Raw genomic sequence first — 118,257 nt, 5'->3', positions numbered from 1 at the left:
GACAGCCACACAAAGAACAGGTAGCCATGCTGACTGCTAAAAGCAAACATTTGGCCATTTGTGATGGTTGACAAGTAATGGTATTTAGCATTCGTCAGTGTTTGAGGGATGACATGCAATGGCAATTAGCATGCAACAGCTGGAGGGGTGCTTTTTTTAAAAAAGCAAAAATTTCATCAATTGGTTATTCAGGATGGGATCAGGCAGCTTCATTCAGTATCCCCACTCCTTCTCTGCCAGGCAGCTGATATGGGATTTCAGCTTTTTAAAAAAGAGCTCTGTTGGATCAGAGCCCAGAGCTTCATGTTGCAAAACAGAAATAACAGATTTTTAAAGATGCACACTTGTTTAAAATGAAAGAGAAAAAGCAATCCATAAGCTGAATTGGACACTGATTGATCATATTCCCAGATTTCTGCCAGAAAGTGTCCTAAACTAATCTACTCCTTAAGTCCCTTATCATAGCATCATAGCAAAATGTCCCTCCAGCTTCATATCTAAGCCAGAAAATCTGGACCTAATGCTAAACTCAACAAAACTTGATATTTTAACTGTGCTATTTTAACTCACACAAAAACATAGACTGGGAATAAATAGAGATCTCCTATTTGGGACTTGGGATTTTATCACAATAGTGAATATTTATCAAGAAAGATCTATGATTTCCAAAAGAAACATTATTTCCCCCCTTGACCCCTAGAGCATCTCTGAACTTGCATTCAGTTACATGCATATAAAATATCAAGTCTACAAAAATGAGAGGCAAAAGTACCATTTGGAATGCCTGCTGAGAAAGATTTGCTTTTTACTACAGTTGACATATGAAAAGTTGCTGAATGGGATTTTGTCTGCTTGGTAATGTCAGACCTTAAGGAAGCTATCAAAAGTTGCATATATAGGATTTTTTCAAAAGGATGGAGAAATGCTCAAGCACGTAAGCTCATGCAGAGGACCCTTTTGTTGGAAATAGTTGGAGACAAGACACAACGGAAGCCCCTCTCGTTCTCTGGGTGCACGGGGTGTGCCTGTCTTATCTAGGGCAATCTTATCATAGGGACACGGGTGACGCTCAGAAGGTCGGCGGTTCGAATCCCTGCGACGGGGTGAGCTCCCGTTGCTCAATCCCTGTTCCTGCCCACCTAGCAGTTCGAAAGTACGTCAAAGTACAAGTAGATAAATAGGTACCATTCCAGCGGTAAGGTAAACAGCATTTCCGTGCACTGCTCTGGTTCGCCAGAAGCGGCTTAGTCATGCTGGCCACATGGCCCGGAAGCTGTACGCCAGCTCCCTCGGCCAATAAAACAAGATGAGCGCCGCAAGCCCAGAGTCGGTCACGACTGGACCTAATGGTCAGGGGTCCCTTTACCTTTACCTATCATAGGAAGTGCATGGCCAGTTTTCCGGTTTTTAATTTACGGTGCAAAATGGATGAGGATTGCAACACTTTCAGAAGACAGTCTTTAAAAAAAAAGGGAGTGAAAGCAAAGTGATCTCAGTGAATAAGTGAACCAGTGATAAGATTGCCTGTGTAAATATTCCTTAGTGGGGCAAATACTCATGGAACAGGTGGCTTTCATTTGGAAGTGTACAGAGAAATAGTTTGAGCGTGACAGTCTTCACTAGGCTGACTCTTCCCCGGCTCTTGGCTCCCCTCCTCTCCAGCTTCTACTTCTGCCCCCCATTCTGGACTGCTCTCTGCCACAGCCTCTTCCTGCTCACCAAACCCTGTTACCTCTTCCTCTTCTGACAGCTCCTCCTCCCAGTCTTCTCCCTCTGACCACACATCATTGCCCCACCACCAATCCTCTGTCTCTAAACCTTCTTCGCTTGAGGGTTCCCCAGCTGATGCCTTGCCCCATTCCTCTGCATCCAGCCAGTCCATGACATCGGGTTTGAAACAGTCTGAAACTCTGCTAGTCAGCCCTTCCCTATACCAGTACATCATCGGCTTACACAGATGTCAATGTCTCTCACCTCACCAGTAATTTATTGTTAAGGAATGTCTTTTGGTGAGCATAGGGTTGCCATATTTCAAGAGGTAAAAGCCCGGACACAAAAAGTTGTTGAGCTTCTTTTAGGGCAATTGCCCAATTGCCCATCCACCACCACCCACACCATAGCCCAGGCCACCCAGGCTGAAATATACTTGGAGTCAAGTGTGGATTTCATGCTCTTTATTCAGTTCATGGTAACAATGAATGGAACTTTCCCCCAAAACGTCTAGCTATATATACATTATTTACACAATGGGCCCCGCGTGATTGGCTAATTCCGGGCTGCTCCTGTAGGCCAATCAGGTTGCGGATTCACTTCCTCCAGAAGCCTGACTGGCTGCTCCTGTAGGCCAATCAGGTCACTGATTCACTTCCACCTGGAGCTGGATTGGGTGGCTCCTGTGGACCAATCAGACTGCTGCATTCTGGATCCTATTGTTCTAGGATTCAGCTCAGTACATAACACAGGTCAAAGCCAGAATCAGAGTCAACTGCACACAAAAAGTAAAACAAAAAAAAAACACCCAAATCTAGGACATTTGCTTTAAAATGTGAAATCTGCTCCCCCCATGGGCATGTAGGACCCTCAAAATTCCTAGACATATAGCAACCCTAGGTGGGCAACAAATCCAGGATTGTCTCTTTATTTCCTTTGGGGGGGGGTTTCTTTTGTTTTGTTTTCATTTGGACCACGTTTCAAAAACATTCCACTCTGTGGGCCGCCATTGCTGTGGGGAACGAGTAAAAGGTTGCCCCTTCTCAGCATCAAAAGGAGCGCTTTGTGTTCCTCCTCTACTGCTGCCTGTTCAAAAGGGGACGGTAATGAACGCGACGCACAGAACAAGACACAAAAACAAGTTCGTCCGGTTTGATCTCCTTGCCTACAACGGTGGTCAGCGGCAGACATGTTGGAAGAGATGGGAATGATACACTTAATTGTCTTCTGCTTTTGAGAGAGAAAACTTTCCCTCCTGACCCTGCTCAAGGAGGATGCCCTGCCCTGAAGCGCGATGGCAGCTTCTGTGCTTTATACCGTCGGTGTCCTTGGCAATTGTCACCGCAGGTGGAGCTTTGTTCTTTTGTTTTTGCAGGTTTGTCCCCACCTCACAGAAACGTTTAATCCTTTTATTTTCAACTTGCCAAACAATTTGCCTCCATGGTGTCTCGCAGTGGCATGGCAAGTTCTCAGCTATGTTAATTGTTCCCGTTGCCTGCAATTTGAGCAGAGCGGGGAAGACTGAAGCGAACAAAAAAATATTGAAAGGGGAGGGGGGGTTGTGAAAGAAAGAAAACTTAATGGCTGGGACAAAATTGGGGGGGGGGTAGCAGCCAGTCAAGAGATGCATTTACGTATGTTGCTTTTGATAGGAAAGAAGGCCCATAGCTCAGTGGGAGAACATTTGCTTTGCCCGCAAAAGTTTCCAGGCTCAATTCCCTAGGTAGGGCTGGGAATTGAATTTTATTACAGTGGTACCTCAGGTTACATACGTTTCAGGTTACACACGCCACTAACCCAGAAATAGTGCTTCAGGTTAAGAACTTTGCTTCAGGATGAGAACACAAATCGGGCTCCGGCGGCACGGCAGCAGCAGGAGGCCCCATTAGCTAAAGTGGTACCTCAGGTTAAGAACAGTTTCAGGTTAGGAACAGACCTCCAGAATGAATTAAATACTTAGGTACCACTGTATTATGGTCACAGACCAGTTCCAGCTCACTTACAATATCAGGAAAATCATAAAACACAACAGGAATACATTGGTAGCACTGGAAAATGTCTGTGTCTCAAATCTTGGAGAGCTGCTGCCAGTAACTACTGTTAGACAAACCAATGGTCTGACTCCATAAAAGGCACCTTCCTATGTTCCTGGAGTAAGGATAGAACCATAAAATGCTGGAGGGGAACCTAAAGGACATCTAGTCCAGCCCCTGTAGTGCAAGAATCACAGCTCAGGTATGGATGAGGCATGACTACAGCCACAGAACTATTTCTCAGTTCCATTAGTGTGAAAAGGAAAAGCCTGCACTTTGCTCTCAAATAACAGTAGTAAAGGTAAAAAGGTAAAGGACCCCTGGAAGGTTAAGTCCAGTCAAAGGCGACTATGGGGTTGCGGCGCTCATCTCGCTTTTCGGGCCGAGGAAGCCGGCGTTTGTCCACAGCGGCATGTGACCAAAGGTGCAGGCAATAATCTTAATGCAGCCTAGGACCCACGTACCAACAGGACCGCCTCTCCTGGTATGCCCTGCGGAGGACCTCAAGGTCCACAAATAACAACACTTTGGAGGTCCCGAGCCTCAAGGAGGTTAGATTGGTTTCAACTAGGGCCAGGGCCTTTTCAGCACTGGCCCCGACGTGGTGGAACGCTCTGTCACAAGAGACTAGGGCCCTGTGGGACTTGACATCCTTCCGCAGGGCCTGCAAAACAGAGCTGTTCTGCCTGGCCTTTGGTTTGGACTAAGTCTGACCCTTATGTTTTCCCTCCCCTTCTAGTCTTGATTTATCGGCTATTTTAAAATGAGGTTGCATTTTAAATTGCATTTTAACCTGCATTTTAAATTGGGGTCCCCCCTCTCTTTTCCCCTTATTATGTTTTTACTGTGATTTTATTGGTGTTAGCTGCCCTGAGCCTGGCTATGGCTGGGGAGTGCGGGGTATAAATAAAATTTATTATTATTATTATTAAACCAACTGCACTTTTAAAAAAGAAACAAACTCTCTGCAATGAACACAAAAATGCTATCTACCAACTTGCTTTAACTGAGATTCCTGCATTTCAATGGGTTGCACTAGATTACCCTAGGAACCCCATCCAGCCCTGTAAGTCCATTGGGCAGGGAAAAGTAGATTGAATCTTCCTGGCCTCTGTGTAAATTAGCCCTGGCTATTTATTTCCCATTTAATTTGCCAGCTTTAAAATTTAAACCGTTTCCTCCCCCAGCTGTGCACACACTTCCCTCCTCCAACCCCCCCCTCCACTTTTTTTTGCTGTTAAAGAATAATATCAATCTTTTAGGGGCAACTTAAGAAACTGCACATCTTTCAAATGGTCTTTGAAAGGGAACATCTAAGACATTCCAAAGGGAAAGGGTTAATGAGTATCTGACACCTCCATTTTTCTACTCTGCTTTCAAAAGCCTTGTCATCACCAGACTCTCTCTCTCTCTCTCTCTCTCTCTCTCTCTCTCTCTCTCTCTCTCACACACACACACACACACACACACACACTCCTGAGTAGTGGCTGAGGGTTTCTTGAGCATACAAGACCAAACAATGCTGCGGAACCTATTAAAAAAAAAAACAGCATTGCAACATAACCAGGAAAGCTGCTTTAAGGTTCTTTCCATTGAATTAGGAATAATATCTATGTAATTTTTTTTTAAGTTTTAGCACAGATTCCCATTATTCAAAGAGCCTCTTGCTCTAAATCCCAGAGGTTATCTTCTTTTGGCATACGAACAACTCACGAGCACATTAAAGCCAGCAGCTTAGAAGTGACATAAACAGGGCTCCCTTCCCTCCGAAACACCCCACGCAAGATAAAAGGCTAAGCTTTAAAGAACTTTATATTTATAGATAAATGTTTCCACAGAAATCATTACAGTGGAAGTTGCTGGCGTCAGCAATCCTTTTGGATCTGGGGAAGAAAAGAAGAGAAAGAGGCTTATATTCAAATGAGCAGGAATCAGAGATTCAGCCTTCTACCTGCAAAGGGAAGAAGGGAAAGATCTGTGTCTCAAGAATCATTGAATTGTAGTAGAGCTGGAAGGGACCCTCAGATTCATCCCGGCCAACCCTTCAATGCAGAAATCGTTGGCCCAACGTGGGGCTCAGACCTAGAAGCCTGAGATTAAGAGTCTCAAAACTGACTCTCAAAATGAGAGGGAGACATGATTCATGGTCACCCTGTCACTTACCTATAACGTCCCCCACCTACAACTTTTCTCCATCAATTCACCAAGGGAGAATAAAGGGTTCTTCCCCAAAGTGCATTCATGTATGAAGCCCACCTGCTGATTTGTGGTGCATTCATTTTGTACTTGTTTTACGAATCCAAATTTATCAGCAGGGCCTGTAAGACAGAGCTATTCCGCCTGGCTTTCAATTTGAACTTAGCCTGATCTTTTATTCCCCTTCCTTCCCCCTCCTCCCCTTTTTATGAAGATTACCCACTCTGGGACCCCACAGCTAATTCTCCCCTGGTCTCATCGCTGGCCCAAATAAGACTAATTTAGCCAGCTAGCCCTGGTGATCATCTAATGTTTATTGGATGGATTTCCCCCCTAAATTGATTTTAGAATTCTGAATTTATTGTTACGCACATTTTATACTGTATTTTATGCTGTTTTTTGTTGCATCAATGAAGTGTTTAAAATTTGTTGTCAGCCGCTCTGAGCCCGGTTTTCTGAACTGGGAAGGGCGGGGTATAAATAAAAAAATATTATTATTATTATTATTATTATTATTATTTATTGTTGTGGACTTTCTGCTGTTCTCCACCATGACCTTTCCTTTTCTATTTTTCAAATCTCCGAAGAGTCGTCACACAGAGGAAGCTTGTTTTCTGCCTGCTCCAGAGGGTAGGATGCAAACCAACAGGTCCAAATGGCAAGAAAAGAGATACTGGCTAAACTTTAGCGAGAGCTTTCTGGCGGTAAGAGCTTTTCCACAGTGGAACTACCAGAATCTGCTATGTTAACACCACAAATAACTTTGTGGTGCATCACAAATGACTCCATCGTCTGAAACAGTATCCCTCTGAATGGTAGTTGCTGGGAATCGCAAGTGGAAAGACTGCTGTTGCACTCAGCTCCTGGTGTGAGGACAAGATGTTACTCTAGATACAACAGGGCCTTTTCTGTGGCAGCCCCTAAGCTGTGGAAGTACCACCCAAGGACATGGTCTAGCAGCTTCATTATACAGCTTCTGGCGAATGCTGAAGCTGGGATCTTTTCACCCTGACTTTTCACACTTCAGCTGTATATATTTAGAACCCACCTTATTTCTGTAACTGTAAGTTGCTTAAAGCTGATTTTAATACAGTATGCCCACAACTTACGGGGGTTAAGTTTCGGGAATCTCACCTAAAACCAAAATTACTAACAGTCAAAAGACATAGGGCTCTATTAGGGCTTTTTTTTTCCAACCAGAACTCAGTTCTGGCACCTCTCATGTGGGAGCCATTGCCATGCTAAGAGAAGAAGGTGAGTTCCAGCCCCTCTTTTTCTAGAAAAATAGCACTGGGTTCAATGGCATATGGGATTGCCAAAGTCATTTTCCCCAGAAGCCTGTCCCTTTTCCTCCCTCTTTTTATTTTTATTTTTTTGCCAAGTGCCTAAAGCCGAATGCACACAAGTTAAATGCCTGTAAGTTGTGGGCTTGCTGTTGTTATATGAAAACAAAGAATGGCCCAGACAGGTAAGGATAATGCAGTCAGCAAGCATTATAAGGTATCTTGGCAAACAGGAGACAAGCCACACTCTCAAATTTCTGTTGTAGACCGCCTCTTTCTGTGACGCATGTTTGATGCTTTTTGGGCAGTCTTTGGTTAAGGGGTTGGGCAATTCCTAAAGACTTTAAAAGCTGTTGCACACCTTTGTTCTGGGCCCCCACCACCTTGCAGCAGAAAAATAAAGGTCTGCCTTACTTTCCTACTACTGGTTCCTGTCTCCACTCCATTCTTCTCTGACCAATATCAGGGGACACCGAATCCCTTGATGGGAAGTTGGACTGTAAAAGTCAACCCCAAATTTTCATATAACACTGTATTGCGTTGTAATGTTGTGTTTTTGTTATGTACGGAAGTTCTCACCCTGGGCCAGCAGGGGATACTGTGGATAGTTTTCACTCAGGTCCACATATGCAAATAAGGGATTGAAAGTGACGTTCAGTGATTGGATAGTTACAGAAAGTGGTTACTGTTGCGTTCTAGTGGAGCTCTATATAAGCAGGCTGGCTGAACCCTTCAGTTCAGTTCAGTTCTGGCCTGTGAATAAACAAGAGCTGTTTGAAGAATCGCTGTGTCATCTGATATGTTCACCCACAACTTAACAGTTTTAATGTTTCAACTTGCCCTGGGACCTTAGGGTGAAGGGAACGTAATCAACTAAATCATCTTCATTAGAACCTCCCCTCAGTTTCAAAAGCCAAGATTGCAGGTTCAATCCCCGAATGGGACATCTGAATATTCCTGCATTGTGGGGGGTGGGACTAGATGATCCTCAGGGCTATGAAAATCAGGCTGTCATGTGGTGTAAGCAAGTGGTCTGCGAACCCAAGGCCAAGCCCCCACCGGGCTTGGAGATTTTAATGCGATGCTGTTGTTTTGCTTCCTAGCTGAGATGCTCTTCAAAAGCAAGGGGTGGGTGGGGAGGAGATGGCAGGCCGTGTGCTATTACACTCCTGGCCTAAGGAAGCCATGACAAATAGCTACGTACGATGAATATTCACATCTCAGCAGTAATTTCTCTTTCCCTTATAAAAACAAAAGCCTTTTTTCTGAAGCGAAATGGGCCACGTTTCCACCGATATACAAATGTTTCCATTATAACCAGTCACTGTCAGCACCTCTTTTCAAAAGAGAAAGCCTTGCTTGTTTCTTTTGGCATGGGGCATTTTTACACTCGCAAAAGACGGCTCTGAGGGGAAGCTGAATAGCCAATTTAACTCTCTCTCTCTCTCTCTCTCTCTCTCTGTGTGTGTGTGTGTGTGTGTGTGTGTGTGTGTATTTTTAAACGCCAGTTGTCTGGCCGCTACACAAGCTACTGAAGTCTGACACTTTCGCTGGACGGAGCAGAGGCTCCAATAAATAATGAAACTCCCCCCCCCCCCTTTTGGCATGGGGAGATGTTTGTGTTAACACCTAGCCGAGCAGAGGGGAACTGGATGGGCAAAGGTGGCGTTTTGGACTTCAAAGAGGTCGCCCCTGGCAGGGTCTGAACACTGGGAGAGGGCTTGGCAGGCGCTTTTGGAACAATGGAGGCCATTGGCTGCATCCCGGCGCCATGGAATGTTGTTAGGAGTGCGTGGGATTTGCTGCGGTTCAGAGGTGTTGCCATGGCACGTTAACGGCTATGTTAAACAGTCAGGGATGCAGAGGAACACAGAGGCCATTCTGATTCGCTTGTCCATTCATACAGGTGAGGACAGTGCTGTTAACATCGCTGCTGAGTTGGGTGAGGAGAAAAAGTCTCTGTGCAGAATGTTCTTTGCCATGGGGGGTGGGACACACGTCTGAAATTCCACAGCGTCAGAAGGGTCAGTTTCCAAAGAAAGCAGGCGGCTCGACAGAACAGAGGAAACTGCCGTATACCAAGGCAGCCCATTCGTGCATCCAGCTCAGTATTGTCCAGTCTGACTGTTGCAGGAGTGTTCCGGCCAGCAATCACATGGTTCAAAGATGGAGTTAAGACTTTATTAGCAAAAACATGACCTTCACAGACTCCACAAACGGCCTCGGCCCAGTATACCTGAAGGAGCGTCTCCACCATCATTCTGCCCGAACACTGAGGGCCAGGTCTGAGGGCCTTCTGGCGGTTCGCTCCCTGCAAGAAGTGAGGTTACGGGGAACCAAGCAGAGGGCCTTCTCGGTGGTGGTGCCCATCCTGTGGATTGCTCTCGCATCAGATGTCAAGGAAATAAACAACTATCTGACTTTTAGAAGACATCTGAAGGCAGCCCTGTTGATGGAAGCTTTTAATGTTTGGTGTTTTATCGTGTTTTTAATATTCTGTTGGGAACCGCCCAGAGTGGCTGGGGAAACCCAGCTAGATGGGCAGGGTAATGATAATAATATTGTGCTGACCTTTAAAGCTCTAAACAGCCCCGGCCCAGTATACCTGAAGGAGCATCTCCACCCCCATCCTTCTGTCCAGACACTGAGGTCCAGCGCCGAGGGTTTTCTTTTGGTTCCCTCACTGCGAGAAGTGAAGTTACAGGGAACCAGGCAGAGGGCCTTCTCGGTGGTGGCGCCCATCCTGTGGATTGCCCTCCCATCAGAATTATTATTATTATTAGTTGAATGTCAGGCCTAATGAGCAGAGCACCTCATTCCCGGTGGTCTTCCTGCAGGAAAATCCGTTGCTGAGACAGAAGTCCCTGTCTCCTCACCAGGGCTTTTTCCTAGCAATCAGAGACTGTGCCTGTGTGCAGCCAACCTCTCCTCCATCCCTTTCATGCCTCTTCTGGTTCTGGGAGACAAGCAGGAAGAGGATCTTGTCGCAGCAGGAGGGGGCAACACCTGTGACTCTTCATCTGCCTGACTCATCTCTTCCTATTGGGCTCCCGCTTCAGCTTCTGCCTCTGATCTGCATTTCTCTCTGCCACAGACTCTTGTAGCTCACTGAGCCCTGTTACCTACTGAAATGTCCCTATAGATCCACCATTTGCTTTGTAAAAGAGTTTTCAATGAAGATGGGGAAGAAATTTGTTTGTTTGCATTTAAAGGTGAGCATACTAAATTCACATTTTCCAAAACAATACGTAAACCGAACGTCAGCCTCCCTCGCAATTTGCACTGCTCTGACTTTTGCAATGCAGTTCTATAGTCAAGTGATGGACACAAGCATGGATATACTGGAGCCAAATGTCCAGAAAAATGCATATATTTCCAAAAATAGTATACAAAATGCATTATATTGGGGAAGATTACTTTGCAGAAATGTGAATATTAGTCAAAAATTGTTCAAAAATGCTGGTGAATTTTCACTTTTTTGTCTAATTGTTGTGGAAACGCGGAGATCTGAATAAAAGACTGGGGTGTAAAATGAAGAGAACCAAAATTTACATATTCCCTTCCTTAAAGCAGAGTTCACTTTCTCTGGATTGTGCCCCCCAAAAAACCTTTTCGAGTATTTTTATTTTACAAAAGCAGCTAATGTTCATCGAAATGAAGTTAAGTGAAAACGCACACACACATTTATGGAAGGCGTAAAGTGGACTGTGTCACCTACCCCGAAATTTACCCACATCTGTAAATATCAAGAGCCAGCTAATTCCTTCCTTTCCCTCTGGCACCTCTTTCTCCCACACAGTTTAATCTGAGTCAGCTGCAATGACCAGTGCCAGCTTGTCAACTCACTGGCACCGTTTCCCTTCTGGCACTCCCAGGCAAGCGAAGCAGATGCATTGTTTATCATCGGTGTGCTGTCCATTCCAGGAGAGGCTGCCCAGAGGCCTCCTCTCTTTCTGCAAACAGGAGTTGTCACTGAAAAAGTCACACACACACACACACACACACACACACACACACACACACACCTCTGTTGTATTGAGGCAAGTCCTGAAGGCTTTAATAGACTTTGTCATCTCGATTCCCTCCCCTACGCACACATCAGTGCATTGCTTTCGAGAGTTTCGTAATTAGGAATGACACTCCATACAGTGTGAAATCCGCATGCCCTTCTCTCCATCATATTCCTTGGACGCAGCAGCAATGTGACCATCCGCGTGCAGTTAGGAGCAGTGTTGCAAGGTGTTGGCATTTATCCATGAAAGTAGGAACGGAAGAGGGGATGCCTGAAGGCCCTAAGGAACAATTGGTGCCCGCGATGAAAAAATAGGCGCTCTAATTGAAAAATAGATGCACGAGGTTCTTGCAATGCTGTTGAGCAAAGGCGCCCGTGATCACGAAAACCACAGCAAAGAGAAATCCATTTCACATTTAGGGATTTTTCTACTCCCTCTCACAAACAAACCTGCTGTGCAATGAGATGCCTATCTAATGCCAGTTTCAGCATTATGCTTATTTATGACACTGGAGTTGATGATAAGTAGCAGATCTCAGCCATGAAAATAGATGGGGCTAAACTGAGAATGGTTTCATGTGGCGATCTTCCAGCATGTGATCAGGGTTGAGGAATCAGGAAAAACAAATGGGAAGACACCAGTCCCAGGGAAGAGATCTCCAGGTACATAGGAAAAACTTTTACTCCTCTTCAAAGGCACTTTTGAATGACATTTCTCACTAGGGAAATGCATGGTGTTTTACTATGTTTTATATATGCTGTAAGATGCCAAGAGTGGCTGGGGAAACCCAGCCAGATGCGTGGAGTATAAATAATAAAATTAGCATGATTATTATAGGGATGAGAGAGAAATATCCCTAGATTCACTGATTTCCTTGTATATGGGTTTTTAACGGGATGGGGTCGAAATTTGATTCAGTTTGCATTTAAAGGTGAGCCCACCTAATTTGAAATTTCCAAAACAATGCAGGAACCAAAATATAGCCGTCCTACAAATTTTCCACTTCTCTGAATTTTGCGATGCAGTTCTCTAGCTAACTAATGCGTCCATAAATGTCTATGCATTGTCATTGCGTGTGCATGAAAATGCCTGTATTAGTGAAGATAATATGCAAAACTAAAACAAAAAAAATTCCTTCCAGTAGCACCTTAAAGACCAACTAAGTTAGTTCTTGGTATGAGCTTTCGTGTGCATGCACACTTCTTCAGATACCTGCACACGAAAGCTCATACCAAGAACTAACTTAGTTGGTCTTTAAGGTGCTACTGGAAGGAATTTTTTTTGTTTTGACTATGGCAGACCAACACGGCTACCTATCTGTAATATACAAAACTGTTATAGTACGAGAAATTGCATTGCAAAACTGTACGTTGGGCAAAATTGCATGCAAAAAGAAAAAAGCATTGAAAGGCAAATGAAAGCAAACATGAGGGCCTTGTTGTTTTTTATCAGAAGGAGATTCTGGAGCACTGGCTCCGGCTAGTAGTTCTACAGAGCTAACACATAGTTTACTAAGTTAGCCAATATACATAGCACATAGTTAAACTATTTGCTTCCACAAGAGGCAGCGATAGCCATCGGCTTGGGTGGTTTTAAAAGAGAACTAAACAAATACAGTGGTACCTTGGATTACATACGCTTCATGTTACAGACTCCACTAACCCAGAAATATTATCTCAGGTTAAGAACTTTGCTTCAGGATGAGAACAGAAATTGTGTGGTGGCGGCGTGGCAGCAGCAGGAGGCCCCATTAGCTAAAGTGGTGCTTCAGGTTAAGAATGCTTTCAGGTTAAGAACAGACCTCCAGAACGAATTGCGTGCTTAACCCGAGGTACCACTGTACATGGAGGAGACTATCAATGGCTACGGATGCTGTCTTCTACTGTACTGACCCTGATGGCTCTGTTCTCCTGTGTTTTACCTCCATTGTCATAGGTAGTAAATGCTTCCCATTTGCTGGAAACCGAGAGAGGGAGCAGAGTTCAGGTCCTGCTTGGGGGTATTCCACAGGCATCTAGTTGGCCACTCTGAGAACAAAATGGTGGACTAGATGGGCCACTGGCCTAATCCAGTACGCTGTTCTTATGATCTAACTTTGGGGCTCGACTAACAACAAAGTAGTTTTGAAAAGCCTGGAAACTGCCAATCCCTGCATCATTTTCACATCCCACAACTGTCCCCCCCCCAAAAAAGCAGGACATCCGGTTTCCCCCTGAAAGAACACAGTGGCCCTTTTGAGAACTGCGCTCTCAGGCAATTTCCAGATGTGATCTCGCCCTGACAAAAGTGCTTTTTCAGGGCCACGACCATTCTTCTGAAAGGGCCTTTTTCAGGGCTGCAATCTCACACTTGTCACATGAGTTGTGCAGGGGGGTTGGCTCCAGAAGATGACATCCTGGTTTTCCCTCGTGTCACATTGGAGGTTATGCATTTTATATAACTTCTTCTAAGTCCCCCCACCTCAAGAGTCCTCCTTATTAAAGAGGCCCAAATGCTTTAGTCATCCTCACAGGAAAAGTATGGTCATACCTTGGTTTTCGAACGGCTTAGTTCCTGAATGTTTTGGCTCCCGAACATGGCAAACCTGGAAGTGACTGTTCCGGTTTGCGAACTATTTTTGGAAGCTGAACGTCCAACAGGGCTTCCGCGGCTTCTGATTGACTGCAGGGGCTTCCTGCAGCCAATCAGAAGCTGCAATTTGGTTTTCGAACGTTTTGGAAGTTGAACGGACTTCCGGAATGGATTCCGTTCAACTTCCAAGGTACGATTGTATACCATCGGACGATCTGCCCAATATTCTTCCCTTTGAAGAATATCTGAACCACCAAGAACATCAGTTTGTTCCTTTTCTTCTTTTTCCTCCACGGAGCCTTAAAACTACCCCCATTGTCAAAACTAAATTGGTTGATTTCTGATGGAATGTAGTTGTTCCATAAGCTGTATATGCTTTAATATTCTGAACGTGATGTGTACATTTGAAGAAAGCTCACTGAGCTTGTCCCTCACTCCTCCCCACCCCCCTTTTAGAAGTGCTTTGGGATACAAAGAGCTACAGAGAACAGCCCAGTAGCTCTGAAAGGGTCCATTGTCTCCCATCTTGTTTGGATAGGAAATGGTTGCTTTTTAGGTCTCCAAGTGGGAATACAAAACTATGCTCACCTCATCAAAGGTGCCCATTCGCATGAAAAGATTCAGATTCCATAATTCACATGGGAGAGCTGGGGGAGAGAATTCTCCAACAAATGAATCATTTTAAAGACTCCATAAATATTGTACCTTAGGCCAGTGTTCCCCAAACTTCAGACGGCTAAGGTATGCTTTCCCCCCCTCCAACCCTTTCCAGAGTTAAAACTAGAGACATGCTTCACCATTGTGTCCAAAAAAAAGGGTTTACTTGTAGAGCACGTAAGAATATGTGTTGTACACCTTCGAGAGAGTGCATCATCGAATGCACTTCGAGAGAGTGCATTCCTGTATGAATCCCTGAGCTGCAAGGAGGCAAGGCCAGAATGGTAACTCATGGAGAGAAGCAGCAAGCTGCCTCTTCTGAATGGAAATGCTATAACTTGTATGGTTTGTATGCTGTTTTGTGTTTATTTAATAAATTTTATTGAGGTTTATAGAAAAAAAATCAAAACTTAATATCTCCCCCCTTTTTTTAATCCCAACTAAGACTTTGTTCTAAATACAATAAAAACATAAAAAAGTGGTGACGGGTGGGAGGAATAGAAAAAGATAATAATAATAATAATAATAATAATAATAATAATAATAATAATAATAATAATAATTTATTATTTATACCCCACCCATTTGGCGGGTTTTCCCCAGCCACTCTGGGTGGCTTCCAACAAAATATTAAAATAGAATAGTCCTTCAGATATTAAAAGCTTCCCTAAACAGGGCTGCCTTTAGGAGAACAGATGTCTCCTAAAAGTCTGGTAGTTGTTTTTTCCTTTGACATCTGGTGGGACGGTGTTACACAGGGTGTAGAAAAGAGGTTAAAAGAGAAAGATAGAAAAATAAAATTCAGAAAGTAAAGAACTTCAGATTCTTCACCTGTCCACTATGTAAAAACAATACTGACTTCATCCAATCCGATATAAGACCCAAAAACCCATTTTCCATAAACAAACATTCCCAAAGTCTTCCCAACGTTGTCTGGTTGACCACTGTGAGTAACAGGACACTAGGCTAGATATAGACCGTTGAGCTTATTAAACAGCTCTTATGATCTTTTTTAAAAAAATGTTAGTGCTAACCCAAACATACCCTCTTCCTTTTATCCACCTCTTTCTATATTTGTCTCCTGTCCTTGTATCTTAGGGTTGCCATACGCCCAGATTTTTCTGGACATGTCCTCTTTTTCAAAGGTAAAATCACCATCTGGACAGATTTAAAATATTTTGCAAAATATCCAGGTTTATATTTTTAGTTTTTGAACCATTTGTATTGGGGCCACTCTAGGAATCATAGCAGTGAGGCCTTGTGAGGCCTTCCGGGGGCCGCCCCTAAGCCTTGTGATGCATCTGGGGGCCGCCAGACCTGGCACAGCCTCCTGGGGGCCGCTCTAGGCTTTCTGCTTTCTCCGGCGGCTGCCTGGCCTTCCCGTCATCTGGAGATGCAGCACCTTGTGAGTAGGAGGCCAAAGAAAGCAAAGGTAAGTACATGTGAAAAGGATCTAGGAGTCTTGGTTGACCACAAACTTGACATGAGTCAACAGTGTGACGCGGCAGCTAAAAAAGCCAATGCAATTCTGGGCTGCATCAATAGGAGTATAGCAACTAGATCAAGGGAAGTAATAGTGCCACTGTATTCTGCTCTGGTCAGACCTCACCTGGAGTACTGTGTCCAGTTCTGGGCACCACAGTTCAAGAAGGACACTGACAAACTGGAACGTGTCCAGAGGAGGGCAACCAAAATGGTCAAAGGCCTGGAAACGATGCCTTATGAGGAACGGCTAAGGGAGCTGGGCATGTTTAGCCTGGAGAAGAGGAGGTTAAGGGGTGATATGATAGCCATGTTCAAATATATAAAAGGATGTCACATAGAGGATGGAGAAAGGTTGTTTTTCTTTCTTTCTTTCCAGAGAAGCGGACACGGAACAATGGTTCCAAACTACAAGAAAGAGTATTCCACCTAAACATTAGGAAGAACTTCCTGACAGTAAGAGCTGTTCGACAGTGGAATTTGCTGCCAAGGAGTGTGGTGGAGTCTCCTTCTTTGGAGGTCTTTAAGCAGAGGCTTGACAACCATATGTCAGGAGTGCTCTGATGGTGTTTCCTGCTTGGCAGGGGGTTGGACTTGGCAGGGGGATGGCCCTTGTGGTCTCTTCCAACTCTTCCATGATTCTATGATTCTATGAATATGGCAACCCTATGTCTATCTCCCCTGTATTATCTTTGTTGATAGCCTGGGTGATGAGCCATTAAAGGGGTTTAAGGGGCTGGGTGTGAGATGGCAAATGGGTGGGGGCCCCTCTCCCAACAGATAAGGTCAGAATTTAGAGTAGAATGTTTTGGGGGCAGTGATGTGACTGAGAAGCAAAGCAGCAATCAGAGAATAAATAAATTATTATTATTATTACAGATAGGTAGCCGTGTTGGTCTGCCATAGTCAAAACAAAAAAATTCCTTCCAGTAGCACCTTAAAGACCAACTAAGTTAGTTCTTGGTATGAGCTTTCGTGTGCATGCACACTTCTTCAGAATAATAATAATAATAATAATAATAATAATAATAATAATAATACCTTGCCCATCTGGCTGGGTTTCCCCAGCTGCTCTGGGCAGCTCCCAACAAAATATTAAAAATACGTTAAAACATCAAACTTTAAAAGATTCCGAAAACAGGGCTGCCTTCAGATTTCTTTTAGAAGATAGTCGGATACGGTCATACCTTGGGTTACAGATGCTTCAGGTTGCGTTTTTTCAGGTTACGGCCCCGCTGAAACCCGGAAGTACTGGAATGGGTTACTTCCGGGTTTCGCGCATGCGTAGAACCACTAAATTGCACTTTGCGCATGCGCAGAGGCGCCGAATCGCGACCTGCGTGTGCACAGACATGCTGCTGCAGGTTGTGAACGCTGCAGGTTGCGAACGTGCATCCTGCACGGATCACGTTCGCAACCCAAGCGTCCATTATAGTTGTTTATTTCCTTGACATCTGATGGGAGGGAGTTCCACAGGGTGGGCGCCACTACCAAGAAGGCCCTCTGCCTGGTTCCCTGTAACCACGCTTCTCGCAGTGAAAAATACACAGAGAGCCATGTGATATTTCTGCTTGAATCCAAGGCTGTGGCTATGGGAAAAACGAGACCCTTTCGGGGTGTTAATGCTATGAACCCCTCTACCGTAGGCTCAGGTTCCATCTAACTGTAAATAAACCATATAGCCTAAAGACACCACAGTCTCCTCTGTGCCCCATTCCAAAAAGAAACTCAAAGCTTGGGCACATGCCTGGAACCCCTGGAATTTCACACTGCTTGGAGTGGCGTCCAACAATGCCTTAGTCAAGTTACCTTGAAAAAGTTCAACCACCACTTGAGAACAAAAGAGCACGAAATGAGTACAGTGGAAGAGTAAGAATGCCTCCACTTGCCCCTTGAAAACGCGTCACAATCCTTCAGAAGGAGCAAAAGGAAACCTTTCTCCGTTTGACAACAATGGAAACAGAAGATAAATGTGGTTAGATCCTTGCTTCCTGCTGCCTAGAACAATGAGCGTCCTTGCAACAGAACCAATTAGCAGAGTCACTTTCTTGAATTGAGAGCCATCCAAGATAACAACTGGAGCAATATTATCATCATTATTATAATTCCTTAGACTGGCTCTATATCTGCAAGTCTCTGAACGGTTCACAACATAAAAGCAAAAAAAGAAAAAAGAAAAAAACCACAAAATACATAATAAAAACAAAAATAAAAACAAGAACCACCCATTTTAAAAGGGCACAGCATGTCAGTCAGCCCAAGGCCTGGTTAAAGAGAAATATTTTTGCCTGGCGCCTAAAGGTGTATAATGAAGGAGCCAGCCAAACCTCCCTGGGGAAAGCATTTCACAAATGGGGAGCCACTGCAGAAAAGGCCCCGTTCTCGTGTTGCCACCCTCCGGACCTCTCATGGAGGAGGCTCACAAAGAAGGGCATCAGAAGATGATCTCAAGGTCTGGGTAGGCTCATGTGAGGTATTGAGGTCCTGAGTCGTTTAAGGCTTTATAGATCAAAACCAACACTTTGAGCAAGCAACAAATTGTCTCTACATACTTGTTGTTGTCATGGTCCGGTTCACGGGCGACTGAAGTCCCGGCTGGGGACATCAGGACTGGGGTGGGAGCAGCAACAAGAGTCCAGAAGCCAGGAGTCAGAAAGCCAAGAGTCCAAGGGTCAGAGAGCTGGGAGTCCAGAAGTCAAGGGTCCGAGGATCAAGAAGCAAAGAGGCACAAAGTCAGGGGTCTGAGGATCAAGAAGCTAGGAGTCATGAAGTCAGGGGTCCAAGGATCAAGAGTCAAGGAGTCAAATGCAGCAAGGCAGGGAACGTGTTGCTGTGGCAAAGAGCCAAAGGGAAAATGCTGACCTTATATCCCTTCCCGGCTCTTGCCACCAGGTGCTGTGAGTTACCAATCAGCCTCACCTGTGTGGGCCTTGCCTCTTCAGAACAAACTTAGGAAGGCCCCAATCCTGCAGAGTCCTATTGGCCACAGGGCCTGGCTCCTGCGCACACACCTGACAGTTTTGTTGTTGTCATCACCACAGCCAGTGATGTCTGCCCACTTGCACAACAAAAATTATCCTGTTCGATGGGGCCATTTTCCTTCTCTTCCTCCCAGTAGCTCCCCATATGTCCTACATAACTGCTCAGGAAGGTTTTCCAATCCTCAGGAGGAGATCTAAGAAGGTTCCAGGGGGGACGAGAAGACTGAGAAGCTCTATTACATCAGCAGGTGCCTGTTTGCACTCTGATGGATCTGACCCACTAATCAGTATTGATATTCATAAGGTGCCCTGAAGCATCAAGCCCTCCAAAGCCTGCTTCCAGTGCCATGCCAAAAATACATAATCCACAAGAATAATAAAAAGAACCAGAAAAGTGCAATAATAAAATTTGGTTATTATAACTATGATAAATATTTTTATTTTATTTTATCGAGATTCCTGCATTGCAGGGCATTGGACTAGATGACCCACAGGACCCCTTCCAATACTACGATTCTATGAGATACTACGATTCTATAAGTCTCCAGGGCCAGATGAACTGCATCCAAGAGTATTAAAAGAACTGGCAGATGTGATCTCAGAACCACTGGCAGTCATCTTTGAGAATTCCTGGAGAACAGGCAAAGTCCCGGCAGACTGGAGGAGGGCAAATGTTGTCCCTATTTTCAAAAAGGGGGAAAGAGAGGACCCAAATAATTACCGCCCAGTCAGTCTGACATCAATACCAGGGAAGATTCTGGAGCAGATCATTAAGCAAACAGTCTGTGAGCACCTAGAAAGGAATGCTGTGATCACCAATAGTCAGCATGGATTTCTGAAAAATAAGTCATGTCAGACTAACCTGATCTCATTTTTTGACAGAATTACAAGCCTTGTAGATGAAGGGAATGCAGTGGTTGTAGCCTACCTTGATTTCAGCAAGACATTTGACAACGTGCCCCATGATATTCTTGTAAAGAAGCTGGTAAAATGCGGTCTTGACTATGCTACCACTCAGTGGATTTGTAACTGGCTGACTGACCGAACCCAAAGGGTGCTCATCAATGGTTCCTCTTCATCCTGGAGAAGAGTGACTAGTGGGGTGCCACAGGGTTCTGTCTTGGGCTCGGTCTTATTCAACCTCTTTATCAACAACTTGGATGATGGACTCAAGGGCATCCTGATCAAATTTGCAGATGACACCAAACTGGGAGGGGTGGCTAACACCCCAGAGGACAGGATCACACTTCAAAATGACCTTGACAGATTAGAGAACTGGGCCAAAACAAACAAGATGAATTTTAACAGGGAGAAATGTAAAGTATTGCACTTGGGCAAAAAAAATGAGAGGCACAAATACAAGATGGGTGACACCTGGCTTGAGAGCAGTACATGTGAAAAGGATCTAGGAGTCTTGGTTGACCACAAACTTGACATGAGCCAACAGTGTGACGCGGCAGCTAAAAAAGCCAATGCAATTCTGGGCTGCATCAATAGGAGTATAGCATCTAGATCAAGGGAAGTAATAGTGCCACTGTATTCTGCTCTGGTCAGACCTCACCTGGAGTACTGTGTCCAGTTCTGGGCACCACAGTTCAAGAAGGACACTGACAAACTGGAACGTGTCCAGAGGAGGGCAACCAAAATGGTCAAAGGCCTGGAAACGATGCCTTATGAGGAACGGCTAAGGGAGCTGGGCATGTTTACCCTGGAGAAGAGGAGGTTAAGGGGTGATATGATAGCCATGTTCAAATATATAAAAGGATGTCACATAGAGGAGGGAGAAAGGTTGTTTTCTGCTGCTCCAGAGAAGTGGACACGGAGCAATGGATCCGTTTCTTGGAACTCATGGAATGCTCAGCAGCACGGAGGTCTCTCTTCAGAGTCCAACAGTAATCAGCCATCATGACTGCATCCCAGCGACCCTAATACCTGGTCTCCATCTCTTTCATGTCCTTATGGAATCTCTCCCCCTGCTCGTCACTCATTGAACCCAGGTTCTCAGGAAACCGGTCCATATGTGAAAATAGGTAGTGCATCTTGACGCTCATGTTGCAGCCCAGGTTTCTGAAAGCAGTCAGCATGTTGTTGACAAGTTCTGCGTAGTTTCTGGCCTTATTGTTGCCAAGAAAGTTCTTCACTACCAGAACAAATGCCTTCCAGGCTTCCAGTTCCATTTCGTTCACTGAGTTTCCGAACTCTGGATCTCTGATGAGCTGACGGATCTGAGGACCGTCAAAGATGCCAGCTTTCAACTTCTCCATGGTCAATCCTGGAAAAGCCTGGCACAAGTAAGTGAAGCAGTCACCATCCTTGTCCAGAGCCTTGGTGAACTGCTTGATTAAGCCAAGCTTGATGTGCAGCGGTGGGAAGAGTATTCTGTCTCTGTCCACCAGAGGGTCGTTGATGACGTTCCTTTCTTTGCAAGGCACCAATTCCTCCCGCACAGGCCAATCCTTCTTCGTGTAATGCTGAGCACGGTCCCTACTATCCCACATGCACACAAAACATGGGTACTTGGTGAAGCCAGACTGTTGTCCCAACAAAAAGTTCACCATCTTCAGGTCAACACAAATAAACCACTTATGCTGATCATAACCAATTTTCTCCAGCACATACTTCACCGCTTCATAGTTCTCCTTCAGTGTACTCGAGTGAGCCAGGGGTATAGAGACAAACTGGTTGCCGTTGTGTAGCAGAACACATTTCAGCGATCGCTTGCTGCTGTCAATGAACAGTCTCCAATCTTTGGGTTCGTACTGTGGCACTCCAAGCTTGAGCAGAAGCTGCGCAATATCTGCACAGTACACCAAGTCCTTCTTTTCCGAGAAAAAACGGAGGTACTCTTGATGCCTGTTGTGCAAGAAGCTGATGCGAGCACTGTCAGAGAGGAGGTTTTTTTCCTTCAATCTGGATGCCAACAGTTCGGCAGAGTCCTTTGACAAGCTGAGGTCGCGAACTAGATCATTCAACTCCTTTTGGGAAAATGGATGTGGAGCAACATCTTCAAGAACCACTTCTTCTTCTTCATGTCCTTCAACACTGGAGGCATCTTCGTCACTAATGTCAGGAAGTTCTCAGAAGATAGGCACTGAAATTTCATCACAATGAGCTACAGGACGACGTGCTGATTGAAGATCAGGATACTTCGTGGGGCAGCTGCCCCATTAACTTAGTTTTGATCCCCCAACTTTATGCTTTGCTGGACCAGTTTATGGAAGATTTCGAGGTTTTATGACTTCAAACTGATCCCTTTTCGACATAATCACCCAGAACTATCGGACCTGAATACTTCATGACCAATGTAATAATACCCCGCCCATCTGGCTGGCTTCCGGAGGGGCTTCCGGAGGCGGCGCGAACGGCAATGGCTGCCAGCTCCTGAACGGGAGAGGGTAGCTCCGTTGAAACGGGTCGCCCGCTACGGCGAAGCGGGGACCCATCCAGAAAAACCACAGGCAGCAGAAGCCTGTGGTCCTGAGACCCGGCGGGCGCCAAAAGCAGCCCCTAAAACGACGAAGGGACCCCGTAAGGGGCTCCGGACCGCGGAGGGGGTAGCGGCGCTGTGGGTCGTTGCGCGATCAACGGAGCGAAGCCGCGTCGCTGTTGCCGGTGAGCGCTGACCTTTCTTCTTGAAACTGCTAACTTTGGAAAGCAACAACCCGTGAGTAATTTGGACACTATACTTCTAAAGCCTCTAAAAATTGTGAATTTGGCTGAAAGCGGAGTGACGAAAAACAGGAAGTCCGTCTTCCGCTGACACTGAACTTGAAAGTAAAGAGCAGGAGGAGTGGAGACAAAGAGTAATTTTTTGCATTGACTGATCTGGCATCTATTTAAACTGTTGTTTCTGGCTGATTTAAAGACTTTAAGTGGCTGTTTTTTGGACCTTCATTGAGACAAGGGTACCTGTCTTCTGTTGATCTATTGGATTACAAATAAAAGTAAGAAACCCAGGTACTGGAGCTGCCTGAGTAACTGAGCAGTCAGCCTGCAAGCTTTGGATACTTTGAATCTGAACTTTGGAACATACTGAGTTTGAATTTGTTACTTTGAAACACTTGTGGTCTAAGCACTTTTGGAAACAATGTTTGGCTTTAAGTTTTAACTCTGCTAAAACTTATCTTTGTGAAGATCTTTGGAGATCAATTCAGACTTACTAACTTCAATTGGATTGGACTTCCTCCCCAAAGACATTCTAAGCTCCACCTAGAGGATTTTTGGATTTACAGCAGTGACTTTGTTTTACTTTCTCTTTCCCGGCCTCCTGTTTGAGTGTTACCATCTGGGCTCTTACTTTCTCATGGGAACAATTCAGTTTGACCTTGGCTTTTAGATAACTTTGGAATGAGTGGAACAAGAAAAAGGGGAAGAACCAGACAAACAACGTTAACTTTACCGACAGTCTCACAGCGTAGATCATCTGTGCCTGTTTTGCCTACTACTTTGCCTCCTGAGGCAGAAGCGGCCTCCCTGCTACAATCAGGGGAGGGAGAAACTGAGGAATTACAACTGGAAGATATGGCCTCAGGAGCAAGTGGCACTATTTTGGAGAAAATTTTTGAAAAATTGGAGGCTCTGGACAGAAAGGCTGACCAGCAATCAGCTAAAATTGACTTAAACACAGAAAGTTTAAATAGACTAACTGGACAAGTTGCACAGAATGTTCAATCTATTGGAGAATTGAAGGAGGCTGTAGGTGAAAATCGGAAACTGGCGGAAGACACTAGCCAAAGATTGGGACAGCTTGAAAAAGAAGTAAGACCACTCAGCAAACAAGTAGGAGAACACCAGATCTATTTTTCCATGACAGAACTTCGGAACAGGGAGGCCAATTTAAGGATACGCTCAATTCCAGAAGTGGAAGAAGGTAACTTAACTGAGTTCCTTACCAAGGAATTTTCCAAGTTTTGGAACTTAGAAGAAAAAGACTTTAAAATATTATCTGCTTTTAGGCTTGGAAGACTTATAAAGAAGGAGAAGCCCAGAGACTGTTTGATAATATTGAGATCAAAGGAGGAAAGGGACAAGATTCTAGGCCTGCACTACGGAAAGTCACTGGATATTTTGGACAAAAGAATTGAAATTTATAAGGATATTCCTAAACAGCTGTTGGATCTTCGAGCAGACTACTCGGAATTAGTAAAACTGCTAAGGAGCAACTCAATCATCTTCAGGTGGGAGTTTCCCCAAGGGTTGTCGTTTACTTTCAGAGGGAGGAAGATTAAAATTAGAACGCCGGAGGATAGAGACAAGTTTTTGGTGGCACACGGAGAAGATCTTCATAAGGGACTTGGATTACCCCCAGGGCCTGAACCTCCGGGGGTTCCTGCACCCTCGGACCCCCAAAAATCTGACAATAAGGTACCCCCACAGCAAGAATAACCAGATATATTCAGGATGTCTCTGCAACTTTTGAGCTGGAACATAAATGGCTGTAACATTCCAGGAAAAAGGAGAAAAATCTTTCACATTTTAAAAAAGGAACATTTGGACATTATTTGCTTACAGGAAACACATGTGACCAGGCTCCACAGAAAAGTGTTAATAAATAAAAGACTTGGTCAGGAATTTATATCTTCGGATACAGTTAAAAAGAGAGGTGTGGTAATTTATGCAAAAGAGAGCCTTTCACCAAAGATGCCAGCTTTCAACTTCTCCATGGTCAATCCTGGAAAAGCCTGGCACAAGTAAGTGAAGCAGTCACCATCCTTGTCCAGAGCCTTGGTGAACTGCTTGATTAAGCCAAGCTTGATGTGCAGCGGTGGGAAGAGTATTCTGTCTCTGTCCACCAGAGGGTCGTTGATGACGTTCCTTTCTTTGCAAGGCACCAATTCCTCCCGCACAGGCCAATCCTTCTTCGTGTAATGCTGAGCACGGTCCCTACTATCCCACATGCACACAAAACATGGGTACTTGGTGAAGCCAGACTGTTGTCCCAACAAAAAGTTCACCATCTTCAGGTCAACACAAATAAACCACTTATGCTGATCATAACCAATTTTCTCCAGCACATACTTCACCGCTTCATAGTTCTCCTTCAGTGTACTCGAGTGAGCCAGGGGTATAGAGACAAACTGGTTGCCGTTGTGTAGCAGAACACATTTCAGCGATCGCTTGCTGCTGTCAATGAACAGTCTCCAATCTTTGGGTTCGTACTGTGGCACTCCAAGCTTGAGCAGAAGCTTGTCCTTTGACAAGCTGAGGTCGCGAACTAGATCATTCAACTCCTTTTGGGAAAATGGATGTGGAGCAACATCTTCAAGAACCACTTCTTCTTCTTCATGTCCTTCAACACTGGAGGCATCTTCGTCACTAATGTCAGGAAGTTCTCAGAAGATAGGCACTGAAATTTCATCACAATGAGCTACAGGACGACGTGCTGATTGAAGATCAGGATACTTCGTGGGGCAGCTGCCCCATTAACTTAGTTTTGATCCCCCAACTTTATGCTTTGCTGGACCAGTTTATGGAAGATTTCGAGGTTTTATGACTTCAAACTGATCCCTTTTCGACATAATCACCCAGAACTATCGGACCTGAATACTTCATGACCAATGTAATAATACCCCGCCCATCTGGCTGGCTTTCTCCAGCCACCCTGGCGGTTCCCAACAGAATATTAAAAACATGATAAAACATCAAACATTAAAAACTTCCCTAAACAGGGTTGCCTTCAGATGTCTTCTAAAAGTCAAATAGTTGTTTATTACCTTGACATCTGATGGGAGGGCATTCTACAGGGCAGGTGCCACCACCGAGAAGGCCCTCTCTGCCTGGTTCTCTGTAACCTCGTTTCCCACAGGGAGGGAACCATCAGAAGGCCCTCAGCACTGGACCTCAGTATCCAGGCTGAACGATGGGGGTGAAAACGCTCCTTCAGATATATTGGTCCGAGGCCGTTTAGGGCTTTAAAGGACAGCACCAACACTTTGAATTGTGCATAAACCATTTAGTGTGTCAGATGTCAAGGGGATAAATAACTATACAACTTTTAGAAGACATCTGAAGGCAGCCCTGTATAGGGAAGTTTGATGTTTTATTATGTTTTTATAATTGGTTGCAATTATTATCTGACTGGGCAGCCCTGTCAGATGGGTAGGGGATAATAATAAATTATTATTATTTAAAACTTATGGGATTCCATTACACTTGTTTATGAAAGGACTGTCTAAGTCTCTACAACATCTAGCTGCTGCAGATGTAACAGGGACAAGGCTTCTTTAAAATATATGTTCATACAATGTCTTACACTGGTAATTTTTTGGCAGAGGGTAATAGAGATGATCAATGTAAGTGTACGGAAATATCATAAATTTGCAGAGGAAAATATCCTTTTGAATTATATACCCAATACATGGAACCTAACAAAGGGACAATATGAATGGACTCTCTGCACCCAAACTACACCAAAAGATAGGTATTGATGAACTGGAAAAATAAAAATGCAGTTCCCTTCAATGAACGGATAAAAGAAATGTATAAACTCACAAAACAGTTGCACACAAACATAGACTTGCAATGGACAAATTTAACAATATTTGGAATTCATTTTTTTAAACACTGAATTGGGTTAAGTTTAGATTAACTACAATAACTTGGAATGCTTATAAGGTGGTTTTTTTAAAAAAAAACACGGGTGCTTCCTCCCCCCCCCCCCATCTTATTTTATCTTGTGCATCAATACTTTTCATTTTAAAACATAGGGGGAAAGTAGTAGTAGTAGTAGCAATAACACTGAAATAGCACAGTACTGTTGCTCTGCACTACTATGGAACCTGCTACACATTTAAGCTAGCATGAAATTTCAAGGTGAGCGTGGATCTCTTTGCTTAGATATAACATTTGAGGGGTCTTGAATAAAGTTTGCTATAACTGTGACATTTCTTAGCAGGGCAGTGAGAGGGTATGCAATGTTCTGTGTGATGCTGCTGCTGCAGCAGCTTAACTCGTCCTAGAACAGCTCGGTGACATTGGAAGTCTGAGGCCATGGTTGTGGGGAGATCTCAAGCACTCCAACTCCCATCAGCCCTAGCCAGAATGGCCAATGGTCAGGGATGATGGGAGTTGTAGTCCAGCAGCATCGTCCTGCTCTGAAGAATAATCCAGTGAAGGGTTGCAAAACGTTCACCCACAGAGAGTGACCATCTTGATCAGGCAATGGCTTTTAGGGGAGGGGAAACGCATTAGTATCCTGCTCGAACGCTTCAAGGTTAAACCTTGGCTTTGAAAACAAATTCCACAGCAGAATCTTGGCTCAAATTAAAGCCCTGAAAATGGCCCAAGGCCTCTCTCCAAACTGCATGATGCTTAAAAAAATAAAATACAGTCTAGGCCGTAGATGAAGCTTCTTTAATGGCTCCACTGTATACAATTATCTAGTTTCCAGCAGCATCCCTAAAGCAGATGTAATTAGGGATCTTCGGAGCCAAGCTGTGCATGGTCTTAATTACAGAACCAACATGGGATACTTATTTGTTCCAACAATTTAAAAGAGAAGAGAAGAGAAGAGAAAATAATCTTTGGGGACACATCTAATTGAACAGAAAAGTTATTTTTACACGCGGCTTGACTCGAGAAGCACACAGCTGGTGGGGCTGCCTCGAAACGCAATGTTGGGCCTGCCGTTTGGGTGGCAGCTTCAGGGTTTGTTTCCCAAAACAAAGAGGGAGGTCTGACGCGAACCAACCTGAGGGACGTGTAGGGACTTCTGGCAAAGAGTTGCAGCATCGAGTGCTCCTGCTCACAGGGCCAGTTCTGGGCTCCACCTTTTAAGGAGGATGTTGACAAGGTGGAACTTTGGCAGAGGAGGGCAACCAAGATGATCAAGGGTCTGGAAACCAAGCCTTATGAGGAACAGTTGAAGGAGCTGGTATGTTTAGCCTAGAGAAAAGGAGACTGGGAGGAGATATGATAGCCATCTTCAAATATCTTCAGGGCTGTCACACGGAAGATGGAGCAAGCTTGTTTTTTCTCCTGTTCTGGAGGGTAGGACACGAACCAATGGCTTCAAGTCACAAGAAACTTATTGGCACTTACTGTTTGACTGTGGAACAGTCTCCCTCGGGAGGTTGTAGAGTCTCCTTCCTTGGGGGGGTTTTGTGCTGGCCCGGGGGTAACCCTTGAAACCCAGGCCAGGACCAGTCCAGAATTTGGAGGTTCTGCTAAGAGTCAGTCCGACGGCCAAGGCAGGAAACCAGGCAAGGCAAGGACAGGTGCAGGATCTAGCATACAGCAATATTGCTCCCGCAACATGCGGTGGGGTCCGTCAGCCTTTTATCCTTGTCGGAGGTAACAGCCGGTCCTGATCCCCTGGCAACTCACCTCCCCATTTCGCCCAAAGGTGAGCACTCCTCCTGCGAGTACTCAGGTCTCTCCTTCTCTCAGACCTTAGTCTCTGCAGCTCGGGAGACGTCGGTGGGTTACTAGACCCAGGGGCTGCCTCAGCCTCCCATGATCCAACTGGTAGTGGAGCAGCTGTAAGTGATGGCCCAACTGAAGGCAACGAGGTAATCCCCGCATCTGGAGCCAGGGCAGGCTCAGGCCCCTGACTCGGCCCAGCGGGTGTTTGTTGCAAGGGCACCTGTGCAGACCGAGAATCTTCAGGATCAAGCCCCAGACTTGGTTCAGATGATGCCTGAGGCAAAGGATCCGGTGCAGATTGAGACACCTCTGGTTCCGAGTCTGAACCCAAGTCCCAGGCCATCACATTTTTAAGCAGAGGTTGGATGGCCATCTGTCATGGATGCTTTAGTTGAAATTCCTGCTTTGCAAGGACTAGATGTCCTTTGAAATCCCTTCCAACTCTATGATACTACGGTTCTAATTTAACCAAAATACCTTTTGAATTCCCAAGTCATGTTATAATTTTTAAAGCACTCCCCATTGGGGGAATTTGAAAGTTGAAAAGTTCGACGCAATGCTACAAGCAGTAATGCTTCTGGATATCAGTTCCTCAAGAGGGGAGAATGGTCTTGAGCTTGAATCCAGCTTACAGACTTCCCATAGGCATCTGGTTGGCCAAGGTGGGAACAGAACACTGGACTAGATGGGCCATTGGCCTGATCCAGCAAAACTCTTCTAATGTTCTTATCTTCTTGACATGGTCATTTTGTATATCCGTCACAATAGTCACTGAGAGGTCCCTTCCCTCCATGGATTTGACGCGCAGCGTAAATTAACAATGCAGAGTTTTTAAGTGAAAGAATAAGAGCTTTACAGAGTTAAAATAAACTTCTTCATAAACAACATGGTTCCAAACAGTTTGACTGAGATTACATACTGACTCTGCTCACAACTGAGGCAGACTGACTCTGACTGAAAGCTTACAGAGAACACAGAGAAAATGGCTGCTACTTATAAGGAGAATGAGTCACATGTCAGAGTGACTCAACAGTTAGCAGTTAGGCTTGAATAACTTTAGTAGGCCCAAATGATTGTGCAGTCCCAGCATTTGTTTTGCTGCTTCTGCTCTCATGTGTCTTTGTCACATGACAGAATTAAGGGGGCAGTTCACAGTTCATTCACTGTGCCCATATTCAGTCTGAGATCCTGGGGGCTGACATAGAGCTTGAAAGAGCTTTGTGTGTGCACAGACCGCAACCCTTGAAACTTAATTTGGTCCATTGGTTCCCTTGCTCCAGAAATTAAATAAAGGGCAGGATCCAAAGATTTGGGCATCCAAGCTCTCTTTGCACCCACAGGGGTATTGGGCTAGTTCTCAAATAGCACGACAACCTGCTTTTGAAACCCAGGATGCTTGCCAAACCATTTTGTGATATGGCATGGTGGAATATATAGTGTTACCCAAGTTGTGTGCCACCCCAACTCTGCAAGATCCCAGGAGGTTCCAGGCACTCACCCAGGGTCTGTGTTCCTTTGGAGAATTGAAACACACACGGAGACTGTCGTAGCCTTAAGAAAAATGGTTTATTCACCTATTTACACTTTCAGTCTGCATGGAGGGAGTCCAGATCTTACAGCATGGTCATTTCAAGAGGAGCTTGTACCCCACAGCAGTGCAGCCCGCCTTCAGCCAACCTGCCTAAAATGGATCTCAGACTTCTTCTCATCTCTTCTTCTTCCCAGAACCCCTTGCTAAAAAAATATATCTTTATTTTCCTGCCAGTTCAAACACACACACCCATCACCTTGGCAACATCTGTCTCAGGCCAAAGGATTCCTCTCAGGTGGACCATCAACACCTTTTGTCATGTTAACAGATCTGCTCTTCACTAAGGTAGCCAGGCTGGTTTGCATAAGCCAGCCCTGGGATTCCTTGTTTGGCACAGTTCTGCAACTTGTACTTTCATTCATATCCCAATTAATCAAAAGACTACCATTTATTAATTTCTAGGGTTCAGGGGGTCCTCCCAATCTACAACGACCACAACAAAACTTTTTTGAGGGGAATTTGCCCAAAGTTGTTGAGCTATTTTTTTGGGGGGGAGATTGCACAGTTATTGAGCTTCTATCTTTTTTTTTGGGGGGGGGGTTCACCAGCGCCAATAACTGTACAGCCTGCAGGCCAATGCAAATCACACGCAAAGCCGCAGCCACCAATCATCTGCAGGCTCACTGCATAGACCACACCTGGACACTCGACGCAAGCACAGCTGATTGCACGCACACCTTGCCACTGCCATAAATAGACATCCCAATTGCCGTAGCTGCAGCCAATCGTCAGCAGGCCTGGCCGCAGCAACCAATCACATGCCCAGTCGCCGCTGCCAGTCTCCTGCTGGCAACAATCGCCCGTCCCCCTTCTGCTATCCATGTATAAGACGGCCCACAATTTCCCCCTATTACTTCTAAGGAAAAAATATCGTCTTATATAGGGGGAAATATGGTATATGTATGGAAGACGCTGTTGAGACATGGTGAAAGGATCCGTCTACATACCAGCTTCTATATATCAATTTTTGTTCCCTGTCCATTAATAATATTTATGCGTAATTAACTGAGATGATATTTGCAAAGTGCTTTGAATGCTTTCGAGTACTCCAGAAATGCTAAACAGCATTGTTCTTTAGTGGCTTGGGTGTGATGGACCTGCTGCACGAAATTCAATATTTCTTCTTGTTTGCTTGGAAGTGCAGATGTTTTAAGTCTTCCCCGAGTACAGAGATGGCTAGTTAGGCTGCCCAAGCCAAGAGGCCTTCGGTCAATTTGCAGCGTACATTATGGGAAATCTATTTACCGGCGCGATCGTCTTCTGCGGACCTTTCCAAACGCACCCAGAGAAACGAGCCCCGTCTCCGTCACCATTCCAGGAGTTCCCTTGGATCCCATCACGCTCCGAAGTTAAATAACAACAGCAATTACATAGCACTTTCCGTTCTCAAAGTCCTGTACAAACAGTAATTAAGCGCTGCAGCTGCATTTTAACAAGGCCTGGATAATTTCGTGACAGATAGCGGGGATTGGAAAGGCTGCGACGTGGGAGTTTCCTCACGCTGCTGGGTGAACCGCTGCAATGAGCTATTGAATCCGACTCCTCTTTCCCTTCAGAGAAACGGGGGCTTTTCCAGCAATAGGCCAGATCAGAAGCCACGGGGAAGTGGAGGAACAATTTTCAACAGGAACCGAGAGCGTTTAGCTATGTGCCCAGATTGTTGTTGCTCCCTTGCCCGGCTGTTTTGTACATGCCTATGTGCCCTCCCCTACTTCCCCAAGATGCGAGGATTCTTCAGTTCAGTTCTCCACATTTCTGCACCCCAATATATATATTTTAACTCCTTGTGAAAATTCACCTGCATTCTAGTGGACATTTCCCCTAGCAGATGTACATTTCCTACTTGGTTAACAAAGAAATTTCCCCTGGAGGTTGCAGAGTTTGGAGAAACTAAAAGATAAAGTGCGAGATTGGCTACATTACGCTCAGATTAAAGAAGTTTTTAAGTTGGACAAAAAGATAGGATTCCAGGTGGAAAAATCAAAGTTAGAAACAGAACTGTTAGAACCCAGTTCTAGGATACTTTCAAGAATGTATAACTTGCTGCTAAAATGGAACACACAAGATGAATCGGTCAAATCAGCTATGATAAAATGGGCACAGGACATAGGGTATAATATTATGTTTGCTGACTGGGAAAGGTTATGGACCACCAGCCTGAGATTCACGGCATGTAATGCCTTGAAAGAAAATATTATGAAAATGATATATAGGTGGTACATGACCCCAGTCAAGCTTGCAAAGATATACCATTTGTCAGATAATAAATGTTGGAAATGTAAAGAAACTGAAAGAACCTTCTTTCACCTCTGGTGGACCTGCCCTAGAGTCAAGGCTTTCTGGGAAATGATATATAATGAGCTGAAAAAGGTATTTAAGTATACCTTTCCTAAGAAACCAGAGGCCTTTCTTTTAGGCATTGTCGGCCAGAGGGTGTTAAAGAAAGACCGAACTTTTTTTATGTATGCAACAACAGCAGCAAGGATACTCATCGCTAAATACTGGAAAACCCAAGATTTGCCCACACTGGAAGAATGGCAGATGCAACTGATGGACTATATGGAACTGGCGGAAATGACTGGCAGAATCCGAGACCTGGGAGAAGAAGTTGTGGAGGAGGATTGGAAGAAATTTAAGGACTATTTACAAAAACATTGTAAATTGTATGAATGTTAAGAAAGATGTGAGATTAGCAACAATACGGCACCAATAAGTTAGTTAAAAGGAATATGAAGATAAATGTAATCAAAAGAAAAGATAAATTTTGGATAAATACTATGTTAAAATTAAGTTTTTAAAAGTTGGGATTTAAATTATCTAAAATTAGGGATATAATATTGGGAAATTATATTATAAGAATTGAAACAAGGTAATAATTTGCTGGGTAAAGTTTGAGATTTTGGAACGCAGGAACGAGAGTTGCGAGGAAGTCCAAGGAGGTGAATGAAATGTGGATATTGAAAAATCATATGCTATTTTGTACGTTTTCTTACTGTTTAAACAAAATTTGTAATAAATATTATTTAAAAAACAACAACAAAGAATTTTCCCCATCTCTGATGTATAAAAAGAACCTATTGGATCATTCTGACGGCCCATCTAATCCAGCAGTCTGTTCATAGAAGTCTAACTCGGTCACATTCATAGAATTGTAGAGTCGGAAGGGACCGCAAGGGTCATCTAGTCCAACCTTCCTTTTGCCCACCATGGGTCTTGAACCCAGGACCTTGAGATTAAGAGTCTCAACTCTACCGACTGAGCTAGCCTGAGTTCTCACAGATGTCTCTGGGCCTGAGCACAAGAGCACTCTCATCTCCTATGGATTCCAGCAGCTGGTACCAAGAAGCATTACTGACTTCTGCTATGGAGGCAGAACATAATATCCGTGGCTGGTAGGCATCGATAGCCCTCTCCTCCATGAATTTGTCTAATCGTCTTTCGGAGCCGTCCAAGCTGGTGGTCATCATTGCCTCCCATGAGAGCAAGTTCCCTAGTTTAAACTATGCACTGAATGAAGAAGTCCTTTTAGAAACCGATGCACGAAGCAATGTAGATGCACAAAGTTTTGTTCCTGGGTAAAACATCGGCTTTGCTCTGCTCTCCTAGGCAGCACTCAGAGCTGGAGGATCTGCTCTGAATTTCTGACAAAGAGTTCTTTATTGACAAAGAATCCTCACTGGCCTACTGTGTACGAGGCTCTGAAGATTGCTGGTGGAAATATTTTGTGTTTACCTTTCGACAGCCTATATATGGAGCAAAAGGGCTTGACTAAAGGCCCTCTCTTCTCCCCCGTATAATGGCATTTTTTGTGCCTGCTGTTCTGAATGCCTAGTGTGTGTGAGATTTCATAGAGAGCTTATGCCCTACCGTATTCTCAGAGCGTAAGCACGGCTGTCTTAGAGCAACACCTTCTGGAGGTGGAATGGTACTAAAAACAGCTGCAGCGAGGTACTTAGCAGGCTCTGTCTCAGAGAAAAGGAGGGGGGAACCTGGGGCCAAATTTACCCCACATTCCAGACTGCAACATTATGTTGCAGATCCCATTTCGTCAGACAGGTTCTGCAAAATGGGTCCTTCGCTTCCAACATCACTTCCCATTTCTCTCTGGTGTGCGTGTCTAAATAACATTTGCATTTAAAGAGGTGCAAAGATCTGGAGTTTGATCCATCAGGAAGGCCACTTGAGGCGTTCTGAAAGCCACAGAAGGGCTCCTGACAGCTGCTCGGTTCAACGCTCGGGCACTTAACCAGCCAGAGAAGGTGGTGGAAGGCCAGGCAACAGCAGCTGTGGCCCTGCTCCCTGCACGCGTGTCATTTCTAGAGGAAACAAATTGTGGTTGAAAAGTTCATTTCCACGGCGTGAGCTTAAATCATGTAGCGATAAGCTTTACATAGTGACATCCCTTTTCACAGCGCCAAGAGGTATGGAGAGGGTATCCCTGCACATCTTTAGCCATAGCTATGGACTTCCATAGGGACACGGGTGGCGCTGTGGGTTAAACCACAGAGCCTAGGACTTGCCAATCAGAAGGTCGGCAATTTGAATCCCAGCAACGGGGTGAGCTCCCGTTGCTCGGTCCCTGCTCCTGCCAACCTAGCAGTTCAAAAGCATGTCAAAGTGCAAGTAGATAAATAGGTACTGCTCCGACGGGAAGGTAAACGGCGTTTCCGTGCGCTGCTCTGGTTCGCCAGAAGCGGCTTAGTCAAGCTGGCCACACGACCCGGAAGCTGTACGCCGGCTCCCTCGGCCAATAAAGCGAGATGAGCACCGCACCCCCAGAGTTGGCCACGACTGGACCTAATGGTCAGGGGGTCCCTTTACCTTTATGGTCTTCCATGAACATATATGTGCATATGAAATTGCCACGTATATTGGAACAACTCCCATATGAGGAAAGGTTAGGACTTCTTAGTGCCTAGAAACGGTTGTTCAGGGAGGGGTGGCATGACAGGTGTGTATAGAATTGTACCTAGTGTGGAGAAAGCAGATCGAGAAAAACTCCCCCCCCCCCATAATACTCGAACCGGGGTCACCTGGTGAAGTCGAGGGGTGTAGCAGACAAAACGAGGCACTTAGGCACACAGCGCACAGCTGAACTTTGGGATTCATTCTCCTGTGAGGTGTAAAACCCTAATTAAATGTTAGCTCTGCCCCCCACAATTGCTTTGGGGCTGGATTTGGGGCTGTGCATAGCTCTACCTATTACTGTCTCCAAGCAGTGGGTCTCTATCTCGGTAGCATTACAGCCCTAATAAATTTAAGATTAGCAACCGGGAGAGGGCACTCTTTGTGGTACCCCAAGATACACAATTCCCTCCCCAGAAAGGTGTGCCTGGCACCTTCATTTCACAGCTTTTGACACATGCCAAAGGCGTGCCAATTTGCCATGTCATATGACACCTGACGTGTAGGACTCCCAATTCTTAGAGTAGCTTAACCATCAGTCAGAGGCAGTTTTAGGGTAGTGTGACCAGTTTGGCTTCACTGGGTGCAATGCTGCGGCGGGCAGAAATGGCGAGAGACACCAAAGTTTAGTACAGGGCTACCTTGGTGTACAAACAAAATCCATTCCAGAGGTCCTTTTGTAAATCAAAACAGGTTGTAACCCAAGGCGCGCTTTGGCCAATGGGGCCTCCAAAAAAAATTTGTTCGTAATAATAAAAAGGGTTGTAATCCAAAAAAAAAAAGGTTGCAAACCGGGACGCACACTTTGATGTGTTTATAATGCAAAACATATGCAAGCCAAGACGTATGTATTGGGTTCTTGCTTTTTTCCTTCTATTTTTGCTTGCCCAGAGACCATCTAAAGTTGCCACTGCAGCTGTTTTTGAACAACAGTTTGTAATACCCAGACTCCATTTTCCAGGGCTGGCTTTTGCTTTTAAAAGACTCACCGTGTGAAGAACAGCAAACTCCTCCAGCTGGTTGAAATGACTTACTTTTTTCTGAGGCTTTCCCTTGATCAGCCCTCCTCTATTGCTGGACCATCAAGAAACCCGTATTTATTTGCCCCCACATAATAATAATAATAATTCCAATGACCTGCTAGCAGTGGAAACGTGGGAGCTAAGCGCCATCTACTGTTTCGTTACTGAAACAGCTGCCAGTGGTTTGTGATCGTAACAGGGAGCTATTCACCCTCCCAGGCTAAGACTAGCCACGCAGGTTAGGGCTGATGGGAGTTGTAGTTCAATGTGCCTCACTAACTTAATGGGACTTACTTCTGGATATATGTGCATTTGTATGCTGAAAGGAAAAGACAGTGTCAGTGGAAATCAAGTGAGGCTTGCCTTGTGTTGACGGGAGACTAGGATTTGTTGTCATTGCAGTGCAGTTAGTATCTAAGACTCTCAACAACTTGGGATCGGTTTACCCATGATGAGCGAAAGATCCCTGCATTGCAGGGGATTGGATGAGATGATCCTTGTGGCCCTTTGCAACTCCATGATTCTATGATTCTACCTAAGAGATCGCCTTCCCCCGTACACACCAACCCGACTCCTTCAAACTGCAGAACTGGTACTGTTACAGGTGCCACACAATAGCTGTTCCACCTCAATCTTTCAGTATGGCAGCACTATGGAACTCCCTGCCTATTCATATCAGGCAGGCTCATTCACTGAACTCTTTTTGGTACCTGTTGTAAGCATCTTTGTTTAGACCAGCCTGCTCAGAAGTTTAGAATGCAAGTTGTCATCTGCGTTTAGTTTCTTTGGAGTGGAATGAGGGCATGGGCCAGCCCCCCTGTGCTAAAACTATTGTTTTAACAGGGGGTTGAGTTTTAACTTGGGTGTTTCTGAGGGGTGAGGTTGTTTAAAATTGTTTTTAAATGTTAAATGTGGATTTTTGTATTTGTGGGCTGCGGGATTGGTTATGAGCTTTTGTTGGAGAGTGCATTTTTTCTTAGTTCGTATACCCTGGTATTGTTAATTGTTTTAGCTATTTTTGTTATGTGTTTTGTGCTTTCATTTGTGTTGTGAACTGTCCTGAGACTTATAGGGATAGGACGGTGTGCAAATTATTTAATTAATAATACAAATACCGTATTGTTGATTCTGATTTATTATTATTTTTTGAACATTTTAAATTACCATGGGGCAGGTAAGGGGAGGGACTTGAAAGAAGGGATCAGAAGCTTAAAGCTCCCATTCTTCCTTTCATTGAGCAAGGTACCTCTTCCCAGGGATATCTGGGAATTATAGTTCCATGAAGGGAATAGGGCTGTCAAGGGTCCGAAAGCATAAATCAAATATTTGACCTTAGCCCCGTGGAACCAGCAAAAGACTCATGGGCGAGCAATGCAGCTAAGAGCGCTTTCCTGGGAGCCCACATACAATGGTACCTCGAAAGTCGAACGTCATCCATCCTGGAAGGACGTTTGACTTCCGAAACTTCCGATTTCCAAGGCACGGATTCTGATTGGCTCTTGCAATTGGAAAAGCCAATCAGAAGCCACATGTCTGTAGCACCGGACGTTTGGCTTCTGAAAAGCTTTTGAAAACCGGAACACTTTTGGGTTTTCAACGTTCGGGAGCCGAAACCTTCAGCAACGGAGATGATAGAAAACTGAAGTTTGACTGTATTCACACATTTGCAGTGTCCAAGTTTGGATTTGTGTAATATGAGAATCTGGCCAATATGTCACTTGAAAGGGAAAGGGAAAATTTGCCGGGGTGAGTTTAAATTTGTGGTAAACAGCCACAAGTCATTGTGCCCACGGATATCTGTGTGGCTGCCATCCAATTCCTGTGGAGAAGGCAGGCTTACAGTACGAGCAAGATGATTCAAGATCAGGAACTCTGGTATTTCTTCTGCAGCTCAAGTATAGGAAGTCAGATTAACCTACATAAACTGGAGCAAGCACAGGCTACAAAGCTGAGTATAATGTACCCTGTTTGGACAAAGTTTTTGGGAGAAATCCCTTAGGAAGGGGGATTACAAAATGGGAACGAATTCTTCAAGTCCCTCTTTGACTCCTTTCCCCCCCATCAGTTAAACTATTTTTCTTTCTCAGAGTTTTTAGTTCTTAATTTGATTGTGTCTCATTTCTGTTGCTGCTCTTAGTTTAGCTATTGCAATGTTTTCAACGTGGTTTTTTTTCCCAGCAGTTTTTTATTTTCAAAAAATCTTCATGGGGCAGGGGGAAATAATCTCACATTACAGCTCTTAATTCTGCTTTAATGGACACAACCCAGCAAATAGTTGCAACTAGAGGTGAAACGGAATGCAACGTGAAACTCCATGATTTACTAACAGGAACTGAGAGGATTTAAGTCAGGGAAACAGAAAGGTGGATAGAGTTAAGCCCAGATTTTAAACAAAAAGAAAGATAGCACTTCGGCCTCATCCAGCTGAAATCAATGAAATCAATGGAATGGGTCTTAATTCCATCATTTTCAACAGCATGTGCAGCCCGTTCCTATGCATTTTTACCCGTAAGAAAATCCTGCTGTGCTCAGTGGTGCTCACTACCAAGCAGGTGAGCATAATCCTTGACTCTGACTTTTTTTAAAAAAAAGCCAGCTTTGCAATTTACAATGAGACCCCCCATTTCCTATCAATTTACCCTTCCTCCAATTCAAAGATAAAGAGAAGTCCAAGTGGAACCCTATTTAAAGGTAAAGGGACCCCTGACCATTAGGTCCAGTCGTGACCAGAGCAGTGCACAGAAATGCCGTTAAATGCCCTTTAAATTCCCCCCAGAGCGGTACCTATTTATCTACTTGCACTTTGAGGTGCTTTTGAACTGCTAGGTTGGCAGGAGCAGGGACTGAGCAACAGGAGCTCACCCTGTCGCGGGGATTCGAACCGCGACCTTCTGATCCACAAGTCCTAGGCTCCTTGGTTTAATCCACAGCGCCACCCGCTTCCCGACAGGAACCCTATTTAGCTAGGTACAATAAGTTCACAATATATTGTTGGCACTACAGCTCCCATCATCCTTGATTCCAGCAACATCTGGAGTGGCACAGGCTCCCCATCACTGATATAAGATAGCGGTCCACACCTTTTTAGTGCAAGCTATCAGTTCCCTGGGACCTGTCCAAGGTACTGAAGGGTCTCTCCAAACTTGGATACTTGCAAGAACCTTTGAAGAATCCTGCTGATTCAGAGCAAAGGCCTGCCTAGTTAAGCATCCTGTTCTCACAGTGGCCGACCAGATGATTATGAGAAGCCCACAAGGACACCCTTCCTTCTATGGTGGAGGTAGAACATAACCATTGTTGCTGTCAACCATTGATAGCCTTCTTGTCCGTGAATGTATCTAATCCTTTTTTAAAGCTATTCAGGTTGGAGGCCATCACTACCTTTTGTGGAATTCCATACCTTGATTTGTGTGAAGACATCCTTTCCTTTCTCCATCCTGAACCTTCCAACATTCAGCTTCAGTAGATGACCCTACATTCTAGTAGCATGAGAGGACTTTTCTCTAGCCACCCACCACAATGCAACTTCTTCATTTTTTCTCTGAACTACTGCTTGGAAGTATTGAGGTAAGTGTTGTTCTGAGGCCACGTGGGGAATTAACACAGCAGCTCCAATGGGACGTTTGGGAAGCTTTTAAATGGTGACTTGATAATTTAATAATAATAATTATATTATTTATACATCACCCATCTGGCTGGGCTGCCCCAGCCACTTGGGGCAGCTTCCATATAACACTGGTCCCGAAACACCTACACTTGCTCCCAGTACGTTTCCGAGCACAATTCAAACTGTTGGTGCTGACCTTTAAAGCCCTAAACGGCCTCAGCCCTGTACTGTATATCTGAAGGAGCGTTTCCCTCCCATCGTTCTGCCTGGACACTGAGGTCCAGCTCCAAGGGCCTTCTGGCAGTTCCCTCACTGTGAGATGGGAGGATACAGGGAACCAGGCAGAGGGCCTTCTTGGTGGTGGCGCCCGCCCTGTGGAAAGCCCTCCCATCAGATGTCAAGGAAATAAACAACTATCTGACTTTTGGAAGACATCTGAAGGCAGCCCTGTTTAGGGAGGTTTTTAATGTTTGATGTTTTATTGTGTTTTTAATATTCTGTTGGGAGCCACCCAGTGTATGTATGTATGTATGTATGTATGTATGTATGTATGTATGTATGTATAAACAAATAAATACATAAATATTATTCCAACACAAAAGTGCCTGCTACTGGTGCTCATGGGAGAGGGGGCACATATAGGACTGGCTCACTGGACATCCCATTGCTGAGGGCTCCCTCAACCCTGGAGCCACCTCTGCTAGCACTTAATTCTCTTGCATAATTTGGGAACATAGGAAGCTGCCTTACATCACTGATCCATCTAGCTCTGTATTATCCCTCCAGGGTCCCAGACAGGAGACATTCCCAGTTCTATCTGGAGATGTTGGGAATGGAACTTGGGATCTTCTGTACAGTATATACCTTCTGTATATGCAAAGCAGCTGATCTGTGGCCTTCCCCTTGCTGGGCCTTGGTGTAGAAGAAGAAGAAGAAGAAGTGTTTGGCTTTGATATCCTGCCTTTCACTCCCTTTAAGGAGTCTCAAAGCGGCTAAAATTCTCCTTTCCCTTCCTCCCCCACAACAAACACTCTGTGAGGTGAGTGGGGCTGAGAGACTTCAAAGAAGTGTGACTAGCCCAAGGTCACCCAGCAGCTGAATGTGGAGGAGCGGAGAAGCGAACCCGGTTCCCCAGATTATGAGACTACCGCTCTTAACCACTACACCACACTGGCTCTCAGTGTAGGGTTTCATATGCTGAAAAGTCCTTTTAGAAAGTATTAATATACTACAATAATACACCGTAAATAACAAGCGCATATTCTGCAATATTAAGGTCACGCCAAGCCACAAAACAGGTGTCCGTTAAACTGCTTTATTGGAGAGAGAACAACGCTGCATAATTACAGATATTATTTGGAAAGTGCAAGCAGCACTGTGTGTTTCTGTTGCCAGCGAAACACAATTATTACAGCTCTTTTAGACGTACAAATGTAAAAGGGTTTCTCTCTGTGCCAGATGGTTTGTGCGCAACGACCCTGTTAGGAATATTTAATTGTACTTCTCCAAAACTTTTAAAAAGAAGAATGAGGTAGAGTTTCCTTTCCTTTACGCTACCATTTCTCTCAACCATCTGCTTCTTTATGGTTCTTATAGGTTTCGTTTCTTTGTAAAAAACACTCCGTTAACTTAAACATTTATAAAAGCAGGGACCTTTCGAAAGAGCTGGGTTCCTCTGTCGGCTTTTCTTCTTCGGGATGCCAAGAATGTCTGTGCTGTACTGGCAAGCGGAAGGAACGAAATGAACACTTCTCAAAAACTTTGGGGATTTGTGGCATTGGTAGTCCATTGTTTCATCTCTGATGCAGCAGGAAACAAGGGCTGTGTGGTACCCAAATCACTCTAGATGAAGGTGGACAACCTGTGGCCTGAAGGGAAGGGCTGTATCTCAGTGGTAGGGCATCAATTCCTGGCATCTTCAGGTAGGTTCAATCCCTGGCATCTACAGGTAGGGCTGGAAGAGACCATTGTCTGAAATCCTGGATGGCTACTTCCCATCAGTGTAGACAATATTGACCCAGATGGATCAATGGTAAGTTCTGATGTTCCTAAGTTGACACAGGTGGCAAGGGAAGGAGGTAACAGAGAGAAGGAGAGAGTTGGAGGGTCCTTTACCACTCTAGGTTCTGACCACTAACTCTGGCCTTCACCCATCCCTGGCTGCAGCTGTGTACCACCAGCATGCAACCCTCAACAGAAACACCATTTTCCACTTTAAAACTAAATAGAATTCCTCACTATGTCCAAACTATGGTTAGTTCAAGCAAGCCAATCAGAAGAAAACCCTGGTTTGTTCACTATCCAGCTTTTAAGATGAACCAGAATTTCCCCCACGTGGATGGAAGAAGGAACTCTGGTTATTTTAAAGCGGAAGTAGATGCTTCTGATCACAACCACCCAGAGGAGATAGCAGGGGTCGTCCTAAGCCTGGGGCTTCTGAATGTGGAATTAAAACCATGCTTTACAGCTTAGCTGCTAGGTGGAGATCATATGTATATGATCCCAGGTTGGATCTCTGGCATCTCTGAGTAGGGCTGGCCAAGACCACACCTGAAACCTTGGAGATCGCAGGATTCAGGGCAGACAATATCAAGTCAACGTCCTACATTATATCTGGACGGGGCTAATGTGAACCAGCTATGTGCAGCTGCTGCCCTCCAGCATAATCTTAAGGTAGGGATAGCCAACATGATGCCATCCAGATGTTGTGGACTACAACTCAGAGTTGACCAATGGTCAGAGTTGATGGGCATTGGTGGTCTGGAAAGCACCACATTGGGATACTCCTGTCTTCCTGGTGCTGTTTTGTACTAATTTGTTGGACCCAAACCTGAAGAAGAAGAAGAAGAAGAAGAAGAAGAAGAAGAAGAAGAAGAAGAAGAAGAAGAAGAAGAAGAAGAAAGAAGAACAGAGCAGGGAGAAAGGACACACACAAACAAAACTGGAATTGATCATCATTGTTTAAATTCCCACCACTTGCAAATCACGCACACACGTGAGAGGGCTGAATCACATTTGATCAACCCAATTAAACATTAAATAATTGCAGCCAATTATGCAAATATCACACAACAATATTAATTTGTTGATTCCTTCTTTGAACAGCCCCAAACGTTTCTAATGTTAGCCTATCTTATGTGTTAAACGACCAATTAGCACAACCATAACTAAGCGATGAAGAATGGGTAATTGCCTAGTTATGATGTACCATCCCCCTTGCTATGTTAATCCACCACAATTAAACAAATAGTGCACAAGGGAAGAAAAGACGCACAGATGTTCTTTTACAATCCATTATTAGCTTGGGGAATTGTGTAGCTTCTGCCTAAGCAGGAAGACGGAGTAGGGACGCGGGACAATGGGGCCTAGTATCTCAGTGTTGTCATTTATGTGTAAATAGATTTATTTGAGGAATTAGTATCTGAAAACCCAATGCACTTCAAGCTATAGAAGAGTGCTGAGAAGAAATGGGAGGGACGGCATTGGCTCAGTTAGTGGTGCCTCTACTTTTCCTGCAGAAGGTCCCATGTTTAATCCCCATTATCGCCAGGTAGGACTAGGAGAGAACCCCTTTCCTTAAACCCTGGAGAGCTTCTGCCCATCTGTGTAGACAATCTTGAGCTAGATAGAGCTGCCTGGCATGCTACAAGGCCACTTCTATGTTTCTAGTGGTCTCCAGAAATTCACCAGGTTACTTGTGGAGTATAATAATAATAATAATACAAATAATTTATAATCTGCTCATCTGGCTGGGTTTCCCCAGTCACCATCTGATGGGAGGGTGTTCCACAGGGCGGGTGCCACTACCAAGAAGGCCCTCTGCTTGGTTCCCTGTAACCTCACTTCTCGCAGTGAGGGAACTCCCAGAAGGCCCTCAGAGATGGACCTCAGTGTCCGGGCTGAACGATGGGCGCGGAGATGCTCCTTCAGATATACTGGGCCAAGGCCGTTTAGGGCTTTAAAGGTCAGCACCAACACTTTAATTGTGCTCGGAAATGTACTGGGAGCCAATGTATGAAAACTGGGGGAGGGGGCATTTTGCTGAATGCTCTCCACATGAGGAATAGCATTTTCAAGAGTTCAGAAGAAGCTCAGAGATCAAAATACTGTCAGAGCATCGTTTGCTGAGAAATGTCAGTCCACTTAAGGGTGAATGAAACCCTCCTCTCAGTTCATATTGGTGGATGAACGAAACCATGGAGGAAGACTAGGAGGAGGAGTGCAAGCCCACCGTTTCCTTCAGCAATATTAAAAGAATACTAAACTTGCTTAGTATTGCATCTTCAGCTGCCACCTCCTCCCCCCAAAAAATTGTAGATGGTGATGTATTGCCAAATATCCACTAGCAAAGGAAGGCTTGAAATTCTCCAAACAGTTTGGGGAAAACTCAAAAGGAGAAAACTGGCAAAAATGTGTCAGAAAATTATTTCCTGAGAAATTTCAAATCAGCCCTGCTAATGCATTTCCTCCCCATGAACGACCCATACCAGTGTGGTAGTGCTCACCTGACTTTCTGACAACTCAGTCACTGCTGCTGACTGGGAGGCAGAGGGCAGAAGGTTGGTGCAGTGCAAAGGCAATCCAGCTCTCCTGCTGATGCGTTTGCACCATGCAGCCTTACCTGCCATTGGGTTTCCATCTCCTTGCCAGTAAAAACAGTGACTCACCTGTGTCAGGAGGTCACACGAGCACCATTGGCCATCTTTAAACACCATCCACTACTGACCATAACTCAGCAATAGAGCATACTTTCCACGCAGAATGCGTCCTTTCCAACCCTTGGCCATTCCAATGAAGAGGAGTACAGGTTGCAAGATTGCGTGAGACCTCTGGTTAAGACCTTGCAGAGCTGCTTCCAATCTGGGGAGACAGCACTCAGCTGGTCTGCCTGGACCCTTCTCAGCTTGCACAAAGGGACAACTTGGATACCCAAAAGAATTACAGGACCCTGCATTGATCCCTACACAAGTTGCAATACTGGAAGATCAGAGTTCTAAACCCCAAAGCATAGCTGTCAACGTTTCCCTTTTTTTTTTAAGGGAAATTCACTTATTCTGAATAGGATTCCTCGCAAGAAAAGGGAAAAGTTGACAGCTATGCCCCAAAGTGAGATGACACATATAGGTTCCCTGCTTTATATGTTACTAGTGGAGAGTGAGTGGTGCTACCTGGGGATTTTTAGAAAGCAAAAAGATGCCATTTTTAAATGGATAGTATAATTGCTAAGTTTGGACCTGTCACACCAAAAACCAGGTGAAGTCACACAAAAGCCACATTTTGGTCCATTATCTTGATTCAAAATGGCACCCGGGACGCAATAATCAGTGAAGGCTGCCACCCAATCTTGGGAACCCTTGTACTGAGTTTGGCGGGAATATGTTAACAGGTGACCCAACCTATGCTGAAAAATGGGCAAAGTTATGTGACAGTCATATTCTGGTCCAGCATCTTGAATCAAAACGGCACCCGGTGTGCAAAGATGGACCGCCGCCTCCGCCTTGGGAAACCTCATGATGAGTTTGGCAACAATATCCTGAGAAGTGAACAAACTTATGGCAAAAAAATGGGAGTAGTGCCAGACTAGGACCCAAAATAGGTAAAGGTAAAGGGACTCCTGACCATTAGGTCCAGTCGTGACCGACTCTGGGGTTGCAGCGCTCATCTCGCTGTATAGGCCATGGGAGCTGGCATTTGTCCGCAGACAGATTCTGGGTCATGTGGCCAGCATGACTAGGCCGCTTCTGGCGAACCAGAGCAGCGCACGGAAACGCCGTTTACCTTCCTGCCGGAGCGGTACCTATTTATCTACTTGCACTTTGATGTGCTTTCAAACTGCTAGGTTGGCAGGAGCTGGGACCGAGGAACGGGAGCTCACCCCGTTGCGGGGATTTGAACCGCCCACCTTCTGATCAGCAAGTCCTAGGCTCTGTGTTTTAACCCACAGCGCCACCCGCGTCCCAAAATACCAGGGTTCAAATCCCACTAAGTAAAGAAGCTTCCAGAATGACATTGGGCCAGTCACACACATTCAGTCTACCTTGAAGGGTTGGTGAGAGGATAAACTGGAAGGATAGAACCAAGTATGAGACTCTGAGCTCCTTAGAAGAAAGGTAGCACTAAATGGAATGAATGCACTATTATCCCTGGAAAATAGTTTGATATAATTCAAGACAATGGGATTCCAGTTATACTAATCTCCTGCCTTACAAAGATCTTGTGCATCTTTCTGCTGTTTTCTTTTATTGTTCATGCTTTCGTGGAAACACTGAAAATACAGACAAGAGAAGGTATAGCTTTTGTTTTATTTTTTTTTATAGGATTGTCACGCAATATCAAAATACTCTGCTGGTTTGAGTGTGATCTGATAAACCTCTTTTACATTGAAGAAAAGACCATTTAAAAACCAGGACCCTTCATCAATCACAGTCTAGAAAAACAACAACGGAAAACCTCATACAGTATTTTTAAAAAACCGATTAACACAGATGATTCCAAGATATTCTAAACACTCCTGTAACTGCAAGGCTAAGACACAGCAGTGCACTCTGGTTAGACGCTGTGGGCAGAGAGCAAAGAGGTCAGTATCGCACGTGTATGCACACAAATCTTCAGGAGCGTGTTCAGCAGTTTCCCCGTGTGGGTACGTCAACTGCTTGTTTTTAAGAGTAGCTTGGGACAGCTGAAGAGGCAACAGACAAGAGGCCTTGGGCGCATGCCTGAGAATTGTGTCTAATGTCCTGGTTATGTTCAATACAGAGCTGTTATACTAGACTAATAGCTGTGTTATCTTAGCAATAACTGAGCAAAACTAGCTTTTAGTGGGTATAAAGGCTGCGTCTGATGACAGACACAGGTTTCTCTTGCAAAACTTCCCTGGGAGTTTATTAGTGTTGTCCTCAATGAAAATGCACATTATTATATATTTAATAACAATATAATGTAGCGAACACATAACAGACTTTGATTCTTTTCTCCATATATTTTGATTTTCAAAAACCTGCATGCAGTGAAGATGGACGGTGCAGATTATTAAATGAATTGTTCTATATTTCTTTAGTGTAGCTGGAATACTGACTGATATGACATGCTTTTTTTTTTTTAAATACCCCTTCCCCTCCTAGTGAATATCTATTTATGACAATATAAGGTATTAATTTATAAGCTTGGGGGTTGGGGAGGAAAAAAAGAGAGAAAATCCACAATATAGTTACAACTATTATGGATCTTTAGATTCAAATGTAGTTCTCAAGGAGTAGTTCTGGGCCGTTCAATGCTATGTCTCTGCTTTTCAGTAGTAAGAATTTTATCTGATTAGCCATAGGCCATAAGGCAGATAAAAGAAGCTGAGAATTCAGCCACAAATTTGGCTATTTGTATTAAATACAGAACCACACATGGTAATGTGATTTTCCTTGTTTAACTGCGAAAAGCACACAAACTCATTTGACGTAACAACATTCTTCCTGTGGCTAAACTCAAGACAGATGCTTTTTTTCAAATAGATCTTTATACAGAGGAACCTGGGTGATACAGTAAACAATGTCCTCTACAGCTATTATACTAAATGCACAGAAACATTCTTCTAATGTTAATTTATTATTCGGGGGCCATTCTGAAAGGCAGAGGACATAACACTGAACCTGCAAGCCGTCATCCAGGATAAGCCATTCTATTTCCCATCTCCCTCTGGCTTTCCATCCCCTTCTCCCCACAAGTCAGTCAGTACTCTAGGGCCAACTGACCACCCTCAGTCCTAGCTGTGCTGTTTTGGGTCCCCACCCAACCCCCAGGTTTTCCATCTTTCTGCAACCCTTGGAGATCTCTTAAGCCTGCTATCTCCTATCTTGAGCTTGGGTGGCGCCATTTTGGCAACATACGTTAAAGGCACTCGCCTCTGAACTCTGGAAATAAAGAGGTGCCGATGAAGCAAAATTCTGAAACAACAAGGGGGGGGGGACTTCTGACAACAAGCACAACCGCACTATATGAAAGGGTGCAACAACAAAGCATTAAGGTAATTCAAGGCACTCCATAATGGTTTAAAAATAAGTAGATAGGGAGGAGCAATGGTCAGAAACCAAAGATGATGTATCATGAGATTAGTTCATTGTGCTTGCTTCTAACAACAAGTGCTGTGCAAAGCCCACTGGGAGGCAGGAGGAAATGAAATGCAAGGCTAATCTCTCCTCCTGCCACTTCTGTGGAATGTGTTAAGTGGCCCAACTCTGAGCCACATTTTCATCAAAAATCTAGTGTAACAGGAGTGCACTGAAGGTGTCTTTCGCCTTCCTACCAGGTAACAATTCATCCTCTTCATAAACCTCCCCTGTTTGGTACTTCTTTTATTTCGATTTCGTATTATTACAGCAGTTTACACTATTCCTTCAGTCACCCTCAGAGGAGAGCTGGATACAGAAACAATTGCATCTAACACACATTTTATCAACATCAGTGTGGTGCTCCACAGCCATTCTGGCAAAAAACAATGGTTTCTGTCTTCTGTGAACCTGAGATTGGCTCGGTTTTTTTATCTCTTCTGGACACAGATTCATACCAGTGTAGCTAAACCACTGTCTCTCAAGATAAGAGCACCCCTTTCTCCTTGCCACCAAGTAGCCAACTTCCTTTCCCTTCCGAAGTATTTAAAGTGGCCATGTCTCCTACATACTCGCCAGAAGTGGCTATTGGGATGGGATGGAACTGCAACACTAGCTTCTGGGCAAAGGAGTCGCTGATGCTTATCAGGAGAGAGGGGTGAGGTGGCCGGGAAGGCAGGCCTCACGAGAAAGCCAAGCTACACCAGCTGGTAAATACTTGGGAGAAAGTCGCCAAAATCCAACTGGGAGGAGCCATTCAAAGCACTCACGAACCATTAAGTGAGAGTTCACTCACGTAAATTCTTGTTCAAGAAGGCTTCTCAACACTGGCAAAATCCCAGGTTTGCATGTCTGGCTGGCCTCAGGTAAACAGCATTTCCTTCAGACTCACATGCCACGTGGAACATTTTGTAAGCGTGATGGATTTCTGTGAGAGAACACATCTTGGACTGGAGCTACACATTCAGTGGTACACAGTGGGAGTGTGTGTCTCTGGGGGCACGAACCGCCACATTACCCTTGCAAAGCAGCAGAGACGATGACCCAGAAGAGAACAATGGGCAATGATTGTTGCTGCCAGCCCCTTGCAATCCCCTCTCCTCTTGCCAGCTGCTTTCCCCCAGAAAAACAGTCCGGGGAGAAGAGACCGCGGAGGAAGAATAGTGCTTGAGCAAAGGGTTAAGCCCCCGAACCTCATCCGCATCTTCTCCACTGCAAATTACCGTATTTTTCGCTCTATAAGACACACCAGACCACAAGACGCACCTAGTTTTTGGAGGAGGAAAACAAGAAAAAAAAAATCTGAATCTCAGAAGTCAGAACAGCAAGAGGGATCGCTACGCAGTGAAAGCAGCAATCCCTCTTGCTGTTCTGGCTTCTGGGATAGCTGCCCAGCCTGCATTCGCTCCATAAGACGCACACACATTTCCCCTTACTTTTTAGGAGGGAAAAAGTGAGTCTTATAGAGCAAAAAATATGGTACTTCCCGTCCTGCAACTTTGAAGGGGAATATGCAGTGTCAAAGAGGGCTCTCAGATCCCACTTCTGCCCAATATGTGAAACGGCAGAGTTTTGGTCTTGGTTAGCGAGGCTGAATGCGGACATGCTCTTCTCTAGTCAAAAGGCACTCTACAGTTATGATAGTGGCCTTGTTCAAGTTATTTCTCTGCTCAACATCAAAATTCCATCAAATTCTGTGGCCATTGGTCAAATGAGAGAGGAACTGGGGACCCTCCACCCCAGTGGCTAGGAATACTTGGAATAAAACCGAACAATGATCAGAGCACAATACACACTCAGGTGTCAAGAAGAAGAAGAAATACACTGTGCTACATCTACCACAGATGGCACAAGAGCTTGTGCTTAACATGTGTATTTTAAAGAGAACACGGTCTGGCACTATCAACTTCAACTGGTCTTCAATAAAGTGGCTTTTAAAAAGACCCAAAAACCTTGCAGATAGAAAAACAGATAGGAAAAAAAACCCTTTCCAGAAATAGGTAGTCCCTTGCTCACCAACGTAGAGCAAAGTCAAACAAAATATTTTGTTCTCCGTTTGAGTGGCCCTGGGCCTCCCTGGGTTTGCACTTTTGCAGGGAAAGGTTAATGTATGCAAACTTATCACCACAGATACAACAGGACATTTTTTTACTTTAATTGAGATGTCAGGGGGATAGAGAGTCCCACTGCAGTCATGGGAATAGCAGCTCATTGTTACCTAGGAGTTGTAACTAGCAGCTGAACAACCTAATCCACTTACAGGATTTTACTTACAAACTGATTTAAACTTCTTTTAAAAGCACTTGGTATAGCGCTGCTCGAAGCGTATCACTTCAGGCTGCAAGCCCTGAATGCTCCCTGGCGTTTTAAAAAAGAACAACTCTTGGACATAAAGCTAGCATAACAGGGAGAAGTCTGCGCTAGAACTCTTCTCACTTTTGGGTGGTGCTAGACTGTTCAGGTAACTGCTGACACTGGGTGGGATTTAAGCAAGCCGTCTCCCTGCCACCACCTGTATTCCAAAGTGGTACAGTCCAGGGAATACTGTGTCCTGTGCTTTTGCTGAATGTTTTAGGCGGTGATAAGACCAGAAAGGGGAGAGATGCAGGGCATATTTCTAGGTGTTTATCAAATCACCAGTTAGAGGTAGGCTCTGTTAAAAAAGTGGCAGAGTTTAAAAGTTTTCCAAAATTTCACCCTAACCCTTTATAGGAAAATATACATATACATATATATATATATACTTATTAGGCTGCAGTCCTATGTACACTTACCAGGTATAGGATTGCAGAGTTTAGTTTCCAAAGCACAGCATTAGTGCAATAGTTCTGTGTACTATTTTATTGGCTATCTTACCTGCACCATTCAATTGCTGCCCTGTGAAACTATGCTAATGTTAACTCAACAGATAACCGGACGGCAAAATTTGAGCATCCCTAACACTGTAATAGGTAACCGATTTGGCAAGAGATGTCTTAAAGCTAACTCAGGGAGGGGTGAGAAAGGAGGTGAAAAATCTCATTTTTCAGATGGAAAATTCATTGTGGGGTGCAGGAAAAAAAGCAACCAAAGCTATTAGGGACACCTCTACGAGGCAGTTTGCTGCAGACTCGGTGCTGCTAGCTACATGATTTCATCCTCACTGCCTCACATTGTTTTCCCGTTTAAACCTCGCTGAAAGTTTGCATGGGAAATCTGCATGGGAAAAGCCCAACAAAAACGGTAAATGTGGGTTGCGTTTGGATCGGGGCGAGCGGTGAGATGGAAGGGCATTTTAATGAGGATGTCATTGTGTGGAGGTTGCACAAAGCTTACATTTCAGAGCCGTGAACATGCAGACAATACTGGAGAGATGCAGGAGAAGGAGAAGCGGAGAAGGGTGCAAAATGAGAGGAAGGGGTGGTGCTAAAGCAGAAGGTGAACCACTTCTCTTCTGGTCTCCTGCATCTCCCAGCTCTAAAAGGCCCATTAGATGTTAGAGATGAGGGCAGCATGGTCTCGATCAGGATGGTGAGAAAGCAGACCGGGATCTACAAGTGTTTCTGTCTCCCAATTGTTCTAAGAGAGGCAGGAACCAAATGGCTTTGCATTCTAAGCTAGAATCCCTGACCTGTGGTAGATCAGATTTGGCTCATGGGGTACAGAAGATAGTGAGCTGCTGAGCCACCATTGTGCATCTGCCCCTACGTTGCAACGACCTCAGGTCAGTGGACCTTGCGGTTCAAATTTGGAGACTTTCCAACATCTCAGGATGCTTGAGATAGCACCTTGTTGGCTCTTCCAGTTGACTAAGGCTGTAGTCAGATGAACAGCTTCCCTCTTCAACTTGGCTGGCCTTGGCAGTGTTACAGGTGAGGAGGGGAGCCAGATGGTGGAATGAATTATGGGATTCCACAGCCAGGGACAAGCTGCTTCAGAAACTACACAGAACTGGAACGCCCAAAGGGATTTTAATGTTTGTTGGGCTGTGTGATAGCCACATTATCTGGTAACTGGCTCAAAATGTAATGGATGGGGAAGCCATTGCGCAGTGGAACCTTGCTCCACCCAACAGTTTAGTTCTGCACAATACTTCACAGAGCTGGCCCAAGACATTTTGCTGCCTGAGGTGAAGGGCAAGATCCTGCCCCCTTCCTCTGCGGACAAACTGTCGGCTGAATGTGACTTCCCTACTAGTAAGGGAACTGCACACAAAGACAACACGCTAGCTTAGCAGGCACAGCTCTGCCCTCTAGCACTTTGCCAGCACTGCTTGGGGCACCTGCCTCAAGATGCCGAACGGTAGGGCCGGTGTTGATGACTGTGGAAATCACTTTCAGTGAGGGGGGGGGGAGGTCATCTGAACCCACTCAAGGCATGGTGTCATTGGGCACTGCAGGGAAATCTGATCCTATCCTTTCTTAGAAGGATCCACAGCTATGAGGCATTGCTTTGGTGACCAACACAAAGAAGTAGGAGATTCCACTGAGTCCAGGGGAAATGTTTCACGACCCCCCCCCCCCAAAAAAAAATGAAGGCAAGATACATCTCTGTCTTGAAGATCAATGTTGTGATCTTCCAAGGCTGGAAACAAAGAGAAGATTCCAGAGACAACAAAGGGTTTCTCTGAGTAATTTGGCAATTGGGTTGCATGGAACAGCCTAGTCTGTGCTTTAGAAGTTAAGTAAAGTCATATTTGGCTTGCACTGAAGAGCAGTTGAAGAACAATTTTGCTTAAAAACACACCTGTCGACTGTACCAGGGACACAAGCGAAACAAAGCAAACCATTCGGGGAGGGGGGGGAGTGTCTATTGCTTACACTAGCACCTCTACCAGAAGACAGGTTTCTACTCTAGAGCAAAAAATCACAGTAGAAAAATCAAAAACGGTTTGTGTTCACACTCCGTCACGTGGAAATAATCACCCTCCCAGCCCAGGGACAAAGTGATAAACACACAGACTACTCTACACGGAGCTACGGTAAAACTGGTCATCGCTCAGGTGGTACTTCAGCCTGCCGTGTGGTGTGGACCGAAGGTCTGGGCCTTCGCCGCTCTTCCCCGCTCACGACACGATGACGGCCCACTCGCTGTCTTCCCTTCCGTACTGAAAGAGAAGCAAGGATAGTTATAAGCATCAGCATGGCACAAGGGTTAAGTAGAGAGGGTCCCCAGACAGCAGGAAAACCACAGCCAATGGGACACATCAGTAGCGTTAAGAGGCAACGGAGGTAATTAATACAACATGATTCAACAATGGCACATAAGGAACACGTGAAACAAACTCATGTTAAGCACACAGAACAGATTCACAGCACGGCCAAGCTCCTAACAACCACCACTACTAATTAGACTGAAAATGCAAAATATAAATACCGTATTGTTTGCTCTATAAGACTCACTTTTTCCCTCCTAAAAAGGGGAAATGTGTGTGCGTCTTATGGAGCGAATGCAGGCTGTGCAGCTATCCCAGAAGCCAGAACAGCAAGAGGGATTGCTGCTTTCACTGCGCAGAGATCCCTCTTGCTGTTCTGGCTTCTGAGATTCAGAATATTTTTTTTCTTGTTTTCCTCCTCCAAAAACTAGGTGCGTCTTGTGGTCTGGTGCATCTTATAGAGCAAAAAATATGGTAAATTGTGGAACTAAATCTAAGAATAACATATGGTAGAGTTGTTGAGATCTCTGGATTTTATCTTGTTTCGTTGCTTCATGGGAGCAACAACAACGTGGAAATGATGGTTGTTACCCCGTATTTTTCGCCCTATAGGACGCACCAGCCCATAGGAAGCACCTAGATTTTTTTGGGGGGGGAATAAAGGGAACAAAATTATTTTTCCCCCCAGGCGCGGGACTGGGGCGGGGGAAGCCCGAGCTTTCCCCGACCCCAGCCCCCAGAACGGGAGCCAGAGCGATGCCGAAGCTGCGCCCAGCTTTGGCATTGCTCCCGGAGCTTGCGGGGCTGTGGGTGAGGGAAGCCGGAGCTTCCCCAGCCCCCAGAACGGGTCCGAGAGCACTGGCAAAGGTGCACTCACCTTCGCCATTGCTCTCGGAGCTTGCGGGGCTGGGAGAAGCCAGAGCTTCCCCCGACCCCAGCCCCCAGAACGGGAGCCAGAGCAATGGTGAAGGTGCGCGCAGCTTTGGCATCGCTTTGGGAGCTTGCCGGGCTGGGGGGATAGCTTCCTGAAGCCTGCATTCGCCCCATAGGCCGCACATACATTTCCCCTTCATTTTTGGAGGGGAAAAAGTGCGTCCTATAGGGCGAAAAATGCGGTAGTTGATCGTAAACCTCTGGGCTGCTTACGTGCCTCTTTAAAAAGAAACACCACCACCACACATACGTTGTGTGATGTGAATGGTCAAGAGGAACTTAACCAGCAGGACTGGTCCAAATGGAGTTTGTTCTTCCACAGAAGCTCTTGACACAGAAGTCAAAGTTAAGACGCAGGATGGGGATGCTACTCGTATAGCCAGGTTCAAATACCCACCAGTGCATGGCTTGTATCCTGGAAACTGGCATTAGATGCTCTTAAAACTCTGGGCATCGGTGGCTGTTGAAGGCGTATGGGGTGACAGCGATTGTAGAAGCTCTCTGCCAGCCAGCTTGTTACCTGGTTGAGCTCAGCGAGGAAAATACCACCCCTCCAAAGAAAAAATTGTGTTGGCAAGCACCAGGCGCTTAGAACACTGTTTGGGTTTTTGCTTGCGTATTCACTATCATGTTTAAATATGGCCCTTGAAACAGAGACAAGGAACCTATCCCCGCCTCCCCCCCCAGGTTGTTAAGACTCCAGCTCCAAACAGCCCCAGTGGACAGTGATCACAGCAGGAAGTGACCTCTCCAGAACACGGAACGACTCTTTTCTTATTTATTTTTTGGCTGAGATCTCCTGGGTGACGCAGATGCCATTAGGCAGTTGAATGCACCTGCATACTCTGTCTGTTTCCCTCCCAGCGACCCATCCCTTCTGCACAGCCCCGGGCACTGACAACCCATGCTACGTCACTGACCTCAAAATACCATACCATTTCAGAAAAGGGGTGGGGGAGGAGAGAACACTTTGTTTGAGGGAATGTTTATATCAAAATCTTTCTGCACACGGAGAGCTGTCACTCCCCGTGCAAGGAAAGCGATCACGTCAGGAAAGAGACCTCCTGCCATGCCATCTCTCTCACATGGTAGTTTTCCACATGTGGATGATGAATGAGCCCTTAAAACGAAGAACCTTCCCAAATACACATTCTGAGATGGTGTATTTGTGCAAGAAGACTGCACCACGTTGCAAACAGCATAGCTGAATCCACTCCATGGATATTGCTGGACCTAACTTCCACATATTGCAACTGGGATGTTAGACATGAAAGGAACTACTCAGCCATCCCTCCCTCACATTGTTAATGTAGAGAATAAACGAGACTCTTACTTGAATATCACTCAGCTGGTTCAAGAAACGAGTAGCTAGTTGAGGTCCGTTTTCCATGGTTGGAATGTGCAAATGCTAAGGGGGAAAGAGAGACTTGTGAGTAGATGCTGGCCGACGCATGCACATGATCCGTCCTCTCCTGCTGATATAAGGGCAGAGGCTTGATTTAAGCAGAGGCTTGATAACCATATGTCAGGAGTGCTCTGATGGTGTTTTCTGCTTGGCAGAGGGTTGGACTCGATGGCCCTTGTGGTCTCTTCCAACTCTATGATTCTAAGGGGGAGGGTGTAGCTGGGGGAGGCAGAGAGAGGCTCAGCGTTTGACTGACAGCAGTTGACTTTGAAGGCAGGGCTCTGCAGGAGTGTGTACCAAACACACAAACCATTCCTGAAGAGGGAACTGATTGCAAGGCACCTGGGGAATTCATTGGTAAGAGGCGGGAAGTTAACTCCATAAACAAGAGGACATAATTGTGAGAGGTTTTGCAACTAAAAAGGGATGGATAGTGCCAAGGTTGCAGGTTCGATCCCCTGCATATTCTTGCATTGGACGAGAAGATCCTCAACTCTATGATTCTATGTTCTAAAACCAGAAAACCAAGACAAAACCAAGACCATCCTGGACAAAGGCAGGAAATGGACTGGGGTTTAGGACAACTAAACCATGCCTACTTCCTTGACCTGAAGGTGCATTTCCTGCCTTTGGACACCAGGTGGAACCACAGCCTAGGCAAAGGGCTGTACTCCAGGGAAAATTTTACGGATAGCAGGAGATTTATTTATATGTCTATCGCATTTATATGCCACCTTTCTTCCAAGGTGCCCAAGGAGGTTTGTTCGTTTATTTATTTAAATTATCAACACAAGCAAACGATCTGGGAATCCTTAGGGAGGTATGGGAATGGGGGATGCAGCAGTCGGGAACAATTACTGGAATTCAGGTAGGGGCTGACTTGCAATAGCAGAAGTGCCTTTCTGCTTGCAAATCTTCAGGTGCCACCATATGAAATTGGCATTTTAAGAGCAAGTATGGTACTTTTTCTGTTATAATCAGTTTCTGAGTGAAGAGGTCAACAGAAATGATTATGGTGCAAGATGCATGTATCTCAATACACTTGTCTGGACTTTTTAATTTCTTCCTCGGGATTGAAAGCATTAATTACTGATTTTTCCTTTATTGGTTCATTCAGCACTGGTTTAAAATGCAGTTGCATAATAAACTTGGGGGGGGGGGAGGTAATCTGAGTCTTAAGAAGCTGAGGAAACCAACTCGCTGGCATGGGACAACTTCAAAAACATCCCTAGGGCTGACTTCCTGATAACCCTCAGCGCAACATGTGTCAAAAGTTACGTAACTTTGCCACAGCAAGACGAATAGCGTCGTTTTTGGCAGAAGACGAACTGCAGCTGTGTGGAAGCAGTGCTGCGTGCCACATGTAGAGGGCAGAACAGGTCATGGGATCATAAGATTGTTCAGTTGAAAGGGACCATGAGGGTGATCTAATCCAATATGGGAATCGTAAACGATGCCTTCCTAACATCCCTACTGGTCAGTGAGATTCTAAGTTAGGAAACAGGGACTCCCATCTGAGCTGTTAACAGTGTTTTACTAGAGTTCTTCCAAAGTTCCATAAGGAAGCCGATTTGAGAGCTAGATGGTGAAAAGTAAAATATAAGACCAACTACAATTCCTTTACGGATCTCCTTGGGAAATCCCTGACGCATGGTCAACAATCCTGCTTTGCGAAGCTGAAAAAGAGAACGCTTGAACTCACCTCGCCAAGGTATAATATTGTAGAAATGGGGCACACAACACAAGCCGTCCCAGCACCAAACATCTCCTTCACTCGGTTTTCCTTCAAAGCAGCTATCAGATCGCTCATGGTGACGTATCGCTCTGACACCTTGAATTCTCTCTGTGACAAGGTAGAAAGGGGAGGAGCCAAAGAAAGCATTATTAAATTATGAAGAGCCATTTCCTCTGCTTAAAAAGCGAATAGCTTGCTTATAGAAACACGGCACAGTGCTTCCAAATGGGCGCTTAATGAGGGTTATTTATAGAGAAGGGCTCCCAGATGCACCTGTTGGAAATTCCACAGGTACCCCTAACTAATTCCTTATCAAGATGAGAACGTGCCCATGAAATCTTACAGGCCAGCTCGATAGGGATTGTGCTGTTGTAGTGTTTGGTTGCTGGCTGGAGGCAAGAGTACAATGCAATCTCCCTTCTGCTCACCAAACGGATCACAGCTTATAGCTTGAGCAGCAGCTCGGAAGATGTTCCCTGAGCTTGCAGAATGGCTCAGAACAGAGGTCACCACATTTGCAAACTGGGAAAAAAATGTGTTGTAGGTACCACGGACATGCTGCAATTGCACACACGTGCACACACACTGATTCCCCTTGTCCCTCTGGCATCCAGACTTGAAAAAAATGTCTTTCTGCTCCCCACCCCACCCTAAGCCTAAAGCAGAGGGTGATCTTCCTGGAAATCGTAGCTGGGGAGGCAGGAGTTAACTTTCCCAAGCGTGATTTCAGTGCCGGAGGCTTGGGGGAATGGGAGCCTGGCTTAAGAGACTGACAGCTACTACTAGCCACTACTTTGTGGCTTAGGGCCGTCGTATTTACAGGACCGCCTCTCCTGGTATGCCCCGCAAAAGACCTTAAGGTCCACGAATAATCATAGTTTAGAGGTCCTGGGCCCTAAGAAAGTCAGATTATCCTCCACCAGGGCCAGGGCCTTCTCAGTCAGATTATCAGGGCCCTAAGAAAGTCAGATTATCCTCCACCAGGGCCAGGGCCTTCTCAGTGATGGCTCCGACCTGGTGGAATACTCTGTCCCATGAGACCAGGGCCCTGCAGGATTTAACTTCCTTCTGCAGGGCCTGTAGAGCTATTCAGCCTGGCTTTCAATTTGAACTTAGCCTGATGTTTTATTCCCCTTCCTTCCCCCTCCTCCCTATTTTATGAAGATTACTCACTCTGGGATCCCACAGCTAATTCTCCCCTGGTCTCCTCACTGGCCCAAATAGGACTAATTTAGCCAGCTAGCCCTGGTGATTATCTAATGTTTATTGGATGGATTTCCCCCCTAAATTGATTTTTGAATTCTGAATTTATTGTTATTCATGTTTTATACTGTATTTTATGCTGTTTTTTGTTGCATCAATTAAGTGTTTTAAATTTGTTGTTAGCCGCCCTGAGCCCGGTTTTCTGAACTGGGAAGGGCGGGGTATAAATAAAAAAATATTGTATTATTATTAGATAGATGTCAAAACCTGGAAGCAAAAGACACAGCGGACACCTACCCACTTGCTTGCCAAGTCCAAAATGCTCTGTCTTGTCACGCCAGGAAGAATGATGCCGTCTAGGGGTGGGGTTGCCAGCTCCTCTTCTGTCAATACAAAACACAGTAGATCAGCATTGAAACAAACAAGTGCCCAAACGTGACTGGATAGCTCAGTTAGTTAGAGCGTGGTGCTAATAACACCAAGGTTACAGGTTCGATACCTGTCTGGGACAACTGCGTATTCCTGCGTTGCAGAGGGTTGGGCTAGATTTTCAGGGTCCTTTCCAACTCTATACTGAGGTGTGCTGTTGTTGTTTTTAAAAAATGACAATGGAAAAAGACATTGGGAAGGAGGAAACATTTTGACTTCTGGTATGGATGGGTGATACCATGAAATCCTTGGTTTGTCAAGCAGAATCTGACCCCAATCCACCTTTCTCCTAGATTTCTGAGGGTTTATTATTGTTATTTAATAAATTTGTATGCTGCAACTTCACCCGCAGATCTCAGGGTGGTTCATAACATAAAATACAAGACAAAAACACAAAATACACAATAGAAACAAGAACATACACACAAACCAGTACCACCACCACCCAAACCAGTTCAGATCCATGGGATGATTCCTTACAGTAAAACATAAATGACCATCTTACATACACTTAGCTCAGTCCCCTTTAAGCCCACCTCCCTTTGCCCAAGAGAGCATGTAGTGGCGGGGGAGAACCTCAGGCCCAGAGCCCAGATATGCCCCCCCCCCAGCTTCTTTGTCCAGCCCTTGAGACTCTCCCCAGGCCTCGCCCCTCAGTGGCCTGGTTTCACTTCCTTCTTTGGCGTTTTCATCTGGCTGGAATTGGTCCCTGGACTGTGATGTCATCTGCTTGTCTGGATGGAGTACAGACAGAGGTCATATTCATGTGTGTAGAGACCGATGTGGGAGAGACATGTTTTGTTGCAGCTGGGGCAGAAGAAGGCGTCCAGTTGTGCTGCTGCAGGTGCCCCATGGCGTTTCTTCTCTCTGCGCTCCTCCCAGCGGCCATTTCTCCTGTGCTCACTGCTATGGATACAGGACCTGTTTGTCTGTCTCCAGGCACTGCTGTCGTCTGAAAGGGATTCCTTGATGTTGCTGGCCTTCATGTCACTTTTGCAGACATCTTTGTAAAACCGAATTGGTTCGCCAACAGGCCTGGTGCCGGAAGCCAGCTCCCCATAGAGCAGCCTTTCTCAACCTGTGGTTCCCCAGATGTTGGGACTAATAATAATAATATTATTATTTCCCAGCCACTCTGGGCGGTTTCCCCAGCCACTCTGGGCAGCTTCCAATAAAACACTAAAATACAATAACCTATTAAACATTAAAAGCTTCCCTAAACAGGGCTGCCTTCAGATGTCTTCTAAAAGTCTGGTAGTTGATTTTCTCTTTGACATCTGGTGGGAGGGCGTTCCACAGGGTGGGTGCCACCACCAAGAAGGCCCTCTGCCTGGTTCCCTGTAACTTAGCTTCTCGCAGTGAGGGAACAGTCAGAAGGCCCTCGGCACTGGACCTCAGTGTCCGGGCAGAATGATGGGGGTGGAGACGCTCCTTCAGGTATACTGGACCGAGGCCGGACTACAACTCCCATCATCCCTGAGCTCTGGTCTTGCTAGCTAGGGGTGATGGGAGTTGTAGTTCAACATCATTTGGGGACCCACAGGTTGAGAAAGGCTGCTATAGAGCATGTCCTTGGGGATCCTGCCATCTTCCATTCTACCGACATGACCAAGCCAGCGTTGATCCACTATTAAGTTAAATTTTCTTGGCCAAGGAAGATTTGCTAGGTAGGGACATTGTTTCCACCCTGCGATTCCCAGATCAAAAGCTTCCACCAACTTCCTTTATCGTGCAATTTGTTCAGGCAATCATGCGGAGAATCAGGACAACGAAGCGACTTGAAAGCCAATCTACAGGCTTTGGCTAAATAAGAAGCTCACTTATCTTTCATTAAAGGAGAGATCACCGATGTCAGATTAAAGAGGAAGAACATTAAAGTGCAGAGTCTCGTTTTATCGCTTACGGAGTTGAAAACCTCTTTCTTTTTCCTTGCAAGCGAAGCTGTGGGCTGCGTTTTCACCAAGTCCTGATTAAAATTCACCATTGTGCAGATAAGCGCTGCTCTGGAGGGGACAGCGCAGAAATCAGGTGACCTAAAACAGCGGTGGGAAATATTCTTTTTCTTCCAGAGGGCGGCATTTGCTTCATGCACAACTTGGGGGGGGGGCGCATGTCAGCAGGTGGGGTCAGATGTATAAGTGGGCAGAGCAATGGATGCAACTCCTGCTTCTGTTGTTTAGTCGTGTCCGACTCTTCGTGACCCCATGGACCAGAGCATACCAGCCACTCCTGTCTTCCACTGCCTCCCGCAGTTTGGTCAAGCTCATGTTTGTAGCTCGGAACAAATTTTATCAATACAGTATTCACAGGATCCAATAAGAAGATGAGTTCTAAGGATTTGATAACATACTTATTGGTGGCAGCTATGGAAACAATAATACGACATTGAGAAAAACCCAGATAATGCATCTTTGAGGACTTGCTATGGAAGCATATGGTATAGAGCATTATCGGGGGGGGGGGTACTTTCTCTGTAAGTTCAATACAAGGAAAAGCACAAAGGGCTTTGGCACTGTGTGATGGGACTTTATTCACTGGACAATGGACACTGGAGAATTTGAAGCATAGCCAAAAGGGGCAAGAAGGGTGTGGTAGGGGTTCTGTCTTCATCAGCTACAGAAGATTAAGAGTTCACGTACAACCATATTGTAAGAACTTGATAAGAGCACTCACTTCCCGGTTTGCAGCATTCAGGAGACAATCTGCTTGGGAGCCAATCTGCTTGAGTACCAAGGTACCACTGTATATCATTTGAATCACCTCCATTATAGCTTTGTGGTTACAAATTATATTTTGTGTTTCTTTTCTATGCTTTTGATATCTTTTTTGTTTACTGCCATTGCTATCCTTGAGCCTGAAAACAATTTTTTAAAAATGCACATGCATCTCTCCATACTCTACCCAAACAACCAATCTTTGATTTTTTTTACTTGCCCATCACCAGCAGGTGGCAGGGAAGGTTACAGCAATTTAAAACTGAGAATAAAAATGGTTCAAAACACATTACAGTTAAATGAATAGGGTGGGTCCTGAAAAGACACACATCACATGTCAAAGTCCAGGTTAAATTATCACCCTAAACCCTGACCTTAATGCTAAGGACACACTCCAGTCAGACAACAACACTTGAGGATGGAGGAGAAGAGATATGGAGGGGTGTGGCTGTCAGGAGTTCGTCCTACACTCGAGTAGGACCCTGGTAGAGACACATGCCTGACTGGCATGTTCCCTCCCTCCTGGTCGATCGTTCGGGAGCTTCAAAAGCTTTCTTCTGCCCAAATATCACAGCGACTTATGCCAACAGACATCGGCACACTTAGGGATCCGCAGACACTTCGCAGCTTGCGTGACAGACCTCAGCAACTCAGCATTTTGGCTAATCTACTTTATTTACATATAAACACACACAGAGCACTGCAACATGGCTCCCTCTTTCTCTCTAGCATCAGACAGCTAAGAGGAAAAACAAAGGACAATAGTCCCACTCCACGGAACACAGTAACACAAACATCCTGGTCCCGTCACTTCCCACTCTGTGGAGTCAAAACACATACCGTCATGTGAAAGACAACAATCCCATGACTGTAATCATGGAGCAGGAATTCTAACAGTGGCTTGGGGACATGGGTGTGGCCAGAGAAGGGGGTGTGGCCTAGGAAGAATTCCAATAGCCAGACAGTGAGGTCTGGAAAGCCCCATTGGTCCTTCAGTTCCCAAACTCTTGCCTATGTGCTGTGAAAGCGATCTAGAAAGGGTGCACAATGGAAATGGAAGCACCTTACAGGAAGTACTTAAAATCTCGGAATAATATTTTGACAACCGATGCAGCCACCGCCTGCGGAACACACACAGCGGGTCTCAAGCTCATTTGCTCCTTCCACTCTCCTCCTCTGGTGTGGCTGCTTTCACTTCCGATTTCCATTAGCCGCTTTTAAGTGCTGCCCAAGCCTCAAACCAAGTATTAACTATGGATTGTTTGAAGAAGCACAAACCATAGTTAAGGTCAGGCGCTGCAATTAATGGACCTTAGGCTTGCAGAAAGTACCGTATTTTTCGCTCTATAAGACGCAACAGACCATAAGACGCACCTAGTTTTTGGAGAAGGAAAACAAGAAAAGAAAAACATCTGAATCCCAGAAGCCAGAACAGCAAGAGGGATCGCTGCGCAGCAAAAGCAGTGATCCCTCTTGCTGTTCTGGCTTCTGGGATAGCTGCGCAGCCTGCATTCGCTCCATAAGACGCACACACATTTCCCCTTACTTTTTAGGAGGGAAAAAGTGAGTCTTATAGAGCAAAAAATACGGTAATTTCTCACCATGCTACGGTTTAGTGCTATGTCCAAACTGGTCCTTAGTGTGCTCCAGGAGTAGGGAACCTGTGGCCTTCCAGGTGATGCTGGTCTCCCAGCTCCCATCAGGCCCAGTGGTCATGAACGATGGGAGTTGTAGTCCAGGAATACCTCAAAGACTATAGGTTTCCTATCTGTGGTGCATCCTCTCTCTTGAGAAAAAAAGGACCTAGTTATCTTGCCTCCTTTGCTTGATGCCCACGCTGAGATCCCCTGCTTTGCCATGCAGCCAAAGCTGCAAACGAGCTTTCAAGGGGCTTGTTCTATTTCTATGCCTCGCCAGGCCAGCTGCCAGAGAGGGGGGAGCCCGTGAACCATTAAAAACCCTCTTTGAGAGGCAAATTCTCACTGACTGAGCAAACCATGCCCACCAGCCTAGCTCTGACTGGAGCAACATCTGCTTCCTTTGGTACCAGCCCGAGAAGGTGGCAATGTGTGTTGGCTGGTGAGCCAAAGAGCGCTCGGTTTCCCTGTGATCTGCAGCCAAACCTGTTCCCCATATGACTTCGTTCGCTCGTCACTGCTAAAATGTGGGCAGCAGCCGTTCACACCCCACATGTGCTTTGGGGAGCCAAAGGTGTTTGGTTCCACTTTTGCCAGTACAAACAACTCTGCACTGATGTCCCCGAAAACCTTTAGTCAGGCTCAGAGGAAAACGGCACAGGGGAGAATTAAGAATTTTTAACTTATTGTGCTCGCTGAGGCTGGTGAGCGCTAATAGTTCAAAGTGTCAGGAGTCCAACAGGATAGGGACGGCTGACCTATACTAATATTGCTGCTCCCCCAAAACATTCCTGAAACTGCTTTGCTCCAGAGGAAACTTCATGGCCCAAACAGGCAGAAAACACGGCACTCGAGGCTCAAGGACCAGGCGGCCATTTTATTCGCCACAACTATGCCTGTCAGGGCTGAGTGAAAACATATAGTGTTGGTTAAACATGGCTGGCCACTGTACCTCCATCTTCATTTCGCCAGTACAGGAAGAGATTCATGGTCCCGACTTCCGTAATCTGATGGTCGTCTCCGTACAGCCAGAGAACCTGCTGGCAGCCTAATTCCATGGCTTCACGCTGGGCATAGATAGAGGAGCCGTAGTTCCTTTTGGAAACATGAGGGAAACAGCAGGATAGGGTCAGGGCCTTATTTCAGCCAGAATTCACTAGAACTCAGTTCCAGCACCTCTGAGGTGGTTGCCATTATAAGAGAACAGGGAAGGCCTTCACACCACAGCAGTTAAGATTAGGTTCGTTAAAGTTGCATATCGCTTCCCACTAAAAAGTTCCAAAGTGATTTGCAAGCAAGGAAAGAAATACAAGATTACAAAAACTGGTTTGACAATATAATCTACGGTAATCCCACAATTTACGAGGGGGTTACGGTTTGGGAATTGCAGCCAAAATCATGTATATTCAAAAGCCACTGGGTTCAATGGCAGGTGTGATTGTTCAAGTCATTTTTCCCAGGACCCCGCCCCCCTTTAAATTTTAAACATATTTTTTTGCCATGTTCATAAAGCTGAATGTGCACAAGTTAAATGTGCTTACTGTACTATCATTGCTGCTACCCCAAATCCCAACAAAATAAACATGTCTTTGCCAGTGCTGAAACGATGACTAGGTTGTGGTCCTTGTTTCCAGAGTAGTTTAAGATTAAATCCGTCTTCCTATACTCAGCCCGGATATTGACAACCCTGTAACTGGAGTGGAGAAGAACCTGGGACCTCTTGCATGCAATGATATGCTCTGCGACCAAGCTATGGCCTCTCTTCTCCCACCTAAACTTAAGAAAATGGAATCTAGGACCTGCAGGAGTCGCTTCCTCGTATCAGATTCACCGTTGCGAATTTCAGGAATGGCCAAGCCACCTTTCCCAGGACAAAAACTTCCTGTGTGCTCTAACAAGCAAGCTATGCTGGCTAAATCAACAGCTGGGCCATCCTATAGCCCAGTTCTTCTGGCTGGAGCAACAGGCTGCTGTCAGGCATACTGCCAGCCGTGCCTCTGAAGCTATAAAAATGCATTCCCGAAATGCCTGCATTTTGCTAGGCGGCCACAGATGCCTTTGCCCTGAGCCAAGGAAGAGAGAGAGAGCATTTGCAGCCAGGCTTGTCCCCTCAACTTGGCAGAAGCGTGCTGATTCCGATGAAAGCAAAGTGTGTCATTCCAGGGATGTCGCCAGCTTCCGGGGAACAATGCCGCCAAGCCATTACACGGCTGCTTCTCAGAGTTCCCGTACCCTGGGACGGGCCGCACAAAGGACGCCTGCCAGCTGCGAGATCAGCTTGTGATTAATGTGAACCGAGAAAATGGGCGGCCCATTTTGAGCCGCGGTCCTACCCGACAAGGACAGAGTTCCCAATTATGGCACAGCAAACAAACAGACCCTGAACAGACCAGTCCCACTGCGATGTGACTCAGATCTGGAGACCCTGTCCGGAACCCCCACCCCCACTTTGACTCTTGGTTCAGGCTGGCTAGACCAAGTGTTCCTCCGCGCCAGAAACAGCATCTGCGCATGCGTGCACACATGCAGGCGCCTCCTCGGTGCTGGAAATAGTGTCTGCGCATGCACATGCGCACCCAGACGCCTCCTCTGCGTCAGAAATAGCGTTTGCAAATGTGCGCTTGTGCGCTCGCATATGATCCAGCCTGCGGAGAGATCTCCGGGGGAGTGGACCGGCCCAGGCTCCGTAAGCTTTGCTGACCCCTGATTTACTGTGTGCAAAGCACTTCACTTCCCAGTAATTCTTACAATGAAAGATGATGTTGTGGTCCTTTTGTTATAGTTAGGAAATCTTTTATCTGCCAAAAGAAATGGCCAATATAGGGGATACTAGCAGGATTTTGTTCTGGAGGGTTGTGGAGGATTACTACATAAGCCATGGGGTGGCTTGCCCCATAAGTAGGGAGAGGTCTGTGCCTGGGACTGTGCACTGCTGCCAACTGCAATGTTTTCAGAGCAGTTAGGGATGCCTGCAAGGCACAAGGACTATGGAAGAAGAAGCCATGGTTCACCGGTATAACCCATGTTTTGCATGCAAAAGGTGTTTGCTCATCTCCAGGGGATCAGATAGCAGGTGGTGTGGAGGAGCTCTGCCCAAGCCCTAGGACAGCCACTGCCCATCAGGCCAGATACTTCAGAGGTAGATGGATGGTACAACAATCTGTTCCTTTGAAAATGCATGCAGCTTGGAGCTCCAAAACTGGGTTTGGACAACGGCAGTATACTGTGTCCCAGAGGATTCTGGGACATGTTTTTGATGCACTCTCAGATAAGCAGCATGCTCAGCACGTGATTTCCAGTCTAGTTCACACGTCGTGAAATGAGGCTAGTGATGTCCTAGTCACAACGCTGACATCTCCTCCAACTCTCTGGTGATGAAAGCTGGGAAATGTCTCTGCCCAAGAAACGCAGAGAGTGGCAACCAGCCAGAATGGATAATGAAGGGCTAGGTGGGCCAATGGCATGATCCACCCGCCATTTTGAAAATGAGAATCCAATGCTCTCATGCCTACAAGGAAGAAGTCAGGAACGCTGAGCATTGGTGTCACATGGGTATTACTTCATCAGGATGATCTTACCCTCCCAGCTTGCAGTCCCCAGTTCCTCCTTTCCAGGCTCGGACGTATTTTGGATCTGCCCATAAGGCTATGGGGTTGAAGCTGCCGCTCGAAAAGTACGGGCCCACAGGACTCAGTATGACGTAGAGGAGGGCTTTCGACGGCTTCTTGACTCCAAGGGACGGCTGAATAGCGGAAAGAGAGGCGAGGTTAACAGCATAAGGAGGGACCTACTGGATCAGACCAAAAGCCCTGTCTCTTCTCAGCAGTAAAACAGAGGATTATGGGAAACCTGCCAGCAAACAGCAACAGCATTCTCTTGCATGGGATTCCCTGCAGTTTTTCAGAGGCAAACTGCCTGATACTGGAGGTAATACTGTACAACCATCATGACTATAGCAGCCACTGATGGTACCCTTTACTTTCATGAATGTATCAAACTCCCTTTTCAAAACGACCCACCCACCCCGGGCAAAATTTGGTTCTTCGGTGCCAATTCGGTTCAACGGTGGGTTCATTTCTAGTTAACTGTATAATTAAAAAAGACAGAGAGAGGTTCTGAGATAGCTCCGTTGGTAGAGCATGAGACTCTAAATTTCTGGGTAGTGGGTTTGAGCCCCACGTTGGGCAAAATATTCCTGCATTGCAGGGGGTTGGACTAGATGGCCCTTGTGGTCCCTTCCAACTCTATGATTCTAGAGAACCTGATAGGAATGAAAAGGGCCCAAAATGAAGTAGGATGAGACCCAAACAATCCCAGATTGATTGATCTCAGGGGTCCTGGATGGCAGGCATGGCTCCCTTAGCTTAAGGTTCTGGATGGCGAAGGTTCCTTGCAGCCGACTTCCAAAGCCAACCTTCCAATAGCAGTTTGATCTGCAGCAATGAGGAAATTACAATCGAAACTTAGCTCTTTGCCACTGAAGAAGAAGCTACTATTAAAGGAGGAAGGAGAAGGTCGGGCTTGGGGAGTTTATAATTGCCTCTGGTTTACATACTGTTTACATACAGCTTCTTCTCCAGAGCGATCTCGGCCCTGAATGGGAAGCCTGGACTTTGAAAGTCATCTAATCTTCCTTGCTGTATTATACTGTATTGTTTTAATTAGTGTTTTTATAGTTGTTTTGATTTTGTGTGGAGTGCCCTACCTGGGTGGATGGAGCAGCCAAGTAATTTCGTTGTCCCCGAGAGGGATGACAATAAAGATATTATTATTATTATTATTATTATTATTATTATTATTATTATTATTACTGCTACATGTTCCATATTGATTTAAAATCGGCTCACCTTCCATACCGATTTGAAATCATATTGATTGTGGAAGGAGGGGATATATTGGTTTGCTTTTGTTCTTATTTTAATTAAGCATTTTGCATTTTTTATAGTGAATTTTTATGTTGCGAACCACCCCAAGATCTGGGGTGCAGAGCGATATACAAATGCAATAATAAAAATTATTATTATTATTATTAATAATAATAATAATAATAATAGAGCACTTCCTATGGGGACACATATTCTGCAATGCCACACCTGAGCATGCACAACCAAACAGAAGAGAACCTAGGGCTCCTTCTGGAGAATCTGAATGTTCAAATGAAAAAGAATGGACAAGTTCAAGCTGTGCAATGAAATGAGAAAACACTTCCACTAGGTGGCACTACGGTTATCTCTAAATACAAAAGGTGCAACTTTACAAAAAAGAACATCACACTTGGTCTCTTCTCCTCTGTGCCAGACACAGTGATTTTCCTACAAGAGTGCCATTTCGGCTACAGGAAAGAGTATGTACGCTTTATTCAGTTTTTAGTGTTCTGTTGGGAGCCACCCAGAGTGGCTAGGGAAACTAAGCCAGATGGATGGGGTATAAATAAAAATAAAATTATTATTATTACTACTACTACTATTTTTACTATTATTACTACTACTACTATTATTATTATTAGCACCTCTTCCTTTACATGGAAAGAACCACGAAGGCGCTTTTGTGTGAAGTAGGACTTATTCATTCACATAGAGCACATTAGGATTTCTCTGCCGGCAACTGCAAGTGGCAAGGTTAAAAGCAGAAGCTTGCTCTTGCACAGAAATCCTCTATGCTCAAATAATGCACAGACATTACGCCTTCCCAGGACAACAGAAAACACCAGGGAATGTCAGGTGCTCTTTAGGCCATACAAAGGCCTAAAGTGCATGTGAGCTCGAGGTGTTGAACTTCCATTCAAACACACATCAAGGTACATCAAGTGAGGACTGGGCTACAAATGCAACAGCAACGAGGAGGCAGAATTCGGGAGGTGACAGAATAGACTGTCTCAGAATGGGGATAGATGAACCTTTGCAGGGTTTTCCTTTTTTTAATGACACAGCAAGAAATAGGCTGGATTGAAGATTTCTTTTTGATGTGCTCTCCACCCCCCTTTTAAAAATAAAATGCACAGAGTTATTTTCACAGGAGGGGAAATTCTTAAAACCGCTCCCCAACTCTGCAGTTTTAACGCGGTACAACTCATTCTGCCAGCCTCTGGGTTCTGCTGCCATGCTCAGAGCAGGCCTCAGTTAGCGTGCTGCCCGGTGCAACAATGAAGGAGAACAAAGAACAAGGTTAGTTTTCCCACAAACCTCTGTCCCAATTAGCGTAGGGCGAATGTACAAGCTAGCGGCGGTCGAGTACGGCACCCACTCCTTTTCGACTTCCACGAGTTTCCGGATGCACTCCAAAAGCTCTTCTTTGTCAAATCCCTGAAAGCAGAAGAAGGCAACACTTAGAATAACCTTAACGTGGTTGGGAGCACACACTTCAGCCGCGACGTTTAATTAGCCTATTAAGCCAGAGGCCGTGACGTTCCAACTCCCGTTAGTGAATGAGACTCCAGGGGAGGTCATATGATTCTAAACACCCAACAAACAAAACAGTTTAATTGATTTCATACCAATTGTGCAACACATCTCTAAAGCACGAGTTTGGGCTGGACATTTTAAATGCCTGCAGGGTTTTTTGGGGGGGAGGAGGGTACGGGGAAGGTTCTTTGAGTCTCACATTTCTCCTTTATTACGGATTTCCCCCTTTCCAAGCAAGAAATGTATTAAAGCAGGCATCCCCAAACTCAGCCCTCCAGCTGTTTTGGGACCACAACTCCCACCATCCCTAGCTAACAGGACCAGTGGTCCTGAAGTGTTGCCATTCTGGAGCCTCAGACTCTTAATCTCAGGTTTGTGGGTTTGAGCCATGCACTGTGCAAAAGATTCCTGAATCGAATGGGGTTGGACTAGTTCAGGCATGTCCAAAGTCCGTTTGGGGGGCCTAATTCAGCCCCCCGGCTGGTTTAATCAGGCCCCTGTGGCAGTTTATTTCTTGGGGTCAAATCCCCCCAAAAAGCTCGACATCTTGGGTCGGCCTTCGCACATGTTCACTTCATCTGAGGCAGTTGGAGGATGGATGGCGGCTAACAGATTGAGGTTGAATCCTGACAAGACAGAAGTACTGTTTTGGGGGAACAGGAGGAGGGCAGGTGTGGAGGACTCCCTGGTCCTGAATGGGGTAACTGTGCCCCTGAAGGATCAGGTGCGCAGCCTGGGAGTCATTCTGGACTCACAGCTGTCCATGGAGGTGCAGGTGAATTATGTGTCCAGGGCAGCTGTTTATCAGCTCCATCTGGTATGCAGGCTGAGACCCTACCTGCCCACGGACTGTCTCGCCAGAGTGGTGCATGCTCTGGTTACCTCCCGCTTGGACTACCGCAATGCGCTCTACATGGGGCTACCTTTGAAGGTGATCCGGAAACTACAACTAATCCAGAATGCAGCAGCTAGACTGGTGACTGGGAGCAGCCGCGAGACTATATAACACCGGTCTTGAAGACCTACACTGGCTCCCAGTACGTTTCCGAGCACAATTCAAAGTGTTGGTGCTGACCTTTAAAGCCCTAAATGGCCTCGGTCCAGTATACCTGAAGGAGTGTCTCCACCCCCATTGTTCTGCCCAGACCCTGAGGTCCAACTCCGAGGGCCTTCCCTCACTGCGAGAAGCCAAGTTACAAGGAACCAGGCAGAGGGCCTTCTCGGTAGCGGCACCCACCCTGTGGAACGCCCTCCCACCAGATGTCAAAGAGAAAAACAACTACCAGACTTCTAGAAGACATCTGAAGGCAGCCCTGTTTAGGGAAGCTTTTAATGTTTAACAGGTTATTGTATTTGGGTGTTCTGTCGGAAGCTGCCCAGAGTGGCTGGGGAAGCCCAGCCAGATGGGCAGGATGTAAATAATAAATTATTATTATTGTTTTGGGCACCCCTGGACAAGATGATTCTCATAATCCCTTCTACCTCTACAATTATATGACCTTATAATGGTCGTGTAGGAGCTTGTTCAACATTTTATGAATACAGATAAACAGCTCTGTGTAACCCAAGATCTTGCGTCCTCTCTCACTGATTCCATCTCTGAGGAACCTCCTTGGCAGAAACCTTGGAAAGGTTTTACCAGTTGGGATGAAAACACTGTCCAAAGTCACAGTGGGGCAAAGAGCAATGGGAAGAAAAGTAAACGCTTGTATTACGCACTGGCAAAGTCGCCCGCAGAGCTGACCGCAGCATCCTATCCATGTTGAGTCCCGGACGGAACAAGCGGATTTTGCCATCCACCCCTCGGTAGGCCTTCATGCCTTCGAACAGCTAAAAGAACCAAGAAGGGAGGAATCGGAGAAGTTGAGCGTAAATGGCAGACAGCTGTGAATATGGCACACACATGAACATGCACACACACAGGTAAAATAAAATACTGTAATAATAAACGCATGTGCATTCCAAATGAAATCATTGATAGCTTTACATGTTCAGAACGTTAACATTAAATAAAAACTGAGCAACTTCTGCATCATTCCACACATGAGGTTTGCTGCCTCCTATGCCCACCTCTCATATTAGAAAAGAACTATCTAACGCATTATTAAAGGGCTGCAAAAATGTACCCGACTTTTTTGGGGGGGGGCGCGGACTTTCCAGTACTGGCACCCTGACTGACATTCTGTTCCCTCTAGGACTGTGAGCTTCAGCTGGTTAATCAGTTAGACAGTCACATGGTTAACCTGCCAATTTTCAATCAGTGCCTGCCGATTTTTAAACAGCGGGTCTGCTAAGTTATATATATGCCCCTTGTCCCACACCCTCCTCAAGTGCTTTTGCCTTGCTGGAATTTGCCTAGCTGAATTGTGACAGTACCTCCTGCTTGGCTGGAAGGAGAGAGGAGGGAATGTGTAAGAACCTCTGGGTTTTGCGAAGCTGGAATGTAGTCAAAGGTAAAATTCACATCCATTGCTCCCCTCAGTTTTGCCTTTGTCCACCCCTAGATTTGCCCCTGCAACCTCTCTGGAATATTACCCTCAAGGGAATGTGTGCCCCCACCCCACTGTTGAAAAGGTTTCCCTGCCTCATGCCATCCCACAATGAAATCAGGATTTCAAACTATGGATTGTGCAAGCAGTTTTGCCATGGAAAAAGTAAGCCAGGAAAGAAAATGGGAGAATGCAAGGGCAGGAGAGGGACTGCAGTTTGTACACACATTTATGTTATGACCGAACTAAATATTGTGATTTTATCCTGTGAACCTCCCTGAGACCTGTGGGTATAGGGTGGCATATATATTTTAATAATAATAATAATAATAATAATTAATAATAATAATAATAATAATAATAATAATAATAATAATAATAATTCTAGTTTGGTTCTGGTATGTTTGTGATATGGGAAGAAAACAGCAAATATAGACTGTCATTTTTAGCAGCAAATGGCAGGTTTTCAGAGCGATCCTAGGTGCGTTTACTGAGAAGTAAGTCCCACTGTGTTACAGGGACTTAACACCTAATATATAATATGTTTAGAAGTGCAGCTTTTGCTTACTGGGGTAGCAAATTCTCCTAATCCTTTTCATATCTCACCTTCAAAACACCAACGTATCTTCACCTTTTTTAAAAGCACCACAGTTTCATATCTATCCTAGCAATCATGACAGCGAGAAATGTATTTTATTTGGTAAGGAACGAAAGCTGGCACATCTCGCCTTTAGGCCACGCCCCAATCTACAGGGAAATGAGCTAAACTTTCAAGTGGAGAGCAGCTTGTACCAGTGTTGTATTGGTGTCCCTGGTCTGAAACATTGCCTGCCTAGATTCTTACACAGACCCATAGAGCAGAACAGCTATTTTATTTTATTTTACCCTAGATGCACTGTTACGGAAGATGCCCCAGACTGCCTGTTATTATTATTATTATTATTAGCTTTTGCTAAAAAATTTCACAGAGTTTGGAGGCAAACCAAGAATGAAATCATTGCACAAGGACAAAAAGGCCTTGCCAATGCCTTTTCTTGTCTGTTCCTGGAAGGACGGGAAACATCTCGAAAATCCCGCAGTGCCCAAGTCAGCCTTTCAGTAGCTAAGGGGAAAAACCAGTGGGGAGTTCCAGGCAGGATGACTAAACTGAAAACAGCAGAGAGAGGGATTTTTTTCACCGCAACAAAATCAGAGCTGGACATGGGAGCTGGTGAAGTGTCCTGGCCAGGTCACAGAAGTCCCACAGACAAATCTCACTTCAGATTGGAACAGCCTGAACCTTTCCCTAGATTACGAGTTGTACATGTGAAAAGGATCTAGGGGTCTCACATGCTTAACATGAGTCCACAGTGTGACGCAGCAGCAAAAAAACCCAGCTAATGCTATTCTAAGCTGCATCAACGGAAGTATAGTGTCCGGATCAAGGGAAGTAATAAAACCACTCTATTCTGCCTTGGTCAGAACACACCTGTGGTACCGTGTCTGAAGTTATGGCCACCACAATTTAAGAAGGATGCTGACAAGCTGCAATGTGTGCAGATGAGGGAAACCGAGGTGATTAAGGCTTTGGAAACCAAGCTTTATGAGGAACAGTTGAGTGGGGTATGTTTAGCCTGGAAAAGAGGAGACTGAGAGGAGATATGATAAGCATCTTCAGAGATCTAAAGGGCTGTCACATGGGAGATGGAGAAAACTCATTTGCTCCTACTCCAGGGGCTAGGACTTCCATCTGAAGGCACATTCTACTGAAGGGCTGCCTGGTCCACCTCCAGTTTAAAGATAAAGAACTATAAGATGGAAGACCAGCATGGGCCCTTGAGCTTGTCCATCAACAAGTAGCACATAATAATAATTATTATTATAATAATAGTTATTGGCCAGCTGACTGAGCAGCCACACAGTCAGCTGAGCACAGCTTTCTACAACTATGGTAAAATGTATTGTGTTTCTGGTTTTGTTCCAGTTTTCTCTAGAAGAGAAGACTGAGAGGAGATATAGCTTAAGGAAGATGAAGCAAGCTTTTTTCCTGTTGCTCCAGAGCGTAGGACCCAAGCAAATGGTTTCAAGTTACCAGAAAGGAGATTCCAACTAAACATCAGGAAGAACTTTCTGACTGTAAGAACCGTTTGATAGAGGAACAGACTCCCATGAGAGGTGGTGGACTCTACCTTCATTGGAGGTTTTTAAAGAGGTAGGGTGACCATCTGCCAGGTATTATTATTATTATTATTATTATTATTATTATTATTATTATTATTATTATTATTATTTCTATACAGCCCTTCTTCATCTGGGGATTACAAGGTGGTTTACAGTACACAAACACAAAAATACATAATCAAAACAAAAAAATTCATTCCAGTAGCACCTTAAAGACCAACTAAGTTAGTTCTTGCATGCACACTGAAGAAGTATCTGAAGAAGTGTGCATGCACACGAAAGCTCATACCAAGAACTAACTTAGTTGGTCTTTAAGGTGCTACTGGAAGGAATTTTTTTGTTTTGACTATGGCAGACCAACACGGCTACCTATCTGTAACAAAAATACATAATGTAGTAATGAACAAAAACAGTAACCTCCCTCCCATTTTTATTTTTTTTAAAGGGCATAGATTGTTTAATGAGTCAAAGGCTTGGGAGAAGAGAAATATTTTTGCCTGGCACACAAAGATAAGTAAGGAAGACATCAGGTGAGTCTCCCTGGGGAAAGCATTCCGCCAATGAGGAACTGTTCTCATGTTGCCACCAGTTCATATGGGTGGAGACCTTGAAAGGGTTGGCCTAGATGACCCCTAGGGTCCCTTCTGACTCTACAATTCTGTGCATCTATTTCAAGCAGAGTAACTATTCCTAAATTATCATCATTAGTAGATTTCTTCACCACAAAAGTCCCAGGGTGGATTACAACTTGTGAAAATTCTTACCAAAATCTTTTTCTTTTCTTTTTTAAAAAGGAGGGGTTACAACAATTTAAAAAAAAAAACAATATTAAAAAATAAGTTAAAATGGGTTGGCATCAGAATAATAAGGTGCGTCCTCAAAATCTCTCTCCCTCTCTGAAGTGTCAAAGGTTAGAGAGGAGCGTCCCAACACCTGAGAGAGTCCGCAAGTGCAGGTTCTCTTTTGAAACGCCGCATTTCCTCTGTTTTGCAAATCTGCAAGCGCCCTGCCTATCTGCAAGCAAACCCTTCCACATTTTTTTTTTGGGGGGGGGGGTGGATAACAAACAGAAATCCCCAAGGAAAGCTGTCATTTTGTTATCAGACAAACCAGTTTGTGCAGACCCTGCTCCTGTGGAAACTAAGCAAGTGGCCTTCTTAGTTATGACACCCGGATCAGGCCAGCCCTGCTATTGGGCAGAGTGAGGGGCTGCCCCAAGCAGCTGATTTGGGTACCATTAAAGAGGAGCAACTTGCTATTCAATATACAGTGGTACCTCGGTTTACGAACTTAATCCGTTCCCGAAGTCCGTTCTTAAACCGAATCCGTTCTTAAACCGAGCCGCACTTTCCCTAATGAGGCCTCCCAGTCCTTCGACTGTTCGGATTGCGTTCTTAGACCGAGGTAAAGTTTGCAAACCGGGACACTATTTCCAGGATTGCGGAGTTCGTAAATCGAATCGTTCTTAAACCAAGGTACCCCTGTATCATGATTCTACTGTCTGGGAAGGGCAGTCGCCTGTGGGATTTTCTGCCTCAGGTGCCAAAATAACTTGACAGGCCTTGAGTATTATGTACCTTCATTTATTTGTGGGTGGGTTTTTTTTAGGGGGGTGCCATTTAGTGCTGTGTCTCAGGTAGCAATATGTCTCGGGCAAGCACTGACCCCAGTTGTGGAATCATCTCTCTGGGAACACCCATCCAGTGGGGCTGTTCTCACGTTACACTGGACCTGGGGACAAACTGCCCCCTATACATCTGGAGTGTAGCGTTTGTGTGTACCCTGTTTGCACAGCTCAGCTATTGTTTACAAAGGCACAGCCACCGAATGTTACACATGAAAATATAGTATTTGTGTACAGCTAAACCATTTGTGGTACACAGATACCGGTTTTTTTCGCCCTATAGGATGCACCGTCACATAAGGTGCACCTAGTTTTTTTGGGGGGGGATAAAAGGGGAAAAAAATATTTTTCCCCCAGGAGCGGGGCTGGGGCGGGGGAAGCCCGAGCTTCCCCCGACCCCAGCCCCCAGAACAGGCAACTCTTCGCAAGCCGCAGGAGCCCAGCACAGGGCTCCCGCGCCTTGCAGAGAGCCGCGCGAAGTCTCATGCCCAGCGCGGGCTCCCGCGCCTTGCGGAGATCTGCGTGAAGCCTGGAGAGCGAGAGGGGTCGGTGCGCACCGACCCCTCTCGCTCTCCAGGCTTCAGCGAATGCCTGCATTCGCCCCATAGGACGCACACACATTTCCCCTTCATTTTTGGAGGGGGGAAAGTGTGTCCTATGGGGTGAAAAATACGGTACATCTGTAATGTGTGAACAACTCTACTGTTAGGTTTTAGGTTCCCAATGAAGACAAGCTTATTCTTCCAGGTTTTTTATATTCTAATGCCGCTCTTTCATACTGTTTATTCACTTTGTTTTTAGTAGGCTAGAAACGCTTTTATAATAAAAATACCATTAAGGAGGTGCCCCTGGTGTATCTCTCAAACACCCCAATGGGAAGGTGTTAAAGTGTTATGTTAGGCCAAAGCCTGTTACGATCCTAGCTTATAAACAGCTACTTGCATAGTTGCCTAGGCAACCAGCCAGAAAAGCTCGGAGTTATTACTTTAATTTTACACAGGGCATGCATGTTTACTTGGAAGTCCCCCCCCCACTCAGGTCCTATTCAGGCATTCGTTCCTAAGTCTGTGGGCTAAAAGTGGGGAGGGGATTTGGGCAAAAGATGGAAGTCCCACCTCACCATCCCTGGGCATGCCAGCCCCATGTTCTAAGGGAGGGTCTGAAACAGGATTTTCAATGCACAGAAACTGCCTTCAGACCTTCAATTTCAATTTCTAGTCTCCCATCCCCCTCCTCTTAATTTTTAGTTAGGGGAAAAAGCGAATCAGTGGGGTATGATATAGGTACAAAAAAGTATGTTGTGAAGAAAGTGGCTAGAGATAAGATTTTAGGTAAAAGGTAACGAACCGCTGGGCGTTTAAGTCCACTCAAAGGTGACTATGGGGTTGTGGCGCTCATCTCGCTTTCAGGCCGAGGGAGTTGGGCGTTTGTCCACAGACAGCTTTCCGGGTCATGTGGCCACCATGATTAAACTGCTACTGGTGCAACAGGACACTGTGATGGAAGCCAGAGCGCACGGAAATGCCGTTTACGTTCCCGCTGCAGTGCTACCTATTTATCTACTTGCACTAGTATGCTTTTGAACTGCTAGCTTGGCAGGAGCTGGGGCAGAGCAATGGGAGCTCACCCCGTTGCAAGGATTTGAACCACCCACCTTCTGATCGGCAGGCCCAAGAAACTCAGTGGTTTAGACCACAGCGCCATGCGCCCTGGCAGTCGTGACAGACCTCCGTGCGCCAATAGCAATTTAGTCATGCCGACCACAGAAAGCTGTCTGTGGACAAACGCCGGCTCCCTCGGCCTGAAAGCAAGATGAGCGCCGCAACCCCATAGTCGCCTTTGACTGGACTTAACCGTCCAGCGGTCCTTTGCCTTGTTTACCTTTAAGGTTTTACCCCACACCCCCTTTCAATCCCTCTTGCATAATACTAGAGGCTGTGGCTACCCAATGAAGGACAGACAAAATGAAGTGGTTCTTCATGTAGCCGACAGTTAAAATGCATGGAATTTACTCCCGCGAGGCGCAACGACAGCCATCAACTTGGACGGCTTTAAAAAGGGGACCGGACAAATTCATGGAGGCTACTAGCCATGCCAGCTATGCTCTCCTGTCTCCATGGTTGCAGGCATAAATGCTTCTGAATTTCAGCTGCTGGGAGCCACAGGAGGAGATCTCAGATCCATAGCTGTCAGCATTTCCCTTTTTTTTAAGGGAAATTCCCTTATTCCGATTAGGATTCCTCACAAGAAAAGGGAAAAGTTGACAGCTATGCTCAGATACAGCTTGCAGGTTTGACGCTAGGCCTTACACAGCAGGCGTCTTCTTATGGGGCACCAGCACTGTTGGGGGTAGGGTTTGTGTCCATGCCCCATCCCCACTCATATGCTTATAGGCAAATGCCTGAATAGGACTTTACTCATCGCATATGAAAAGCAGCCTAGTTGGACCTGTCAGGTGCTCTAAATACCTTAAAAAATCAGTTGCTCACCAAGGTCTAAGTGGATGGTTGTGTGGATTATCCTGTTCAATTGATGACTTTCCTATAATACATGATAGGGCTTTTCCTGCATATTGATTGTATTCTGATCTTTATTTCTATTATCTGATTGTACTGCATTGGTCTGAATAAAGGCCACCACTAAAATACACCCCTAAAATGCAATCTCTTAAATTATGGCTTCTCCTATCTAAAAGAGCACCATTACAGTGATACCTTGGTTTACAACCGTAATCCGTTCCGGAGGTCTGGTTGTAAACCAAAACAGGTTGTAACCCAAGGCGTGCTTTCGCCAATGGGGCCTCCAAAAAAAAAGGGGGGTTGTAATAATGCTTTTGAATTCTGGTGCTGGAGGAGACTCTTGAGAGTCCCATGGACTGCAAGAAGATCAAACGCATCCATTCTGAAGGAAATCAGCCCTGAGCGCTCACTGGAAGGACAGATCCTGAAGCTGAGGCTCCAAGACTTTGGCCACCTCATGAGAAGAGAAGACTCCCTGGGGAAGACCCTGGTGTTGGGAAAGATTGAGGGCACAAGGAGAAGGGGGTGACAGAGGACGAGATGGTTGGACAGTGTTCTCGAAGCTACAAACATGAGTCTGACCAAACTGCGGGAGGCAGTGGAAGACAGAAGTGCCTGGCGTGCTCTGGTCCATGGGGTCACGAAGAGTTGGACACGACTAAACGACTAAACAACAACAAATAATTTAAAAAATGGGTTGTAATCCCAAAAAATGGACACGCACTTCAGGGTTTGACGTGGTTGTAATCCAAATCGGTTGCAAACCAAGGTACCACTGTATAGGCTGTACTCAGGTTTCATGGAAGCCAGATGTAGGGATAAAGAGTTTACTGGATTTTGATTTTAAATACTTAAGCGTTTTTGCCTTCCCTCCCCCCCCAAAAAAATTACCTCTTTAAGTGGTACATCTATTTTCTAAATGAAGACAATATTGGAAAGGCTAGTTTAGGCTCATTCTTGATGGCGGCATCCAAACATTCATTCACACCCACAAACAAACAGTAATAATCTGACATCTGCTGTGCGTCTGCAACACACAAGCTAGACCACGTAGCCTGCAGAGCCAGGATTATCATGGGCAGAGGGGTTCACGGATCACAAGAAATGCAAAGAGACGTGGGTGGGGTGAGATGGGGGGGAATGCCAAAAGCATCATTGTCATGTTGTGTTATACCCACTGTATATTCATTGAGCCATAGCATTTGGAGCAGTTTCGCCTCTGTCAGTCCTCTTGGCTAGAGGAAACATGGTGCAACAAAGGTAAAGGGGGAAAAAATAAATAAAAATAAAAATAAAAAATGGGGGGAAAATATGTATATATTAAAAAGAGCATATTGGTTATTAGCAATGAAGATTTCAGAGACAGCCTATTACAGCGATAACGCTACGGCGAGCGAGACAAACATCCAGGATCCCACCGTGGCTCCTTGCTCCTCATAAAAACAGGGGAGTTATTATTGACCCGGCGATCTCCAGAACTTTTGGGTTCCAACTTCCATCAGCCCCAACTGCATGGCTGACAATCAGAGTTGATGGGAGCTTTAATACAAAACATTCGGAGGGCACTAGGTTGGGGAAAACTGCCTGACTGCATCTAGATCTCCTCAGCCTAAAAAAAAAACCTCCCACCCCCCAAAAAATAACCCCCACAGAGTTCTTCTTTGGGAGGCAAGAGGTTAAAATGTTTAATTAAAAACAAAAATGGATTTAAAAAATAGAGAGAGCCCAGTACTGTATTCCTGAGAGCTTAGAAGTTTTTCAGGGGAAAGGGTTTGGGGCCAGATTCTCTTCCCCACCTAAATCTTTGGAAAGCATGGAAGTTCAGCAATGCCAGAACAAATGTACCTTTTTAAACGTGTCCAAGAGGGAGAGGACTTTACGGCCACATCTTCTCCACATGCTCTGTGGCAGCGTAAATGTACATTTACTGAGGCTCTGACACCAATGGTGGCATAACATATTCAGTCTCGTTGGACATTTGGTGCTTTAACCGTGAACCATCCTGGCTTCTGGTAGTTACCAGTTCATTTTTTCTGCAGGAAGCTTCAAGTTCTACAACTGTGCTACACGACTATAAATTACTTAAATGTCCAGCAGAAAGACTGGCGTACTGTAGCTTGTTTTGCTTGCAAAGTCGAGGGGCTGATTAACAAACGCAATCAGTTGCCTTTTGCAGTATTGAATGATGAGTTGTGTGTGCAAATGAATCAGCATGGGCCAGACATCACAATACTTCCATAGTGTCTGTGTTTGAACATCACAAATAAACTAGAGTTTATCATGATGCAAATGAGCCTATGCAAGCCTTCCATGTTCCCCCTTCTCATCTGGTATGGCTCACAAGGAGACTGGAAACTTTGGCTTCTGTTGTTGTTGTTTTTTTTTTTTTATTATTATTATTATTATTATTATTATTATTATTACGCAACCCAAACTGTGGATATAGTCTTAATTTGGAGTAACTGAAGCTGGCCAACCTCATAAACTATGGCTTGAAGTTGGCTTGTTTCTAACAAACCATAGTTAAGCTAACCACAGATGGTTGAGTTTGGGCAACACAGCAAGCCACTGACTATCAAAATGGAAATGAAATCTTCTAAATTTATCATACCCGTGCTGGGGAGAAGGTGAGTACAAGTCTGATGATTTGGCAATCTCATTCCATCATGATAAACCATGGCTTATTGTGATATCAAAATGTGCAGTCATAATCTAAAGTGCAATACTTTTTGCGGCAGTCAGTTCATTCATTCAGCTGCAAGTCATTCATTTTTTTAATAATGTACGTAGAGGTCTGAACCTCCCTTAATATGTTTGCTATTTATTTCACAGCATGCATTCTTAAAACCCCAACATGCAGCACAGCTAGGAATGTAACCAGATGCATTGTGTGTCTTGGAGGCATTCACCATTTTGAGTATATCTCCAGAATAAATCTTATTTTATGCCTACTTTTAAAAAAACAACTTAGCTCAACTGCAGGAACAGTGGGAAGGGATGATGGGAAACGCAGGCAAGGCATGCCTGTTAGAATTCCTGCTCCATGATTGCAGTCATGGGATTGTTGTCTATCTATCACATGACGGTATATGTTTTGACTCCACAGAGTGGGAAGTGATGGAGACAGAATGTTTGTGTTACTGGGTTCCATGAAGTGGGACTATTGTCCTTTGTTCTTTTTGCTGTCTGAAAGAGGGAGCCATGTTGCAGTGCTCCGTTTATATGTAAATAAAGTAGATTAGCCAAAATGCTGAGTTTCTGAGGTCTGCCACACAAGCTGCAAAGACTCTGTGGATCCCTAAGTGTGCCAGTGTCTGTTGGCATCAGTCGCTGTGATGTTCAGGCAGAAGAAAGCTTATGAAGCTCCCGAATGAAAGAGGGAGGGAACATACCAGTTGGGCATGTGTCTCTGCCAGCGTCCTACTCGAGAGTAGGATGAGGCAAGGGGTGGCTATTGCTACCAAATCAGAGAAGACAAGAGTTAACCCTAGAAATGTGGGTTTGTTCCACTGCCTGAGCAGTGTTCTCATCTGGCTGGCTATTTTTGACTTGACTGAGCCGTCTTTTCAGCTGCAAAGAACTGGCGGCTCCCAATCCCACCAAGAAAAATGGAGGGTGTGGACTTGGTACTTCACAACAGCTGCTCTCCACCATGGCCCCCCTCCCAACTTTCACTGTGGCACTACATGGATGTTTAAAAATGGCAGAAGTAAACGGCTAAGGTCTTAAACAGTCGTCACAAATAAATGAATGGTGCTGGTGGCACACAACCCCCCCCCCCAAGGCTTCTGACAGAGTAAACACGACTTTCTGAAATCCTACTAAGTCGGTTCTCAATACCCTGTGTTGAGATTGTTGGTCTTCAACTGGAGGGTTGGGACTCACCGCAAGGTCATACCTAAGTCAGAACAGTAGAAGTGCTACCATAAATATATTGAAAGATGAAGAAGTGGGTCCTCAAATGTATGTTTGGACCAAAAGGTTAGTCCCAGGTTGAAGGTTATTGAGCTAAACTACATGTTTTGCAGAAGGGAATAGGTGCCTCCTCATAAGAGAATTCCTGTCGAGATATGACAGAGGCCCACTATCTACACTTTCTTCATCATCATCATCATCATCATCATCATCATCATCATCATCATTATTTTATTTATGATTTTCAGTTTTATACATTTCAATAATATTACAATCATTTCAGCATTCAAAACTTGACTTCCTTCCCCCTCTTTCTGTGGCTCCTTAACTTTATTTTTAATATTTTCTGCATATCCAAATTAACATAATTTACTCATTTATTCATCTACTTTAAAAATATCCTCTTGTAAAACTGCAGGTTATTACAATAATCCTGCCAGTGGTGTTCTTATCCATTTACAGTTTATTTGTAAATATTCAACAAACCATTTCCTTTCTTTTATAAAAAGTTTGTTGTCTTGATTCCCGCCCCGCCCCCCAGTAAGTTTTGCCATTTCTGCATATTTCATAAGTTTTTGTATCCATTCTTCTTTTGCTGGGACTTCTTCTTTTCATTTTTGGGCAAGTAACATTCTTGCCACTGTAGTCACATACTTGAATAAATTTATATACAGTTTGGGTTGTTCTGTCCCTTAATTCCCCAAAGGACAGCTTCTGGGTTTTGTTTTGTTTTTACAAACGTTATTTTAAACATCTTTTTCAATTCATTATATATCATTTCCCATCATTTCCTATCTACACTTTTCTGAAACAGTTGAATATATTTTTGTTCCAACAGGCTTTTTCCAGCTATATAAATGGGTATTTATCATGAGTGTCCACTTGTTAGGGTTTTAGTCTTGTTTTAAATATATCTGTTTTGTATTTTTAACTGTTTCTAATTCTTTTACGTGTAAATCACTTTGTGTGATTAATAAATCAATTGTAGCAATAATAATAATAATAATAATAATAATAATAATAATAATAATAATAATAATAATAATAATATAATCATCATCAGTGGCTAAGGTTAAAGCTTTAGAAAACTAGCAAAATGATGTAATCCTGTGGACATGTCCCTGTCTTGACGCAAATGGCAGCCAATGAAATGGGGATGGGGACATAGGTCATCATACATTTCCTCCTTACTATATGTTGCTGGAAAAATGGGCAATGTTGCCATCTCTCCCTCTCTGCATTCCTCTCCCACCGTATCCAATTATTCTAGAGCTACCCTCAGTAATTGTGTAGATTGTGGCACCTTGCGTTTTATCACTAAAACATAGGTGAAAACATTTTACAAAGCACAAGAAGAAATATTTTGTTTCAAAACAAACCCACTCAAAACCAAAATCCATAGTTTGGGGGGGTACGTTTATTAGAGCGAATATCACAAAATAGTGAGCAAAGGCTGTGTTGTTGTTATTTCAAAGTGTTCATCGATCTGGATGTTAAGCAAAGCAGGAGATAGATATGAGGGAGGGAGGGAGGGAGGGAGGGAGAGAGAGAGAGAGAGAGAGAGAGAGAGAGAGAAAGAGAAAGAAAGAAAGAAAGAAAGAAAGAAAGAAAGAAAGAAAGAAAGAAAGAAAGAAAGAAAGAAAGAAAGAAAGAAAGAAAGAGGCAAGCTTGGTGTTAAAACCCCCACCTGCATTATACAGTGGACACTCGGGTTGTGAACATGATCCGTGTGGGAGGCACGTTCGCAACCCACAGCATTCGCAACCTGCGCACGAGCGGGTTGTGATTCGGCGCTTCTGCGCAAAGCATGATTTAGCGCTTCTGCACATGCGCCGAAACCCGGAAGTAACCCGTTCCGGTACTTCCGGTTTCGGCGCGGTGCGCAACCCTAAGTTGCGCAACCCAAAGCGTCTGTAACCTGAGGTATGACTGTACATGTAAGGCAGTAGTCCTGCATGTAAACCGCCATGAGTTTCTAAGTGTGCTAAGAGTTGTTAGGCAACCCCTGCTCCTGTTTCAGACCTACAATTCCCATAATAGTTTAACGACTAATGCCGCTTCCCAGTGACCTGTAGCTCTGAGAGGGGAGCAGGGGTCTCCGAACAAATTTCAGCACCCTTAACACACTAACACTTCCTGCGACTCTTTGTGGGAAGCCAGGATGGCTTAAAGTGGCATTATACTGTTTCGCTGCTTCTCATACTGTCGCTGTACTCACTTCTACGGCGTAGTGAAGAGCAGAGATGGAGGGGTGCAGCGAGAGGTTTTCCAGAGGTTTGATGTGAGGCTTCTCCCAGCCAGAAGCCAGCGACCATTCGATGAAGAGCATGTTGTCGGTGAAGACAGTCCCAAACACCAGGCCTTTCGGGTCTGGCTTCTCTTTGAAAGTTGCAGACGGGGTGATGATTAGGTCAGCAGCCTGGGAAGAGGAAAACAACAGTAGCACATGAAAATACATGTAAAGCTATATTGATGGCGTCCAGCTGAAACTATCCCGAGACTAGATTTCAAAGATGGCTCCACAAGAAACTAAGTGCGTTTTGGTTTGGGGGCTTGCCCACACGGCCTGTTTATTTAGCAGTTAGACAGGTCTGCTTGTACAAAAATTATTCTTGGGTGATCACTCGCAGCAATTTAAAACAGGAGTTCACAGCCACTCGCCATGGGAAGCCTTCCAGCAACGCTGGCACATTCTACCAGGGCATGTGGACCCTGTCCATTGGCCAAGGATATTAAGAGCTGAAACCAGTCCTTTCAACCAGTGTTGGTGCTGACCTTTAAAGCCCTAAACGGCCTCGGTCCTATACAGTGGTACCTCGGGTTAAGAACTTAATTCGTTCCAGAGGTCCATTCTTAACCTAAAACTGTACTTAACCTGAAGCACCACTTTAGCTAATGGGGCCTCCTGCTGCCACCACACCGCCGAAGCACGATTTCTGTTCTCATCCTGAAGCAAAGTTCTTAACCCAAGGTACTATTTCTGGGTTTGTGGAGTCTGTAACCTGAAGCATCTGTAAACCGAGGTACCACTGTATACCTGAAGAAGCATCTCCACCCTCATCGTTCAGCCCAGACACTGAGATCCAGCGCCCAGGGCCTTCTGGCGGTTCCTCATTGCAAGAAGTGAGGTTACAGGGAACCAGGCAGAGGCCTTCTCGGTAGTGGTGCCCACCCTGTGGAACACCGTCCCTTCAGTTGTGAAGGAAATAAGTAGCTATCTTCTCTTTAAAAGACATCTGAAGGCAGCCCTGTTTAGGGAAGTTTTTAATATTTAATGCTGTATTGTTTTTAACACTCGATTGGGAGCCGCCCAGAGTGGCTAGGGAAACTCAGCCAGATTATTATTATTACCAGGAATTTTGATTTTTGGAAAACAAGAAAATGCCACTGCAATCACATGGCACACGCTGCCCTAAGTAAGCACAGGACTGCAAGCTGAAAAACAGAATTAACATTCATCCTGCACCAAGACACGTGCACCAAAAAAACCACAAGAGAATAGGGTGAAAAACCGCAGGTTCATTTTCTCAATGCAAAACGTCTGCGTTGAGGAAACGTTGAGGAAATGTTAACGCTGACTTGTCAAAATGTAAAATTGGCTCCGAAGTCTTCTATGTAGGCAGGCGGGGAAAGCACTGCATGAAATGCTGTCCTTACAGAACCAGCAGTGGCTGCAAAAGGACAAAAGCGGCTGTGTGATTGTGCTGGCATTCAGAGCCACCATGTGGGGAGCCTGGTCTTTGTGGGGAGCCTCAGCAGGTGGCAACTTGGGAGGCTCAGAAAGCAAACGAAATGGGACAATACGTACATATGCAACAGCTATTTTAGTTTGTCGGTGCCTGTATCTAATCTCCGGGGGGGGGGGGCGGATTGGGGAAAGGCGGTAGCTCAGCGGTAGAGAATCTGCCCTGCATGCAGAAGGTTCCAGGTTCAATCCCCAGCATTTCTAGATTTGGCGGGGAGAAGCTGTTGTCTTAAATTGTGGAGAGCTACTACACGGGTGGTGCTGTGGGTTAAACCACAGAGCCTAGGACTTGCCAATCAGAAGGTCAGCAGTTCAAATCCCAGTGACAGGGTGAGTTCCCATTGCTCAGTCCCTGCTCCTGCCAACCTAGCAGTTCAAAAGCACATCAAGTGCAAGTAGATAAATAAGTACCGCTCTGGTGGGAAGGTAAACGGCGTTTCCGTGTGCTTCTCTGGTTCGCCAGAAGCGGCTTAGTCATGCTGGCCACATGACCCGGAAGCTGTCTGCAGACAAATGCCAGGTCCCTCGGCCAGTAAAGTGAGATGAGCACCGCAACCCCAGAGTCATCTGTGACTGGACTTAATGGTCAGGGGTCCCTTTACCTTTACCTTAAAAACATAGGGTGGTAGTCAGTGCTAGGCATATTGACTTACCTTTTACCTTCTGTTCTCTAAGTACAGGACGGCATTTTCCAGGTCTGTGCCTGAGTGCTATCATCATCATTATTATTGTTATTATTATTTACCCTAGTGGACAAAATTGTGGAAACCTTTTGGAAAAAGTATCTTTCTGAGGTTTGATGGCTCATGACACCACTTTTTTTTAGTAATACCGTAAAATTATATATCAATTGAAACATAATTTAATGAAGAATGTAATGCAAAGTTTGTTCAATTATCTGCATTCTATCAAAGTTATAGCGAAATAACCAGAAAAAAAGGAAGCACAACTTGCTTAGGTTGATATGCAATAGCTTTCCTTCATTTGAATGTAGCCAATGAGCAGGAGTGTTTAGAGAGCCAATCAGGTGTTATGAGCCATCAAACATCAGAAATACACTTTTCCCAAAAGGTTTCCACAGTTTTGGCCGCTGGTGTATTACCCGATCCTTACTGCTGAATCGGAGCAAACAGCAATTCAGATTTTCTACAGTATGCTACGATTCAGTGATGAAGAGTTGGTTTCCATGGGGAAAGCGGGGGGGGGGGGGGTGGAGGAAGAGAAAAAGTGCTCAGACATAAACCTGGGAAGCCCAGATCTGTGCCTAGAAATGTAGAAGAAGGGGAAGAATGGATGAGCCCTCAGACCCATTGAAAATAATGGACATGACCAACTTGGGCCAATTAATTTCAGTGGGAAGTCTTCAATGCACTTTTTCTGCCCCTGTGCTCTCTCTTAGATCTACTCTGAGGACTGTTTCCCTGGGGGCAGTTTTGGGAGGGCACTGGGTACGTACAGGGACAGGGGCGAGGAGTTCCATTGCACAAATGCAAATCCTTGTGCAAACTAGACAAGTGCACTGGATACTGCCACCTGGGGTTTACATATCCTCGGTATGTCGAATTTCTGTGCCCAGCATAAAATTCTGTGGGTTGCATTCCACTAATGTTTACTCAGAATAGTCCTACACTGAAACCAACGCACGTGGCTAACTAAGACATGTTAATTTCAGTGGGTCTACTCTTGAGTACAGTGGACGCTCGGGTTGCAAACGGGATACATGTGGGAGGCACGTTCGCAACCCACAGCGTTTGCAACCCACAGCGCCGCATCTGTGCATGCACGGGTTGCTATTTGGTGCTTCTGCGCATGTGCAAAGTGCGATTTAGTCCTTCCGCGTATGCGCCAAAACCCGGAAGTAACCGTTCCGGTACTTCTGGGTTTGGCGTGGTGTGCAACCCGAAAACGCGCAACCTGAAGCGTCTGTAACCCGAGGTATGACTGTAAAAGCTAAGCTGAATGTAGCCCGTTTATACAGTACTATCCCAGCAGCCCACATGCACTAATAAAGAAAGAAAGAAAGAAAGAAAGAAAGAAAGAAAGAAAGAAAGAAAGAAAGAAAGAAAGAAAATGGCGCGCACACAAAACATTCGCCTGATGTTAGTCATTTGGTAACATGAGCAGGCGCACCAAAACTGAAGTACATTGTACCCTGAAGGGCAGCCCCTTGAGGGTGACCACAAACACCTGCAGAGGCTTATAATTTGTGGTTTTCCACTTAATCCGGAACTGTAACAGTTTTCTTATACGGTACTGTCGGAAGCCGATGCCACAATTCAGGCAATTTTCCTCTGACTGCCAAGGGAAAGAGAAGAAAGCATTGGAGGCCAGTCTGTTAGGGCATATGGAGAACAACACACCCCCCCGGCCTTCCTCCCCGCCTCAGTTTGCCTACGGTGGTACCTCAGGTTAAGAACTTGATTTGTTCCGGAGGTCCATTCTTAACCTGAACTGTTCTTAACCTGAAGCACCACTTTAGCTAATGGGGCCTCCCGCTGCTGCCGGAGCACGATTTCTGTTCTCATCCTGAAGCAAAGCTCTTAACCCAAGGTACTATTTCTGGGTTAGCGGAGTCTGTAACCTGAAGCGTATGTAATCTGAAGCATCCGTAACCCGAGGTACCACTGTATTTACAACCAGTCTAGGGGGTAGCACTCACTACCTGGCTGTTAACCAGGACGCTGGTGGTTCGAGCCTACCCAGTGAAAGCAGTGGGCGGGATTGCTGCATTGCAAAGGGTTGTATGATTCTTCCTTCTTAGCTTCAATATTGCCTTAGCATAACTGCCTGGAGGAGGAGGAGGAGGAGGAGGAGGAGGAGGAGGAGGAGGAGGAGGAGCAACTGGCTGTGGATCTACCCAACTGGATTTGGATTTGATATCCCGCCTTTCACTCCCTTTAAGGAGTCTCAAAGCAGCTAACATTCTCCTTTCCCTTCCTCCCCCACAACAAACACTCTGTGAGGTGAGTGGGGCTGAGAGACTTCAAAGAAGTGTGACTAGCCCAAGGTCCCCCAGCAGCTGCATGTGGAGGAGCAGAGACGCAAACCCGGTTCACCAGATTACGAGTCCACCACTCTTAACCACACCACCACACTGGCTCTCAACTGCTGATCTCCTCTGCCCTTTGCCCCTCTAGTCCCAATAGGAAGGGACCACTCAGGAAATGTTGGAAGCAGGGAGGGGGAGAAGAGTGTTAATTTGTGGAATAATAATAAAATAATAATAATGATCTTTTAACCACATCAGTTAACAAACATGGATACACATGCTATAATGTTACTGTTTCAGTTAAACAAATTGTTTAAATTGTTATTCAGGAAATGATTGTTTTCCTCCTTCCAACCAAGTACAGCAGAACAGTTGTCCAAATATAAACAGTTTGCTTATTAAACCTCACAATAATTTCATAATTATCTGTCATAGAATAACCAAATCAGTAATTTTTGATATAACTGTAAAAAGTACTCTGAAAATTTATTATTCCAAAAATGAAACCTTCATCTGGTTGTAAATATTAAGATAATACCAGCAAGAATGAGATTTTCGGGAGGGGAAAAAGATTTAAATCAAGGTTTCCTGACTAGTGATTTAAATTGTGATTTAAATCGATTTGATTTAAATCTAATCCACCCTGCCGTTCCTGCTTCTTCAAGCCCCTCCTGATCCCTCCTCCTCTTGTGACGCATCCTGCACCTCCTGTCTCCGACTGCTCCATCTCTTCCCTTTCGTCCATTCCTGCTTCCCAGGTGGCACAAAACCCCATAGATCACTGACCGTTTCCCCTCAATCAGCCTCTGCCCCCTTCCTGCCTTTGCTGCACACTCATCGCAGCACCGGCTGTCCCGGACAATCAGGATGCGCTCCCCCCAAATGACCGTGCGCCTTGAGCAAAAAAAAAATTAATTATAGGAAGCATGCAATCATTGTTCTGTATTTTTAACCGCAGATACGTTTTCAGAGCTTAGTAGGGCATTGGTGAGTGGCGGAGTGTTTGGGGAAGAGCAACAGTCATTCCCAGACTTGGCTCTAAGCTGCGAGGAATCTTTATGCTACCACATCGCTTGGAAGGACAAGCTCTCGAAGGCAGACGCTGTACGATGAGCCAAAACATGTCTGTAGCCGGAGCCTGCGCTCCAACCAAGTTAAGTAACAGAACCATAAGGCATGGCAGTGCTTACTGTTAAGACTTTAGTGTGACCTGGCTTTTTCTTCTTCTTTTTTTAAGGGCTTGTTCCTGCAGGGCCATCTGCTCCATCTATTGGCCTGCTTATCTCTCCCTCCGCCTCCCCCCACCCTCCAGCTCCCTTTCATTCAGGCAGATGGAAGACAGAGAGATGGGCCTTTTGAGGAACGGTTGAAGGAGTCGGATATGTTGAGCATGAAGAAGATAGGACTGAGATATCTCCAAATATCTAAGGAGTCTGAAGATGGAGCAAGCTTGTTTTCTGCTGCTCCAGAGGGTAGGAACTGAAATATTCGATTCCAATTACAGTGGTACCTCAGGTTAAGAAGTTCATTCATTCCGGAGGTCCGTTCTTAACCTGAAACTGTTCTTAACCTGAGGTACCACTTTAGCTAATGGGGCCTCCTGCTGCTGCCACACCGCCGGAGCACGATTTCTGTTCTCATCCTGAAGCAAAGTTCTTAACCTAAGGTACTATTTCTGGGTTAGTGGAGTCTGTAACCTGAAGCATCTGTAACCTGAGGTACCACTGTACAAGGAGATTCCATCTTGATAGAATCATGGAATTGCAGAGTTGAAAGGGACTAAAACTTAGGAAGAACTTTCTGATGGTAAGAGCTGTTCAAAAGTAGAAGGGACTACCTTAGAAGGTGGTTCACTCTCCTTCATTGGAGGAGGTTGGGTGGGTTATCTGTCCGGGATATTTTAGCCGTGGTTCCTGCATTGCAGGGGGTTGGACTAGATTACGCTTGAGATGACCATCCCAACTCTACAATTCTATGATTCCATGTCCAGCAAAGAATTCTGGCTCCTGTATAGCAGGGTTGGCCAACTCCCAAGAGACTACGATCTACTCACAGAATTAAAAACTGTCAGTGATCTACCGCCTTTTGGGCGGTTCAGGTCAAAGTTGTTGAGCTTGTTTTAGGAAGGAGGAAAGCCCTGTTTTTTGTGAGTTAAGGCAAAGTTGTTCAGCTTTTTTAGGGAGAAAGGGGAACAGCCGCTCACCAACAGATCAGTATACTCCGTCTTCCATTCTGCAGATCGTGGACGGTGGGCCAGGGGGGCGGGGCAGGATTCTAATTTAACAACGGAAAGGGACCCAGCGATAGACCGCGATCCACCAAAACCTCCCGGGGATCTAACAGTAGATCATGATCGACCTGTTGGACATCCCTGCTATACAGCATTTCAGAATGTCAATGCTGAACTTCACGGACTCAGTAGGCATAAAGGAAACGATCTATACTCCACCTAAACACAGATTTTAATGCAAAGAAATGCAGCCTTCCTCCATTCACAACACTCCTTTAAATGGTTCCAGAGTAACCCTCCACATATGGGAGTTTTTTTGGGGGGTGGGAGATGCAGAGGGAAATCACTAACCCTCAATTATTATGGTTTGGATCTTTGGAGCCAAGCTACAATAAATGAATAAAAGAAGTAAAGAGCATGAGACTCTTAACCTCAGGGTTGTGGTTTGAGCCCCACGCTGGGCGAAAGATAACCTAACCGCATTGCAGGAGGTTGGACGAGATTACCCTCATGGTCCCTTCCAACATTATAATTCTATGATTGTAGCATAGACGAAATACCACAGGGATGGGGAACTTGGGGTCCAGAGGCCGGATGTGGCCCTCCAGGTCTCTCTGTCTGGCCCTTAGACCTTCACTGGCACTGCGTGGCACTCAACTGCTTTTGCCTGGGATATGTCCTGGATTTCTGATAATGCCTCTTCCATATTTAGATGGGGGACAGAAATGGGTGTGTGATTGTGTGTAGACACTAGCCCGCTGGAGAAAGGTAACATTTGCATCTGTTGCTCCACCCACTTTTGCCTTGGACCCCGCCCACGTTTGGTCCCCAGAAGGCTATGCAGCCCTTGTCTCTCTACCCCCAACAATACTGATTAAGAGTCCTCTGTGCTACTTTATTCTGGCTCTATTTTTCCATTTCATGTTTGTTCCTGGACGAATCTAATAGGAAACAGACCACACACAGACACGCAACAATCATGTGCATCGCAGCGACCTTGGATCCATATCAAGTCCGATTCCAAGAAAACGTAAGCAGTTTCAGCAGGAACACAGTGCCCATCAAGACAACAGGAAGGGAGATTACTGTGGAAAAAAACAAACTGCCTGTTCATATCTCTTGTGTGTCTGCGAAAACCAGCTCATTCATGATTTTTAGAGCGAGCTTTCGTAAGAACATATTAACTTGTGCCAGGGTAATTTTCCTTTCCCACCCAAGGTACTCTGAAAAGCACACAGCCTTCTTCACAGTAGTATTCCTGCCATAAAGATACTCCCAATTACGGCAGGATTTATTCCTTTCTTACACGTTTAGACAATTCGATAGACACACTGGCTCCCCAAGCCTCTTTACAACAAAATTATATTTGATGCCTTCAGAGAAACAATTTAAAATCTGAAACAGAGTCACCAAAGCTTTTTAAAAATCCACAGTAAGCAAGAGCGTAGATAAAATCTGCAAGGTTTAGACAAGGTTCACTGCAAATATTACAAAGCAGATGCTAACATGAGCAATATTCAGACTGTACTCAAAGACTGTCCACTTTCAGACGTTTGATGAAGGCTGGTTGTTGTTTTTTTAAAATTCAGCTAGTTTTTGAATTTGGGATGCTGGGTGCTACCAAACTAAAGTTTATTATGGGATGGGATGCTCCTCGCGCATGTGAGATTTTTGTAGCATCCGCACTATGTCATTATCATGAGAATAACAGTCTGCATTTCCTCCCCATTTAATCTAGATTAACCCTTTCACCAGGGCAGGGGGTGGAGGAAATAAGCAAAAAAGCAAAACTGAAAAAGCCCTGGTGCTAACAACTTGCTTGCGATATCTCAATAACTGATTTGCAAGTAAAGTCACCATCTGGGAGCTCCTTCTCTATTCTGTACTTAAAATTAAATTGAGGTTTGAGGAAGATGGCGGACTTGATGCCTCTTGTCGAAGGTCTGTTGTCAGAGATAATTATGTGGTGCTTAATGATAGCCAGGCCATAAATCCTGGCTATCACATTCTCTCTTGGAAAACAGAGAGAACAGGGGTTTAACCTCTCATTCCCGGAAAAGGCTGCTTTTCACGCTGGAAGACCAATAAGTTTCAAGGGACCCAACTGGGAGATGAGTGACATAGAGCGAAGGGAACCAAAATCATGCCCAAACACCACAGAATAGTCCTGAGGGTCAGTCCTTAGGGCATAAGGTCAGCAAAACCTCCCTTTTTAAAATTACTTTTCAGGCTGTTATTAATTACGACTGAGATGACCCATCTGTCGATTGAAATTTACACCTGGAATGTGAGCTGGCTGCCGGCTTAAGACGAAGCGATCATTAAAAGGCTGAAAGCAAAACAAAATTTGCCAAAAGGAAATCAAAAATTAAAACCATACACATCATGTCCTGGAAGTATACAAAGACACAGCTCAACTCCAAAGGGATAATAAATTGCAGTGGGGGCTGTTCAGGACTCCTGTTTAAGGTTCCACATCCCCTTCCAGGATACTCCATTATAGTGGTACATTGGTTCTCAAACTTAATCTGTTCCAAAAGTCCGCTCCAAAACCAAAGCATTGCAAAACCAAGGCACACTTTCCCATAGAAAGTAATGCAAAATGGATTAATCCATTCTAGACTTTTAAAACCAACCCCTAAAACAGCAATTTAACATGACTTTTACTATCTAACAAGACCACTGATTCATAAAATGAAGGCAATAAACAGTGTACTGTAGTCACACAATCATTCAATCAATCAGTCAGTCAGTAGCTGAGTAACACTCAAAACGGAACACATTTCGACTTCCAAAAAAAAGTTCGCAAACCGGAACACTTCTGGGTTTGCAGTGTTTGGGTTCCAAGTTGTTTGAGTACCAAGGCCTTTGAGAACAAAGGTACCATTGTATACCCGCTTCCAAGTTTTCACTTACAAACTATCTGTCAGGATTCTGAGGAAGGAACTGAAGGTGTTTGCTTCACCCCTAAAAATCTCTGAAGTTTAATTGCTCCAGGAGATGCAGCCTTCTCGTCACCCACACCAAGACTGAAGTGTTCACACACATCCACAGCGCTACAGGCTGACTCCATCAGCGTGCATCTTAAGGACAATGCTTTGCGCAGGGCAGAGAACTGCCACAGGCACTCCTGCTTTCGCAAACGACATACATACCTTGAAAGATTCGATCGCATGCTTTGTGGCTGCCTCCATACATCCAGTGGCGCAGTCATTTTGACAACCCTGCAAGAAACGAAAAGGCAACATGGTTTTGAAGAATTTAAGCATATGTTCTAGGGACTCAAAAATGGGGAAACGAAGTCAATTACCACTTTGTGCAAGACTACCTGAGGGCTACAGTTTTTGCAGCTTGCCAGCGTACAAGACATCTTGTTCTGTGCCTTCGACTCTTTCTGGCTCACAAGAGGATTGGCTAAATCCTACTTTGTGCCCAGCGCTAGGGACCCTGAGACCCCGAGGAACAACAGCACAATTGTTTCAAAATTAAAACCTGAACTAGGACTTGGCAGCAGCCTGCAATTCTATCTGTTCAATCAATCATCCATCCATTTATTTATTTATTGACCTTTTTTAATGACCCCGCCCCAGCCCTTTCTCTAGGATGAAAAATCAAAACCAAATGCTAGTTGCGTTCCAAAGAGCAGCCCTGCACTCTTGACAGCAGCCTAGAACAGCGACTTGCAACTGGGGACAGGAAAGACATTTGACTCAGCTCCCATTTAAAGGAGAACTGACCTATTCCACACTTTCCAAAGCAATCTGCAGATTTAAAACACAGCGCTTGCCTCTGAAATTCACACTGGTGCAATTTTGCAATGCAGTTCTGCAGGGAAGTAGCGTACACATAAACTAGGGTAAAGTGTGCAAAAGAACACATATATTAATGGGTAGGAGACTGAACTGGACAGAAATGGCAAAGCTGACAGCGAAATTAAGAGATCCAAGCGATGAAGAATCGAGGCCTATTTTTTAAAAAATATTACAGTCAAATGAAATCACGGGCAGGATTTGAGATCAAAGCAGGAGAAGAAGGACGATAAAGCGTGTTCTCCATAATAGAGAGCACATGTTGCGGGGGGGGGGCAAAAAGGCTACCCCACTGTTGTTGGGCAAATTGGCCACATGCAGTGATTGGGCAAGGAGTGTTGCTAGGGAGAATGTTATGTTGCTAAAGTGTGGGAGGGGTCAGATGTCTTAAATACAGGGCTCGCAGCCTGGGGCCTTCTCTTGGGCTGCGTGCAACGGATCACCCGCCCACCCTCCCTGAAAAGGGGGGGGGGTTCGTTGTCCTCTGACCTTGCTATGCCTGTCATGGGGTCGTCTGCCTTGGGGCCTGGTAGGAATTTTGTCCATTTGGCTGATTGGCTGTTGCCATTTGGTTTTTGCCTACTGCATAGCAAATCATCACAACTTGTAAGGTTGGCAGTTAGGCATTGGTTAAAATTGGTTGGTGAAAGGGTAAGTGCCTACCCCTCCAATGGTGGTGCGGAAAGGGAATTCCGTTAAAGGAATCCAGGGGCTTGCTATTCTTTTTGTCCTTGTCCCTGGCATCGGACTTGGGCCGTGCAAGCCACCAGGAGCATGAGGGTGAGAAGTGAGGGACTGAGGCCCAGCTTCATTTTCTCCCCAAAAATTGTTTCCCTCACTGGCTTCCGCTGGAATCCGGAAGTCAGTTCTGTCCCTGGGGCAAGGACAGATAGTCATAACCAATGCCTAAGCAACCACTCACGTGTGTGTATTTAAATAAAGTTGTGGCCAAATTCATTCCAAAAACCTTAAACAAAAATTGATGTGTGAAGTGTGAGTTATTGGGATGGCCTGGGGGACCTCGACGCGCAACATAATTGCAATAGAAAAAACTTTGTGCAATAGATAAAGATACAATGTCATAGAAAATGTTTTGAGTAAATGGGGAAATGGGGGTGGGATGTCAATTCATGAAATAATGTAACTATTTGATTCAAAGATTGTTGTGAAAACGTTTGAAAAAACTGATAAAAAAATTATATGGCAAAAAATTAAAGGAATGAATCACAAACAGATGTGTAAATCTGGAGAACAGAAGGTTAAGACTGGGAAAATGAGAAACCAAGAGAAAACAAAATGGACGCGGGTGGCGCTGTGGGTTAAACCACAGAGCCTAGGGCTTGCCGATCAGAAGGTCAGCGGTTCGAATGCCCGTGACGGGGTGAGCTCGTTGCTCAGTCCCTGCTCCTGCCCACCTAGCAGTTCGAAAGCACGTCAAAGTGCAAGTAGATAAATAGGAACCGCTCCAGCGGGAAGGTAAACGGCGTTTCCGTGCACTGCTCTGGTTTGCCAGAAGCAGCTTAGTCATGCTGGCCACATGACCCGGAAGCTGTACGCCGGCTCCCTTGGCCAATAAAGCGAGATGAGCGCCGCACCCCAGAGTCGGTCATGACTGGACCTAATGGGGTCCCTTTACCTTTTACCTGGAAGAAAACCAGTGACTTAGCAATTCTCTCTTTCTTTTCCTAAGGATGGATTGAATGTAACTCTGTTAACAGAACCGGCCTAGTCTCTGCATGTGTTTCCTGTGTGCATTTACTAGCACTAACAGGATTGTCACGATTTGCATATTGCCTTTCAGGTCAACCCGAGGTCAGGATGATTCAGAGGTGAGCAACTCAGCAACTGGAGTCTCCTGAAGGATCCAGCAGTCCATCAATCTTCCTTAGATATTCTATGCCATTCCTGGGTGACAACCAACCTTTCAAATGCAGCAGGAGATTAGGCAGCTTGGCAAAATGCCTGCAAGCAGAGTCCTCTGCAATGCAACAGATAATACAGCTCTTACCCCTCTCTTTAAGCCCCAAAGGAAAGGGAAGTCAGCATCAGGGTGTGCCTGGCAATCTCACCCACCCCACTCCCTGTTTGTGCAGAAAGCAAAAAAGAAAAAGCCTCACCTGGGAGTCTTAAATATGGTTGGTGCACTCTGTAGGGCTTAGTGGCTCACTAAAGCTGCCAGAGCTTGTTTCAGCCTAAGTTTCTGGGGAAAGACCTTTGTGTGTCGAGGACCCCCAAGACACCCCTGAATAAAAACATGTTCACACATCATTTTTGTTTTGGTTTTTGGCATAATTTTGGCCACAATTACAGTAAGTGAGTGGTTGCTTAGGCATTGGTTAGTGACTATCTGTTCCCACTTGGAGGTAGGAACAGAACTGACAACCACACCTGCGCGGAAGTCAGTAAGGGTAAGCAATTTTGGGGAGAGGAAAAGTTGGGTGCCAGACTCACACCTCTCCCCAAATGCTCCCTGGGACTCTTGCATGGCCCTAGCCCTTTGTCAGGGATACGGACAAAAGCATGGGCGAGCCCCTGGATTCCTTTAACGGAATACCCTTGCAGTAGCAGCATTGAAGGGGCAGGGAAGGCCAACCACATCCCCTCCACCAACCAAAAAATTAACCAATGTCTAACCGCAACTGCCAACCTGCCAACCTAGCAATTCGAAAGCATGTCAAAGTGCAAGTAGATAAATAGGTACCGCTCTGGCGGGAAGGTAAACAGCATTTCCGTGTGCTGCTCTGGTTTGCCAGAAGCAGCTTAGTCATGCTAGCCACATGACCCGGAAGCTGTCTGTGGACAAACGCCAGCTCCCTCGGCCTATAGAGTGAGATGAGCGTGCAACCCCAGAGTCGGTCACGACTGGACCTAATAGTCAGGAGTACCTTTACCTTTTAACCGCAACTTACAAGTTGTGACGATTTGCTACGCAGTAGGCAAAACCCAAATGGCACAAGCCAAACAGCCAAATGGTAAAATTCCTACCAGGCCCCTGCTCCAAAGCAAATGACCCCATGACAGGCATAGCAAGGTCAGCGCAAACAAACCCTAAATAAAGGGAGGGTGGGCGGGTAATCCGATGTGCGCAGCGAAAAGAAGAAGCTCAACTCTGCACACAGGGACCTATATAGCACCCCCATCAATCAAATAAAATTGCAACAATTTTCTCCGGTAACATTGGAGGTGCCCAATCAAATCCGTGGCCATCCAAACTAACCCGCCCAGCAACGGGGAATGTCATGGTTGCTCCCACCGCAACACATGCTCTCCATGAAGGAGAACCCGCTTTGCCAGACAGCATGGCAGAATGTGCCCCATTGTGCTGGTGTCAGCTGAACACTGGTCTTCCAAAGCTCATCTGCAATGGTGCAAGTGATCGCCTTCAGAACAATAGGAAGAGTCCAGTCTGACCATCCTGCTCCATCAACCACAACGTTCTTATTAACTAAGACAAAGGATGTTTGCAAAGGGCTCAGTTGCGGGACCTACATTGGCTCCCAGTACATTTCTGAGCACAATTCAGAGTGTTGGTGCTGACCTTTAAAGCCCTAAACAGCCTCAGCCCAGTATACCTTAAGGAGCGTCTCCACACCCATTGTTCACTGAGGTCCAGCTCTGAGGGCCTTCTAGTGGCTCCCTCACCGCTAGAAGTGAGGTTACAAGGAACCAGACAGAGGGCCTTCTCGGTAGTGGCGCCCACCCTGTGGAACGCCCTCCCATCAGATGTCAAAGAAACAAACAACTGTCTGACTTTTAGAAGACTTCTGAAGGCAGCCCTGTTTAGGGAAGTTTTTAGTGTTTGATGTTTTATCGTGTTTTAATATTCTGTTGGAAGCTGCACAGAGTGGCTGGGGAAACCCAGCCAGATGGACGGGATATAAATAAATTTCTTATTCTTTTTCTTCTTCTCTGCAACAGAGAACCTTCCAACTTCTACCCATCGCTTCTAAAGGTAGAAAGCTCAGACTTCCTCTGCCTATGAACCTAGATCGCCGCTGCTAGCTAGAATAGACAAAACTGGTGTAGACCAGAGCTTGCCAAACTTCCTGGGCCAATGACCCCCCCCCCCCGGCAAACCAGAGAAATTGTTGTGGGCTGCACATGGACTGCAACCAAGCACACACTACAATATACGTATTCTATTGGCTACAACAGAATGCCATGAAGCCTAATTGCAGCAGAGAGAGTGACAGAAAAGAACATCCTATCAGAACCAGGCAAAGTCCCTGAGAGTGCATGTGAGCCTATGGGTGCCATGTTGGAGACCCCTCCCATAGGTAGACAAACAATCTGACCAGGTCTAATGCACCACCTCCTGGCGGTGGAGCAATAAAACTGCTAGCACATTTGCAAAGCTAAGCAGAGTCTGGTATGGTTTCAGACTGGAAGGGGGACTGCATGTTGAGATTCCTGCATTGCAGTGGTCAGCAAATGTTTTCAGCAGGGGGCTGGTCCACTGTCCCTCAGACCTTGTGGGGAGCTGGACTATTTTTGGGGGGGGGGGATGAACGAATTCCTATGCCCCCAAAATAACCCAGAGATGCATTTTAAATAAAAGGGCACATTCTACTCATGTAAAAACAGGCTGATTCCTGGACCGTCCATGGGTTGGATTTAGAAGGCGATTGGGCCGGATCCGGCCCCAGGCCTTAGTTTGCCTATCCATGGACTAGAGGACCCTGGGGGTCTATGATTCATATATCTGCAGTAGCAAAAGGGGAGCCCCTGGGTCAATGGCCACAGCCCAGCTATTTCCTCCCCCCACAAGTCAAGCAGCCCACAGGCAACCCAGAGATCCATCACTGTGCAAACAAATGCTAATTGCATGGATGGCACATTTAATTAAAATACTGCAAAATAAAAGGCAGTAGAACTCCCGTCACAATGCTTTTGCAATGTTGCCTTCAAAGCTGGAGATTTTCAAAGCAGCATTCGTGCTGCCATTTGCAATACAACATCCTTTTAAAAATTACTACAAACAGCAAGCTGTCGCAGAGCCATTTAAATATATATATATTTTTAAAAATAGAATTAATAGTGTTACTTCAGCCAGGAAGCGACGAAGAAGATTACTTGAAAAGCAATAATGGTACCCACTGGGGAGTTTGTGTTCTTTTCCTTTCCTTAAAGAAATAAATAATCCGCTGCTATTTCATCAAGCAGAGAAAGTGATGTCGCTGAATGGCTGAGTCACTCAACTCTATTTTTAACACCAGCTGAAAAGGCTTGCAACTCCTCGTGACCTTTCTGAAAAAGGATCTGAAGAAGCCCAGGACTACATCCAGGTTACTGCAAAGCTAGACCCAGATGAATATCCTCCCCCCCAATTCCATTTGACATAGAATGGGTGCAAAAAGAAATATTCCGGGGGGGGGGATCCCAAACTGTGCAGTAAACTGATGGTGTTTGCTGTGAGATACTGATTCAAGAGATCTGTTTCCCCCTCATGTCAGCCCAGGGCTTGACGCTTGGGTGGAAAATGTCACTTTGGATCGAAGGCCTACCTCACAGGGTTGGCGTGAGGATGAAATGAGGAGGGAGGAGACTGGGTATGCCACCTTGAATAAACACAGCAAAGGTGCTTTGAAGTTGAGAGAAAAGGTGAGGAGGATAGACGTTTATGTCTTGGGGAAAGTAGATAGAGAAAAAAGCTTGTCTCCCTTTCTCATAATATCAGAATTTGAGGACATTCAAAGAAGCTGAATGTTGGAAGATTCAGGAAGATAAAAGAAAATCCTTCCTCATGCAGAGCAGTTAAACTACAGAACTCCTTCCCACAGGAAGCAATGATGGCCAAAAACCTAAAGGTAAAGGTAAAGGGACCCATGACTGTTAGGTCCAGTCATGACCAACTCTGGGGTTGTGGCGCTCATCTCACTTTATTGGCTGAGGGAGCTGGCATACAGCTTCCAGGTCATGGGGCCAGCATGACTAAGCCGCTTCTGGCAAACCAGAGCAGCGCACGGAAACGCCGTTTACCTTCCCGCCGGAGTGGTACCTATTTATTTATTTACTTGTACTTTGACGTGCTTTCGAACTGCTAGGTTGGCAGGAGCAGGGACCGAGCAATGGGATCTCACCCTGTTGCAGGGATTCAAACCGCCGACCTTCTGATCAGCAAGCCCTAGGCTCTGTGGTCAACAACCTAGATGGCTTTAAAAGCGGCCAACAACCTAGATGGCTTTAAAAGAGGATTAGAGAAATTCACAGAGGAGAGAGAACTATGGATGGCTATTAGATGCTGGAAACCTACTGGAGCAGCAGTAAAACTGAGAGCGCTTTTGCAAAGCTAAGCAGGGGCCAGTGTGGTTTCAAATCGGATGGGGGACCGTGTGTTGGGATTGCAGGGAGTTGGGCCAGATGACTCCTGGGGTCCCTGCAATTCTACATTTCTATGAAAAACCACATCACAATTTCTTCCATCTCTCCCTACCTCAGCCCATTGAATTAATAACGTCAAGAATGGATTACAGAATTATACAAGCCCTAAATCTTTACAAGCAGTCTCAGCAGTTATTCAGCATAGCAATTAAGTTAAGCAGACGAGTCCAGCCAAGAAAGTGTTGCCTTAGAGGAAATTAATATTGTTGTGAGGGTTTTTTTTTTTTAGGGGCGGGCGGGTGGTGTTTAGGCTGTAAGGTGCCTGAGCCCCTTTAAATCCACTGGACCCAGCAAGGGTTAAAATCCAATGGGGGATTCTATTGTCGAATTGGACAGGCAAGGGTCTAAGCATGGCCATTGGTCTGATAAAGAAAGCTGCTCTGTGCTGGAGGGGAAATGGCTGGGCCCACTCTCTCACCGGGCTGGCACTAAAGAAGACAAAAGCCAGAGAGATGGGAGGGTGAGCTAGGCTAGAGGCTGGCAGAAGGCAGAGAGGGAGAGCCATGCTTGATTTCTGCTAGAATCCAAGGCTGTGGCTATGGGAGAAGCCCAACCTTCTGGGATGTTAATGCTGTCAGTCCCTCCAGTGTAGGCCAACTGGATAAAACAATTTAACCAGTTAAAAAATACCATACTCTTAAAATGCCTGGGCAAATACAGTAAATCCAATACTGAAAAGGATGTGGGGTCAGCACCAAGCCAAAATGGCAGATAGACGTTCTGTTTTGGCGACTGCAACCTTGGTTTAAGGAGCCATTTGCCACTAACTTATAATATCTGAGTTTCTAACACTGGACCTCGCACAGCAGCTTTATGGCAGAGGTTAAAAAGCCACAAACCAGTGGCTCAGAATTCCTGTGGACCTGGAAATTAGATAATCACAAATCCCAGGCCACCGCCTGCTATAAAGCAGTATCCAGAGCGGCCAGCCTGCCCTGAGTCCTTGCCGGTTTTTGGAGGACCCAGGAGCTTAGGTCAGGGATGTTGCCTTGCATGCACAGAGGGACAGATGCAAAGCAGTTGCTGTTTTTACTTGGAATTCCAGCACTGTGTGGGGAAGACGGTGTCTCCTGCTGAATATCTCCTGCTGAAATATACCTCTTAACACTTGGGTCATGGGGCCTGTTTTCCGAAAACCTGTGTATTGGTTGTCCTCCTTTGGCATCAGCATCGCTTGCTTTGGAATTGCTGGGGCAAGTCGGTGGCGGCAGCGGCAGAGAGAACGAAGTGGCCAAATGAGACATTTCCACTCTTCTGAACCGGAGAACAGAGCCTTTAAGTGTCTCTTTTGTTGACCTGCTTGTCAGACCCGGCATTAATCCATTTGCTTAACAACTGCATTGTTTGCTAGTGTGACAACAGGGGCAAAAACAGCAACTATATTAAAGCTGCTCGCTGCATCCTGTTGGCCTATAAATCTCACTTCCTATATGCAGATAATTCTCTCTTTGTACCACTGAGTGACAAACAAGACACGCTCCTCCTCTCTTAACAATTCAGAACAAGAAACAAAAAAGGCAATAAGGACCAGGAGTCTTTTGTTGACACTAAGAGTGAACTCAGGTACAAGCTGCCTCTGAACATGCACAAGTGTTTGTGCAAAAGGATGCACACTTGTTGACTTGTGAAGCTCAGGCACACAGACAGCACACTTGTTGAATGTTTGTTGTTGTTTAGTTGTGTCCGACTCTTCATGACCCCATGGACCAGAGCACGCCAGGCAGCCCTGTCTTCCACTGCCTCCCACAGCTTGGTCAGACTCATGTTTGTCGCTTCAAGAACACTGTCCAACCATCTCATCCTCTGTCGTCCCCTTCTCCTTGTGCCCTCCATCTTTCCCAACATCAGGGTCTTTTCCAGGGAGTCTTCTCTTCTCATGAGGTAGCCAAAGTATTGGAGCCTCAGCTTCAGGATCTGTCCTTCCAGTGAGCACTCAGGGCTGATTTCTTTCAGAATGGAGAGGTTTGATCTTCTTGCAGTCCATGGGACTCTCAAGAGTCTCCTCCAGCACCAGAATTCAAAAGCATCAATTCTTTGGCGATCAGCCTTCTTTATGGTCCAGCTCTCACTTCCATACATCACTACTGGGAGCTGAATGTTACATGGAAACAACAGCCCATAGGAACATAAGGACACTGTCTTATTCTGAGGTTGGTGAGAGGAAGGGAGAAGAGAGGAAACAAGATTAATGCAGAGAGAAGATGGCTGTGGATGGCTACTAGCCATGGCATCCATGGCTGGAGACAGAAATGCTTCTCAGTACCAACTGCTGGAAGTCACAAGAGGTGAGAGTGCTCTTGAAATCAGATCTTGCTTGTGAGCTTCCAACAGCCATCTGGATGGCAGCTGTGTGAACAGGATGCTAGACTGGACGAGCAACTGGCCTGACCCAGTGGATTTTTCTTACGTTCTTATGACTCCACCAGAACTGGTAGGGACAAACTACTTCTGCAGCGTACTTCTGCCTCCGAGCATGTTGACATGACCGAGCATGTTGGCATGTTGATTCATCGGTTGCCCTGTTTGGGCAACCACTATGTCGTCACTTAATCGGCTGAGTTTGCTATTAGAAGGAAAGATACGATCATCAATAACAACAAATGCAATGTTCGGAGCAGCTATCAGGGCAGATCTCCACCCTCCCCCCATAAAGATTTGGGTTTATATTTAAAGATAATAAAACAGTCGAAGTTGCAGGCACAGTCCTACCACCATTAAAATTCCAGGGCAGCAAAACGTCTTGTACCCAGGAGTATTGTTTGCAATACACCTGTCAGAGGCAGGTGAGGGATGGATTTATGATCATTCCAGGCTTGGTGGTTCATGCAACCAGCCAAGCACACTAATCCATGGAGCGTGAAGTCAAACAAGAATGGCTGTGCAGAGATGCCGAGAGCCCGTCTTCGCGGACCAGACTGCTGTGTTTATTCTGCTAGAATGATCCTTCCAAAAAGAGTTAAATTTTTATTGCTGTGAGAGAGGAGGCCATAAACAGAATGGACTGGCTGCTTTTATGTCTGCAATAACCCAACAGGAAGTTTGACTGGGTAGCTACTCCCTGCTCTGCCCTGGCACTAAAAGGACCCCCTGTTACAAAGGCATCTCTGCTCACAGAGAGCAAGTGTGTTTTGAAATAGGATAGGGCTAACTTCAGTCTCTCAAATAAACAAACCTAGAATCGTGGTGCACCAATGTGTTTTAACAAGGCAATAAATCCTATGCATGTTTCCTTGGGAGCTGTGTTCAGTGGGGCTTAGCTACAGGTGAAAGCAGTGTTTGAAATTCGCTAGGCACATTTTGCACCTGGCTTTTGGCTACTTGCGACCAAGTGAAGATGACCAGGTGCCAGGATGCTGCCTGACGTCTCCACCATCTGGAGGTGCATGCCTGGCGATCCTTGGATCTTGACTGCTTTCACACGCCAGCAACTCATCCTGCAGAATTCTAACTGTAATGTTTTATCTGCACAATCAAAATGAATTTCAGGAACCAAAACGTCACACTGAAAAATACGGCTTTCGAGCTGTCTGGCCCCCAAATGGCAACTAACCCTGGTTTAAGGAGCCATTTGGTGCCTAGCTTATATGCCTGAGTTTCTAACACTGGTTCAGTGGGGCTTAGTTGCAGGTGAAATTTCCTGAGCAACCATGTTTGGCCCATCTCCCTTTCGTAGTTAAGGGACAATTTGTTCTGTAATGCTCAGGGCCTTGGTGGATCAGACTGAGTTCAGCAAACAAGAACAGGAGCAACCAGGGGAAACTCCTTCAGCAATTTCCCCATCCTTCCACTGCCTCGCTAAGCATGACTCAGTGCTCAAGTCTGGGTGAGTTTTCTACAAGCCGCATCTATGGGGTTCACTGGGAAAAATTATTCCTATGCGCCTGACTCACATGGCGAAATGTATCCTGGGCACCAATGGAGAAGTGTACTAAATCAGGGGTGGGCAAACTGAGGCCTGTGATCCCATTTCATTTGACCTTTGACCCCATGTGGGTGACAAGGAGGAAGAGAGTAAAGGGGGGATCACACCCGTTTCTAGCTCTGCCCCTACCCAGTTTCAGCTCCAGACCCACCTGCCATGCAGCCCTTGACAGATCATTCCAAGGCAATGTGGCCCTGGCAGAAAAAGGTCACCCTGAATCATCAGGTGCTTACTGGGGTTTCCCCCTTCAACTATTACACACCACAGCAGAAAAAGACTCAGCCCTGGCAGACCAGGCAACCATCTTATACCCACAGCACTATTTGATCTTGCATTTAAATTCTGTGTACGAACGGTAAACATCAAAGGAAGGCAGCTCTGAGATTCTGGAACGTAGGGCATCAAATGCAGAAAGACAAGGATGTGCTAAGATTTTTAAAATCAGATAAGGCAAGCTAGAGAAAACCTTTGACTATCCCCAAACACTGTTTTCGCTGGATTGATGTGGGAAAGGAGAAGGAGACGCACTTATCTTTCAGATAAGCAAAGCCAGAGCGTTTTCATTTTCAGCCGCATATGGCAATATTTGCCAAAGTCCTTCTAATGGAGGAAAGTCAATTTAACCTCTAATAAAAATAATGGCTTATTTAAGAGGATGAGCGCCCTGCATTTTACTCCATCGCCTGGTTTCTTAATGGATACTTTTGCGAGACAAAGCAATTAATTCCAAGGAAACTGGGACTCGCTGGTCCTTGTATAACTGAGACAGGATTCTTGGATTTGCAAGGGCAGACTCAGCTGGGGTAGTCATGTAAATAAGACAACTGCTATCATTTCTGAGTAAGCAGTCATAATAAGAGAGAGAAACTGACTGCAATTTGACAGGCATGGTTTTAGCTTGTCATTTTTCATAATTGTGTGATTGTTTAATCTTGTCAGGAGGGTTCCAAATTTATTTTGTCAGCACCTTTGAATTTCTGGATGAGAGCAACAATGCGTGGCATTCATACAGCAGTTTTCCGAGGGCTCGGGGCCCTTTGATATACGCTGGATGCTTTCAGACGAAACACTAAACCATGGTTTAGTGCTATGTCAACAATTCTAGCCTCCAGCCAGATTTTCATGCACCTCCTCCTCTTAAGTGCCCAGCAGGACTTCAGAAGCTGTTGCTTTTCGCTGATGGACAAACAACAGCTAACCCAAAATGACCTTCCCCTTCTTGATGCTCTCCCAACGTTCTGGACTACAACTCTCATGAGTTGTAGTTGCCAACCAAAGCATCTGTGCCTCATGTATGCAGAGGCAGCCATGGTTTTGAGACTCATGTATGCAAAGGTGGACTTTAAGGTTCAAGCACACACACAAAATCAAGTACAGTACATTCCCACAATCCTAAAATCTCCCCCACCTCTCCAAAAACCTAGCGTCTATCCTGCTGAAAATCCATTTGTGTACCTTGCGTTTCATGCAACCCTGCATTCATAAGGAGAAACACGTGAAGCACAGCAATTGAGCTTATGGACACAGATCAGGGCTGGAGGATCCTGTGGGTCTCTAAACAGAATACTAGAATCATAGAAGGGCTGGAGCCCAACCCTCTGCAGTGCAGGAATCTTTTGCCCACTGTGGGGTTCGAACCCACAACCCTGAGATTAAGAGTCCCATGCTCTACCAGATGAGCTATCCCAAATGTTGTTGGATTCAGGCTCCCATCAGCCCCTATCAGCATGATTAACGGTAAAGGATAATGGGAACTGGAGTCCAACAACATAGCCTCTCCGTCCCTGATATAGATAGCTGGTGGGTGGCGCTGTGGGTTAAACCACAGAGCCTAGGGTTTCCCGATCAGAAGGTCAGTGGTTCGAATCCCTGTGACGGGGTGAGCTCCTGTTGCTCAGTCCGTGCTCCTGCCACCCTAGCAGTTCGAAAGCAAGTCAAAGTGCAAGTAGATAAAAAGGTACCACTCCGGCGGGAAAGTAAATGGCATTTCCGTGCGCTGCTCTGGTTCGCCAGAAGCAGCTTAGTCATGCTGGCCACAAGACTGGAAGCTGTACACCGGCTCCCTCAGCCAATAAAGTGAAATGAGCGCCGCAACCCCAGAGTCGGTCATGACTGGACCTAATGGTCAGGGGTCCCTTTACCTTTAGCATTTGGTGCCAGGGAATTAAGGTCTAGAACCCAGCATGCAGCAATATATTAAAAGCAAACTTGGCATGATGTTCTCCCCAAAACTTACAGGGGGAGGGCATTCTACATGGGTGCTTCAAAGAGCAACAGCAAAAATGGGAGTACAGCAAAAAAAATGGCAATTTCTCTCCCAAACAGTTTCACATAGTTTTTCTTATCCTGTTATCTTGTTGGCAGGACATTCCATCACAGGTAACCCAAAGTGACTTCTGCGTCGCTTAAAACTATTTCTTGGTACTGTTGGCACTGCACCCTGCTGTGACTGTACCGAAGTTGGTATTGCCACTACAAACACTAACTAATGATTCTCGCTTTTGATGACTTGCATAGATTAAAACCTGAGCTTGTTAGGACCGGCTATACCTGGGCATACCTACATCCATTGGGTTGCTGACAAAAATGATTGCACCTTGTGAACTTCTATTGTTTTCATTCAGCACAGAATCACAGATTATGTGCAGCCACACGATTCTTCCAGGATAATTTTCAAAAACTAAAAATGCATCTGCAATTTTAAGTGGAAGGACAGCGGACCGTGTACAAGGAAGCTGTTGCTCCCATGGAATAACTTCCCCTCTCTCCAAATATGTTCTATGGGTTCTTTTTGGGGGAGTTGGGGGGTGAGGAAAGCACACAGGGTGCAGACAAGGAGAGGAAGCTGAATTGCACAGGCGGAAGTCCTTTTGCTCGCACAACGACCCTGTGAGGGAAATCAATCCAACCGAGAAGAGACGGCTGGGGGAAAACAGTTTCTTCCATCCTTCCCCTCTTGTGCTGTTTTACTGCAGAATACCTGTATGCTTTTCCCCCACCCCATCCTTAATCAGTTTACTAAACAATATTTCTGTCATAGCGCCTTTAATTATTTTTTTAAAAATCCTAGGCAGCGTGTACGATATTAACAAAAAACAAGAGAATAATAACTGGTCTGTAGAAAGGACTTTATGGTCTGAAAACAGAGACCCTGTGTGTACTTTTGTAACCCAAGAAAATACTTAATAAAAACGTTTTTAAAAGAGAGGAAAAAACAGCATGCAGCACAACTCCTGAGATCCATGCAAAATGCAGGAGGTGGGTGGGAATAATTGCTAAAAAATGACACCAACGAAAAGCTGCTTTTTGTCTCCACTGGGGGAAAAGATACTGGGACTAGAATCTTTTCCTCGGGTAAATGCAATAGGAGGTGGTACTGCTCAGTAGAGAAAAATCAATGGAAGAGGAAAGAGTTTCTCTGTGGGAATCTTCCAAAGTGTAAGGGCATCAGGAGAGTCCTGCTGGAGCATATCAGAAAAGCTCATGTAGTCCAGCATCCTGTTCAGCTGAGGCAGAACACCACCTCAACCTCCATGAAATATAGTAAAAAACAAAGAATCACATAACATGCACTTCTGCCCTCATGGGTGGATATGGAACCTCTGCCTTATGAGCAGATGCTGGTTAATGTTAACTTTTAAGCTCACTTTGCAAATTGATTTATTCACAAAAATGCCACCCGCTTCACAATCTCATTTCACACAACTGACAAAGTTGAGCTTTAGTCTACGCACTGTTATTTCCTCTGCAAACTGACTGGTTTGTGCTTATGATAATACTTTTATTTCTCCTGCTGGTTTGCATTGCTTTCAACGTGCGTTATTTTACTTCCTTTAGAAATGTTTCCTTTTGAAATGTCTCTAAGATAATTTTGCTGTGCTAAATGTGCATTCTGTAGTTGTGACCTCTGTCGCATTTTATTTTGATAATATTTTGGTTTCCAGTTAACTCTGTTGCTTTGAATGTAGACTTCATATTTGACTTTCAGTTGTTTTGTTCTGCATTGTTTTATTTGATGTCTTAATGTAGGTGGGAAACAGGCTTTGAGATTCATTTCCCTAAAAATATATAAAGTGGTATAGAAATGAAATAAATAAAATAAAATACATTTATGCCAAGGGGTTTCCTATTCCTTTGACTGGTAGAGATTAATAGAGCTACGGTATTCTTTGGGAACAATTTCTTCCATTTCCCATTTGCAAATATTGGAAGACTTTGACTTTCAGATAACAAGTCCTCATAAACGGCAAATCAGGGAATAAGCCTGATCTGGTCTGGACCGCTTCAGATTCAATCACATCATGACCAAATGCTCTTTGAAGCAAACAACTATTTCCAGTGCTTGTTTTTGGTAAAAATAAAAAAAGGTGCCAGCAATTCATATCTTGATAAAAAGTGCTATGGGTGCCAGCACAAAATGGATGCCAAGGGCAGCAAAAAAGAGATGTGATGGTACTCCCCGCAAAAAAAAACAACCTTGCCTTTCCCCCTGTATTTCCATGCTTCTAGAAAGCTAGCTGTTATGCAGCCACCTCTCTGATACACAAAGTTTTCTATGTGTATGAATATTATTGGGCTCCCTCCCCCCCCCCATTCCAATAAATGGCACATTCCATCATGCAAGCACCTACGACAATCTGTAATGGTACAAGTCCAGTCCTTTGGTTAGATAGCATATCACCTTGACACATCAGCTGAGCCTGACGAAGACTGCAGGCCAACTGAGCAGTGCCCAAATAATATATACCAGAAATAGGCAACGCAGTGCTCTCCAGATGTTGCCAGGCTCCAAACTCCCATCAGCCCAAGCCAGCCTGGTCAATGCATAAGAGAAACCAGGGTCCTATAATATTTGGACAGCACCAAGCTAGCTACCCCTGAATATATACTGTACTCATAAAAGTAAAGGTAAAGGGACCCCTGACCATTAGGTCCAGTCGTGGCCGACTCTGGGGTTGCAGTGCTCATCTCGCTTTATCAGCCGAGGGAGCCAGCGTACAGCTTCCAGGTCATGTGGCCGGCATGACTAAGCCGCTTCAGGCAAACCAGAGCAGCGCACGGAAACGCCGTTTACCTTCCCACCGGAGTGGTACCTACTTATCTACTTGCACTTTGAGGTGCTTTTGAACTGCTAGGTTGGCAGGAGCAGGGACCGAGCAACGGGAGCTCACCCCGTCGCAGGGATTCGAACCGTCGACCTTCTGATCGGCAAGTGCTAGGCTCTGTGGTTTAATCCACATAACTCCCAAATCTGCGGGGAGCCAAGAAGCACTGTACAACCACCAAGGGGTGGCGGCACTGTGTTAGCAGGCCTAGGGAGCCTCTAAGCTCTGCAGAAATGGCAAAAAATAAAGAAAGACCCAAACAACTGAAGGGAGATTCGTAGCTCAGAGCCAGAACATTTGCTTTGCATGCAGAAGGTCCAGGTTCAATCCCCAGCACAGCCAAATAGACCCAAGGAGAGACACACCTGTCTGAAACCCCAGAGGGCTGCTGCCAGTCAGTGCAAGCCACTATTCTACTGATCAACACAGCCTGATCCAAGGTGTGCTGCAACAGGAGCACTACTGCCATGCAAATATATGAGGGAAGAGTAAGAAATGGGTCCCCGAACACACGTTTGGGTTAAAAGGTTGATGATACCTGGCGCAGACAATACCAAGCCAGGTGGGCCCATGGCCTGACTCTGTATAGGACAGGTTGCTAAGTCCTATGAACGAGGACTGGGGATGCTAACCAACTGTAGAAGGTGTGCTGGGGGGAGGGAAATGGAATGGAGTAGTCTGGAAGAGGGCATGGCCGGCTGGAGCCCTGAACAGGAGTACTCCACACAGCAACATTCTGCTGCAGGTCCAATTGGTCACTTCTGCATTCCGTACTTTGCATATGCGACGCTGCATGGTGGCCAGCCTTGCCCTAGCCTTTGGCAGCAGCCTGGCAGGCTGAAATTCAACAGGAAAAGCTTTTTTCCCTGGATCTGAGAAGTTTGGGAGGAAAAGCTTCAGCAACTTATTAATGCCTCTCGGCCAGCTGTTAACGGCAGAGGAGCACAGCCCTTAAGAAAAAGAAGGTGGCAACCTTTATTTTCTAGCTTGTGTGGCTGTCGTCAGACGGCAGAAAGGATCCCAAAGGGAGTCTGGCCCAGGAGCTAGCTTTCTGGCTGCAAGGCCCATCTTGCCAGGGGCACGAAACGCAGCTCAAAGTTGCAGTGACACTTTTGTGAATACAGACCCTTTCTCTGGTCTCTTACTTACAGGCTCACCCCCCCCCAATACTTCCTGGGGTTCAGCTGTTCACCAGGGTATAAAGTTACTGCCTCCTCCCTCCCCACCCCAAATACCCACAAACCATCCTGGAAGTTTAAAAGGTGCACATTAGCGGTTTAGATGAGCATTTCTTCCCCTTCCCTTCAACAGAGCAGAGGAAATGTGTGAAAGGAAACAGGATCTGGAACACATCTGTTACAGAAGCTCGGTTGCAGGAGAAGATTGAGTTGGGGGAGGCGGGAGGAAAGCGAAATACGTAACTCGGAGGGTCTCACGTCTGCGGAGTGGACAGCTCACATCTTCCTATTTACACGGAGGGTGCCCGTCAACAACCAGTGACTCTCCCGTTCCCCGGTGACCTGATTCGGAGCATGCAAATTGACTGCAGAGCTAAGATCTATAAATAAACTCCGGGGCCCCCACAAATCGCAGCATCCGACACAAATGCATATCTATCGCGCACACAAACAAACTAAATCACACATATATACAATATAGCTCTTTCCAGAACAAGCCACAAAAATAAACCCTGGAACCCTCCAGTCCGAATTAGTCATTGCAATTGCCTGTTGTTTTTCTGCTGCTGTATTTGGAGGGGAAGCCACTGAACGTGCAAGATGCCTGGGGGGAAAAAAATGAATAAATGCAATTCGGGGTTTTAACCCTTAAACTCCCGCCACTTTTTTTTTAAGGAACCTTCAAAATCTTAACGAACTAATGCAAAAAAAAAAGGCATTCCTATAAATAAATTGCGGGTGGCTTCCCCGTTTCCTCAGAGCCTATACATTTTTCAGCACTGGCCCATATGGATACGACTGGGGAGCAAAGAAGCGCAATTGGAACCGGATCATCGGCCCAGAAGCTGCAATCGTTCTCTGCCTCCGGAGCCCGAAACGCGTGAGCTGGCTCCCGTGTCTGTGTTTGCAAACGTGGACGGGGCTGCTAGACGCGCATCTCCCACCCTCCCGCGATGCAAAAGCAGCTGCTGCTGCGCACGATCGCTTCCTCCAGATCTTACCTTCATTGCGCTGGAGAAATGCAGCCCAATCCCCAAAATTTAAAGGTGGGCAGAGGAAGAGGTGGACGGCTTGCAGAGACGTGTGTGCGCTGGGGGGTGCTTCTTTCCTTCTGGCGTCTCCAAAAGATGCCGCTCCCGAAGCAGAGATCTGCAAAAAAAAAAAATAGCCAGCAAAGCGAGTGCCGGCGGGACACGTTGCAGCTCCGACTTGCAAGCGAGTTTCACCAGCAGCGGGCGGCGACGGCGGCTTTTTTCTACCCGCGCCGATTGCATCACAGGCAGGAAACGGCGCTCCCCGCAGCCGCCGCCAGGGGGCAGAGGAAGGGGAGGAGGAGCAGCAGATCCCCGCGGCGGCGCCGTCATCCCGGTTCTGCATCCGTGCATCTATATCCCCATCCTTGGAGGAAGGCGCAAGTCCAGCGCTTGCAAGGGACCAGGACGTGCGTCCTCGCGACCGCTTGCGCTTGCTTCTCCTCCCGGCCCTATCTATGCATGCACTGCCCTAGGCAGCCGGTTTGGGGGGGGGCATGCTTTTGATTAAGCATCTGAAGGCAGCCCTGTTTAGGGAAGCTTTTAATATTTGATGAATTATTTAATATTATTTAAATTAATATCTAATATCTTGCTGGAAGCCGCCCAGAGTGGCTGGAGAAACACCCTCCCTGGTGTTTAGGGGGTATAAAAATTCAGCAACGAAACCGCTAGCACATTTGTAAAGCTAAGTAGGGTCTGGCATGATTTCAAATGGGATGGGGGAACCATGTGTTGAGATTCCTACATTACAGGGTGGGGTAATGTACTTTCTACCTCTACAAAGTCTCCTTCCTGGTCAAGTCACTACCAGTTCAGAACCATGGGCATGTATATGGAATTTAGCTTTCCACCCCCCCACCCCACCCCCCAAAAACATGCATCCAATTACACTTCTTACATTGAATTCCATTTGCCAGTTTACCACCCATTCACTGAGTTTGGAAAGATCCTTTTGAAGATCGGTTCTGTTTTACCCTACCTACCTGCGGACTGTCTTGCCAGAGTGGTGCATGCTCTAGTTATCTCCCGCTTGGACTACTGCAATGCGCTCTATGTGGGGCTACTTTTGAAGGTGACCCGGAAACTGCAATTAATCCAGAATGTGGCAGCTAGACTGGTGACTGGGAGTGGCCGCCGGGACCACATAACACCGGTCCTAAGAGATCTGCATTGGCTCCCAGTACGTTTCCAAGCACAATTCAGTGTTGGTGCTGAGCTTTAAAGCCCTAAACGGCCTCGGTCCTGTATACCTGAAGGAGCGTCTCCACCCCCATCGTTCTGCCCGGACACTGAGGTCCAGCGCCGAGGGCCTTCTGGCGGTTCCCTCATTGCGAGAAGTGAGGTTACAGGGAACCAGACAGAGGGCCTTTTCAGTAGTGGCGCCCACTCTGTGGAACACCCTCCCTTCAGATGTGAAGGAAATAAGCAGCTATCTTCTTTTTAAAAGACATCTGAAGGCAGCCCTGTTTAGGGAAGTTTTTAATATTTAATGCTGTATTTTTTTTAACACTTGATTGGAAGCCACCCAGAGTGGCTGGGGAAACTCAGCCAGATGGGCGGGGTATAAATAATAAATTATTATTGTTATTATTATTATTTAAATAATCCTGAACATTCAGCAAACTCAGCTACCTCATGGCTCCCCTTCTAACCCATAGTAATTTATGAATACGTTTAAAAGCCCAGGTCCCTATTCCAATCTTTTGGGGGAACCCCACTTTCTACAACCCTCCATTGGGATAACTATGAATTTATTCCTACTCTCTGCTTTGTGTTTCTTAAGCAGTTGCCCATCCACAAAAGCACCTCTTTCATTCTGTGACAGCTAAGCTTACTCAGGAGTCTTGGGCATTGTACTTTGTCAAAAGCTTTCTGAACACTGGCATCATAATACCTCCTTCCTTATTTCACAGTGGTGCTATTTGGGTTCTGTTGCTGTTGGTCCTCACCCCCCGAGTTTGCTTTTAGAGGCAGACATTCATGTATGCATGTATTACACTTTTTATTGCATTAGTGTAACTTTTATTTTCCCAGACATTTTCCTTTTGTTTTCAGCTGGAAATTGTTTCGATGTTTTACGCTGCTGCACCTCCAGTTGCTTTTAGCCTTTTTTTTTTTAATTGAAATTATACCGCTTCTTAAAACGATTATACTAATTGCTTTTTAATGCTTCATGTATACCACTTCCAAGAGATCAGGTGAGCTGGAAGAGAGGGTTGCAAGTTTTTAAAAGAAAAATGAATCCAAAACCAGGCACAGCTCCAAAATGTCTCATCTGAATTCTGGACCGCTGCTGCATTTGAACTGGTGCAAAATGCCATTTTGGCTGATCTGAGCAACAGCTGCTTGCAGCTTTGAACTCATCATCATAGCAATTCTCTCTCTCTCTCTTTTGGGAGGGGAGGGTGAATATGTGGTAGCCCTTACAGCACAGAAAGCCAACATGCAAGTTAAGTCTTTGCAAGATCAGAAGGTAGAGTGTGAGGGTTGCCATGGAAATGCTCAAATAATAACCTAGCAGTGACTGATGATGCTAGAATCCATTTGCCAACCAGCTTTCGCAAGGCTTTTAATAAAAAACAATCTAGAATCAACTTACTAGGGACGTTGGGCGGGGGCTCAGTTCACAAGACACCCACGTCCAGACCCCAGTGCTAGTTCCAGGGCATCCTTTCAGGTTTCCAAGGGATACAGGTTAAATTCATTGCAAAGTTCAAAAAGTTTACCCCTAGGCACCTTCAAGGTTAGATGGCAAAACATCCATATACAGTGGTACCTTGGGTTAAGAACTTAATTCATTCTGGAGGTCTGTTCTTAACCTGAAACTGTTCTTAACCAGAGGTACCACTTTAGCTAATGGGGCCTCCTGGTGCCACCACACACAATTTCTGTTCTCATCCTGAAGCAAAGTTCTTAACCCGGGGTACTATTTCTGGGTTACTGGAGTCTGTAATCTGAAGCATCTGTAACTGAAGCGTCTGTAACCCGAGGTACCACTGTATTTTAACAGTCCTTGTGGTGGTTGTGTCTCTTGACCAAAGTAATGCCTTTAGGAACATAAAGCTCTGTGGGATCATATCAAATGCTCCATCTAATGTGGCATTTGCCAACCAGATACCTCCAAGAAGCCCACAAGCAAGGCTTGAAGGTAATTAGGTTTAGACTGAGATAGACTACCTCTGAACCTGGAGGTTCCGTTTGGTCAACATGGTTAACAGCTATTAAGGGGGCTATCTTCCTTTATCCCTTCTTTCTGATTCAAGTCTTCCCAGGCACAAAAGGAAAGTATCAGCAAACTCAGGATAATCCCAGGACTTCATAACATTTAGAGCAGCAGTGAAGAAACTCTGCCCCTCCAGATATTGCTGAACTCCTGTCCACCCCAGCGTCAGGGATGAGTTCATGTAGCATCCAGAGGGACAAAGGTTCCTTGTCCCTTAGAGGGTAAAAAAAATGCCAAAGTAGGAAGCCGTCTCCCACCCATCCCACCCAGGGAGACTAGAACGGGGCAAGGGATGCACAGATACAAAAAGGGTGCAGATAAGTATCCAGTTGTCTGGATAGGTCATTTCCAGGTTCATACTGAGGAGACCTATTTAGATATCACCAGAGACAGAAGCTAGAGCTGTCCAAAGAAAGCAAAGGAGGAATCCAGGATTTTAATGTAGCTGGGAATAGATACACGTATGCCCACACAAACACACCCTAAATTGCAAACAGGTCATGCTCAGTGGGCACAAAATGCTAACTGTTGGGAGGAAATGGGGAGAGAGAGAGAATGGAGTGGCTGGAAGCCTGAATAGCAGTTCATCACTGCAACCTTTTGCTGCAGGTAAAGGTAGAGGGACCCCTGACCAGTAGGTCCAGTCGTGACTGACTCTGGGGTTGCGGCGCTCATCTTGCTTTATTGGCTGAGGGAGCCGGCGTACAGCTTCCGGGTCATGTGGCCAGCAGGACTAAGCCGCTTCTGACGAACCAGAGCAGCGCACGGAAACACAGTTTACCTTCCTGCTGGAGCGGTACCTATTTATCTACTTGCACTTTGACATGCTTTTGAGCAGGGACTGAGCAACGGGAGCTCACCCCATTGCGGGGATTCGAACCACCGACCTTCTGCTCTGCAAGTCCTAGGCTCTGTGGTTTAACCCACAGCGCCACTTATTAATTTGTCTCAGATCCCTCTAAAAGCAACCTAAGCCTGCAAGTAGCCTCCCACCAGAGCTGGTGGCAGCAAATTGCATAACCATTTGTGTGTTACTTCTTACATTTACATACCACATTTTTCTTTCAAAGAGCTCCAGGTGGGGCACATGGTTCTCCTCCATTTTATCCTCATATCAGCCCTGTCAGGTGTGTTAGGCTGAGACAGGGTGACTGGCCCAAGGTCACCCAGTGAGCTTCATGGCTGGGTGGGGATTCGAACCCTGGCCTCCCAGGTCCTAGTCCAGCACTCTAACCATTATGCCAGAGGTCCTTCCTTTTTATGTGTCCTGGGTAACCCCCAAGAAGAATTATCCATCCATCTTCAGTATGTACGTTAACTTGATGTTACAAGCCTCTTATCGTGTTCCCCCTCCCACACACAAACTCACCTGTTTGCTGTTACAGGTTAGGAAGGATTCAACTCTCTCTTCATTAAGGTACGAGACATTTTGGTATGTATGATTACAGCGTTGTTCTCTTTGATGTTTGTGCATGCTATTGACCACACTATTTTCAAAGGGGTCTCACCACAAAACTTAGTAGGTATGTTTACAACTGGGCTTCAAAATAACGAGACCCCCAGACAACCGATTCTTAAGGCAGCTGCATGCGTGCCAAAACTCTCTTTTGTCTACTTCAGGGATGGCCTGAAAGTCGATACAAAATGAAATGGTACTTTGGGTTTGATTTGTTGCGCAGCAAATGCTTCCTGTCAGCCTTGCCAGCTGCCAGCAAATCTGCATCAGTTCAAGAGCTGCTTTAGGAAACCTAATAAATTATCCTGAGGCAGCTGCCACAGTAGCAGGAGGGTCTCTTGCAGAGGGGACCTCCGCCAAAAGAAAGCTTTACTAAAGATAAATGGAAGAGTATGTCTGGCTGCTTTTAGATAAGCTCTTTGCAGGATCATTGACCAGATTAATCCTGCATATTCTAAAAACCACACCTTATTTCTAGGGCACTAGTGCCAAAACTGCTGTAGACAAACAAGTCCAAAATTGAACCTTGAAAATTTAGTGAAATGTGCTTGTGTGGTTTCTGAAATGCAGGGTTTTTCCCCCTTTTTTCTTTTTAAAGGGACAAGGATGTTAATGAAGCAAGCTTGCCAGGTCCTTTTAGAGACACTCCTAGAAACATATGCAACTTTCAATCCTGTCCGCTCATGCTCCACAGCAATTATTATTTTTCTTAGCATCTTAAAAACTTTTTTTTAGGCTTCCCTCAAAATTTCAGGGTGAAACACTACTGTGTGCTGCCTTAAGCTAAGAAGAGTGACCAGCCCAATGTCAATCACCCAGTGAGATTTGTGGCTTTGTATGGATTTCAATCTGAGCCTGCCTGTTCCAAACCTGTAACACTAACCACTATATGGCACTGCCTTTCAGCTAACAGGCAGCAATCAGGAGGAAACACTTCCCCATGTGAGTTGTCTCCATGCTGGGTTATACTTTATCCAGTGCTTTTTCTCTGGGGGGATGCAGGGAGACGCATACCCCTAAACATTTTGTGACTCTAAGTTTGGCCTCATTGAGGGGCAGTATTTCAGTATGAGTAGGAAAATGAGAGTACCCCTAAACATTTTTTTAGAAAAAGCACTGACTATATCTAAGAGATGGTGAACCTGTGTCCCTTCAGATGCTCTATTTTTTAAAAAAAACATTTCAGGTATTTATATACTGCTTAATATTCAGAATTTCTAAGCAGTGTGCATAATGTATTAGATAATCATGCAAAGAACAATTAAAATGCAACATAGGAACAGAAAACTATCTTAAAATGCCTTTGCAACATCTAATCTCAGGGGCAAAGGTTAGCCACCTGTGCTTTATTTTGTTTAACTTCTGAAACTTGATCCA

The 118,257-nt window shown here is 45.4% G+C and overlaps 1 protein-coding gene and 1 long non-coding RNA gene across 5 annotated transcripts; one reads left to right on the top strand and one right to left on the bottom strand.

Moving 5' to 3' along the window:
* Window positions 1-50,831: 50,831 nt before the first annotated feature.
* BCAT1 (branched chain amino acid transaminase 1) lies at window positions 50,832-112,446 on the bottom strand. 2 transcript variants are annotated; one of them, XM_081927288.1, is made up of 12 exons: window positions 112,169-112,446; window positions 93,928-93,996; window positions 84,027-84,227; window positions 79,072-79,128; window positions 70,821-70,931; window positions 68,883-69,002; window positions 66,279-66,442; window positions 63,653-63,795; window positions 58,218-58,303; window positions 56,685-56,825; window positions 54,911-54,985; window positions 50,832-52,596 (listed from the first exon to the last, which is right to left on the bottom strand). In XM_081927288.1, exons 1-12 carry the CDS (start codon window positions 112,172-112,174, stop codon window positions 52,555-52,557), a joined length of 1,215 nt encoding a protein of 404 aa, XP_081783414.1. In that variant the 5' UTR covers window positions 112,175-112,446; the 3' UTR covers window positions 50,832-52,554. The 2 variants fall into 2 exon arrangements, with proteins under 2 accessions (XP_081783414.1, XP_081783415.1); XM_081927289.1 differs by lacking the exon at window positions 79,072-79,128.
* Window positions 75,121-96,849, top strand: LOC309378923. 3 transcript variants are annotated; one of them, XR_014172294.1, is made up of 2 exons: window positions 75,121-75,154; window positions 96,383-96,849. It is a non-coding gene; the product is annotated as an uncharacterized lncRNA (long non-coding RNA). The 3 variants fall into 3 exon arrangements; XR_014172295.1 differs by lacking the exon at window positions 75,121-75,154 and adding an exon at window positions 89,514-90,014; XR_014172296.1 differs by lacking the exon at window positions 75,121-75,154 and adding an exon at window positions 91,393-91,802.
* Window positions 112,447-118,257: the final 5,811 nt, after the last annotated feature.

Source organism: Podarcis melisellensis, assembly GCF_964234715.1.
Source record: "Podarcis melisellensis genome assembly, chromosome: 10".
Lineage (NCBI taxonomy): Eukaryota > Metazoa > Chordata > Lepidosauria > Squamata > Lacertidae > Podarcis > Podarcis melisellensis.
The sequence above is the reverse complement of the archived record's forward strand: the minus strand, read 5'-3'. Positions and strand labels throughout refer to the sequence as shown.

Excerpts from the sequence above, each read along its gene's own strand:
- BCAT1 (XM_081927288.1), bottom strand. Across the intron at positions 70,932-79,071 it reads TATGGCTCAATGAATATACA|CTGTTCGAAGGCATGAAGGC; the intron begins GTGGGTATAACA and ends TGGTTCTTTTAG. Across the intron at positions 66,443-68,882 it reads CTACGCTAATTGGGACAGAG|CCGTCCCTTGGAGTCAAGAA; the intron begins GTTTGTGGGAAA and ends TCCGCTATTCAG.